The 122,183-nt window shown below is 38.3% G+C and overlaps 2 protein-coding genes across 9 annotated transcripts in view; both read right to left on the minus strand.

The window, feature by feature from the left end:
- etv1 (ETS variant transcription factor 1) overlaps window positions 1–7,453 on the minus strand; it is a 24,207-nt gene extending 16,754 nt beyond the window's left edge. For 2 of the 8 annotated variants that reach the window (XM_059339641.1, XM_059339640.1), the window contains exons 1-5: window positions 7,167–7,453; window positions 6,796–6,907; window positions 6,299–6,389; window positions 5,923–5,970; window positions 1,151–1,204 (exon numbers count right to left, since the gene is read on the minus strand). In XM_059339641.1, the coding sequence (XP_059195624.1) occupies window positions 1,151–1,204; window positions 5,923–5,970; window positions 6,299–6,389; window positions 6,796–6,907; window positions 7,167–7,306 (445 nt within the window). In that variant the 5' untranslated portion in view covers window positions 7,307–7,453. Of the gene's footprint in view, window positions 1–1,146; window positions 1,205–5,145; window positions 5,503–5,922; window positions 5,971–6,298; window positions 6,390–6,595; window positions 6,676–6,795; window positions 6,908–7,166 lie in introns of those variants that run through there. The other 6 variants (XM_059339642.1, XM_059339643.1, XM_059339647.1 and 3 more) reach the window with 6 other exon arrangements.
- A 3,501-nt stretch (window positions 7,454–10,954) lies between these two features.
- Window positions 10,955–115,701, minus strand: dgkb (diacylglycerol kinase, beta). Its single transcript, XM_059338836.1, has 28 exons — window positions 114,941–115,701; window positions 114,063–114,847; window positions 106,237–106,351; window positions 105,706–105,958; window positions 102,547–102,687; window positions 95,594–95,670; window positions 94,963–94,983; window positions 94,273–94,420; window positions 88,006–88,143; window positions 80,477–80,526; window positions 78,803–78,877; window positions 78,513–78,632; window positions 74,900–75,017; window positions 74,285–74,373; window positions 73,816–73,932; window positions 73,435–73,533; window positions 71,957–72,058; window positions 68,104–68,177; window positions 67,431–67,505; window positions 61,389–61,474; window positions 60,667–60,756; window positions 59,669–59,829; window positions 47,039–47,103; window positions 25,713–25,803; window positions 24,592–24,787; window positions 16,528–16,648; window positions 16,207–16,267; window positions 10,955–12,878 (listed from the first exon to the last, which is right to left on the minus strand). The coding sequence occupies exons 5-28, from the start codon at window positions 102,614–102,616 to the stop codon at window positions 12,771–12,773; spliced, it is 2,352 nt and encodes a 783-aa protein (XP_059194819.1). The 5' UTR covers window positions 102,617–102,687; window positions 105,706–105,958; window positions 106,237–106,351; window positions 114,063–114,847; window positions 114,941–115,701; the 3' UTR covers window positions 10,955–12,770.
- Window positions 115,702–122,183: the final 6,482 nt, after the last annotated feature.

Here is a 122,183-nt window from a genome sequence, read left to right on the forward strand (position 1 = left end):
AAGGTCTATGAATTATGTTAATGCCAGACCCATTTCTTAATCTTACTGTTAAAATATTTCAATCTACTGTAAAACTATGTGATTGCCAATGCAAAAATCATATATGACCTTTCCTCTTTGTTCACGTTCCTCACTTTGTCTAACTTAGTTTCCAGGTTAAAGGGCATAGAGGACATAGGGAAGACTTGTTTTGTGTCTTTTCTCACAGTTTCATGGGCGTTTTGGCTCATCCGAAAGACATGTGCTCGCTCCGGGTCCCACTGAGTTCCACTCACTCCATTTCTGTCCCCACCTTGGCACTACTTCCTCCAGAAGTGGACCGTGCCAAGTCACCAGCCACCGTGTGCAACCACCGTGTACGACCAGGTGAAGAGCAACTAACTGCCTCATCCTTATTACTGTGAGTGTAAAATCAGCTCAGGTCAGGACATAGAATTAGTTTTTTCTCTCTTTGTCTCTTAGAAAGAGATTTTTTTTTCTATTGCAAGAAGAAAGTAAGCAATAAAATCATTCTTATTTTCCTGCTGTATACCAGGAGGCCAACAAGCCTTCTACTGAAAAGGATAAATGTAGTATTAACTAATATTAAACTGCCAGATTTAGAAAATCTAACCACACTGGATGGTTTGTACAAAAAACACTTCGAGGAAAGGTCATGCAGGAGAAAAATTTTATTTAAAAAATTTCAAAACAGCCATCAATTGACAGCAGTTTGGCCTACCCTGCAGTTAAAAATATCACTTCAACCCCCTAAAAAATCTGCCACAATATTCTGATGTTTATGCAAATAAATCACAGTGCAATAATATCTCAGTGGTGGTGAGAGGTACATGAGCAACAGAGAGCCAGATATAGAGACAGAGAAAGAGAGAGAGAGACACACACACACACAGAAATGCCCCCCCACCCATGCACCTGTCTGCAGACCCGCAAGACTGCTGCAGCTCTCCAGAGAGCACTTGTGTGAGCAAAGGTGAGGGTACCCAGAGACATGGAAAAAACACACACCAGCACACGCACTCTCTGCGAGTACAAAAACACCAGTCGGGACGAGTGAGAGAAAAAAAAAACCCCGCCACAGATGTTCACACACATAAACACAAGCATGCACACAAACACACAGAGAAAAGCAATGGAGTCTCTTACTCACAGTTTTCAGTCTGGAAGTCTGGAACGAACTGCTCGTCATTGTCGGGAACTTGAGCTAAAGACACAAGCAAGAGAAGAAGAAAGGAAATGATTGTTTCTGAAGTTGATGGACAACGCAGCATTGATCACAGCTCTCTACAGCCCAATACCCTCCTCTGGCAAACAGTCTCCTGGGATATTAGCTTGGCTTATCCCAGCACTGTTTGCCTCTACTGTCGGTTGAAGAACACAGCTGCAGAAAATATGTTTTACAGGAAATCAGGGCAAGGAAGGAGTACTTTGTTTTTCTTCGTGCCTGTTTTTTTTTTCCTTTAAAAAAGTGAAATAACATTTTATTTGCTTCAACAGCCTTTAGGTGATGGCAAAAGAATGTTTATCTTATCAAATATTTTTTTGTCTATTATTAAATCTTATTTTTATTTTATTTTAAAAAATACAATGAAGATTTTTACTTATTTAAAAAAAAAAAATGATTAAAGTTTTTATTTGACAAAACAATCTCGCCCCAAAGTCAGTTTAGTCATTCCGGAGCTTTCAATCATACTACACAATCTTCCTCCGCATACAATGATCGCCCTGTTGTTCAAATTTCCATTTTTCTGAGCACTTCTAAGACTTCTTGTCAATGCCGGCTCAGAATTTAATTAAATTAAATCTCAAAGTCATTTTTCTTAAATTTTAGTGAAACAATCGGCCTCACTGTGTCTTGTATCAACATACAGACACACATGCTAAATTATTCTTAGAACAGGTTTCTATTGAAAAGGAATTACCAGATTCAGATTTTATCGCTTGTTTTAATAAAATCAGACTTATTTGGCTTGAGTGGAAAAAAAAATACTGGGGAGCAACCAGGAAATGCACCAAAATTACAGAACACAAATGTGCAAAATAACCTTGAATGGTTACGAGCAAAAATATTTTTCATGATTTACGAAAAGGAGTTTACATGAACCATGTTTTCCAACAAACACCAGCCTGTGAGGGATTTAATATTTTGCTTCAGGCGACCGTCTACTTCCTAATTCCACTTCCTGAGGTCGCCTTGTCCATTGACTGCTCGGCAGCCTCGGCTCTCACTCCTTGCCAGCAGCCAAACACCCATTGTTAACAGTATCTAATTGGCTTCTTCCCTACTGGTGAATCCACCTGTACCTACCGAGTCAGGTCTGTTCCAAACCTTCCAATGCTTCACCTGTGCTTCAAACGCCCCTGCACTCAGGCTAATGCTAAAATAATGAAGCCTGCTCCGCTCCGGCTCCAATTAGGCATGTACATATTTATATCACACATATTTACACTCAGTGACAGTTCGCCATGTCCCTCAAGTTCATCTCTCTCTGGCAAAAGGAGATTTAAATGTGTCATTAGCACGTCTATTTATACACACAATGAGGTGGATCCTCATTATCGCTGGATCTGTAGGCTACACGTCTCGACATGCCTAGAGATCTTGGAAAAAAATATCACTGATTTTCCATTTTTGCCACTCTTGATATGATCAGGGATTTTTTTTTTCTTGCCAGAGGTGCGAATTGAGGAGAGTAAACAATCAACAGATCAAGAGGAGAAATTGCTCCATATTTTCCAACAATGTCAAGCAGGTGAAGAGAGCAGCAAACAAAGACGTGTAATGATTTCACTCCAGACTCTGCTGAGGTTAAAGCCATCAACACTCTATTGTACGCAGTTTTTAAAAAAAAAAAAATTTGCATTTTAGCCTGGTTGATCTGGAAAACAACTTCACTCTATGACTCCACTTTGTCGCATGCTTTTTTAAAGGGCTATGCTGTGGAAATTTCAATAAAATATTACCTAAAACCAGATAAATCATATTGAAACCTCTAAAAAAGCATCAACTTGAGACACAGAGAACAAGGGTAAAACTCGTCTCGTGATTACAACACAAACAAACTTGCAGAAACTTCACAGAACCTAACTTGGAAAGGGACAAAGAGAGGAGAGAAGAGGGGGGAGAAAGAAAAGAAGGCAGCAGTGTTTCTGTGTCCAAAAAGGAAGTACTGTACAGGATGGATGAGTCACCGGCCTCAGTCTGTGAATGAGCCAGCTGATCTCTGCAACAAACTCCTGCGGAGAACGGCAGAGTTGGAAATCTGCCGCCATTCACAAAACAACCCAAAAAAAGGACAGAAGGGAAAAAAGGAGTGAGGATGAAAAGGGAGAAGTTGTAAATACGAGGCCTGAGCAAGAGAGAGACTATCGGAGGCGTTTCTGAACCTGCAACAGCTCTGTGTGTTAAACAAATCGAACATTTTGCCTACACCGATTTCAAAGAGAAATTCTGTTGTCAGCAGCAAATAAATCCATGAATAAACATCAGCAAAAATATAGAGAAATCTTTGGATTCGAGATGTATAAATGAGATCTTTTCTTCTTAAAGAAAGGTACTTAAATAAAAATAAAAAAACCTGGGTGGAGGTGGAGGGCTGAAGTGCTCTGTGGGGGTCAGCTGATGAACACCTTCAACCTCTCGGTCTTTGAGTCGGAAATTCAGTCTGACTCTCATAATTCCTCCTCTTGTTCCAATTACCTGAACTAATAAATCTTAGAAATGGGAAGGTATTCCTTTTCATCTTAATGGACAGGAAGTCATTCATTAAATCTACAATCTTGAAGCGTACATCATCACATTGATCCATGACAGGCAGAACTGTAATCTTTAACAGTAATACCTCTTATCAGCCGCCGCCGTCTCTTTTCTCACTTTGGATACTGAAATATTTAAATCGTGTCTTATTCTTTTTACACGCCCTGCGGTGTGCGGCGCGTCACCTCATAATCTAACTGCTGCTCAGATTCGGCTCAACTACTCCAATATCTGTTTCAAAGCATACTTTTCATTTTTTAAAAGCTTTGGATTGCACTGTGAGGATTTTCAAATGTGTTAAAGAATAGATGGAGCCTATAAATGATTGAGGGTCTTATTCACCTGTGTGAAGGGTGCGAGTTAAAATTTCTCCACACACTTTTCCAGGGGATGTATTACGATTCAATCCTTATTTTATTTTTTTTAAAGTATCAAAGTTGATTCAATTATACCGTGCACTTGAGAGATCTACTTTACAACTAGATTTATGGCTTTACAACCTGAGCACTGACTGATGTGGGAAAAGATATTCTGAAGGCAGATTGGCAACTTTTTCCAACAAAGCTATGATAGAAAAATTACAAAAAAATAAATACATAAAACTACAAATTCTAATTGACTTGATTTACACAAATAAAACAACATAATATCAACAGTAATTATAATTGTGCCACTTTTTAAAATTGGATTATTTTTTACATTACATGTCGAGCTGTTCTCATAATTTCTAATTATCCCAATTTCAATTAAAAGACTAAAAAAAACAAGAGTAAATTTACATATTAAAACAGATATTTTTAAAAGCATTACATTTTTCACTTGAATTTAAAAAATAGTTTTCTTTTTTAATTAGTGCAAACTATTAATTTGTAATGGTTACATATTTCTATTCTTGTAACACTGCATGTTTAAAGCAGCACATAGTCGTAAAGGGATGATGGATTCTAGTGTTACTATTGTTACGTTGTTATTGTTGTTGTAAGTGTCTAGAAAAACCTGATTTTTTTCACCAGTATTTTTGACTAATTTACAGAAAAAATACTAGCAATTTGTTTTACTTTTCAGATTTCTATATATGCAAAAAATAGTTCAAATCACCCTTTTAAAAGTGATGAGTGCTCTCACACTGTACAACTTTACACTGTGTGGATTTCGAATCAAAAACTACTCCCAGTAAATCTGAACATCTTCTACTTTTCACTGTAAAACTGCAAAATGTAATAACTCTACTCATATAAACTTTCAGATAACATGCAAAATTAAAAGCGAGTTGAATCCTAGTGAGATGCAAATACAAAAGTCAAGCAAAGAAAAACCAAGTTGAACATGCACATGCACATAAAAACACTTTGAAAGTCAAAATAAGATGAACAATATTCACCACTAACCAAAACTTCGGTGCTGCAGACACGCTGGAAAGAGGACACTCGCACTTAAATCCTGAAGCATCACGTCTCAGTTAGACCACAATGAGCAAGTCTTGCCATTAGAGAAAAAAAAATTAAAAAGCAAAGAAATGGATGAATATTTTTTTCTTTTTTTCAAATCAATCGTCACTTTGAGAGACTGATTCTGGTGTTTTAAAAGTCTGCGATTAAAAGAAAAATTATAGATCCATTCTTTTTTTTGTTTCTTTTTTTTGCCGCCAAGAAATGAAATTGAAGAAGACAAGGTGATGGTACAGCTGGAGAAGACAGAGAGGTGTGCTGAGAGGAAGCAAAGAGAGAGAGAGAGAGAGAGAGAGAGAGAGAGAGAGAGAGAGGGAGTGAAGGTGGTGAGAGAGCAGATGAGAGAGTGAGTGTGAGAGAGAGAGAGAGCTGGTAGGCTAGAGCAGAGCTCTGGTGGAGGTGGAGGTGGTGGTGGCGGCTGGCGTGCAGTGCGTTAGCTCCTGCCAAAAGCAGAAGAGACAGTGAGCGTCGGAGAGCCTTCTCCTGGTAATTTGTGATGACACTCTCTGGGTAGAGCCTCCTCTGTCTCCCTCAAGACCCCTCGCTCACAGTCTCTAATGTATGCATGACACACAAGGTGCCTCTTCCACACAGGCTTTTAATTGGACTGCGACGCTAGGCTTGTAACTCCAGGCAGCTTTTTTCCCCCCTCACAACCTATCCATTTTTACCCATCTCTCCTCCTTTTTTTTTTTGCTCGAGATTTAAAACACTCACCTTCTGCCAGCCAAGTCTCCTGCAGCTGACTGAGGTCCTGGAAGAGCTCTGGAGGGGGAAACCGAAGCAGAGAACAAGGCTTGAAGGCAGTTAAAAAACACAGTCAAAGCCCCTGGAGGAGCATCAGAAACAACTGACTTCATTACGGCGGGGCTGATATGCCATCAGAGCTATTGGAGCTCAGTGGGCACGTGTGCAGCTAATAACAAGTCAATTTGTGTCTCTGACCACTGACAGAGGCTTGTGAGAATCATCACAGGCCGCTGTGTTGTAATTGAGATTCTGTAGTTAGCAGCGCAGGTGGCCACAAACCAATTGAATTTTGCTAAATGTTTAGGAGCCGTGAAATTAACTTCTCCCTCTGCCCTCTGCCTACCTTCAGTGTCCAGGGCCAGGTCCGACTTAATGAATTTTCTCTTTCTGTCATTTGCTGGCCTCTCGCAGCTCGTTGTCTTTTCTTGCGGCTTCTGCAAAAAAAAAAGAGACACAAATCAATTTATTCCTTCCCTCAATGGTAATTCTGTTGTTGGCTGCAGCACACGTGCAACTGAAAGAGCCACTCATTGATGCCTCACACACTTCTAAAGCCATGCAAAAGGGACCTCAGATCAGATATAATTAACAAGTTGTAACATGGTGCATGACCAATAGTGCTGTGTATAGTAGTGGGCACCTTGTTAAGCTGTGTATCTCTGATTATTAGATGAAACTTAAATGGTCCCTGAGGGAGAAATGAGTCTTGGCAGCAGCAGGAAGGAAGACAGGAGATGAGATCAAAACAAATAAAAAGTATTAAAGAGAAGAACAGACATTTTAGAACAAGAAAAGATGATCTGCATCTGTTTTCTTCTTTTTAGGTCAGTGATAACTCACTTTGGAGTTACAATAAGGCACTTGCTGGTCGTGAAATCTATCCATTCTGCACCGCTGTGGCTTTAATTGACGAGAGATCTGCAAAGTCCCCAGAGTCTCCGGTCCGGTCACCCTTCAAAGATGATGAAATGGATAGAGAGCAGAAACAAAGAGGACATGAATGGATGTGTCATTCATTAGGGCGCATTTCAGTTCAGGAAACCTCTTGCTACTGTTTTAAAGACGGAAATTACCGACAACACCTCCGGCGCTGCCGTAAAGTTAAGTTGACAATCTGCAAATTTCGTGCGTAAACGAGCAGCGAGCTGAGCTGCAGGCGAGCCGATGTGATATGCACGATAGAATAAACTTATACAAGTGTGGAAACTTACCGAGCGACCTCGCTTTCATCCGCGCGCAGAGTGCCACGGAGCGGGTGCAGGATCTCCACAGTCCCGGCTGCTGCCTGCGCTTCTCCCCGCTCACTGTGTTGCTTTCTAGCGGCTTGGCAGCGCCTCCCGGGGCCTCCCATGGAAACAAGCCGCACTCCGCTTCCTATTGGTTGTCAATGTCTTTCACTGGATCAGATTGCTGGCAGTCAATCACGCACGGCTGCAGGCGGTAAGCACCGGAGAAGTCAATGGTAACATTAAAGTGTCATGCATTTTTATTTTTTTATTTATTTTAAAAGTTTCGAATTTTTTGTTATTTTTAATTGCAGCAAATGAGCACTAAACTCCAGCTTAATTTTTCATGCTTTTAAAGTTGCACACACGCAAACTGCACCTGCACCCCTTCCCCCCACACACACCCACACGCACACAAACAGACGCGCGCGCGCGCACACACACACACACACACACACACACAAACAGACGCACACACAGTCCTGTCTTTACCCTCTCTCCCTCTCGTTTCCCTCGCACACACTGTGTACACACAAACACGCTCCTCACTCCTCTCCCGGTCAAGTTTGTGTCCATGGTAACTGTGTTTTGAGGAGTCTCCAGAGGGACTTGTTGAAGCGCCAGCTCTTCCTCTCCTGTAAGGGAGACATTGTTGGGAATGCCGGGGACCCACAGAAGGCACTGACCTGGAAGTAAAGCACAGGTCACCGGGCAAAACTGGGGACAGCTTCCAAAAAAAGAAAGAAAAAAACCCCAACCTGCTTCTTAACACACACACAAACATGTCTGATAGAAGAAGAGGTTGGAGAAAGTTTTAACCATGCTGTTTTTCTTGAGCTTCCTGGTATACATTGCATCAATGAAGTAATGCTAAAGCAGAATTATCAACAGTTGACATTGAAGAGCTTTTAAATATAATCTATACTGTTAACTATGATCCTGACTTGCAAGGTGCATAAGATAGTTTGGCTCGGCCGGTTAGCATACCAAAATATATATATATTTTATTAGCTAGCTTACCTTAGCTATACACACACACACACACACACACATATATATAATGCTAGAAGGGTAAAGACTATTTTTTGCAACAAAAAAAATGCAATACCTATAAAAGTTGTTCAGCAGAAGTGATAGCAAATTGATAGTATGGTATAGTATATTATAAATACTACAGTACAGTATGTATTATTATTTAAAATATATATTTACCATTTATGTATAATGGGTTTTTTACTAGCTAGCTTACTGGCTAAGTCAGCTAAGCTAAACTATGTTATGCTAGTAGTTTTGCGATTATTATACTCTGTTACAGTCATGCATTCCATTTTTAACCAAATTGACTAACAGGCTTCTAATCGACTCAGATATTGATTCATTAATGTGTACATTGCAACTGGTAAAGGTGTAGCCAATTTGGACTACCTTATGCTTCATACCATGCTAATATCATGCTAATCTATGGTGATATGTCATGAATTTGAATGAATTTGTAATATTATATTAAGTATTATTATTTTGAATGTAAAAGGTACACTTACTTAGTGAATCAGATAAATAGAAAATTTAAATATTTACTTCCGAATTGTAATTGATTAAAGTCTATCTAAGTAGCAGAAAATTGAAATACTCAGAAGGAGAAGGTAATTAGTTTAGTTTGTGTCATGTTTTTTGTTGATTTTAGAAGATGGAAAGCCCTTTGACACTATATCATGTTAGGCTACATAAATACAATTAAACTGAGTTGCCTTTTAACTGCTTTCTTTCTTACTTTACTTTCTTACTTTTTTTTGTCCAGTATAGTTTAAGCAGTTTATTTCACAAAAGATAAAACAATAGGTTAAAGGCATGATCGAGGAAAGTCAATAGTCAGATTGAAAAAGTAATGTTCCATATCATTGCCAGGATGAGCCTTGATATGTTTTGTAACTGTAGTGGCTAAAATGTGTTTCTACAGTACAACAATCAACAAAGATTTCCCCTGCACTGGTACAGGACAGATCTAGGATAAACCCCCTGAAAGGGAACTTTACCATTGCATTAAACACTTGAGTGAAAGACGGACATATCGGAAGTCAGCAGTGGTCACGCTGATGCCATCTTGGATCCACGCAGGGTTCCATTACCAGGCAGGTGAAGTGGATGTGAAGTGAAGTACTGTGTCAGTCCTGCTGAACCCCCCCGAGGACGGAGAGACGCAGTTCAAGTGCAGGCGTCCACCCATGTGACACCGAGACACGCAGTAAACAAAGTGCCACTCCAGACAATAGGATAGAAAGGTCCAGGTGTGAGGACACTGCTGGTGGTCTAATGAGGTTCAAGAGAAAGTGCCTTGCAAATGAAATAATTTTTCTGCTAAGAAATCAGTATCATGGTGTTTGTGTTTGTCGTGTTTGGTTAAAACTGTTATAACCAAAAAGAAGAAATTATTATTTTTTCTGAAGGGCTAGTTGCTGTTACATTAGTGTTCTCCAAGGGGGAGAGCATGCACTGAGGTTGCAGTACTTCTAGTTTGATTTTGACACTCTTGTCTCTTCTGTGTGGAGTTTACATGTCCTTCCTGTGGGATCTTTCCGGGTACTCCGGTTTCCTCCCACAGTCCAAAAACATGAAGCTTAGGTTTAATTGGTGACTCTAAATTGTCTGTAGGTGTGTATGAGAGCATGAATGGTTGTCTGTCTCTATGTGTCAGCCCTATAATAGTCTAGAGACCTGTCCAGGGTGTACCCCGCCTCTCGCCCAATGTCAGCTGGGATCGGCTTCCCCGGGACCCAAGTGCGGATAAGCGGTTAAGGATATAAATATCTGGACCCATAAAACAGAGACAGCTTATTCCTTAACAGGGTCCACTGTAAGGGTGGTCTTACCTATAATTAGCTACAGATGGAAAGCTAATGCATTAGCTGGAATAGTTAGCTACAGCAGGGGCGTTGTTTCAGCAAAAGTCACTATACTATTGAAAAGTGTTTTAACAGATACGTAGCTCTGTGACATTCACAATACCTAATCTTTGCATGAAATGCACAACTAAAAGAGGGCAGTGTAAATGCCTTTTATCACATCTATTTTGGCGCATATTTTAGCACCATGGACAGAGAGCACAGGTCATATTATTATTATTAGTCATTTGTTTAAACTTTCCAGAAACAAAAGAGATGCATTGAACTACATGGTAATTCCTAGTAGGTAACAGAACACAGCAGAACAAAAGGCAAAATCAGCACAAATTTATTTTAGTTTTAAATTGAAGACCTGACCACACAGACATTTCCAGTCTAATGTGTTCATTTGTTACTGAAAAAAAACTAGTTGAATCTACCAAACTCATATAAATATATAACATATTTTATTTAATCTGATGGATGTGTATGGTCATTCTTCCTTTCTCAGACAGATTTCCAACCAGGTAGGCAGCACTGATAAGAAATAAATCAAGATTCTGTTCCTGGGTTGCATGTTTTTTCTCACCTCAAATGATTTCAGAAACACATTTGAGTGTATGTTTAACTGTAATTTGAGGATGTTTGTGACCAGGCCGCTATGTTTTTTCCTGCTTGGAAACAGATCAAGCCCCGCCCCAATTTGCATGTGTCACTCAGCGCTACGTCACACAACGCATTGTCAACTATAATATCAAATTTTCAGTGCATCACTGTAGTTTATACTTCCTCACACAGAAAGTGAGCAGAATTCCAATTTCAGTTTTTCTTAAAGTATCAAAGTGTGTGTTAGAGAGTCAAAGGTCAATGTGCAAAGAACACCAAAACACAATGTCAAACAACAAAAGCTTTTTTTTAATTATTTCACTTTTCTCAGTCAACACTGGCAGGCAGAATTTGTTTTTTAGGCAGAACAACATGGTGTGAGTTCTAGAGTGAAAGCAGTAAGCGGAAAAAAATAAATAAATACTGTGTACAAAAATACAACCTCACTGTACAAACGCAGCACCGTACAAAGCAAAGAGATGGGAGACTCACCCGGCCTCAGTCTCCACTGGCATATGGCACTTTTAAAGACTGAAACAGTCGAGCCTAAAATCATTCTCAGAAAACAAGCAGGAGTGCAATTAAGTTAAAAACAACACATTTATCAGGTGTGTGTGTGTGTGTGTGTGTGTGTGTGTGTGTCACACTGGCGTGTCTGTAACATATCCCCCAGTATGTGTCTTTGGTGAGACTCAATGACATAAATGCTATTTAAATGCAGAAATGTACTGAATCATTACCATCCAGACTAATGCATGTGTATAACGAGACTTCTTTTACGAAATGAGCAGCTTTAAATAAATGAAAATTTGTCAAAAGGTGCATTATTATTTTATTTTACACATGGCCTGTGCACACATCAGTGGCTGTAAAATGCCTCTGAAAACTGAAATTATTGGATGGGATTGATTTTCAGTTTCAAATCAAGCTTGTACAATATATATGTCAATAGTCATTTTGTATTTAGACATTAATTGGTCAGTGTACGCTTTTATGCACAGCGGACTTCAAACACTCAACAACAGACATCAGAGAAAATCAATGACCAGAGGAGGTCAAACTGCTTTTTTCGTGAATATCCAACTATACAGTTACTGTACCAACATACAGTCTGATTGAACACTTTCCACTGTTAAGCTTTTTTATTTAAAAGTACCTGAGTACCTGTTAAGAAAAAAAAACAGGATCTCATAAAAATGCAGCCATCTTATAAAGGATGATATGGTTAAAACCGAGCAGCACTGTAGACGTAGATTCAAAAAAACGATCAATTTCCACAAGTGTCAAAACAGATCTCGGTCACTCATGCAACAGAAAATGTGCACACAATTGGTAAAACTGTCTGGAAATCTCTCGTGCGACGTAAAACAAAGAGTGTCATGCATTTTTTATGAAGATCAATAATCATTCCTAATCTTTCCACTGACGGAGCAGCAACACAGCAGATCAAAACATGACAAGGATGACTTGCAGGAACCATTAAAAGAAAGCAAAAGTGATTCTCTGTCCTTTCAGGACTTGAAGCCATTCATGAGCGAAGCGCCGAAGAAATGCTGAGCAAAGAAACTTCACTTCTTACTAAACACTTGGCTAAGATCAGCCGCAAGCTCCAGATATGTCAGCTTCGACAGCATCAACCTCCTTCACTGTCCATCATGCATCAGGGGTATGCAAATGCAAAAAAAACTGTTAAAAAACATCAATAGCAGCAAAATATGAATAAATAAATAAATACATCATATCACACAAAACACATTCATCTGTGGGTTTTTTCCACATGGCACAGATCACAACAGCAAAAATAAAAACAGACTTTTAGAAAGTTGGACTTCCCAAAATAGCTTCAGTATTTTTGGAGCTAAACTACTCTACCTACTGTAGATCAGAGCGTCAGTCCTAAACTCACCTCTTCCTGCACTAAATAAGGGCTTCTCAGTGACGTCTCCACGCTGCCGGCAATACATACTGAACCTACAGTTTGCTACTTTAGGCTGGGCTGTCAAACAGGCATCAAATACCCCGCTTCGCTAACGGGCTGAGTGATGATCAACTTGTGGCCGCTGCTCTGCAGGTGCTTGTGAGAACACAAAAGGCCTTGAACCGATCAGTCTTTGCTCTCGGTGCGTGTTCGTCTGATGACGGAGGAGAAGAAGCTTCGGCATTGTGGCGGTCCCATCAGCATGGGGGCCTGGTTCTTATGGACGATCTCGATCTGGTGTAAGAAATAAGCAAAGAAGTTAAGATTTAGTTTGGTGCTGCACTACAAAGAAATATGTAAGGAAATGTCTGTTTTCTGTATCCATTTTCCTGCTTTCTTTGGGGAATCTATGGCCCAGTAAACCACCTGCTTTAATCCAGTCAACCTTATGAGTCCCACCTGAGTAGAGCTTTCAAAGGCCCCGAAACCTTTGATTATATTTGTGCTAATTGATTAGTCAACTGACAGATTCACAGACAGCTGTTGAACAAAAATTGTTCCAGATTCTGATTCAGATGCAGTCGTTTCTCATAGTGAAATTAATATCTCTGGGATTTGGATTGTTGGTCGTACAAAAACTAAGCATGTGATGGGCCTTTCTTATGAGGGGCCATATAGGCCATAATTCATATATTCTATCTCACATTCACAATTTTACCCCTCACATACACAATTTTAGAAAAAAGAGGTATTTTTGTGTATGTGAGAGGTAAAACTGTGAATGTGAGAGGGAAGATATGAATTATGGCCTTTACGGCCCTTCATACTTTCTCATTGTATTCTTGTTTTTGTTTTTTTCTGACATAGCCTTACATGCTCATCAGTAAAGTAATATTCACATGGGACAGCCACTGGGAATTAAGGGTACATGCACAACTATACTCCGGCATGTAAAGTGCCATGGCGCCCACTGAGCCATAGCCGCCCATTAAAGACACACCTTCAAGTGAGTAGCCCGGTTGTAATGGAGATGCAAATCTCTGCCGTGCTGGGCTGACGCACAGAGTCAAATCGAGCCAAGTTGAGCCACCACATGTGAACACAAAAGGGAGTTCGAAGCATATCCCTAATTTAAATCACTTGAATTTATCCCTGTTAAAAAATGTAGTTTCTAGCCAAAGTTTCTTTTTACCCACTGCTATCTCCCCACAGAGTATAATCCAATAATGCATCAAGGGGCCCATATGGGTTCTTGTCAAAACGGGCCTGTTGGCATATGAGTTCACTTTTGAGAGACCTTAATGTGACAAACTTTGAGAATCCCTGTGGTTCTTGTCTCTGAGAACGAATGGTAACATACATGACAAAGGATTATAAGTGTGGTCTTTAAGAGTATAATATCTGACAATATCCTGTTTCCCAACAATGAGGCCATTTCTGTTGAAGGTTGAAATTGTAGATCAATGGAACAACAAATATCCACCATCAAGGGTTGTCATATCAAGCACATAGTTCATAATACTGTTGCACTGAGAGTCTAAATGCAGTAATGGGGAGAGGAAATGCTACCATCTGCATTAAAGGAACCACGTTCACTTCAAAGGAGAGATGCCATTTGTTGTACTTGCACTCTGACTTGGTAGCAATTACCAGCTTTTGTAGGATTTCTGCCATCATTAAACGTGATTGAGCCTAATGTTTCTAAGGTACTTCACAAAATACAATAAATGATAGCCTTTTTCAAGACACGAGGAAGATCTAAAGGAATACCTGAAATAAATTAGGAGGATAACTAAGCTCTGTTTTAAAAATGCAGCATTAAGAATTTATATCCATCAAGAGCCCAAGTTACAAAGCAATGTGGCTCTTAGAAATTATAAACAATTAGAACAAATAACCTATTTAATGTCCTGTCTAGCCATTAACAACCGTCCAAACTAAGGAGAGGGTTTTGTATTTAAGAGTTAAAGTGGCATTTTACCAGAATCACGTCAAAGTAAAAATTCAGTTTGCAGTAGTTATTTCAGACCTAGTTATCAAAGCGACAGTGACACATGTCGCTTCAAAATGCAAATGGTTAGATGGTGTTGAATATGTTATGCATGCAGAGGAACTGAGGTGCATTTGCATAGTTGTTGTTGTTAATAATTAGTGGGTTAACATCCCATTTGAACTGGGGTGTTTTTATAACCATTTAACAGGTTGACTGATTCAAATTCAGCTCCGATATACAGTATGAATAACTCGCCGTGGAAATAATTGCAGCACAATTATGGATTGTCAGATCCTAACTTTGCTTGGTGGAGTTGTGCCAGCAGATACAAGAGCACTTGCAGGCTACTCGTTTTGTCATGCACTGGGTTTTTTAGCTTTGCCTGAGCAATCCATATGTAAATCTCAGCAGCACTTCATCTGCAGTGGCGTTGTAATTAAAGCTAAACACAACCGTAATCAACGCAAACTGAGGAGTTTCATTTTGAAAAATGAACAAGTTGGACAGAGGGCAAACACTCTTCGAAGCACATGTTTGAGACGTAGACGGTAAGCAAATTAGAAGAAGTAAGACTTGCATCACTAAGTATTTGTCAGAAATGACTGAAAAAACAAAACACAAAGCTGTGCGAGAATTGGAAGATACTGTGTCAAATGTCTTTTATTTTGAAACCAGTCCATAAGACCTTATGGGACTGTGAATTTATTTATAATAGTGGCATTAGAAAATAGTTTATGGAGTACTGCACTGTTAAATGTGATTTGTCTTGTCTGGATTCTTAGTTTGTTGTTAATTCTTAACATTAAACTGGAACCAGGAACTGTACATTAAAGTTCAAATCATTTATGTCAATTATAGTGTTATTATAATGAAAGTAATGTAAGGTTCTAATATCCATCACAAAATCCTATAAGACATAAAATGTGTATGAAACATCTCAAAATAACTCTTAATAAGACATATACAAATACACTGTGATGTAATTATAATGTATGTCAGTCCACACAGGAAGTCTTCTTCTAAGGTTCAAGTTATGTGGAGCTATGATGAGAATCCAACAAGTCCTTCATCCTTTATGACCCGCTGATATGACACACTGGAGTGTTTCCTAAATCAGACTACATGGTTAGGTTTAGAAAAAACATCACGGTTTGGGTTATAAGTTTGCTATTTACTCAATATTTGTTTGTAAATATGTGTGAGGTCGTAACACACATGACACAGAATGTGATATGCCTGAGTTATTTTGCATAGTTATGTAGTTGTTTGACTGACCCATCCACCTCCTTCCTCTTCCCTCTGCAGACTTTGTGGCTCTTTATAGTCCTGTCATAATAACTACAACCACAAGAGGTCTCTGCTTAAACAAATCTAAATAGTTTTTGTTTGTACCAACAACGTTTACCTCGTGCTTAGAACTGCCACCCACCCCCAAAGCTTTATAACCACGGCAGAAGGGGATGACAATCAGTTGTAGAGGTTAATTAACTTTGAAATTCAACATATCTTTGGTTTGCAGAGATGTACGGTGCCTACATTTATCCTGGCACCTGGGTTGCATCACCCTTACACGTGGTTACAGGTGAAAGTGTTCACATTTGTGATGACACAAAACTGCAAATAACTTACGGTGCAGGGAGTCTGCATCCAAGGCTCCCCATCAATCTGCATGGGAAGGGATTTACTGGTTCTGTCAGTGAAAAAAAACATGTAACAATTAAACAATTTAAATGAAAATGTTGCACCAGGTGACTTACTGTTTATCTGACAGGAAACTGGAATATTTCAAAGCCTAAACTAAATACTTGTTTTGTTTTTTTGTCTCCAGACCTAAAGATTGTCGATGATGACCTAATGCTAAAAAAAAATCTAACAAAGATAACAGAATCTAACAATGACAGTGCCAAAATCATGTCCAAATATAAACTTGTGGTCCAGTTGAACACTGACCTGATGGTGACTGAGGAGCACTGTGCCAGGCGTCTCCCAGCGCTCTTCAGGCCGGTGTAGATCTGACCCATCTCCATGGCTCCTTCCAGCCCCACCACCTCCAACAGCTGGTCGGACAGATCTAAAACACAAAGAACACATCTTTATATAGATTTAAAGTCAGCTGCTAGTTAATATTTAACTACGCAATGAGAAGATTCTGTTAAAGACTTACATTAGGTTCGAGTCTTTTACTATATGCAGGAATAATAGTGCAGGCCCATTTCAGTGCCAGTTTTTGCCCCTAAATCATCTTTAAACTGAGAGACTTTTACAGAGAGAGAGAAGAAAAATAAGGTATGAAGAAAATGTACAAAGAAAGCGAGGAAGAAAAGGAAAGTGGAAAAAATAAAAGCAGATGACGTGATGCTCCTCACTTCAGGATTCACAGTTAAAAAAGAAAAAAAAAAGAAAAAAGGCAACAAGAACAACAAGCAACAAACAAAACAGCTATTAATTAGATTGCACCGGCAATGCAAAGCAATCTTGTGATATTATAATTATTAATTTCTCTTCTGTTTTGCAGTTATGAGCATTGATTTTGCCCCTGCTGGAAGCCCAGTGTCACGCAGGGCCCATCTGTTTCAGCGGCTCGTTGTGCCTCCTACTCTCCATCGACTCGTCCCTCCACAAATTAAGAAGCTGCTGCCTCGCTGCTGGGAGCATACAGACACTAATTGAAACTAAGACCCATTTTTAGGTGCTTGGTGCGTGTGAGCGAGTTAGCTCGCTGTCACCGACGCTGCTCCATCGCTGTCATGTTTATCTGAGCCGCGTTAGTTTCCTGAAGGAGTGTCGTAGGTAATGTTGCTGTTGTCGTGAGGTGTTGTTGTCGCTGCCGACCTGTGGTGTCCAGCTGTCACCATGGTGATGGACATGCGTCTGCCCCTATCTCGGAGCAGGACTGTGAGTGCAGAGCTTTCCAGGGTCGGAGTGGAAGAGTGTGTGTACATACCCAGCAGGTTGACCTCCTAACACTGGGCTTTAAAGCCGCTCCCCCCACTCTGACTTCTCACGTTATTGCAAACGGCTCACACGGGCCCGCGGTGACACGTATGATGGACAGCGTCACCATGGCGATAGGGATTCCTTGTTGCCTGGGGCTACAAAGATCCAGTGTAACCAAGACTGCTGGAGAGACCGTAGAGCCTCTCTGCTAAATATAACGAGGTCAGGGAGACTCTGTACAACCAGATGTTCAGTTACAACATAGCAAAACATATTTGACCTGCATGTTTTGGCTACAACCATTAACCTCTAGATGGCCTGGGCTGAGAATACAACTATCTGAAAACATTATTAGTGTATAAACCACTTTAACTTGAAGGATGTACCTGAATCTAAGTAAATTATTTGGAAACTCAAAAATAATGTGATGGAACTACATATTTCAAAAAAATTTCTTGATATTTCTATATATTTGGGGGGGGGGGGGTGTCATCATTGACATATCTGTGCATGAGCAATTCATTAAATTATAAAATGTATGTGACATTTATATATATATATTTTAAATGTGGCCAATATCACCTTTTTTGTGGAGCAATTGCTGCTACTACTGGAGTGATGGGTTTGTGATGTGAATGGGTTCACTAAAACAAATTTAATCCAAACTCCCAGTATGTCAAGGACAAGTTTGGCTACATCTGTTGTTTGTGTTCACAAAATTTGGACAAATGTCGATTTAGAGTGATTTAAAAGTTGCAAGAATAGAGATTGAATTTCAGGAAATCAATCCTTTATCTGATTTAGGCCCACATAGAAATAAAAGTTGCCCAAATCAGACTTGAAAAGATTAGATTCTGTGTGAATTGTGCTGTTCAAAGTGAAAACAACAAAACAACAAAATCCAAGTCACATTTCACCTTTAGTCTAAACGTAGCCTTAGATAAGAAGGTTGGTGCCACTCTTACACTGGAGCCACAAGTTTTGCGTAAAGACTTGAGAAAGGGAGAAACAGTTTGTCCTGCTGAGCCAAAAGCTACAGAAAACAAATACTTTCAACACCTCTAAAACTCACTCATTAATCTTGTTTATTTAATCCTTACAAAAGAGGAGAAATAGTAGTCAACATAACCCCGAGTAAACAACAAATTCTTATTCTTATATCTCAGTCTGTATTTCCTAAAATGTTGAACTACTCCTTTAAGATGCCCCGACGCTTCTTTTATAACAAAAAACATAAATCGGACGAAAAAATTATTTCAGCTCCATAAATAGCAGACACATGACTTCAATAAGTGACTGCCAGATTGAATCTACTAAGATTCATTGATGAATTTCATTTTCATTTTGAATCACCAACCATTATTTCTAATATTAGAGGTGCAAAATAAAGTGCCTGGAACAATAATTGAGAGTGGACTCTGCCGAATTCAGAAAAAGACATCATGTTTACTCCCCAGTGATAAAGTGGGAGAGCCACCTAACTGTTTACACAAGAAGCGTGGTGAAATATTAACACACAAGATAAGCAGCCGGAGGCCATATATATAGACTGAAACAGCCCTTAGCTAACCTAAAATCAACATAATGTGCCTCACTTAAGTGTTGAAGGCAATATTTGACTGTGATAAACAAACAGTCAGACAGTGTGAATGGAAAAAAAACATATGGGAGATTCACAAAAACCATCGCCGAGGCTTTAATCTCAGCAGCCATGTCTTCCCGTCAGAGTGCGGGATAAGAAACGGCGTCCTTGTCACTGTCAAACAACTACCTGTCGAGGCCGGTGGCGGCACAATGACACGTGTGGAGCAACAGGGAAAGAGCGCAGGAATAAGAGAGAGACGGTGAAGGAGCGGAGCAGCAGCCGATCAGCTGAAAGTAAAACTAAAGAGGGATGGCGGGAGGAGGAGGAGGCCGATCCTCCAATGGAAGCTTCATAGGGGTTGTCACGGGGCATCAGTCCCAAGCATCAACTCCTCCACCCACACATGGACCCCCGCCCCTCCCCTGCTAAAACCTCAGTCCCATTCTAAATAATTCACTCCGCAGCCATTCCCTTCCACCTGAGGGGCTTGTCTCCTGGCGTCACCAGCGGGACGATTTAACAGCTCCCGAAAGGTCAGGGTTTTTTCATCCCGCAGCCATCCTCCACCCACCCATCCACACACACACACACACACACACACACACACACACACACACACACACACAGAATAATCCCTGCCAACAGTTTGATCCGTGCAACTTGCTCGCCGGTGCCCCCTCTGGGCTAATGCACTCCTGTGTTTACCTCTAAATACGTCGTTCTCTTGATCTGACAAGTTTGGCTGCTCACCTTGAGGGCACCTTCCACAAGGGCACACAAACACACACACACAGGCACAAACAGACACACAGACACATCAATAAACAGGCACAAACTGACAGAGATGTTGCAGCACACGAATACACACTCCACACTAAGTGCCTTTCCAGGTTCAGACGTGGCCTTTTTTTTTTTTTTTTTTTAACCACCCTGATTGATTTTTATTCAGGAATTAATGGAGTGTTCATTGTAACAAAGTTGGGCTTTGAATTGATCATCTCACTCACTCCCTCCCTCACTCGGCGTGTTTCCATTCAAATCATTTCAATCGCAACTTTTCTTTAATGCCGCAATAAAGAAATTTGGCACATTTGGAGTGAATAAGGCTACAGCATAAAAGCTGGTGCAGTCAAGACCAACTTAAGTGAGTCCAAGTCAAGTCCAAGACCTGGTCTAGTTGAGTTTAGGTCAAGATCAAATCCAAAAGCCATCAAGACCAAGTCAAAACAGAAAACGAAAATCCAATCCTATTAAAGATCATGTTAGGCAATTGTGTCTTTCTGATGCTAATATAGGAAGTCAGGGTGAACATAGATAATCTATCGATAACCAAGACTGATCAGTCTTCAAACTGATCAAACATGAGACTGATCTTATGCATCATGTTGGTGAAATCAGTCAATCAGACAAAGTTCTGTGCAACAGATCCCGAATTAACAGCCAGGAATAGCTTGACCTGTTTCCGATAGGGGAGCCCGAGAAGACGACAGCTGGACCTGGTCCAGTAGAGTCAGGATCAAGATGAAATCCAAAGGCAGTTGAGACCAGGTCAACACCAGCTTTCTAATGCTAATATAGGGATTAGCTCACTCAGGAGGAACAAAACAAAATCTATCTATAACGAAGATTGATCTGTCTTCTAACATCAAACTGATCTAAAGCACCATGTTGGTAGAATCAGCCAATCAGGTGAAGATCTGTACAAAAGATCCTGAATAAGCAGGCTGGAACAACTCGACTTGTTCTCCATAGTGGAGCCAGAGACCAAGACAACTCCAAGTCCAACAAGGCAAGAGATCAATACAAGTGTGAGACTTCCAAACAGTGGTCCCAAGACCAGAAGTTGGCTCTATAGGCTACAGCATGACTGTAACCCACCAGTTACCCATGGTGAAAATTTTTTTCGGTCTTAAGAAATTTGGTTAAATTGGGCCAGTTTCAGTTGTTCTTTCATGTCAGCCAGTACCAACCAGAAAAACAGCTGATCAGTCATGTAAGTTGAATGTGAGAATGTATTCAGTAAAGGAATGTTTATATTCCATTTAAAGCAAGTTAAAAATATTTTTCAACAAAGGCAAAAACCAACTCCAGCAACTGTAAAAACTTTTTTGCGTAGTTGAGGAAGTTTTTTTCCAGTTTCCATTCAGTTTGTCTCATGTTACACTTCTAAATGCTGAAACAATTAAAATAAAAAAGGAAATATGACTTCAGTGTACCATACAGCACCGTCAGCTAACAGTCACACCGTCACATTAGGAAAGTCAGAGCAGCCCAGCATGAAGCAGCACTTGTTAGAAGAATGTCTTTTTTGTTTCGGTCGATTATTATTAACACTGAGCTGTGTTTTTTGTCTTTCTTCGACTCCCTCACCGCCCCGCTGTGATTTACAGTAGTTTTTTTTCATTGTCTCAACTTTTCCAGACGCACAAAACATGCTGGTCTTTTCATCACAAGAACAGCAAATGCTGCTTCTGGAAATTAGGGACTAATTTGCCATGTTTTGACAGTTTTGAACAAGGTTACTTTGAAGGTGCAACAGCTAGTGAAATCCAAAGGAAACCAAAAAAGAATGTAAAAAACTAACAAATAAAGCTTCACAGACACCTGTTACTTTTTTTTCCACCAGTCAAGTTCTGATCTGTGAAGTCCCATAAGGGATCACCAGCAGCCATGTCTGGAGATTCTCGCCATGTTTCAAGCCCGACACTGATTGTAACACTTCATCCCCGAGTACAAACACACCATCTCACCACGAAACCTAAAAACATACTGTGCATCACCTGAGCGAGCAGGAGTGAGACAGGATGGGAAATAAAACACAAACAAATCCAGAATTCGCAGCAATATCTCATTTGTGAGGAGAGAAAAAACACATGATTTAGTTTTAATTTAATTCTTTTTCTTTTTCCCCTGTCCTTTGATGCTGACTTTGCATTCAATGTTAGATGACAATGCAAAACAGATTTGGCTGAGGAGTTTGTCAGTAGTTTTGCAGGTACTTGGACATCAACAAAGGTATCAGATAAATTAAAATGCTAAAGGAAAAGTGGTTTGCATTCATCCTGAAAGGAAACATGAATGTGTGAACTAAATTTAATTGCAATACATGGATTCAAAAACTAAGCTCTGCTCCTTTTGACTTGGATTACCACACTTTTCATACTTGTGGACTGCTGATACTTCTTTTTCAGATTCTGAATGCAGAGATTTGGTATTTTTCCATGGTGGCATTAACATCTTTACATCTCAGATTGGATTTCTTTTTCTGCCCCAGCTTTCTGGATATTTTTCCTTTCCCCTCAGAAGTCCTTCAAGTGGCTCACACCATTTCAGCAGCTACCACAGAGCAGCTGACTCATTCTGCTCCATTCATTCACATATTCCCATTGACGGGCTTCCTTTTGACGTAAATGGATTCAGGGGTATGCCCAACACCCCCTCAGTCCGCTCCTATTAACTGAGCCGGTCCACTGGAGCCTACACAGACCATTAATACACAAGTGACAGTTCCAAACAGTGACATGATTGTACCTCTTCTTTGCAAACAAAACCTGCTGGCTGTGATTCACCTTGTCGTCGGTGAAATATTCATGCACCCTGGAAAAGTTTGGTCAAAAGTTTAGTCTTTGATCTATCTGATAGGAGCAAGGACACAGCCTGTGTGATGTGGGCTTCAGGGGAAAGGGCCTCCTACACTGTCAAACCTACTTAACGTACAGCACTATTGTCCAATTAGGCAAACCAACCATGATCTACAGTATATGCGGGGCTTTAAAAGTGCTGCTGATGACTCAACAACTGTGTGTTGAGTTTTCTGACTTGTGAGAATCACAGCTTTAAAATGCTCTGAGTATAAAACAAGACAAAGAGTTTTCTTGGTGATGCTGCACTTTAAGCTTCGAGTTGAATGCTAACGTCAGCATTGCAACGTCACAATGACAATGTCAACATGATTATGCTTAACATGTATCTATATCTGTCGGTTTTGATATACACTAGCGCTCAAAAGTTTGGGGTCACCCAGAAAATGTCTGTGTTGTTTTGCATGAAAACAACAGTTTTATTCATGAAATGAGTTACAACATTAATCAAAAATACAGTAAAGGGTAGAAATAATCATTTTAACCTACAAATCTCCAACTTTACCTCTAGATACTCAACCAGCCTGAGGAAGGATCATTATAATGCTTCTCAAATCAGCACAAAACTGTTTTCAGCTGTGCTAACATAATGCTCAGGTGTTTTAATGATCAATGAGCCTTTCAACACTATAAACTTGGATTAACACAATGTGCCACTGGAACACAGGACAATATATTATAAATTTTCCATAAGACAATCAGCCGTTTCCAGCTTTAATAGTCATTTACCACATCAACAATGTCTACACTGTCTGTTATTTTAATTTTAATTAGCTTTTCTTTCAAAAATAAGGACATTTCTAGGTGACCCCAAAATTTTGAGCAGTAGTGTATATTCCACTGGTGGTGGCACTAAATGAAAAGTCATGCCCGTTTCAAATGTTATCAACCAAAAATGGCAGTTATCAGTTATTATCAGCCTCATATATAGAATCAGCCTCATGCATTAGAAGGAGCCTGCTCCACCTACTATATGTGCAAAACGTTGTTATCACTCTATTTAATGGCCGTTGTTTTTAGAAAAAAGAAATAACATGGTTAGATTTTGGATAAATGAAACAGCGTGGCTAGTTTAAGTAAAAAAGATCATCGTTTCATGTTGAGATACATACCTTATGCTATTCACACGCATCGGGACACTAACATGATAATAAAATTACATATAAAGGTACTTTTTATTTCACATGGCTCATCCTGTGTGTCAGGAGCTGTCCAACATCTCAACCTGACTCTATTTTCAGACACTTTGGCTCCTCATACTTTCCTCCTTCATTCCTGTAAAAACTACTACGCCAACTAGATGTTGGCTCCTCACAATAAACATCAATATATCCGCCCAATTAATATGCTGTCTGACCCATAGGATAAGGCTGGTAGCCGCTGATAATGCCTATTCAATCGAAGGGAATGACAAAAATAATTTTAGTTTCATCCTCTGGGGAACATGAATGTCTGCAAAAAGTTTCATGTCAATTAGGCCTGTCACGATAATTACTATATAGACTTATTGTTAGATATATAAAAATGGACACAATAGTTTGTTTTTTTTGACTCAATATATTGTCATTTACATGTGTGACTTTTTGTGCTTTTTTGTGTTGTGTTTAAAGTAATGCTGCACATGTTTGACAGGTAGTATGATTTGCCAAAAAAAACAAACAAACTATTTCCCAAGCAGCCTTTTCTACCTTTCTTTTTTTTTTTTTTTTTAAAGATTATTATAATTTATTTTCAATGTTGACATTTCTCTTATTGGGTTTTTCAGTCTGCAGTTACTGCTGGATTAATAGCAACAGACAACCGTAAAGCAGTCAGAAATGTATGAGTTCTTATGTATGAATTCAAAGCTACCTTGAACTGCAAACGTGAGCTCCTTGGGGTCCAGCACTGGGGTCCTCTTGTCTTGGCTCTTTTTCCCCCCCTTGCGGTTACCTCTCCTCTTCTTGCTCTCGCCCCAAAGGTTGGAGCCGCCGTGCATGCTGGGAATGTTGAGAATGGCGATGCCTTCTAAGGAGATGCTGCTAAGGTCCAGAGTCACACCATCACACTTTTAGAAATAAATGAGAAACAGAGGGAATAAACAACATTTAGGTTTACTTTGCTTATTGGGCACACACAGATTAAGGTACTAAGCAGTTTAAGGACCGCACAGTGTCTTTATCTAAAATGTGCTGAGTAAAATCTCAGAATTATATAATCCTATCTAAACCAACTGTTAACCTGATTAATAACCATATGTAAGATGCAAATATGCATGCCAAAACTAATTAGGACAGCACTAATTTGTTTTTTTGCAACTTATTTTGTTGTATTAGCCTGAACCTGTCAGTCTTTGCTTGAATACGAATCTGTCTCTCTTTCTGGCTCAACCTAAGCCTGAACCTTTCCTTTTGAGCTGAACCTGAGTCCTGCTCTCACCATAATGTGATAAGGCTGAAAAGAGGCCAGTAATACTCTAAATAGTGGCTTTTTAAACCAGTATAGATCTTCATACCTCCCCCAGTAGTGTAGCTACTTATCGAGCACTAATTAATGAAGACCTCTGCACTGTGTGGAAAGCTCTGAGAAGGGAGAAGATGAATTGTATAGACGCCATCTTCATTATCACTCAATATCACACACAGCAGGGTCGTGTAGGGCTAATTACCTGTGTGTTGAACTGATGTTCAGTGAGAGGCGGGTGGGGAGGTGCACAGATAGCCTTCACACATCAACACTTTGTCTGGGTTCATTTGAAACTAGTACCAATTTGTGCCATTTATAGAACAAGGGTTGACCAGGGATGCTATAATTCTTACCCTAGTATTTCTCTTCTGTTTATCAAATATTTCTATTTAAACAGAGAATGTTTGAATGCTTAGGATTCACACAGAGGAGTTTATGAAAGAAAAGCTGTGAAAAATCTTTAGTTTCTTTTCTGTTTTTCCTTCTCTATAGGGCTCAAAAAGCAGAAAATATGTGGTTTGATTTACCTCAACCTCCAGAAAGTCATGGAGCTTCTTACATGTGGCCGAAAAGGTCTCCGAAGTGCCAAACTCAAAGTACCACAGCTTATTCTTTGTTCTGAAAGAAACAAGACAACAGGAACTGCAAAGGGACCGAGAAAAGAGGAAACATTGAGGAGTGTTTTTCCCCCACATCAAAATCTGAAGCGTGTACAGTCATAGCATCTCTTCTTCTTCTCCTCTCTGTCTCCAGCCTCTCATATACTGAGCTTATGAAAAAGATTCAGGATCTTTTTTATACTACACAGGAAATACACCTCTAATGTTTACCGCTGACCAAAATCACATAGCCATTAATCTCCAAGGAATGCATAATGTGGCTCATTAATCACATATTGAAGCATAATGATGAATTTTCTCAGTTAAGGAGGCATCTGAGGGGGCACATGGGGTGGCCGGTGGGTACCCATGCTCAACATTAAGGCCCAGTAAGGGGTGTAAGAGGGTAATCTAACTGCCCCTGCAATTAACAGAGGACTGAGGTGCTGCTCCCCGGGCTTCCTACAGCACACACTCCCATTGCGAAAGCTGATGATCAATGACCTTGCAGGGGTGAGTCACCATCTGTCCGCTGCCACGCTACATTATATTCACAAATAAAATGTATAAATAATAAATTGTATTACCCTTTTTATTATATTTTTAGTGAGGTTACAAAGTTGTTTGTGCAAACAGACATTTAACAGTGCAATCCAGACCTTAGAAACAGAAAATAAATCATGTGGAATTAAAGGGGAAAATAACATCTGAAAAAAAAATATTTGAGGGTAACAGATTTCTTTCAACATATTGTTTTCTAACAATCAGGATTGAGCACAATTCATCAATTTAGCTTCAAACATGAAAGGGAACATGGTTTGAAAAGATTTATAATTGGTCACCTTCGCAGGTTAAGGCCACTGGGGGTAGTTATTGATTGGATTTTGCACTTTAAAAAAGGATACACAGAGAGACTGCTTCCCTCGTTTAAATGGCATTGTTATCAACTGGCCTACAAAATAAATACAAAAAAATTACAGAGAATGGTTTGATTTATCGAGAGAAAGAAGTAAAGGCTTTCTCCCTGCTACCGAAACAAAGAGGTGGCCACAAACATCAAGTAAAAAAGGCTACTCGTCTGTTACACAAGCTTAGGGATGTGGACAGTGTGAACTTAAGCAAATCACATGTGGAAAGTGCTGACAGAGGCTGCAAAGTTCAGAACTTTGGCATTAATAACGTATAGACAAATGAGCAATTGGTAGAGCCGTATAAAGGGGACATGAGTGTGAAGCTTGTCCAGAATGTGATGCAACAGGAAAGGGGTCATTAAGACAATAAAAAAAAAGCAATTTGTATGTGCTCGGCAAGTCTAATAAGTCAAAGTCATTTTGGGCAGATAGTGCTGCAAGAGGAAGGCGCATAAAGTGTCCTTATAGAGCAATTTTTAAGGGAAATTTCACTTTATGTGGAGCAGGACTCCACTCTGATTCATTTAGAAGTAATCTGCCTGTTGAACATTGAAAGAACAACATTTAAAACCAGTGGTGGAAGAAGAATTCAGATCCCTTTCTTAAGTAAAAGTACTACAACCACCCTGTGAAATTACTCCACTAAAAGTCCTGCATTGAAAACTTACTGAAGTAAAAGTACAAAAGTATCAGCATCAAAAGTAAAAGTACTCGTTATGCAGAATGGATTCATTCAGATTGTTTTAAATATTCCAGATATATTATTAGATTATTTGTATTGATGCACTTATGTAAGTGCTTTAATTTTGTAGATAGAGCTCATTTTAACTACTTAATATACTGTTATGAGGTTTAATTAAAAATAAAATAGTAAAAAGTATAATTTTTGCCTCTAAATCTCTAAATGAAGTGGAGTAGCAGTATAAAGTTACATAAAATGGAAATAGTACAGGTCTTCCAAAATTGTACTTAAGTACAGTACTTGAGTAAATGTACTTAGTTACTTTCCACCACTGTTTAAAACATATGGTAGGTGATACCGATATAATAAGCCTGAAAACACTGTTTTCTGAGCACAGTGGAAAAGATCCTGTGTATTATTTCCACAAGACTTTGTTTATTGCAGATACTGAGCTCTGCAAGAAGTGAAAACTAACTTTTCCCCACTCACCCCCGGTCTGAGGTGGATTACTCAATGGAAAATGTTTTCTCTCCATTTTCTTATGATTGACATCCAAAAGCCTTTTTAGAGCCTTATGGCATTCTTTTTAAGTTATCACATAACTGAGATGTATTTTCTGTCAATAAATCACTGAATTTCATACATTTCTTTTTCTTGGAAATTCTGAATAATACTAATGCTGTTCCATCTTCCTGTGTTCCTTCAGTGAAACCACGGTGCAGACCTTTTTTTATTTTCTTGTTTCGGCAGGGAGAGGTGCAACTGAATCCAGGAGACTAGCAATGGGCTGTGTTTAACTGTGCTTGGCCTGTGGTCCTGACTCCTGCACCAGTGACTTAAAACCGATGTGGCGAGCGGTGAATACATCAGCATCAACATTACAAGGACAGGCCAGTGTCGCCTCAAATTTAATAGAAAAGTGATCTGACACCTGACAGGAGAGACAGTCAGAGAAGTCCAGGATGCTTCCACTGAAAGAGAGTGAAACCAAGAAGGGCCAGCGAGGCTTTTACTTACAGAATCAAAGGTCACCAACAATTAAAATCTAATCAGAATCAAGCCGTCCCACGTCACAGATCAGGGATTTACTCTGCACCATCTGCCAACGAGGCTATACTAGTGCTATCACTAACTGGACTGTGAGTAAGCCTGTGTCTGAGACTGTCTGCAGGGCATGTGACACCTAAAGGCACCTACACACCATACTGATTACCCCACACAACCCTCTGTCTGAAAGTCTTAAAGTTGTTGCACATTGCATTTTGCACATATTAGAAGACATTTTTAAGAATCCTGGTCATGTCTGTCTGTTCTCCAAATGACCAAAACACACAGAAGTGATCCAACTAGCAGTGAAAAAACAAGGAAGAAGGAGAAAAGAATAGCCATGCTTGCTGATATTTTCCTCTCCCTCTTCTGCTCTTATTGGCTTTTAGTTTGTCACTGCTGTCATTGTCAGTCAAAGCTATTTTCACACTACAGTATTTTGGGATCCTTGCAGACAAGTCCTGATCATTAACCTTCTGGATATCTCTAAGTGCACCCTTGATGCATCAGTGCATATCTCACATGGCAAGCAAACAAAATGACATATTTTTGTAGGCCAATGCGGAAGTACCATCTCCATGGGGCTTGTTGAGAATGGCCTATGGGATTTTTGCATTGGACTTTGGATCATTGCAGGAAAATAAGCACTGTGGCAAACACACGTTTCTGATGCTGACTCGTTTTATTCAGCTAACCACTTTTATAATGTTTGAATGCAGCCGGGGCTACACGGTGGTGTAGTGGTTAGCACTCTTGGCTCACAGCTAGAGGAAGCCGGAGTACCCGGTGAGAACCCTCGCTGGTTCGCCTCCCGCCTGCGTCTCTTCTGTCTTCTGTGTGTTCTCCCCGTGTCAGCGTGGGTTCTCACCAGGTACTCCGGCTTCCTCCCACAGTCCAAAAACTGTAGGTTTAATTGGTGACTCTAAATTGCCCGTAGGAGTGAATGAGAGCGTGATTGTCTGTCTCTATGTGTCAGCCCTGTGATAGTCTGGTGACCTGCCCCCAATCTCACCCAGTGTCCAGCCCCCTGCGACTTGAGTGCAGATAAGCGGTTAAAGATAATGACTGTGAATGAATTAATGTAGCCGACATGAAAAAAAAGCTAATGTTATGCTATAGGGAAAAACACCACGGTCACATGACTTGAACGTCACTACCGTTAGCTTCAGACGGCGTCTGACAAGCTAACCAGCAGTTTTGTCAAGCTAGCGAAACCATAGCCTAATAAACTGTTTATTAACCTAAACTACGAGTTTGCAAGAGCACTGAAAAACACGACTCAAGGCTGTGAGGCAGAATAGTGAGAGAGTTCCCGTCTGTTTCTTGCCTAATGACGTTTGATGTCCCCGACAGCCACTATAGTCTCATTTAGCCACACAGTACACATAAAAACTTCAAAATTCACAAGTGGGGGTATTTACTAACGTATTTTATGTTGTACAACAAAACCCAAATATCGCTTAAGCTTCAGTTAACCACAGACCTTATTTCAGGCATCTAACCACTAAGGCAGGGCGCTAACATGCTAACTTATGTCCTGGTTTTAAGAACTCGTGGTAGAGGACGGGTGCAGTTTTTCACCAATGAACTGTATATTTCTTTATGTGGATGCGATTTTGAGTATGAAAATCATGTGAAAACTATAAATATTAAACAGAGAAAGTTAAAGGATGAATATGAAAATTATCTCAATGTGTCTTCACACAGCAATCGTAGCTAAGCTAACAGGACGACAACAGAGGCTATGCCAAAAGCTAGCATCAATTTGATAAGAAAAAGAAAAAGAAAGACCAATATGATATGATATGGATGGATAGTAGAGATGTATATAAAGAAATTAAAACAGAAAAAAGAGTAGACACAAGTTGATGTCACAGAAATCACAATGTGCGTCACGGGAAGCAGCATCCCACACATTGAAAAAAGCCTTTAAATCTTTCCAAGAAACAACTGACAACAACACACAATTCATCACAAAGCTTCAGGGACAGAAACAGTGCTGACACGCAGAACTGAACACAGTAAAAAATGGGCTTCTCTTAGCTGGAGTCAAAGCGCTACAAGAGGAACGTATTAGTATAAGAAGAGTAACAATCACTGAATTATTGATTTCCTCATTAGGACTTTTGTCAGGACCATTTAGCCACTTTATAAATGAGCTTTCATTAGGGTACTTGCAAGGTAGCTCAACTCACGGTTGATTTATAATGTGCAACATGGTCAATAGAAGAGGGATGGGAGCAGAGGGAGGTGGGAAGAGGCAGCGGGGAGACGGGGCCACGCTGAGAGACTTTCCACGACAACACATCCCTACATCTCCCCCAGCATCCTCCTCCTCCTCCTCATCAGCATCATAATCATCATCATCACTCTGCAAGCTCAGTAGTCAAACACATGGACACAGGCCTGAGCAATTTTGCAAACAAACAAATGAAGGTGTCTACTTTGAAAAGCATATTCAAAACTAGTGGTTAGTCATTGATGGAGAGAATGAAGCCACATGCAACACAGGGGAATGTCCTGGATGCCCAGACTCTTTGTTAATGCTGCGTTGAAGCTGCTTTTGGTATGGTACTAAACACAAAGCAAGTTCAAAAGGTAAAAAGTCAATGGAAATACATGGATTCTCTCTAGCTGCCACACACTGATGTGAATATTAAACTGTAAGTTGAAACTATTTCAAAGAAAAAAATCGCCATATCCCAACTACAGCTACATGTACACAACTACACAGAGAGAAGATAAAGGAAAAACTGGAGGAGTGTAACATAAAGAACTGAAATTTGTGGTGGATTCTTACTACTACTCCCTCCCAAACCTGCTGCAACCTCCAACTGGCTCAGTTTTCCTTCTCTTTTGGAAAATTTGAACAAAATAATTTATATTTGAGGCATTACCTTGAATCTAAATGCTGTTGTACTGATGTAATTCAGATGTCTGAATAATCCAAACAGTTTCCTTATAATCAGCAAAGTTAGTTCCCAACTGAGAAAAATCATGACTTAAATGTTGGGTTGATGAGAAGAAACTTTGTATCTATTCATGTATTGCATATCATTTTTGCTCGCATGTAATTTGTAATATGGTTAAACGTAGGTTGTAACCATCAGTTGCTGTTCATGTTGATCAGGGGTGAGCAATTCATTTTCCCAAGAGGCCACATGAGATATTACAAAGGGCCAATACTTTGAACTGCTCAATATTGACTTCATGGCTTTATGAAATGCAGTAAATTATCTGTTTTTGAGCTGCTACAGGTAATGATGAGACTATGTTAAAGTGGAGTAAGTATATAGCAGCAAATATATCAATAAAAACTAGTAAAAACTCCAATCACTATCTCACTTTTCCATTTATTTTAAACACAACATACATTCAAACCACAAAAACAATATAGAGCATATATATTTTGCAGTAAACCAGCAATTTATTAGTGTTTTTGATCTTTTTTCTTATTTAGTGATAAAGGTCCGGTATGTCTTGGGCTTGAATGTCGTGATTAAAAGTCTACATTCTGTGTCAGCTTTTCTATTGTTTTTACTGTGAGATGCCATTTTGGTAGTTTAAGTCAGTGTTTTTTGTGGAAGGCATTTCTGTGCGTACGTAAATCACCATCAAAATAAAAGCATAGTGGTGTAATGAATTCTAATTTTCAACGGGTCATCTGATGCCCAGGTCTGATGTAGAGTGACCTAGATTAGGTAGAAGTTTTTTTTATCACACGCAACAGATCTTCTTTGTAGCTTCCATGTTGTTTCCACATTACGACTTAAAGCTCATGAACAAACTAAAGTCGGACTTCCCAGCGTCCAACTAAACTGCACATGGTCCAGTTAAATTGTGGGTAATGTAGTCAGCAGGCTCTGACAAGAAAAAAGTCTTGAAAAAGAAAAAAGAAAAAAGATATTTCTGGTTCTGCTGCATCAATTTAAATGATTTCTTCGAGGGGAAAAACGTTTTCTCCAAGTTGCTTTATCCTACAGATGTTACATGGACAGTTGCTGTGAACTACTTGAAAGAATGAATTATTGTCCATTCAAAAGATCTTTAGTTGCAGCATGGCTTCTGTACAGTAACACCCTAAACAGAGACCTTGCAGGAAACTAAAGACACACTGTAAGGACAGATACAGTAAGAGACAACATTTGAGCATCCTGTCGATTTCCACCACTTAACCTAACAAGCGCACCATGGCAACAAATCACCTCATGTCCCTGTTCATTAGGTAATTAGGAGCATCTCATTGGCTGGATGGGATTGTCGTTCGTTATCTGCCGACTGATGCTGAACGCTGAACTCCTGACAGACTGACTGCGAGGAGCGTCTTCAGCTGTGGCCAGCTTGTGCTACGATTAATAGGAAGTCCATTCGAGTAAGATGAGACTTTTAAGGTAGATAAGGAGGTCTTTAGTTTATGGTAAGTGCAATAAACTTGAATATAAAGTGCCCATTTCTTTGGCTGACTCTAAGCTCCTGCATCCTTCCAGGTTCGTCTCCATCACTGTATTCCCCGTGGGAGCGATTTGTGTTTTTATGTAGCAGGTTTCCGATTCTGTGAGAAAGCCGCAAGGCCACAGCTGTGATTTCACCTGCAGTGTATCAATGCAAAGTGTACTGCAATAATAACTTTAGCGGTGTGCGTGTGAGATCAGCTGTAGTAGTCACAGCTGGCGTACCAGGAGAAAACAGTGGCTCAGGTTTCCAGAGGTATTTGCACAAACAAATCATAAAACAAAACTGAAAGAAGAGGACATAAACAAACTGTGTGGCCGAGGAAAAAACAACAATCGAAAGAAGTCTGGTGAGCTGTGCAACAGACATGTAGCTCAAACTGCCCTGAATCCCAACAATACGCCATGTTCATCAACCCTGCGCTGGTTGGTCACCGTATTAAAGGATGTCAGAGGCGATAAGCTTCAGTGTAGCGCCGCTGTCCCGAGGCCACAGCACCTTTAGATGCACTTTCTGCTGGCCACACTGAACGCAGAGCCACACAGCACATTGATTTTCTTCCCCTCTGACACTTAATCTAACCCACGATGATCTACGACCTTATTTTCACACTAATTTCTTCTTGATCAGAGGTGATAAATATCGCATTGACATAACCAACTCTTTGTGCATTGCATCAATGCACTGTTTTGTTTAACATGACACCGCCTGGAGCGCTCCGACTCCGACTGGCAGCTTGAGAAATGACCCGAGTTGCATCGTCTTGCCTTCAGATGTGCAGCGAGCAGTTTGAAAAATGTATTTCTTTCAGTTGCACTGCGATGATTCCAAGGTGGGGATTTTTTTTCTTTTAACCAAAACTATTGATACTCCTCGTACTGGTGTAACACATTCAAGATCTTTAGGAACAAATACAAAAACTGCACTGCTAAATTGTCACAGAAGTGAAATGATGAGCTTGAAAATATTTTCTTTTACACGTATTTTAGTTTTGCAAACAGCTGCAGTGTCTCTTTGGCAGCTGTGACAGTTGTAGACAATTAATATGACTTTCTATGAAAAAAAACAAGATAATGTTCCAAAGTTTATGCATAATTATACCAACTGCCATAAGGTTTTATAATGCACAAAAATAACTTTGCACTTATGTCTGTCTTGAAGCTGCCGTGACACTGTCTATATATATATATATATATATATATATATATATATATATATATATATATATATATAATATAGATAGTCCAATGTGACAATGCCGAGCAGGACCACAGCTCCACACCCTGTGAAAGAGAGAGCAAAGAAAAGTGCGAGTACTTGCTTTTTAGAGTTTTTGTTGTTGTATGTTCAGTTCATTTTTATCTTCAGTAAAGAAATTAGTTTAGTTAATAGCATTATAATATAAAATATAATAGCAGTCCAATGTGACTAACCAGATTAATCCAGGTTTTTAGTATATTTTTATTGCAACATGGCAAACAAAGTACCAGTAGGTACAGTAGATTCTCAGAAAACCAACAAGACCCAGCATCCGTGATATGCACGCTCTTAAGCCTGTGTAATTGGACAATAAGTTGAAAGGGGTGTGTTAAAAAATATAGCAGTGTGGCATTCAATCAGTGAGGTCATCAATTTTGTGAAATAACAGGTGTGAATCAGGTGGCCTCTATTTAAGGATGAAGCCAGCACTTGTTCAGAAGAACAGCGTACTTTGATTAAAAAGTTGATTGGAGAGGTGAAGAGGTGCAACAATTATAGGCTGTTCAGCTAAAATGATCTCCAACGCTTTAAAATGGAGAGCAAAACCAGAGACACATGGCAGAAAACGGAAGACAACCATCAAAATGGATAGAAGAACAAGCAGAATGGCAAAGGCTCAGCCAATGATCAGCTCCAGGATGATCAAAGACAGTCTGGAGTTACCTGGAAGTGCTGCGACAGCTTGAAGATGTTTGCGTGAAGCTAATCTATTTACAAGAATCTCCCGCAAAGAGAAATGGAGGAACATTTTGTGGACTGATGAGAGTAAAATTGTTCTTTTTGGGTCCAAGGGCCGCAGACAGTTTGTGAGACGAGCCCCAAACTCTGAATTCAAGCCACAGTACACAGTGAAAACAGTGAAGCACCATGATATGGGCATGTTCCCCTACTATGGTGTTCAGCCTATTTATCCCATACCAGGGATCATGGATCAGTTTACATATGTCAAAATACTTGAAGAGGTCATGTTGCCTTATGCTGAAGAGGACATGCCCTTGAAATGGGTGTTTCACCAAGACAATGACCCCAAACACACTAGTAAACCAGCAAAATCTTGGTTCCAAACCAACAACATTGATGTTATGGAGTGGACCTTAATCCAATTGAGAACTTGTGGGGTGACTAGCTGTTTCTGAAGCAAAACCAAGAAATGTAAATTAATTGTGGAATGTTGTTAAAGAATCTTGGAGTGGAATAACAGCTGAAAGGTGCCACAAGTTGGTTGACTCCATGCCACACAGATGTGAAGCAGTTATAAAAAAAACTGTGGTCATACAACTAAATATTAATTTAGTGATTCACAGGATTGCTAAATCTAGAAATCCTAGAAACAAAAAAAGTTTGTACAAAATAGTTTTGAGTTTGTGAAGTCAACGGCAGACACTGCTATTTTTTTTAACACACCCCTTTCAACTTATTGCCCAATTGCACAGCCTTAAGAGCTGCATATCACCAATGCTGGGTCTTGTTGGTTTTCTGAAAATCTACTGCACCTACTCGTACCTTGTTTGCTATGTAGCAATAAAAAATATACTAAAAACCTGGATTAATCTGGTTAGTCACATTGGACTGCTATTATTTTGAACACTACTATATATATATATATATATATATATATATATATATATATATATACTCTAAAAAAGACACTGTGGTTTAACTAAACTAATTTCTTTACTGATGAGAAAAATGAACTGAACATACAACAAAAAGTCTAAAAAGCAAGTACTCGCACTTTTCTTTGCTCTCTCTTTCACAGGGTGTGGAGCTGTGGTCCTGCTCGGCATCACTTCTTCTGGTCTCACTGCCGTGGATCTGGTTCGGCCCCAGATGGGAACGCTCCTCTCCTGGTCCACTCTACACTCACCATCACTACTGGCCAATGGTGGAGCTTCACCTGCTGCTGTGCCCTCCCAGAACTGCTGCTCCTCTGTCTCTCTCTATCCCCCCCCCCCCCAACCTCTATCTACTCTATTCTACTCTGTTGATCTGCCCTGTACAACGACATCTATTGCACGTCTGTCCGTCCTGGGAGATGGATCCGTCCTCTGTCTCTCCCTGAGGTTTCTTCTTCTTTTTCCCCTGCTAAAAGGGTTTTTTTAAGGAGTTTTTCCCTGGCCGCTGTGAGGGTCTAAGGACAGAGGGTGTCGTACCATGTACAGTCTAAGAAGTCTATGAAGCCCTTTGAGGCAAATCTGTGATTTGTGATTTTGGGCTATATAAATAAAATTGATTTGATTTGATTTGATTAAAAAGGAACATACTGTGGCAACAAAGACACTATAAACACGTCATTAAGTTTGCAAAGTGAAAAGTGCTAGTAGTAAGTTTACAAGTTTACAAAGTTGCTGTGTTTGGTTTCCTGCCATTATACAAATATTTCTGCTATTGAACTGTAATTGAATTTAACACGTCTGTTGTTAACGAGCAGTTGAACAATTAAAAACAAGTATCACAATCATTTAAAAGTTTAAACTAGGGATATAATCTCATTTGTGAAGCTTTTCCAGCGATTTCTAATGGGAACTCCTCAACACCTGAAAAAAACTTAACAAAGCAATGCTGCTAATTAATGATATCATATTGTTTACTAAGCCTGAGGCGCTACAGCAATGTGTTTGTCTGGTCTGACACCTCCAGCAACACATCTGCAGGAGGAACTTACTTTAGATTTTAGTTTGTTTCTACAATGAGAAAGCAGCAGAGTCAGTTATCAGCTGCCCTAAAACAACCTGCTACCTGTCAAACACTGACATGCTTGCACCTTTAAAATCCAGCTGCAAATTCATTGATTTTTGTGTCAAAATAATTAAAAATAAAATATATTTATAAAATTTATAAATTTATAAATTTATAAATAATTTTTTTAATGTATTGCTGATAGGTTTTACTGTAAAAGGTTTTATGGATCCATCAGAGAAAACCCTCATTAACAAACTTGCGACAATGCAAAAAAATTGTTTGTATTGAGTCTGTTTAGTTTCTTTCACAGGACAGATATGGACCAAGTAAAAAAAAAAATTTACAGAGGGGCGTGTACGAAGGCAGAGGGCTGGAAATCTACTCGCACTATTATTTCTTATTGGTTGAAAAGTTGATGGTGAAAAATGTCAACACGGAAATAAACAAAAGGTGCATTTCCAATAAAGTCGAATACCCGGAATGAGGCATGTCTCCCTCGCCGTAACGCCCCTAATTTGGATTTTTTTTTGCCCCTATCGGACGTTTTTTCCTCCCCTGAAAAAGCCTGGCTGCTGACTGGATAGAACGCTAAGCAGGATGTGACATAGTACTGGACGCCACAACAAAACGCGCCAATTTTAAAAGCGAGCAAAGTAGCGAGTAGTCACAAGCGACAAGAAACATACAAAGGCGTGATATTCGTGTCCTTTCATATTGCAGTCTGGCGTCGCTGAACAAGGTGCACAGTAGCACAGTGCTAATCAATCTCTGTTTGTTAACAACAAGCACCGGACTCTCTGTGTACAGTTAGCACCCCCGTAAGTTTATGATCAGTGGCATACACTTTGTGTACAGTTAGCACGACGGTTGGTTACAATAAGCGGCGGACGCTGTGCACAGTTAGCAATGGCGGCTGCAGTTGTTAGGCATGCTGTTACAGCAAGCTCTGCTCCTTCCATCTCGGTGTCTCCTTCCTTATTGTTTATTTTTGCCACATCTCCCTAGTTTAATCCATCGCGCATGTGATGTCACAGTCGAAACTGACGCTAAGCAATTACGTGATGATCAAAACCTTACGTCACCTCCAAAGTCTCATAAATCCCAGTGAGCGGACATTTGAGAGGGCGTCGCCTGAGGCTTTCCCAGCGGCCACTTTTTACCCTAATGGAAACGCGACTGGCACATCATGGAACCGAGCGCAGTACGTTTGATTATACCAGCAGTCAACAATGTACTGATCCATTATTTCCACAGAAGGTGTGCTGTGATCAGAGAGCTGGATAATCAGAGAAGTGCCTTGATGCTCCTACCACCATCTGCTTCTACCACAAAGGTAAATATTAAGTTATTTTGAGCAATATGTTGATAATTCTGAAATGACAAATTAGCTTTAGCTCAGTGGTAGCCTACTTTCCTTTAATTGGGTCGGATTCTGCCTGTATTATGTTCACACTGCAATCGAAGCACACCAGAGACTAAAACAGACTAAACTTTGGGTTGTGAAAGCGTAAGAATAAGAATCAGAACATTAAGCATCTAATCAAACCAGTCTTGACATTTACAGGTGTGTTTATAAGCCGTTTAACACACTACACCTGACTGCCAACTCCTGAAACCAAAGCTTCGCCCTTTCAAACAAGGCAACCCAGTCAGATTCTAGATCAGAAAATATGGGATTCAACAAGCCTTTCCAATTCGTTCCCTTCTTGAGTCACATGCAGGCTCATTAGAATATACCACTCCAAATCTGAATATCTTCCCCTGTATGTAACAATGTTACAAATTAATTTAGCAGACGCTTGTATCCAAAGTGACGTACATCTGAGAGTTCATACAAAAAGAGCAAAGATCTGGACAGAAGACAACACATGAGTAACTGAGTTCTTGCAAGCTAATCAGAGTTGACTGGGCTTTTTCAGGCCAAACAGGCGATAAAACAGAGTTTCAGACTGAGGATAAACACAGGTATGTTAAGACAGACATTATGAGAAAAGTAAAATGTGTTTTTTGAACATTTAAGCATGTAAACATGTTCTAGTAGAACCCAAAATACAAGTATGAATCTGAAATTTAGCACAATATGTCCCATGAAGTAGAATAATTTGACTGATTTTCTGCAAAACAATTTCTTTGTCCATATAGACAGCACTCTGATGGGCAAATTTACAGACAGTGGAGGTACTATAAATAATGATAATAATATAGATTTGTTGTTACTGTCGACCAGAAACCTCATCTGTCATAGCTCTGTGGGATTTACAGGCACTTAAAAAGTATTAGAAAAAGCTTGTGACCTATTCTCATAACTCCACTGGATCTGGAAAGTGGCTGAATTGAGTTTGAGACAATAACAAAACAACAGTAAATAATGTATTGAAGACTTGATCTTGAATGAACAGCATGCAACAGAGCTGAACGTAAACAGTGATGTGGCATTTTTGTCTCACTTCACACTAAACAGCCCAATAAAATGTTTTCAAATCAGCCTTTTGTCATTTCCTGAAAAGTAGCTGTTTTGGACGTACTGCTGAAACGTGCAGACATTTCTCCCTTAATTTAATTTCAGTTGGACTTTGAAAAAATTATATTTTTTTTCAAAGATTATATTAGGCAGAAATGTAAATGTTAGAGTGCCCTGGATGGTCATTAAAATCATATTTTTTAATATTTACAAATTGATTCTGTTGATCATTATCAGGGTAAACTCAGCTGTACTACACTACTGTGCAGAGTCTTGTGTGTGTAAGTTCATTTGATTTTGTGTGTGTGTGTGTGTGTGTGTTCCCACTGAGCTGGGGACAGGGCCACAGGTGAGATCCCTCTAAATTACACACAAGTGCTCATTAATTATAGATGACACTTCGGTCACATAAACGATTTCATCCTCAAATGAGGTCCGAGGGCGGCCGCGACTGAGGTCCACCATGCATGTGTGTGTGTGTGTGTGTAAATGAGTGTGCGCACATGTGTAATTTAGAGCGCCATCACCTGTGGCCCTGTTCCCAGCTCAGCAGGAAACACACACACACATACGTGCCTACACGTACATTAGCATGTGTGTGTTGATGGGTGCGTGTGTTGGTGAATCCGGCGGCCCCATCCAGCACATCGCAGGGCTTTGATGAACATACTCATTATGCTAAAGAGTGCTCCATGCCTGGGCTTCCCTGTGCCTTCAGGAAAGGTTAACTCAGGATGGTTACACAGCACAGCGAGAGCCTGTGGGCGCACGGGGGCAGAGCGGCTCTGGAGGAGCGCCGTGACGGTGTTAGATGTCTCGGGACCAAAAATAGATCTGGGTATGCAGAGCAAATATCATGGGAACATCAAGGCGCCATGATTGATGCCACAGAGTAAACAAACATTGCAGGTGAAGCCACCGCAGCTTTCATACTGCAGCCGAAACGCCCCGAATCACGTTTTCCCTCTCATGTTGTCTGGAGAGCAGCTGGAAATTACTATTTTCTTAAAATCATGTGCACAGTAGTGTTAGGATCTGTTATTGAATTTATCAACATATAATTGATAAGACACTACAGGGCTGTTTCCACCACTGGGCAATACCCGGAATGAGGCGGGTCTCACTCGCCGAATCGCCTCTAATTTGAATACGAGCAGTCCGAAGCCGGCTTTTATCGGGACTTTTTTAGTCCCTGTCGAAGAGCAGGGTCTTCTTCCCTGAAAACAGCCTGGTTACTGATTGGATAGATCGCTAAGCAGGATTAGAGGTAGTACTCTACACGACAACAACACATGCCGTTTGTAAAAGCCGGCGAAGCAGTGTTCACAACTCACAACCAAATTTAGCGACTTTTCAGACCCCCTTAGCGACTCCTTCTTACTCTTCTTAACCAGCCAGAGGCCGGCTGGTTAAGAAGAGCCGCGATTAGTGGCAGTTAGCTCTGTAGCAGTACAGTGTGTATGTGCTGCTGCTGCTGGAGGTGTTCACTTAGTGGTCTCTGTTTGTTTACAACAAGAACCGGACACTCTGTGCACAGTTAGTGTCGCTGGTTAATTCACAATCACTATGTTTATGATCAGCGGAGACTCTGCATAATTAGCCATGCTGCTTTCAGCTGCTGACGTTGTGCACAGTTAGCGACGGCGAAAACCAAACGTCAACTCCAGAATCCCTCTGGGGGCTAACTTGTGGTGGAGACACCCAGAGTGAGCGGACTTTTAAGAGGGTGTGGCCTGAGACTTTCTAGGTGGGCACTTTTCCTCCTAGTGGAAACACGGCTTTAACATTCACAGAAAGTAAATGTGGGTTACTAAGTGTCCAAGACTGTAAAATGATGACACGGCTAATAATCTGTATAACTAACATCTAATTGATCAGTATTTATGTTTTTCATTCAAACTTCTTACCATGTGTATTATTATTTAAACTAGGGCAACTTTATGTTTTAGTGCTGGTTTTACTCATCCTTGCACTTGTTTGTTATTTGTACGTGTTTATTGCATATGTTTAAGGACCTTTTTGTCTGTATTTGACCTTTTATTTCTTTTTTTTTTTTTTGTAATTTATATTCACACCTTTTGCTTCTGTTTTTGCTGCTGTCACAGTATAATCTAATCTAACCTAATAATTTCATAGAATCATAGTTTATGTGCTGCTCCTCCAGGAATATGAAGGCTCCGTATAAGAATGAATTGTACTACAAGTGATTAATGTACTACAAGTGATTAATGACCAGAGTTTACAGTGACCTGTAAATTACATCCACATTAATAAATCCAAACCTTCACCTGATTAGTTTATTAACTACAACCACAATCTTTACCCTACTTTTATTTTTTTATTAAAAGATTTATCTCCTTTAACTGGTAGTTGACAGTGGAGAGACAGACAGGATTCATGGGGCCAGTGTGAGCAAATCGCAACCTCTGGGGCTAAAAAGTGAAGCCAAAAACTGCAATTCCACGACTAGCCACTTGAGGCTGGCTCCAAGCAGGAGTCAATCCTCATAGACCCCTATGGTAAAACACTCAACTTTACAGCAAAAATTAACATATTTACAGGTTGGTTCAAAAAATGGTTCCGGCCTCTGTAGCTAATTTCCTCCTTGATTAAAACTCTGAAGGGAGTACAGTATTATATAACTCACCAGATTAATTCATATTAAGGCTTAAAGTTAATCGTAATTAACAACATGTTTGCTTTGAGTGACAGGTGGCTTGCTGCTATATTCAGCCCACCTCAGCTTAACCTCTTTGCACCGTTTTTTTTGGGAGTCAGGAGGAGTCGGGCGCTGCAAAAATGGCAATGACCAGAGTCTTGGGAGACACCCACTTTGAGCTTGATTTTGGCTCTCCGTGACACCACAGAAACTAGAAATGCAACAAAGGACCATTTGGCAACCAGATTTTTTGCTGATTATTCACCAGCCTGGTCTCATTGCATTAAATGCAGATGAAAAGTGTTTCGTTTTTCTCCAAGTTGCTGCACCAGGTGCGCCCCGATGACGTGAAACAATTCATTTTGCATTATTCGGCAGACTTTTCAAGTTTCATTTTTAGAGTTACTCTTGAGTTACACTGCACTTGATTATTTTCTTTCTATCTATCTATCTATCTATCTATCTATCTATCTATCTATCTATCTATCTATCTATCTATCTATCTATCTATCTATCTATCTATCTATCTATCTATCTATCTATCTATCTATCTATTATCAGTATTGTGTAAAAGAAACAATGTGAAAATATTCAAGCAAAAAGTTAAAAAAAAATAGCATCAATTTTCCATAGCTAAAAAGGGGCATGGTCAATGTTGATAGATTTATTTTGAACCAGGTAAAATCAGAAATATATTTGAATTTCAACGATTTCGTATTTTATAACACACATGGAGAAATAAAATGAGATGGTTCTCCTGATAATTGAGGAAATAAATTAACTGAAGTGTCAATATTCCAAAAGCGACTGAAATGCAAACTCAGAGAATTATATCTTTTGTTGCTCTTAGAGTCCAAAAAACTTAAAGGTGATGTGACTGAGATTAACAGCATGAAAGAGAGAAATTTGAACCTAAAAGGGCAAATACAAATGAATCTAGTATATAAAAAGTGTATCACAGCACAAAGTTCTTTATTTTCTAAACTCTCTCTCTTTTCTTCCACCTCTCTCTCCTTGTTTCTCTCACTATCCGTCTCCTTCCCTCAGTCAGAGATTAGTGTGTAATTACATGGGAGATCAGCAAAAAAACGGGGTGAAAAAAAGGGAGTAGTGTATTTTAACAAGGCGGTGGAGGAGGAGTGGCGATGGGGGAGGAGGTGGCGCAGCCCTCGTCACGGGCCGACTGATTGTCTGCTTTTAATCCTCAACCTCATTATCACCTCCAGGTCCGGCAGTGGCAGTAAATGAATCTATCTGCCGAGTGTCAAATCTTCACACCTTCGCCCTGGTAATCACCCCAAGGTGCAAATACAGAAGATGGATAGAACGAGAGGAACGAAGGGGGGAAGAGAGAGCGCATGACCCCTGCATTTCATCAACAAAATCCCCTCATTTCATAATTAACAAAAGCTACATGATGATTGTTTGGTTGGTAATTAGAACTCATTAAATATTCAGTTTCTTTAAGGTCAAGCTGTGATAAAATGTATAGATTTGGTTCATATGGAAGTGAAGAGCCATTACTGCTGTCAGATATTAAAAACTAATCATTCAAAATTTGACATTTTTTTTTTTTTTTTACTGAGATCCTCAGCTTTGTTTATCTATTTATTTTGACTTTTGACATGTTCAAGAGAAAAGCAGGGTTTCAAAAAAATAAAGAAAAAACCCCCACATAAAATAATATAATAAGCACTTTTAATCCATGAAAAATATATTGTATGAATTTTGGCTACAGTGCATTGTCTTTTATTCTTCTGTCCAAACTGAATTTGAAAATTATAAACATAAATTATATTTCTTATATTTCTACAGCAGTGCTAACAGTGATTATTAAAATAACAGCACAATAGATGCAGAGGTTGTCAGAGAGTCAGTCATCTCTAAAAGGGTGAAAACAGTGTAAAATACACTCATTAAATACTTGTTGCCTAAAAAAAGTAGATTGTCCATTCAAATGAAAAACAATAATAATAATAATAATAATAATTATATATATATATATATATATTTTATATATATACATATAAATAATAATCACAATATGAATATTTCAATAAAAAAATATTAAAAGATAAAATGTTTGTGTTGTCCACACACTGAGTACATACTGTACATTGACATATATTTACTACATGTCAAATTATATATATATAGCATTAATTTGTTATATTCCACATCTGGAAAAGGAACAAGGTGAGGTTGTGTAACTGTTAAAAAGCTGTTAATTATAATGTGGTTTGGTGTCACTGCCGTAATGCCGCATAATAATCATAATATCACATGTGAAGCTGCTGCATCTGCCGGATGACCCTATCATTTCCTAATGTATTTGATATTTCACTTGAATGTAATGTAAAGGGTGATATAATGTTGATTAAATTTCTACATTTTGCAGGTTGATGGAAATGTCTTCATTGAAATGGTATTATTACCAATATTGTCATCATTGAGGTATTATTCATGTATTTATTTTTGGTCTCTTTATATAGACTACCACTATAGAAAAGCTTCAATATTAGTTTTTTTTTTAATGCGAGTGCATTTATGTATTTTCAAGGTGCTAAAAGTCTATCAAAAACTCATCAAAATCATTATTTCCTTTCATTCACACTTGATGAAAACATACTTATTGCAGATAAAAATGAAATTAAATCCCCCTCTGGAGACGCACTGCCTCCACTGTCACTGAAGTTCCTGAGAAAGAGCTTGGAGCTGCAGGAAAATGACTTGGTGATAAGTTGCGGTGCACTTCCAATGGACACGAGCCCTTTGGACAAATCCAACAAAATGTATGCTACCTTGAAAAACTATAATCATGCATTATTGAATTGGCAAGGATAGTGTATAATAGAGAGATCCTAAACCCATTCCCCCTCCTGAATTATTAATTGAATTCAAATAACAGACAGAATAATTTTCTTAAAATATCTAAATCATTTGTCACAAAGGGCTTCAAATAGGGGTAAAACAACAGAGATGCATATAGATTTTGAAAGTGGCTGAATACGAGTCTGACAAACAAAAACTAAACTGGTTACCAACATCAAAGAGAGATATGATGATGTCAACCCAACGGCCTCTTTGTTTAATCAGAGAATTGAGTTGACTAGTTTACAGTACAGGCCTGTGTTTATCTTCCCTTTGGACCAAGATATCTGTATGATCGAGCAACAAGCAGCAGAAGGATAGTTGGCTAAATGTTGTACTAAGACCAGAGTAAAATATGATAATGAGTACAAATGGGATTATTAGGAGGCTGTGTGTCATCAGTCTGACTGATCCATGATGTCAAACTAGCCAAGCAAATTCAATTAGGCCTCCAATTACTCCCTGGCGCTAGTGGAGATGTATGGGAGACGTTAAATATTGATGGAAACATAGATGCCACATTTGTTCATCTCCAAAGGTGAACGCATCTCCTCGAGGTAATCACAAATGCTAAATATGAGGCCGGCCTATTCGTCACGCTGAGCAGCTTCGCAGTCTGTTGTGCAGCGGACACGCAGAGCTGCACCGTAGGTTTGTTTAGACTGTGAGAACATTTTTACCATTTTAAAAATTTAGATGCGGTTCCATCATGGTTGTCGGTTTAAAAATAAAAAGGAGGGAACATTAATGTCAGTCAAGAACCCTGAAGATAACTGAATGTAATGTGAGTGGTGGAAGCTAATATCGGAGACCAGCTGCTCTCTTAATATTATAGTTTGTCCAATCACTGCCAATAATAATCCATAGTGTTTCTTCTGCCTAGGTTTTCCTGCTTGGTGCATACAAATTTTTGCTCATAAAATTTCTAGGTACTCTTCAAAGCTCGAAAAATCCATTATGCAAAGAGCAATAATTGACCTTGTTCTCATAAATATGAACAGCTGTACATATCCATTTGTTATAATTAACTGCCTATTCTCAGAAACTAGCTGAAGACTTTGCTAACATCAAGCCAAACTTCAAGTAAGTGCAACAAAGAAAGACATAATAAGCCAGCTAATATTACTGACTGGCCGAAACAGCAAGAAGGCCAGCCTGGCGTCTCTCTGCAGGCTTTTGTTTAAGATCTATTCAACAATAAAAAGCCTTTCTGAGATTTACTCTTGTCCGGTGGCCTCTTACTCTGTCACTCTTTTGTCCGGCAGACTCTTACTCTGTCACTCTTTTCTCTTCCTAGCTGTCTCTTTAACATCTTTTTCCATCTATTTGCCTCTGTCATGATGTCCGTAGAAGCTGCCGAACCCAGTTCCATTTCCAGAAATGCTCCCTGCCCCACCTCCCAAACCAACTCCACTCAGCGGTCCAAAGCCCATGCGCCTGTGGTGTAAACACCAACACTCCCTCTGTGCTATGACCTCTCACTCCTGGCAGCATGGCCAACTGAGTTGACTAACTGACAGCAGCTACAGTTAGCAGCAAACAATGGATAGCTTTACTTTAGCAACAAGTAAGTTCCTTCCATCAGAAAATGAAGTAAATCACTGCGAGTCAAGGCAGAGCAGATGGAGGAAGTCAAAAGGGAAAACCCAAATTTTTCTCCATGAAATACTATCCATTTTTACAACTTCGCTGGTGGCTTGTTAGTGCCGTAAACCAACTTTTCATGACAGTTCTTAATCGCTCACCAAAGTTAAATAGTGTAGGAATTCAGATGTTGGAATGACAGAGGCACCATTACAAGTCGGTGTAGCCTCAGAATGACTTTGAAGCTGTTTTCTCAAGTTAAAATAGTTGCATTATGTTGCTTTAATGGTGGTCTATGGGAAAAATCATTTCCAGGCCAAAAGGGATTTTTTTTCACTGCCCTACCACGTGTGACAACTGGGTCAAACTGGCAGTAAATCGTATTAAGTCTTTGCTGGTTGAAGAAGAGACTGAGCAGATGTTAACTCCACAACTGGCAGAACACAAACATGACACAGAATACATTTAACTTGGTTTTACTTAAATCAAACTACAGAAAAAAACAGGACAATTTATGCAGTGAGGTACTGGTTTGGCCTAAAACTTCCTCTTCATTTTTTATTTATCAGTTTCAGCACTTCAGCACAATTTTAATCAGGCGGTTTTTCTGTAGTATTAGTATAGCCTGAACTAGTTGCAACTTACCTGCTGTTGAACTTCTCAGGATGCTTCTCTCTCATAACATGGAAACGATGTGCAATGGAGGCGTCCTGAAAGAGAGAATCAAATCTTGAGTGTGGGTGCTGTGAACAATGCAGAGTTTTTTGTTGCAAGTGAGTCTCATCTCCTCAAACTTAAAACCTGCAGTTTGGGCCCTCCTCGCCCAAATTACTCTACATCCTGGCGCTCGTGTATATGATTTCCACTCTGGTTAAACCTAAGAGCTCCGGCTGCAGCTCCACTGAGTGCTGTTGTCTTTTTAGAAATATGATGTTTTTACGATTCTAAGATACAATTCATATTCTGGAGATGCTAACATTTAAAGCTGCTCGACAGAAGAAGTGTAACTATTCGTCACACTTCTTTCTCGTTAACTTTCAGAACTCACTGAACGATGCAGTTACACCTCGCGCGTCCCCAGCATATATTTTTATAAGATGAAAGAAACTGTGTGCAGGAGGTGGCAGGGGGGTTGAACCTGGGATGGAGAGGTATTGACAGAAACCCTGATGAACAGCACGCAGTCTCCACACAGGCTAATTAATTAAACGCACATTGTGAGTAATCACAGCTTCCAGCTAACCTACAGGATGCTGCCGACACCACAGCAACCAAGTTGTTTTCTCTCTCTCTCTCTCTCTCTCTATAAGTCACTCTCAACCTTCCTCTCACCCTTTCTGCCTCCCTCCCCCCACCCTTCTGCCTCTCTCTGTGACCTGGGGCATTTAGTTCAGCCTTATTGGAGCTCTTGGTGTTACAGTGATACAGTTCATGTTACATATGTTACTGTGGTGTGACTGACAGAAACGCTTCAGCAGAAGATTAACACCGTCTCAGCGTGGTGAGGCTGTTATCTGGTGTGTAAGTGTGAACTTCCAGAATACAGTATATTTAGATTAAATGATTAAGTTTGCTAATAAACAATTAATAATGACATTTATACCTCTTTAGTGGTAATGTCCAAATCAATAACATTAATCCCAAAATTCTACCACTCTCAAGTACTGTTAGAGGTACCTGCACTTTGTGTAGTGTTTACATTTTATGCTACTTTAAACTTCTTTGCAACAAGATCTCCAACTGAACGACAGAAAAGACCATTTGTCAGCACCATCCACAGACTCATATGAGCATTTCAAGTTCAAGTTACAGAGCAGAGCGTTCAAAAAATAGCACACACGTCATTATACAGACATGTACGATTTGCGGTCGAAAAAAAAGCTGCAGTTTCTGTGAATTTATGCTACAAAACCACTGAGGAAGGTTCAGGGCAAACAACTTCCCAGATAGGTGTTATAAAAGACAGTTTAAACTGTAAATAAGTGTATGTATACTAGTGCTCAAAAGAAAACTACGGTAACTGTTTTAATGAATCGAAAATATAGTGAAGACATTGACAAGGGTAGAAATAATTATTTTAACTTGTACAGATCTCCAACTTTACCTCCAGATACTCAACCAGCCTGAGGAAGGATCATTTTATTGCTTCTCAAATCAGCACAAAACAGTTTCCAGCTGTGTTAACATAATGCTCAGGTGTTTTAATGATCAATGAGCCTTTCAACACTAAATAAGGTGGACAATATATAATAGATATTTCATAAGAAAATCAGCCGTTTCCAGCTTTTATAGTCATTTACCACATTACCAATGCCTACACTGTATGTCTGTTGTTTTCATTTTTATAAAATTGTGCTTTTCTTTAAAAAATAAGGACATTTCTAAGTGACCCCAAATTTTTGAGCGGTAGATGCCGGCAGTGAAGTAGTTTCGAGGGGGACGTGACTACCGTAAGTTACGTAAAAATGAAAAATTCGCAAACTGGGAGCCACAGAAGTTACATAAAAAGTCTTTCTCCTGGTGAAGTCAGAAATGTTATTACATTTCAGAGACGATTATTTTGGTGCTGATCATTGTGTTGAAGATTTGTGATAAAATGAAGGATCAAGAGTTTCTTGATAGTAATTTTCTAGATAAATAAACTCTCTTGGATTAGCTGGAAAATGCTGGTGGTGGTGCTGGTTCTCACTGGACAGTGTGATTTACAATCATATTATGATCTTTTAGAATATGATGCATTGCTGCAGATTAAACTACCTAACGCTTTATTAAGGAGTTAAATTAGCACAACCATAAACATCTAAAGCTTTTAAATGCACCATACACATTATTACAGCAGTAACATAAATCATAAAACATCAGATATAATAGAAAAACTGACACATTTTACTGAAACAACAAGTTTGTGTCTGTTTTAAAGCCCTGATGAAGACCTTGTGGTAGAAAAATGTTGGCTTTATTGATGATTAAGCTGATATAATAAAAGCTTTAGAAAAAAAAAAAATATTTAGAAAATGTATTTTTCTTTCTTCTTATTATTATTTATGATTTATACAGAGCAACCAGTCACCTATTTTACTTGTTGATATATTATGAAATAATTTCAAATTTTTGTTTTGTTCATAACAAATGTTAAAATTAAATATATATATGAGATGAAGTATGTCATAAAGTATGCAAAGTAAGGACCTCGCCAACAGATTGTGAAGTTTTGAGTAATGAACTTCAGAGGGACGCTGAAATTTCCTTTAATTCCCACTTCTAAGTCGGCGTCAGCAGAAAAATGCTGGCAAGGCCTTTGTTAAAAAACACACCAAACTCTGACAAACTTGTCGGGCTCTAAAAATCATCTCAGGAAAGAAGTGTGAGAAAGTTGCAGTAAACTTTTTGGGCTTGTTCCTCTCCCCTCCTCCTCCACTCCACTGAAGCAATCTGTTTTTGACCCACTCCGTTTTTTGAGTGGCACTATTGAAACAGCACCTACAGGGAGGACCCCCTGCTAGCTCTCTGTACAGAAATTTAGGAGAAGCCAAAAGAGAAAAAATCAATGGCGCTTCTCTTGATGTCTCTTCAAGACGCTGTAAGCAGAAGACCAAAAGAATTCTTCAAGATCCCCGCAGACTCACCTCACGCTTCCAACGCGAGCCAGAGAGGTGAGATGATGGATATATCTGAGAGAGTGTAACTTGATTTTCTTACAAACAGGACAATAGCTGCAAACAAGAGAGCAAAAGCGAGGAGAGGTTGTCTCCCCTTTGGTTTGGGGTCTATTATCTGAGATCTGTACAAGTGGAGCTGCGGCTTTTGCAACAGTAAACAGCGATTTCAAGCAACCTGGAGCGGATAGAGCGCTTTGTCATTACACATCGACGCAGCGATCATCTGCTTTTGGTGGTAAAACTTTGAAAATTAACACCTCAAAGAATATATTTATTAATTTATTATGTATTCAAATGACAGCTCAAAAGTTTGGGGTCACTTAAATGTCCTTACTTTTTAAAGAAAAGCACAATATTTAAAATAAAACAACAGACATACAGAGTAGACATTGTTAATGTGGTAAATGACTATTAAAGCTGGAAACGTCTGATTTTCTTATGAAATATCTATTATATATTGTCCCCTGTGTTCCAGTGGCACATTGTGTTAATCTATTGAAAACTGTTTTGTGCTGATTTGAAAAGCAATAAAATGTTCCTTCCCCAGTCTGGTTGAGTATCTAGAGGTAAAGTTGGAGATTTGTACAGGTTAAAATGATTATTTCTACCCTTGTCTTTACTACGTTTTCAATTCATTTTGTAACTAATTTCATGACTAAGTTTGTTTTCATGGGAAACAACACAGACATTTTCTGGGTGACCCCCAGTGCTTGGAATTATTATTATGTTTTTTCTTTTCTTACGGTGCTTTAAAACAATTTTCTACATTCTACATCTCCATCATCATTTAGCCTTTTAAAATAAATACAATTAAATTAAAACTGTTTCATTATTTTTTTAAATGCTCCGAAATAATAATTTTAGGGTCTAAAATTATTATTTCAGGTCAAAAAATGTTATATTTTTTGTCATAAATATAACAAAATTTGTCACTTATCTTATGCTTCTACTAACTACTGATTTAAAGCAGAATTTATTAAAACAACCATACAACAATATGAACATCATTGTTGTATAATTACAATAATCTAGAATTATTTTCTTTCCTGCAGAATTTAAACTGCAGTGAGTAAGAGTTTTTCCAGCATGGTGACTTTTCATGCCTAACACTCTGTTTTATTAAAAAATTCCTAGATAGATTCCTAAATAGTTATGTTTTCTTGTTTTTTATGACAGGCGGTCTAATAAATGTATCAAGCACTGTATATTCTTAAAGAAATCATTAAAAACATTATTCTTATCTGGAGCCTTTTCTGAAAACAAAGAACCTAAATAAGGGGACGAGTCAGTCGCACCATAAACACACGTCGAACACGTCGACATCTTGACCCCCTCGCTCGCCCGCAGCAGTGGGACGCCGTCAGCTCACTCACTCCCTCTCTCCCCCTAGCTGCCCTCAAATAATTACCAATGTAAAAATCTGGCACCCAAATTAATACAGGACATGTGTAATGTCCTCTCATAGCTCAAAGTTTAGTCCAATTATGAGTGGGCCCCAGCGGTTTGATGTGCCTTTCACTACGGGGGAGAATAATGGCTTTGACAGGAGCGCCAGGGTCATTAGGGCGACTGACTGCATTATGGTAGTGGAGTGCGCTCAGTGATTAGTTCTGTCTCTCACCCCTGGCCCTGATTGAGATCATTACACTTCACGTCACTTCCACATCCTCCCAAAGGGATGGCGGCCATTAATTCTAAATCCAACCGGGCCGTGGCAGAAGGTTAGGTTGAAGAATTTACCAAAAAAATGGAAAAAAGGATCTTTTTTTTGGAAGAATCACCTGGTCCTTCGTTTGAAATGAATCCGTTTGTGCGTCAGCCGATCACTCAATACTTTGCGAGGTATTAGATCAGACCTGGGCACCCAGGTTTTGAAATCTATACAACAGCAGTGCTTTTATTTTGAAGGCGATTTATGTATGTGCGTTTGTTCCACAAAAAACACTGAGTTACCTTGTTACCAGTGGTGAAATGTAACTAAGTAGATTTAAGTACTGTACTTAAGTACAATTTTGAGGTACTTGTACTTTACTTGAGTATTTCCATGTTATGTGACTTTATACTCTTTTCTTCACTACATATTAGGAGCAAATATTGTACTTTTTACTATGAAAAAAAAACATGTAAATTTAAAGTTATTTGACTTTTTTTTTAATTAAACCTCATAACAGTATATTTAGTGGTTGAAATGAGCCTTGGCTTGGGAAAATAAACCACTGCTTATATAATTGCATCAATAAAGATAACCTTACAATATATTTGACAATGTGAGTGGGGCAGAATGGCCCATAACGAGTACTTTTACTTTTGATACTTTAAGTACATTTTGATGCTGATACTTTTATACTTTTACTTCACTAAGTTTTGAATTCAGGACTTTTACTTGTAGTGGAGTCATTTCACGGTGTGTATTAGTACTTTTACTTAAGTAAGGGATCTGAATACTTTTTCGACCACTGCTTGTTACCTGAAAAACACTTATTGCTTTTGGTCTAAAGTTAATAAATTGCTGGTTTACTTCATAACATACTGCTATATTTGACTCAGCCTTAACATAGTCTTTTCATAACATGTATTCTTACCGGTAGCAGCTCAAAACCAGATAATTTACTGCATTTTATAACAAAATGAAATTAATATTGATCAGAATATAGGTCAGCGTATTGGTCCGGCCCTCTGCAACCTTCACAGTATCTCATTAGAGCAATAAGACAAATATAAAGTTATGAAGAAGTTCGCTATAAATGACTTCTGATTCGAGCAAACGTTGGCTGCAGCTACTGCTGATCTTTGGATTTCGACAGCAGCATTACAGAAACAATCTGCCCTCCATCTGCATAATCTCTGAGGTAATTATTAGCTTGACTTGTCGCATAATCTTTATTGTAATTTCTTCTTTTTTCATTCAACGGAAAGCATAAAAAAATTTGATGCAAAAATGTGTCACGAAATATTATATCACACTCAAATCCATAGAGAGCTCAAAGTCTTCTTAATCCCCCACAAACAACTTCATTTGTCATCATCACGCCTGCCGGGTGCTAATCCCACTAACAGACAGTCGCCTGGTAATGACTACATGAGGCAGCCGGGCCGGGGCTGCTTCTCTGCTGCATCAAGAGGGAATCAGCTGGTCCCATAAAAAAAAACAACTCACTGCTCTTTTTAGGGAGATGCAGCTGTAGTTCACTGTTTTTGAGTTTTACAGAGAAAGACTGGATGAATAAAATGACAAGTCTTTGTAAAAAGCAATGCACTTTACTCATCTTCTGTCTCTTTCTCCAAATCTCTGCAACCAGACTCGTCTGGATCTGAAGTTGTACACTCCTGTTCTTGTTTTGACTCTCTTCTTTCTTAAACTTTCTAAACAACTCAACTGATTCTGGTTTTCCCACTGAAACGTCCCCTGTGGAGTCTTCTTGTAAACAAAATTTATGAGAGGTGTGGATCAGCAGAGGCCCCACGATACGATTAATCTTGATACTTGAGTCACGATACGATATTATTGCGATTTTAAGCATTTTGCCATATGGTGAGTATTGTGATACGATATTTTTTTTGCCATTTTAACTGTTTAACTGCATTTTGTGTCCACAAAATTAAATTCAGTCAAGAATTGTTTGTCAAATAAGAGAAAATTCTCACTCTATTCATCTCACTTCAGTCTTTATGTGTACAGGCAGCCAAATATGAGCTTTACTGATTAATTTCACCGTCCGCTGCAACAAGCGGTGGACTTTCACCCAGGAGATCAGGGTTTGTGTCCTCTGTGAAAACAAAAGTAAAGGATTTTTAACTTTGTTAAAGTTAAATTGTTTAAGTAAGTTACATGAATAACGTTTTTTACGTAACTTGCCGTAGTCACATGACCATTTACATACATTTATTTACTTTTTAAACTGCCTTTTATAACAGTTTACCAGGAAGATTTTTGCCCTAAACCTAGATCAGTGGTTTTATAACATAAATCCACAGAAACTGCAGCCTTTTTTACAACCCCAAATCGTACATGTATGTAAAATGATGTGTGTGATATTTTTAGAGCGTGCCGATGTATCTCGAAACGTGATGACGTTTCGATCATGCAGCTTGCTCAAAACCGGAAGAATACGAACATCTGAAGAATGAGTTGAAGAAAAGTAATTTATACAAATATGACAATGAAAATTTGAACTGGAGATCTAACTAGGATTAGTTAACTTGTTTGGGGAAAATTCAAGAAACAGCAAGAACAATCGGATGTTTCTGACCAAATAATGAAATGGCTATTACAGAAATCTATATATGGTCTCACAGGAATCCGTGAAATAGTGTTAAAATAATTGATTATTTTCTATATTGGTAAATGATTTTATGCTTTATTTCTGCTTCTCTGTCTCTGTTCTCTGTGAGTGACGCAGGTCACTATCAAAGGTCAAACCTTGACTGTAATAAATATCTCTATGCATTTATATTAAGTCAGACAATATGATTTGATACATTGATTGTGTTTGTGTGTTAATATTGATGTAGAAAACTATGATTACTTTAATTACATATATTCCATTTGCTTAAACTGATTAAGATTCTATAAATCACAAAGAATGACATCCAGATATATTGGTGCACAGTTTTTGCTGTGTGTAAATGCATTTGTGAGTGTGTGTGTGTGTATGTGTGTCTGGAGAGGGGAGACCACAGAAGGCCGAATGAAAATCCCGTGTGAGAATCTCTGTAAGTCATAACAAGGAAAAATGTTTGTGCTAACAAGTTTGTTAGTAGGTCAAGGCAAGGCCTGGTTTCGGCAGCAAGCAACCAGGTGGCATGACGTGCCGTTGTATGCATTAAAACTGGCGAATGAGCGGATCAAGAAGGCGGGACTTCCTGGAAGAAATCGACCAGCATGTTTTGTAAACAAATGTTAGTATTTTAATGGGTTCAGGGAGGGAGTCGTGGTTCAGACTTCACGAACTGAAACACGTCTGTTTGTATTCAGGGACATGAGTTAATTTTGAACCCGGAGATCTCTGTAAAGTGCACATTTTTTGACGTATTGTAATAAAACTTTGTTAAACTGAGAAACTTGGACGTCTCCAGCTCTTCATTCCCCCATCAACGAATGCGCAGAAAAATGGTGAGGTTTTTTTCTGTTGGTGACAGATTTTTTCTGTCGGTGACAGATTATCAATTTTCAAGGTTTCCTCATGCAATTTTTCTAACAATAGCCACGGATTCGCTTAACTCAAAATCCGTGGAATAGCCACGGAATCACTCAAATTTCCGTGAAACTGACACGGATTTCGCTACAATGCAAGTTAATGACAGTCATATCCCTTGGCTATTGGTTTGTTCCAAGTCTCGTGACTTTCAAGGTCCCGGCGGTCAGAACAAAAAACATGGCGGACAGTTCTCTCATTTTTAGAGAAAAAATCAATATTTTAAATTAGTTTCTGCATAAAAATGGATTTTGATTACATTTCTAGCAAGAAATATATGTTTTATTTTCTAAATATTCACTCAGTGAATGTACATACGTGATTCCGTGGCTATTTCACGGATTCCTGTGAGACCATGTTGCTATATATATAATCTATAACCACGGCCACAGCTGACAAAAGGTTCTCATAAGACACTGATCAGTCAAACAACAGGCTGTTCAGATATGAAGACATTACTTGAAGCCCGACAGGATGGGAACCTGCAATTCCCACATGATCTTGTGATATTTCGACAATCCATCTGCCGGGCACGGTAAGGTAACGTTTTTTATTTGCTCGTCTTTCTTACCCTTATGTGTTAATGCTGGATTTCGGCTAAAATATCCCCCAAAAATCTCATATTTTCTGTGTATTTCCATTCTCCAGCGCCCTTCTCCTTTTTTTAGTAAACACACACTCATTTTGTGTTTTTAAAATTATGGTATATCTGTTGTTGAATTGAGAGTGCTGTCCACGAGAAGCTCTCACTAAGGCGTGCAGAGTCAGTAACTTCTTTTAAATCACTTCTTAAAACACTCTTTTATAGATTTGCCTTTATGTAATGCTTTCTATTTTACTACTCCTTGTCACTTCTTTACTTTTTTACTACTTTGACCTTCTAATTCTGTGTATCTGAGAATATCTTGTGATTGTTCCTACACTGTCATTTATAGTTTTTTTATTTTAATGGAAGAATTGTTGTTAGCCTTATAGCATCATTCTCCTTGTAATTAACCGCTCTCTGTCAAAGCACTTTGTAGGCTGTTGTTTTTAATCCTTTTAGACCTAGCTTTTTAGAAGTCCGCCAGAGGAGATATTTACATTTTTACATGCTGTAGTGACGTTTTTTGGAGCATTTTCATATGCTTTACATCAATACAGCCTTTACATCTATATTTTTACATCTTCTACATCTATATTTTAATAATATATATGGACTTGTCTCCATGCTAATGAAATAAATTGCTTAAAAGTGGAAAAAAAACACACACAAAGAAAGAAAATAGTTTTTTTTTTACACGTAATTTTCTCAATACAGAAATATCATAGCTTTATCCCTCAAAAGTGTAAAAGGACAAAAGGAGCACAAAGTCCTTTCAAATCACAGGAAATTTATTTTGAGTGTGTTCATAACTTACTTTTTGAGATACACTAATTTTTATAAACTATAACCAAAACGAAAATAATATGCACATTGTACACATCTGCAAAAACACAGCATGTACATCAAAATAAACTATTTACAACAGTTCAAATCTTTAAAAGGTGCTATATAAATAAAGTGATTATTATTATTATTATTATAATTATTATTACTCATGCCAAGCCACAAGAAATATAATAATGATGATGATAATAATAATGAAGGGCACACTGCAGACCTCCAGCAAGGCCAAATGACCCAATATTAACAAAAGTGAAAAATAATTTGCGTATTTGATTGGGTCTCACTCCGATTTTTTTAATTTTAATTTTGTCCTTGGTCTTTACAGCAGCCCTTCTGCAACCCGGCTGACAGACGGACCAACTGAACCAAAAGCATGAAGTAAATATTGTTTGAGGGAAGATATTTGTCATGTGTTTTTTTGACATTAGGATGAATGTTGAGAGATTTATTTCACACTGTAACCACTTCCCCCTGTACACATACACCATATGCTGAGCACTGTAGACTGATGACAGCCATTGTTCTCCTCTATCACAATGTTAACAAGACCTGTCCTCTAATATCCTCCAACATGGTCATTAGGGGCCCAGGCTGGAGGTGTTATTCAACTAACATTTGTGAGGCCATGCATCACTTATGTCTCCGCCACGGTCCGTACAAATCTCACAACAGCGTGCGGCTCCCTCTTCTGCCACCTGCAAATGTCAATTACCATATTTCCCCCTGACATTTATCAGTAATGGCTAACATGAGCTACGTGAAATCAGTGTCATTACGGTGGAGATGGATGGGGGGGGGGGGCTGACGGCCGCGTAACACCGTGCAAAGACACAACAAGGCTTGTTTATCTGTCGACGACAGGTGGTTGAGGTTTGAGCACATCTCAATAAAGGCCCGACCTAAGTGTGATCAAAACAAATAAATTGACTGATTATGTCGTCACTGCAGCTTCTGTGTGTATTTTTTTTTATTCAACCTTAAATAACAAGAAGCAAGAATTATTGAAGGAGGGAATTTAATTTTAGGTCGTCGGTCCATCCTTCTTCTGTCTGTGCTGTTTGTGTGTTCAGGTTAAGCTGTTTACTGGAACCTCTGAGACTCTTTGTCTCCACGATTAAACTTAACTTTAGCGTAAAAAGCCGCCATATGCTTCTTCCACCAGCGGAGCAAGTGTGCCATCAGTGTAACCCTGCAGCACCGTTTCTCTTTGTGCTGTGAAGGATCAGTGAGGTTAGTGCGGAGCGTTTTGTGGCCTCTTACAGTTTTTCTCAGTTGCTTTGGTGCATTTCTCACATTATTATTAACATTTGCACAACAGTTAGTTTGACCTCCACAACATTTAGTCATTTGTTCTCATCATAACCGTTTCTCATTCCTAAAAACAAATTGCAAATGCTTTTGGACAGTCATCAATTGGTTTCATACAACTCTCTGCTGTTTTAAAACATTATTATTTGCTTATGTCATGTCAGTCAAAATTAACTATACTTGTGAATGCTGGATAGTCATTCCATATAAAACTAATAGTCCTCATTTCATTGCTTGATTCATTACTAGTTGTCAAAATCTGTCAAACAAATTTTATATTTTTTTTAAAATCCTTTTTTTCCCCCTGAAAATGTCTCCTAAATTGAATAATTTCTCTGAGGTGAACCTCAGCTTCCACTGCAGAGGGTGGATTCACCACTCGAGGAGATACTTTCCTTACTGCATTGCAAGAGATGATATTGGCTGTGATGTAGATGAAACTCTGTGGCCAGACAGAGAGGAACGTCTGGATGTGCATGAATGATTTACAGTTTTTGTATGTTGTATGTTCACTTCCGATATATACTGCAATATTGTTTACAGTTTTGCACAACTCTACCCAAAGGGACTTTATGTTTGTTGTAAATAAATTAGAATTGCAAAGAGCATCTGCAGTAAAAATGTGGAACATACATATTCAGTGTGTTGTACTCAGTTACCTCGCTGTATGTGTAACTTTACTGTAGTTTTCAAATGGCTGTGTAAATAGCATAAAGTTCTGTCTGGGGCATTTTCAGGTAGCGTCACCAATATCTGACTTTTTTGCATTGTAAAACATTTCCAGAGTAAACTGTCAAAATGAAAACATGACAGAGACATTTGACTATCCTGTTCATAAACATGGTGTCAGGACTTTTCATCTTGATGACACTGACACTTTCATTGACATGAATACTTGCTTTGAGGAATGAGCTATCCATTCTGAGCAAGTGACACGCTTTTACAGGTTATCAACTAGGTTTTACAGTTTGTACTAATTGTTTTGAATAATGCATTAACTGTTGTGCAAATGTTAATAGTGATGTGAGAAATGCACCAAAGTGACTGAGAAAAACTGTAATAAACAAAAAAATATAAGATATCAGGAGGTGAAATCTGGTGTGGTGGTTATTTGTAGCTTAAAATTGATTTAAAAATGTGAAGTGGGAAGCTGTACTGCTTTCTGTTCCTTGAATTTTTCCTGATTGTGTAGTTGTGGCCCTCAACTCCAAACAGTACTTCTCACTAAATATGACCTTTGAAATTACTTTTTATTTGTTGTCGATAAAGCAACAACACATTCCAGCTTCCTAAGTTTCAGATTGATCTGCCTCTTTAAATTTTTATAGATAGATAGACGGATAGACAGATAGATAGATAGATAGATAGATAGATAGATAGATAGATAGATAGATAGATAGATAGATAGATAGATAGATACGGTAGATAGATAGATTCCATTGTGGTCCTCTATAACAGTACAAGATGGCAGATTTAATAAGGTGTCAGGCAAGAATGACATCAGATTTAAAAAACCTTTCAACCGGATTATATTCAGGGAGATTATTCCACTGGAAGTATGAAGCATTGAACTCACAAAGGAGAGTCAAAGGTATCGCCTTTGCATTTGTCAACTGAAGACTAAATCATATATGTTCAACTTGAGATTCATGTTGATTTGTCAGTCCCATAAAGTCAGACTCACCACTCCGATGGAGAAGTAGTTGTTGACGATACTGTAAGGCACCGGGTCCCCTCGCTCCTCCTTGTCTGTGGGCGTGACGTCGATCTTCCAGCGGTCCAGCATCACCTCCGAACTGTTCTCGATGTCCCGCAAGATCTTCAGGAGGCTCTCGCCCTCGTAGCCTCAGGAAAACAAAGATACAATAGTCAACAGTGGGTCGAGAACAGCTTGGCTGATGCTTTTAAGAGACCAACAGTAACAAAGGTGCAAAATATCTGTGAGTTCCTCGAGATGTATTGATTTTAGGAGCTGATAGTGTTTTTTTGTGATAAAACATAGGCTTCAGCTGCAGAAATTGGAAATGTGCACCCGAAAATACATTGAGTTTAATGCACTTTTTTAAGCTTTAATATATCAAAGATTTTGTATCCTTAAAACTACTTAAAGTGTCTGTGTTTAAAAGAGATTTTATGATATTCCAGATGTATTTAGAGATTTTCTACCCTGACAAGAATAAAGTGAAACATAAATTCTTTCATAAAAATGGTTATATTTAAATCTACAAACCTTGGCTTTAAAAATGACGTCTTCTGACATGTGCTACAGATATTTTACTTTAAATGGGCCTTCAACTCCTTGAAAAGAAATTTAGTGTAATGCTCAAACATTTGCTGAATTGATAAATTACTTAAAATTGCTCATTTTTTAAGCAAAAACTCGGAAAAAAACATCAGAGCTGAAGATTCTCAAATGTGAGGATTTGCTGCTTTTCAGTTAAATATCATTGTTAAGTTGATATCTTTTGGTTTGAGTCGGACAAAACAAGACTTTGAAGTCAGACTGTGGGAAACTGTGATGAACATTTCCACTATTCTCTGACATTTTATAGACATCAGAGAATAATCTCCAGGCTGTAGTATATGCTTATAGTACACTTACACAATATGTTTAACTGTGAGTGTAATAAGGTGAATTGAGGCCATGCATTTCACTGCAATGTATCTATTTTCTGTCAGTACCTCCTCCCCATCGCAGACATCTTGCCAGGTCGTTGCCAGTGCCAAGAGGAAGTATACACACGGGGGGGTTCCTGTCCAGGTTGGCCTTATCTGGAGCAGCGGGACAAAAAAAAAAAACACAACAAGATGCGAAACGAGGCCAAACCGAGAAAACAAACTCGCTGCAAAGACTTGCAAAGAAAGCATCAAATCCATTTTGCAGCCCCACCTGTAAACCTACAAGTCAATATGAGTTGTACAGTCTATTTCAAGAGACCGTTATTACCTCTCTTTTGTTTTGATTGATAAAAAATTGAGGCAATCTTTGAAAGCCAGAACAAGTAACGTCTTCAAGACCAAATAGAGGAGGCCAGGTGATTTTTTTCCCCCACCTCAAATTATGACCAGCATGTTGTTTTTCGAACTCACGTAATCATCCCATTTTACCTCCCCTGAATACGCAGGATCGGACGAAATGAAAGTGTTTATATACAAACCATAAAGTGCGCTTTACCATTTTGTGCTTAACAAGAAGAGCTGTTGCTGCTGCCACTGAAAACTAATGAAACAAATGCAATTTAGCAAAAAAAAAGAAAAGGAAATAGGGTGTACTGTGTAGCATGTTATTATTAATGGCAGACTGTATGTGCAGATCTATTAAAGCACCTCAGAAGGTTTGGGAGTTTATAATGTGTGTAAAGTTACTAAAAGTTCTTGATGATAAAATCAAATATGTTCGGTACCTATGAAGTCCAGGATCCAGCCCACCGTGCCGTCCCCTCCGCAGGCCAGCACTCTGAAGTCGGGAACGTCTCTGAAGAAGTTCAGCCTGCAAACAAACAAACAAAGTCCAGACATTGCTTTACAGTGTGCATTTTATTGCGTTATTGTATACTAAAAGATAAGCTGCACTTCTAAATGTTTCAGGTGTGTTTTCACCCCTGTTGGGAACCCTTTATTTGTTTTACTTCTGAAGCACTTTATTTGAAGGGGAATGCATAAGACCAGTGATGGAAAAAGTATTCAGATCTCTTACTTCAGTAAAAGCACTAACACCACACTGTGAAATTACTCCACTACAAGTAAAAGTCCTGCATTCAAAATTTACTGAAGTAAAAGAACAAAAGTATCAGCATCAAAATGTACTTAAAGTATCAAAAGTAAAAGTGCTCATTTTTCAGAATGGACCCACTCACATTGTTTTATATGTACATCATCATTCATTTTAAAAGAAACTTTTTCCCCTTTTTTTTACCCTCCTGTTATGTTGCAGGTCAAATTGACCCATGTCAAGGTTTAAAATTTAAAATAAAGGTATTTTTTCATAAAAAGAAAAACATTTAAAATTTAAGAGAAAATTTAAAAAAGTCAATGTCATGTAAAACTACTGTATTTTATATGTAGGTCTTTCCAATGTACATAAAAAAGTTTTAACATGCATTTTTTATGAAAAACGAGTGAATTATCCTCATTGAACCTGATCTGTGAGAGGTAAAGAACACCATTGCACTAAATATTGATTGAAATGGTTAGTAATGGAGTTAATGATGAAATATAAACAATGTTTATTGGGATTTTTAGTTTCTGACACTTCTGGATAATTAAACATGCCCCGGGTCAAATTGACCAACGAACATTATTGCTGTTCCTGAGAAACGAACATAGCAGGAGGGTTAAAGAACAAGAGATCCTCCTTTGTTTTAGTTTTTTCCCCAAAAGTACAAAATGTAAATGTAGGTGAATATGTCGGGCCTCTGTTTGAGGCAGTAATCCTGTGTTCTTGTGAAAGATCCCAAACAATGTCAACTTTACATTAAAGGTGACATAACTGACTGAATGACACTTAATGACAACATTCATAAGCATGCATAAAGCTCCTTCATCTTAATGACAGACGTCATGTCAGTCTTATGCATAGCCCTTCAAATACTGTATTACCATTACTTCTAACAGAGATTCTACCAGACTACCTGCATTTACCCTTGGGGATAAATAAAGTCATTTTGATTTATTGATTCTTACCTACAGCTCTAAATCCTACAAAAGAAATATGTGTTATTGTCTACACTCCCTGGAGTTGTTTCTACTAACTGTACCTGAAGTCGGCACTGAACTGGGAAAAATAAATAGGGGAGTGAATAAGTGAAATAAGAATTGCAAATTGCTTGGACTGCATGTTGGCAGCGTGGAGTCAGAGGCAATAACATGACTCAGTGCCTTGAGGTTAAACCAGGTTTTAAAGTTGGGACTCTCTGAGACCACAAACAGAAGTAATGGCTCTTTTTTCTGTCGTCCGTTCAAAATCATGTTTATAAGCAACATTTATAAAATTAGGAAAATTCGTAAAGTTTAAAGCTGATAAAACAAATGTGTTGTTTGAGTTGTTAAAAAGGCCTTCCGGACTAGAACGGCAACATTGTAATGATTAAATCTATTGAAAGTTGGCAATGAATTTTCCCATTGATTAGTCGAGTCTACTTTACGATGCTCCAGTGTTTCTCCAACCTAATGTCAGCTAATTATTGTAACCAAAACCTGCAGTCTCTGGCAGATGTGTGTCTATTTGATGGACAAATGCCACAAAATACCTTCCATAAAGCTTTCTTGAAGTTGGCTACATTTATCTAACACAAAACGGAGAAAAACAGACAGAAGGGGCGTCTGTCCATTAGATAAGAAGATAATAAAATTCACTCGTAGTCGTGCATTTGTCCATCAAAAAGATACAGTGACAGCAAATTTAGTTTCCACTATTTAGCTGGAATTGGGTTGGGCTGCATCTTCACTTCCTGTCAGCTGATGTCATTTAGATACACTTCAACAGGAAATAACGTAGCTGCATAGAGTTTCTGGAATATTTCATTTAATTTGTCAGAGACACTCTGAATGCTTCATTTCTTCACAACAGAAACTTGAGCAGTATCTAATTAAATATATATTAGTTACATTTCCTTTGCTGGAAGTTAGGATTTTTATCTGCTAGATTAATTGAGTCTCAAAATAGTTGTTGCAGTTGTTAGTTGCAGCTCTTCCCTGTGCCCCAAACAGATCAGTATAAGGGCTAATGCTGGTTTCATGCTTTTTGCAGGCAACAAGGTGCAGATGGTGCATGTTCCCCCGAGAGTCTCGGGTTGTTCATAGTACTTGAGGTCAGAGCGTCTCCAAGAACAGAACATCTTCTCTCCTGCAGTCTTGTCTGACTAGTTTGAATTGACCTATATGCAGTTCCGGATAGCCGGCCAGTCACTACTAAGCGGTCTGTGCATTGTTACGAAATCTTATTGGTGCACAGCTTGGCGCTCAGACTCAGTTGCAACTGTGCAAAGTTGCCATCCACATCACGCCAACCGCGCTGAGCACAAGAACCATAAAAGAGGCTTAAGATTTTTTTAAATATAAGGATATTGTTTGTTTCTGTTTTTACTTAACATATCTTTAATTTATTCGGTTTATTGCAAATCTGCTTGCTAAAATTCAGTTAATTAAGTTTTGGCATGCTGTTGTTCAAATGTTACTTCCACTACCATTATTCTGAAGTTTTCCTGCTTCACTTTCAAGTTTCTATCCTCTCTCATGTTATATTTTTTTGATTAATGATCAGGAATGAGTCCTTTTTTTCTTTCTACAGTAGAAAATTATAGATTTGTTTCGTTGTTTAAAGAAATGAAGGTTAATTAAGACATCTCTCTTGACAATCAAAGACAGTGTGAAGTTGTCCTATAACTGATCTGTGTGCACATCATGAGCTGAACACGGCTTCACTGCAAACCCCCTCTAATCCCACAAAATAACACATGTCGCATTGACAATTATTCATTCAGCGAGCTAGCCTGCCTGTTCGAGGGCTAATTGGATCATGACAGGCAATGTTCAGTCCAACTTCTTCCGTTCCTTCACAATAACAAAGCCCTAACTGAATGAGCCAGCCTCTGAGCCTCGTATGGCGGGTAAATGATTCGCTCAATTACTCTCCAACTGGGACCACAAACCATATTAGACGCAAAACAGACGGCCGTGAACATGAAAGGCAACTTTGGGGATATTTAAATACCAAGAAACAAACACTTAATTTGCTGTAATTGCATTAGCGAGGCAGCTAATTGACAGCAGTGCGTGCGGCTGCTTCGGCCTGCAGTGTCCGACGGTGACCGCTCACCTCTCTAATGTGTGCTGCAGTGCGTACACTTGACTAAATATTAACAAGGTTACGGCGGGCCAAGGTCATCTGGAATGTTTTCAGCTCTGAGGAGGAGCTCTGGGTTCAGCTCCAGACAACGGGGCATGCAGGCCGTGTTTCAGGGGCCACGTGCATGCAGGGACACCAAGAGAAGAGAGACAAACCAGTGGACACAAGGTCAGCCCCGAAAACTTGGAGCTGCGTTGGCACAATCTGCGGAGTGAGAGCTGTGCCAGGCAGGTTTTTGCACCTCCGCGTGTGCCGCTGTGTATTCATTTTTTATAAGCCACAAAGAGTGTTTTCAGATCTAATCAAAGCCAAACAACGAGGCGGCACGGCGGAGAAGCATTCCTGTATGTTGTGTAGCACCAAAGTGGCGGAGGAGCCTTATGCATGTAAATGATCCCATTCATTTCTCTTAATCACAGATGTGAACCATAGGAAAGCTGGTGGCGCCTGCACCTACAGCCTGCAGAGAGCTGCTCGTCTGTATGCGTGATCACATGTGGTATGGTGAGAGTTTCACCCCTCGCCGTCCACCACTCGTCTGTCAGCGGCTCTCCGTTCACATACAGAGCTTATGCATATGGAGCCGCCGCTCGTCTCGGGCTACGGCATGATACTGTCGTCTCCAGGATTCGTTATGTGTGGACTCACCTCATTTGTGTCTGTGCTGTGTGAGGGAAGCGGCTGGAGGCTCTAATATTAAAAGGCCTCTCTTGCATGTGATGGCGGTTATTATACGTGAGCAACAACAGCCTGTTTGTAAACAGAAGATCATTAGCAAAGATACTGTATGTTTGTCTTTCTGCCCTGCTCTCTGTTTTGATGTTTACAGCAATTAACGTCATAATTTAGTATTTAAATATGCAACTTGGTGCGATTATGATTGTATTCTGCATCACAAATATTCACATTTGAAGATTAATTTATAATTTTTTAAGCATGTTTTCATACCTTAAATATATTGCAATCATGTAAAATAAACACTTTTTTGCAGTGTATTTATTCACTGGGTTTTAACATAAATGAAATAAGTTAAAGGAAATGCAAAAAATGGATTTTAGATATATTTTGTTAAAGCTAAAACCACTCTATGTAGTGTGTGACATACATCTATGATGAGATGTGTGGAGAATCTTTTAATTGAAGTTTTGTTCTCTTCACACAGTTATTTGTCATTAAACAGTAATTGATTATATATAATACATCTGTTATCTTTGCTTTAATAACTTAAAGACTGAAAATGGACATCGTGCCTCTGACAAAGACAAAGTATTTCTTAAAAAGTATCTAAACACTGGAATAGTTTTGGTTTGCCGTGATCATTTGTCCTGTTCATACATCTCCTGCTAACAATTACAAATCTTCCAAACTTTGAATCTTTTTTGCTACAAAATCTCCTTTTTGTGTTTCCGTGCTGAGCTGTGGAAGGACAGGAACACCCAGAGGACATTTCATAATACAGAGAAAAGAAACTTTGGAAGACAGTCCCCTGACTTCAGTTACTCCACACGCAAGGATTTAAAAAAAACACAACATATGATTAATGTACAGCTTGTGATACTGTGTCATCCATTAAAATATCCAACTACTTTATTCACGATAAGATGTTCTCACCGTCACCAGCTGATGTCCTCTAAGGCACTTTGTTTTTCAAAGTAGGGGGTCACAGAAACTTTTATATAAGTTTTTTTTTTATATATATGTATTTTAATGTCTGTCTTCTATAACTGAGGACACTGAATTTAATTAATAAAGGCCTAAACAAAAGAGAAAATTTCTAAAAGAAACTATGTTTACTGATAATATTATTGTTAACGGTTACATTTCTTACATAACAGAAATCACGAGCAATGTTTATACCAGAAGATTATCAATTATAAAAGTTTAAAAAAAAAGGAGGAATATATATTAAGAAGCTGTTTGTTTGATTTTTGACATTTCCTTGATATCATAATATACAGGGCACCAGAGACACAAGGTCTAACACATTTATTATATACTATCAGTGGTGGAATGTAACTAAGTACATTTACTCGTATACTGTACTTAAGTACAATTTTGATGTACTTTTATTTTACTTGAGTATTTCCATTCTATGTAACTTTATACTTTTACTTCTACCAACTACTTCTATAAAAGTGATTAGACATTAAAGCTCAACACAGTATATTAAGTAGTTAAAATGCATTAATAATAATCCAATAATATATTTGGAATATGTAGTATATAACAATCTGAGTGGTATTCTGCATAAAAAGTACTTTTACTTTTGATATTTTTAGAACATTTCCTTGCTTGTACTTTCACTTCAGTGAGTTTTTGAAAGCAGGACTTTTTCTTGTAGTGGAGTCATTTCACTGTGTGGTATTAGTACTTTTACTGAAGTAAGAGATATGAATATTTCTTCCACCACTGTATATTATATTTTTTATAATATACTTTTACTTGAGTGAAATTGAGTACTTTTACAAAGTGCTCCTGCTACTTTTACTTTGGTTGGATGAGTATTTCTGCTTGATGAACAGTATGAACAGAAGGAATAATCACAGCGCATCAAGCCTTTTTAAATATTTGTTTGTAATATAGTTTTAAAATCTTTTACCCCGGCATGGGTCCGTTCTTGGCCAGGTTGTACACTTGTCTCGGGTTCAGAAGATACTGGAACTTTCTGTAGATCCTACAGGAGGGAATTCACAGAGAGGTCAGAAAACATCCACTCACAATGCAAACATTTGATTCAAATATCACAGATTGCACATGTGGATTTAGTGTCAGATTTTGTCGTGTAAGTGGCGGCTGAAACCGGCGTCCAATCAGAGCGTGACAGTGGCGGCGGACTGGGCAGCGGGGTGGGACATACCCCAAAGTCCCCTTGAGGAGAAACCATTAGAAAGACTAATTCATTTTAATTTCAATTTCATTATATCAACTAGCTGAAGTCATATTTTGATCTCATAATTTAAACAAATGAGGGCCGGCATAATAAGGAGTGAATGAATATGTTTCAGTAATAACCCAATTAGCCCTGGGTTAAAGAAAAGGGGGACCAGCCAGGGACGTGACAGCCAGGGGAGGAGAGAGAGAGAGAGGAGGGAGCGGCGGGGGGGCTGACGGTGGAGGTGGTCGCCGCTTTAGGTTAATGTTATTGTGTTTTTATTACTAAGTAAGCCCAAAGCACTCGGCAGGCAGAGGCCACGCCGCCGCCTTCCCTCTGCGGCGGAGCGGCGAGGCTTCAGAGGCCTCTTGTAGCATGTTGAGACAGATTGTGTACTTACCTCTCTCCCTGCTTCCCCCCGCTCTTCGGATTGACAAACACTAGCAGAGGATGAGTGCCCTCTATTGTTGTGATCTGAATGGGAGATGTCAAAACAAACCGTTGGTGTTTGGAGACTGCAGGATGCTTCACAGGAATTCACTTTCAAGCCATATCCCTCAGACGTTTTATCGAGTGTGTACGGCACTTCCAAGCCATGCCAGTCATCCGATTCATTTCATAGCTTCCCTGTTTCGCTGCAGAGGTTTCACAAGTGGTACCTGGATACAGCAAAGTGTGGCCGCTCAACAATTCTTTGCCCGAGTCCAAATGTAATCTCGTGTTAATTATAATATCCAATTATAAAAGGAGAACAGTGATGAAGCCCCTAAAATGTATTTTTAAGGCAAAATAAATCACATAAATGTTCCTTTTAAGTTGAGTATATTCATTCAGGAATCCCATTGAAAGAGCAAAACCAACAGTGTTTTCCCCTGCAGGTCAATACTTTCTGACCTTCCTACTTACTGAAGACACGTGTTTAAAAACAGCTCAAAAATATTTAGTGGCATTTTTTAAAAAAAGGTTCAGTAATTTCCTGAAACAGCTGGGCACTGTAGGAACTATAAAGGTTAACAGTGCATTTGTTGGGGACTATTTTCAGTGGCGGATTCATTCACAATTGGTGCTCGAGTGAGTATTTACATTAGAAGGAGTGTATGAAGATACTGATAACATATCAAACTAGAAGATCTAAGCAATCCATGATATCTTTTCACAAAAGGGGTGAAATAACGCTCCAAATTGAGGTTATTTTTTAGCAAAGAATAATCTGACATGGCGATTTTCAAAGCGGCCCTCTGACCTCTGACCTCCAATTGTTTGGGACTATTTTTAATAGTGGATTCATCCACATTTGGTGCAGTGGTGAGTATTCACAGCAGCAGGGCTGTGTGTGGGATCAAAATAAACTCCAGTGTGTGTGTTCGTGGTGATAGAGAAACATGTCACCCAGTGGTTTAGGGTTAGTTTTAGCTCGCTCTGTCCACTAAAATTTAAAACTTTAAGAGGCTGAAATTCGGCATGGAGGTCAAATGTTGTAAGGTTAGTAAGTAATGCATTAAACAGAGGAATAAAATACTATATTTTAGGCTTTGAATATATCTGCAATACATTTTGTAGGAGTAACGACTTTTGCATGGGATTTTTTAATAATAGTTTCAGAAAAATAAACAAACTAAATACTAATATTGTGCTTTTGCTCCAGCTTTTCCCCATAATTTAGCTGATATTGTGTTTTTCTAGAAGTAGATGATATGAGACGCAGACCAGGTTTCAGTACGCAGACAGCCGTGGATATACAGTACAGTAAAACAAGCCATTTATCTCTCAGCGATCAATACTCTCAACCTGATAACTCATGATTCACAATTCAGTCGTAATAGTTATTTGTCACGGCTTTCTAATTGGCAGGGCAGTTTGTCTCATGTGACGTGGGAACGGAGTTTCTATGTCAACCTGCAGACGGACGGACGGACAGAGAGACAGAGACAGAGAGACAGACAGACAGAGAGACAGACAGGCCAACTGAGAAAGAGAGAGAGAGAGAGACAGACAGAGAGGGAGAGATTAGGTTAGATTGTATGAATGATAGATTGATTGTAATTCAATGATTGCAAATATTGCTTTCTTTTATTGTTATTAGTTTTTATTTTCTTTTAAAATGAATGATAGAATTATAATATTTTATTATTGCTTTCCTTACTGTTATCTTTTTTTTTCTGACGCTTGCTTTGGCAATATGTACAGTGTTACGTCATGCCAATAAAGCCAATTGAATTGAAAGAGAGATAGAAAGACAGACAGAGAGAGAGAGAGAGAGAGAGAGAGAGAGAGAGAGAGAGAGAGAGAGAGATAGAAAGACCGACGGACAGACAGAGAGACAGACAGACAGACGGACGGACGGACGGACAGACAGACAGACAGACAGACAGACAGACAGACAGACAGACAGACAGACCGCGGTGCCGGAGGCCGGACTCACAAAGCGCCCTGTAAAGCGTCTCTAATCCCGCGGCCCCTGTTTGAATCTCCCTTCGTGCAGTTGGTCTGCGACAACTCTCTGTGCTCTCCCTGACACAGATGAAGCGCTTAACTCCCCTGTCTGCTATCCCAGCAGGCCAAGGGTGAATTAATGAGCTCCCTGTCCAGTCCAGAGTGATCCATTACTTCCTGTAATTATAAATAATAATCTTGATTATTATGCTGGTTAGCCGGCGAGAGGCATAGATGGATGTGCCTGGGATATGATTCATCATATTTCTCTCGCAGCCACGCGTAGACGAGCAGTCGCCACAGACAGCGGCAGGTTTCCATCGCCGGCCTGCTGGCTGACAGATATTAGAGGGTCGGGGCGGACCGGGCTCTGCTGTTTAATGCTGATTACCAGCAGGGCCTGCAGAGCCCCATCATGTGTCCCACCACCGACTGCAGAGGTCGATTTCAGAGCAGAGGTCTGATGCATGGACAGTCTCTTAAAATAAATGTTGAGGCTGCTGGTTCGCAATCTAACAAGGCCTCGAACAAACAGACATAAAGAACATATTCTCTCCAGTCCCATCTGAAATACAGTTCCCCTGATTGTTTTCTGTTGATCACTTTTAAACCCCATATGTTCTTGTTCCACTCCACATTTTAGACCTTCTGACCTCTTTATTCTGCAGCAAGATGCCTCAGATCTGACAGTCAGATTTTGTTAAAAGTTCCAGGCTAAAACAAAAATGTAATAATGCGTTTACTGTTTTAGGATAAAAAAAGTCCTCCCCAACAACAGATCGACTGAGTCAGTGCCAGATTTTAAAAAAGACTCTGAACCCTAGAGTTAGGGTTAGGGTTAGCCCTAACCCTAACTGTACAAAGTAACCTTTCTTTTTATATTTTCTTTTATTTCTAAATCCCTGAGATTCCACAGTGACAGTTGTGTGCACTCTGGTTTAAATTTACACCTATTAGACAAATGTAAAATCTTATAACAGAAGAACTGTAAGGCTTGTATGAGGCTTCATTTGCACGATAACTTCTACTTTCAGGGCTGAACACATTTTTGTGGTTCTGGTCTGTATATTTCATCTATATATGTCGTCATATTTGAAAAAACAATAACTAGGACATGCTTTCATCCAAGAAGAAAGAAGAAATTAACTCTTAAAACAAGATACATTATCTAACACTTCTAAAATATCTAAAGTTTTTATAATCTTAGTAAGAAACAATTTGCAGTGCACTCTGTGCCAGTTCATCACTGCTTGCAGCTTTAATTTATCTTGTTTTAAGAGTTAATTTCTTATTTTAAGCATTCAACATGCTTATTTCTAGATTTAGGAATCTTAATTTAAGAAATCTTGTCAAGTGAAATTATCTGTCCATGCAGCAAGATCATTTCCCTCAGATTTAGTGTTTTTATCTTGTTTTTAGACACACATTTTTTGCAGTGTAGGCCTAAAGTTATAGGAGCTAAGTTGTTAGACACTATACTGTAGACTATAGAACGTTCTTTAAGAAAAAGGTGAAATATGATAACTACATACGGTAAAAAACTAATGAAGTTGTGACTCATTTTGCAATTTGGTTATTATTACTATAATTATTATCATGAATATTATTATTTATTTAATTTTTTTTTCCCTCGAAATATTTTGGAAAAGGTGTTTCTTTACTCCAGTTCCGTCAGTTCTTTTCTCCACCACAGTATAACGTCATTATGACTGAGAACAGATTTAGATGAATGTGATGTGATGTAGACTGGAGCGTTGCGATGCGGTCCAGGTGCTTTAAGCAGGAGAACACCACACAGATTTAAAGAAGGAAAGACTCACCTGCAGTCCTTGGCCGTCCACTGTGACCGAGTTGGCTCTCTGCATCTTCCCCCGGCTCGACTGGCTCGACCGCGAGTCTTTCCTCAGCGTTGACTGTCTTTCCTGGGGTCAAAGGTCAAACAGCGAGGTTATCAGAGGAATTATAAGAGGGGGTTTCCACTTTTCTGATTTATTTGTCAAATTTAAAGGATGTTATAGTTAGTTAATGTTGATAATAATGTTGTACTGTTGTTTGTGTTTATTTATTGCCACTACCCTAATGTTTAGGGTAGTGGCATTTTTTTGTGATGACTTTCAGGACAACAAATCAAGAAACAATACATTTATTAGATTTAGATTTATTATGTTTCCGAATGATTTATTTGCCTGACAGTGTAATAAAGGCTTGAAAGAGCATTTAGAAATAAAAAAATCTGTTCTATGGTGCCATAGTATCCCAATAAATCCAGAAAGTTAATGGGAAATAACTATGCGATGCTAATAATAGAGAAAATAGAGACAAAGTTTGGAGATTTTAATTAGTCTATTGTTGATTATGATAAATTTACAGAGGAATTCCTGCTACATTTAAGCAGAAACTATAATTGCCCTGCTATAGTCCAATAAATATAATTTAAAAAATAAATATAAATAATTTTTAAAATAGAGAATTTTGTAATGACATTCACTGTAACATGCTGCATTTTTTGCCTTTGGTCCTATAAATAAATGATAAAAAAACATTAATAATTTAAAACGAAATTGAGGTTTTGGCTATAGTGCTAGTTGTAACATGCTGCCTTTTTGTCATGTCTAAAAATATGAAACTTTTTCCTGATCTATAAGACATCAAGCAACTTTTATTGAGTCATAATGATTACACACTGGATAATCTATGTTTTAGGGAAATAGACATTTTATCTTAGAACACTTTAACTATTTAATCGGTCAACATTTATAACAAAAATAGAGATAAAGTTTTGACACGGTAGTTTTAATGAGTTTAGTTTATGAGCAGATGTTGATTTCCAGAGAAATATCTGCTTCATTTAAATACACATTGTAAAAACATAACTGACATTCTATAATCCAATCAATTTAATTAAAAAAATAAATATAAATAATAATAAAAAATAGATACATTTTCCATGACCTTCCATGTCATGTTTACATGTAACTGTTGCAAAAAAGAAAAGAAAAGAAAAGAAAAGAAAAAAAATCCTGATCCTGATCCATAAGATACCATAAATAAAAGTCATATTGATTACACAACCTGGATAATCAATGTCTTAAAAGATGCTTAATTAGCAATTTTTGGTGCAGTTCTTTTTCCTGCAATAAGATTTTGGAGATATTCCTGTCACAGCAAAAGCTTTTGCCATTTGGGAGCTCAGTGGGAGAACTGGGGCTGATGATTGCATCCTCAGATAACACAGTGTCAAACAAGGTTAGCCTCGCTCAGCCACGGGACCGCAGGCCGGCGAGGAGCCGAGTCTTACCAGGACAACGGGGCAGATTGAGTTGGGGGGCAGGATGTGATCCTTCAGGGGTCCGCAGTCACACTCAGGCTTCACGTGGGAGGCACACTTGTTATGGAGCTGGAGGAGGTGGCAGCCATCATTAACAGCCAACTCGTGTCAGCAACAGCACATGTTGAAGTGTACATTTTCAGGTACATGCACAGGATTTATTTGCATTACACGTGACATCGCCTCTGTTTTATTTTCTATTAACTCGCAGCCGTAAACAAGTGTTTTCTGGGTGTAAATTGGTGGGATGACTTGTGAGGTATCTGAGGTGCTAAAACCGAACCCTAAAAAAACAAGAAGCAGTGGGAATATAATGAGGAGGTGGCTGCATCTCCTCGGGTGTCGGCTTACCGTGATTTGACACCACACACAGTGGAGCCCAGTCAGGCCCTGGTAACACTTAACGGTTTTGTGACACTTGTCACACTTGGTGGGGCAGTTCCCTTCCACCCAGAAATGATGCATTACCTGCGGAGAGAGGGAGAGACAGCATACAGGGAGGGAAAGAAGTGAGAAAAGAAACCTTGTGCAGACAAACAAGATATATACAAAGGCACAAGTGACACAACAATTAAAGAAACCAAGACAGAAAGCAAACAACAAGCAAGGAAGAGAAAAAAGAATAGCAGAGAGCCAGAAAGGCCTAAAACAAATGATGCCGTCTGTGTGTTTAAACCAGGCTTGTCCTGGTAATTAGCAATGCTTAGCAGCAGATTCAGTTGTTTTAATTCCATTAGAAGAAGAGAAGCCCTCGTCCTAAGCCCCGTGGAGCATCGCTGAGCCAAGCGTGCCGACTGGTAAACACTACAATTGGACGCACCTCTGTGTTTTTCTTGGACTTGACATAGGTTTTGATGCAAGACGGCGGAGCGCGAGCCACGCATCGCTCGTGGACTGTGTACTTGCAGACTGGGGGAAGAGGGGAAAAAATGCAATTTAAGACTTTCAACTAGGAAAAGATGGAACACAGAGGGAAGAAAAAAAACAACTTTTCATACAGTTATAAGTGATATACAAGGGTTTGAGTAATGTGTTTGTGAAAGCTGTACTGAAGGTGCTTGTTGCCAATATTTTGTGAAAAACAGCTTCTGTGAAGGCTGGAGAGTTGGTGCACCATAAAAAAAAAGCCACTGAGGCTGGGTTTACACTTTCAGAATAATAAAAAAAAAAATACAATAAAGGGTTTTTAGACTACTGTTGAGTGCCTTGGTTATCTTTTTTTCACAGTTGATATATAGGAGGAAAAAGGCACCATTAAACAACATGAAGCACTTTTTTTAAAAAAAGGCCTTGGAGCAAAATAAGACACCAAAATGTGTATGTAAATTTGACCCCCCACTGCAACATAAACATACAATACAGGCCTAGTACGGCCTATTCTGTCTGTGCAAATCAATGCATCTGTCGAACCCTTAACGATAAGTGAATTACTCACACGAGCAGCAGAGTCCCTGCTTCCCCAGTCCAATTAGCATGTTGAGACACAGGTTACAGTAGGCCGGCTTGTTGAAGTGCTTCAGCCTCCACACGTGTTGCCCGTCATCTTTAACATTCTGCAGCGACAGAAACGCATCACATGATTAACTGCTTCATTGCTTCGCTTTATATTCAGGTGGGAGAATCCTCAGCTGATCATTTCACCGATTTATTTGACATTCGGTTGCCTTACTTGTTGTTTTATTGTTATTTGTGTTTTATTTTACTTCTGCAGCAGTTTTGTCCAAATGCAGTAAATGACAGAAGACAAGTTTTGCTGTCCTCCCTTTGCAGTAATATCCATTCATAAAAAAATGACACTTTTGCACAAGATTTCTGCAGAAGCTGGTCCAACGGTTCCATCTAGTGGAAGGATTATGAACTGAAGGCAGAACTGATGAGTTGGGGGGATCACGTGTAAAAGATGCTCTCAGGTGTGTGTGAGCTGTTGCGAGATCATTTATGAAATTGCACAAAATAGATTAATTATGATGAGGAATGTATTTTGTTTGTATTCACTGGCTCTAGTGTTTTTCAGATTAAAACATACAGCAACATGACCCAAAAAGGGAAATTACATTCCCGTTTTAAACTCTAGTAATTTAACTAACACTATTTAACACAGTAATGTGCAGTGAGCCATTAGAGAATAGAAATAAAAGCATAATCATCTTACAGGAGTGAACTGAAGGAAAGTAAAAAAAAAAAAAAAAACAGCTCAGGAGAGACTGATGAAGTCAATTTACACGTGCAGGATGCGAGAAGAAGCTTCATTTTTTTGTGTGAAGTTTCAAGTTCAGCCATAATTGAGTGAGTGTCCTCATCGTCGGTGCCACCAGCACCTTAAAACACCTTTTAAAACACACGGTGAGTAACCTTGTGTAGTACAAGCTGCACAGTGTGGCATTTGTTTGAAAAAGGGAGAGAAATTCACACATTCCCCCTCCTGTAAAACTGAACCTTTAGACCTCAAGACAGCACAACATGTCCATCATCAGGTGAGTTTTAAACCTTTCTAATGGCAATAAGGTCACCAAACCGACATCATGGAATCGGTCATTTACAACTCTTATGATAGTTGAGTGATTGGCCATTGTTTAGGACTCATTGATCATATAACTCCTGCAGGTTGAGCTGCAGGTTTTCTCTCTTAATGTGTTTTCTTTTTATTTCAAATGTTTTAGTTTGATATTTAGTTTTGATGCAGCAATTCCCTCAATCCAAGAGCATTTTCTTTTATGTGAGGCAATAAAAGAAACATTAAGTGAGACTTGGACTACATTATGTGAATATTTTTTTACTATTTTAGCCATGCTAGCAGCTCTCAGGATGGCAATAATAGTCTGTATTGGTGGTCCACACTGAAATAGCTCAAAAAACTTTTGATGGGTTGCGATAAAGTCTGGTACTAATATTCATAGAGCCCAGAGGATCAACCCCAAGGTGATACTCTGACTTTATTTAGCTAAGAGGCTAACATCTTTAATTTTAGTGAAATGTCTCAAGAACTATTGAATGGATGCTATAAAATGTGGTTCTCACAGTCATGCCCCAGTCAGGAATTGGAAAAGCTTCAGCCATCCCCTGACTTCATCTAATGCCACCATCAGGTCAATTTTTTGATTTGTCCAACACTGTGGTTTATAAATACCTGTACAAATAACATCAGCCTTTGTTGCTAAAACTCTAAACGGAGGTGGTGAACACGGTATACATTATAAGAATATGGGAATTGGTCTGATGACAATTTAATATTTGGGAGCAAGGTCAGTGTCATGACTATTGAATGACAATATGGGAATATTTGGGTAAAAGATAGAGGTGGTGAAAAAAAACTGATACAGCATAGTAGTAGATATTAGATAGTAGATTGATATTTTGCGTGGCGATATTATATCGGTTCATGGCCGCCAAGTATCAACATTTAGCGTTTATTTAGCATTTTCGCTTTTTCGTTTTTGTATATTTCCGAAGGTTGTAGCGGGCTCACTCTTAGGAATATACTGGAGATACTGGTATCATATGAAACTAGAAGATCTAAGGATATCATGTGGGGAAGTTGTCGAAATAACGCTCCAAAGTTATGATGGATTTAGCTACAGGCTGAAGACACTGGAACCAGGTATGTGACTCCGTCGCCACGTTATTTCATGGACACAAACATATCGAAGCTATTCAAAGTAGTGAAGCTTCAAGTTGAGGAAAGTTTTTATAAAATGCTGCAGTTGTTGTCGTCCATACATGTTTGATATCAGTTGAGTTCAGTTTGACTGAATCCTTTGTTGGTCAGTCTGTGGGTTTGACTCTCATTGTGGAAAAAATAAAAAGACTGAAGTGAGATGAATAGACTGAGAATTTTCTCTTATTTTAAAAAACAATTCTTGATTGAATTGAATTTTGTGGAACCAAAAAAGATGTTAAACAGTTAAATCAAAATACATTGTATAGCAATACTCACCTTATCGCAAAATGTTTAAAATAATATTGTATTGGAAATTACCTTTAATATGACTAGAACATCACTTCATTTGTTGTTGTTGTTATGTTTATTTATTTAGTTTCTGAACATTAGTTAAGGTCAGGTTATTATTTTTCTTATATATTAAGCAGATGTTATATTCAGTGCTTTTCTTTTTTACCGACAGTGGGAAAAGTGTGTCTGCAAGGCTAAGAGTGTGTCTTCAATGCCAAAAGTGTGCCAAACTATTAGCTACTACTACTATTAGCATTGGCCGAGCTGCTGTGTCGGTCTGTACTGAAGTGAGACGGAGCTAAGCTAACTTGTTGGTTGTTTTATTAATGTAACAGGATGTATTTTGTCTGTTTTATGTTAGGTCTGCTAAGGCTAAAAACTGTTTATTGGATTAAAAGGACACAGTTAAAAATATTTATTTCATGGTAGTACAGCACTCCATTGGAGATTGTCTTTTGATTAAAATAGATAAAAAGGGATTTAATTGACATGATTGTTTATGTGATAAAAGCAGTTAAAAATATTTTCATTTAAGTAAAGGGAAAGATAACTGTATTTTATTTTCTGTCTTTATAGCTCTTACGGTGTGTTTGCAATTGAATACGGTGCACAGAATAAAACCATGCGAACCATCAGTTTGAGAGTTTGACCATGACCCAGTGACTCAAGTATCGGGATAAAATCGTAGCGTGGGGCCTCTGGTGATATTACTTGGATGACAAATGGAAACTAGAATGCCAAAATGATTTCTCAGCTGCCTGTTGATTCTGTTTTTAGAGATTAAAATGTTACACCTGCTTTGGATCAACATGTTTGCAGTATCATTGTTTGCATGTACAGCCTCACAGAGCCCCTCACATGGCTATAGACTCAGTCATGTTAGCATGTTAGACGTTTTGATTTTGTTAAGTTATTGTAACATGGCACCAACTGAAGAAACTCACTGTGCAGCTGAGCGGGTGCACTTCCAGTTTTGACACAGGCAGAATTCAAAATTATGCAGCGTTTTTCTTTAAAGTTTCCATTCTAAAACTTTCTTTCGTAGGGTTTAACAGGCAAAGGGTGTCCCTAATGGAAGAGGTCTCTCTTTGGGACTCACTGTCTCCAGGCCCAGCAGGACCAGCAGCGGGATGGTGGTCATGCCTCCCTGGATCCACTCCTCCAGGGACACGGTGCCATCGTGGTCGTAGTCGATCTCCCGCATCATGTCCTGGAGGATCTACAGGATAAATGGAGAGAGAAGTCAAAATAATATGGGCACTCTTCTCATTTTAATATTATATTTTCAGGCCCATGTTTGATTCCTTTCAGGGTCAAAACTGTGATTGTTGTGGAAAAAAACAGCCCTTAGAAAGCTGAAAACTGGTTTGTGTTAAATGTCTCTCTTACTGGTTTCAGCTCGGTCACGTCCCATTCCAGGTACTCCGCTACGTGCATCATCTGGGAGATAATGTGCTCCAGCTCCTGCGGCGGGACCACAGACACTCAATTACAGGCACAAAAATACTGTATTTACCTTTCTGTATATTGCAGCCTTACAAGCTGATGTGGCTAAGTGTCTTTGGCGTGAATAGACTGATAAACAGCGTGTAATAGCAGGTTGGGAACGTCATTCTTCCGCACAGAAAGAGTTGCTCGGAGAAAAACAAAGGCAGCGTGGGAAGAGCTCCGAGGCTGATGGTTTAATTACAATGGTTGCTTTTTTGGGAGGCCGAGGGGGGTGATATTATTATCTCGCGGGATACTGAATCACTATGATGCACTTCTTTGGATGTCTTAAAGATGCTTAAGAGTGCAAATCGAGAGTTCACACATAAAAAAGTACTTGCTGTTGTTTTTCTTTTCTCTAAAATCTGGGTCACACTAAATTCATACGAGTATCTCTCCTTTGTTGTCTGCTCTTTGTCTTCTTTTCATCTCCCTCCCAGTCAACAATGAGAAACTAATAATGGGATACATTACAAAAAGCCTCCACCCACCAAGCGCCTGGCCTGTAGTCCCAATGCCCGACTCCCTCCCACACACTTTCTATACATACACACATAAACAACTGCTGCACTTTCATTCATAAATATTTCCACAGAACTTATTTCCCTCTTTCTTCTTTCCTGTAGCAAATTTGATTAAAGTAAATAAATTTATAGATCTACCGAAAGCATTTAATATACAAGTACTCTTTAAGCAAAATGTCATACACATTATTCATAAAACACATTTCATGCAAAGAAGCAGCCAAAAGTACAAAAAAAACAACAACAAATAAATAAAAGCTAAAAAAAACTATATATACTGAGTAATTTAATCAATAACTACTGTATTATTTATTTATTTAATCAAATGTTTTACCTATACAATGTTATTAAAAATAACCAATAACTATGACTCTGAAATAAATGTAGTGCAAGTAACTTGTCAAGTGTAATATTTTCATCTGATTGTTGTCAAGCAGAAATATACAGTGACAAAAATACAAAACACCCGATAAGTAAGAATTAGTATTATTACCCATGTCCTTGTGTCTTATTATCATGTAGTGTATTTATTTTTATGCACAAAGAGCTGAAACAAATAGTCAATTAATCAATTAGTTTATTACCAGAATAACCATAATAAATAAATAATAATACAAATAAAAATTAAATATTTTCAAAGGAACAACTTTTTTCAGCTCCTCCATTGTGATATTGTGACATTGTGCTTTAATACTTCTGAGTGACATTTGATGACATTAAGATTAGGAAATTGAATCCCCATTTTTCTCTGTTTTCTCATATTTAATGACTAAAACATTTACTATAATAATAAAGTATAATTAGTCAGTTAATGAGGATAATTGTTGTGTTTTATACTCATGACTGCACTTTGTGTTTCTGCCTTTGCGCTGATGTTTCAAATTTCTGAAGACATCTTATGAGTTTAGAAGTTGTCTCAAATCATGAGAAAAAGACTGGTAGTATTAGTAATTTGAAATATTGTGACACTAAAAATGGGAACACATTTGGGGGTGCACTTTTTAACAATCAATTTCAGGTGAGAGTTGTTCTTTAAAGGAGGAATATTTACCGAGCTGTCCAAAGACCCGTTTCCATCAGTGTCATACAGGCGAAACATAACTGTGGAGAAAAAAAGAAGCAAAATGTCAAACTACAGCTTTACCACCCTGTGCTCTCCGCCCTGCCCGCCCTTTGAAGTGAAGATTAAAAGCAGTTATTGGCAGGAGAAGCCGCCGCCTTCACGGCTCCATAAAACTGCTTTTTTATTTCACTGTGTGCTTCACTGCATGCAAATACAAAGCTGAACCTCTGCAGTTGTAAGCATCTGAATGCTGCAACTTTAAGTGTCCCTCAATTACCACTCAAAAGGGTCACCATGGAAACAGACAGCTCCCACATCACAGCTGCGATTGGTCGCTTCTCTGACATCACGGTGATGCGTCCGGACGTAACAGAATCGTGACAAAAACAACAACAACATGGCCTGACTGCAGATCATTTTCATACTAATGTCTGTACTCGCTGACTCCCCCACCTCCCCCAGCCCCGGAGAGCTGCAGCACAGGGCGGGTGCTGACATCATAAAGAGTTGACGTCAGGTGGCGGCTCGTCAGGCCACTAACGAGGAGCTAAGTGCCAGTTTCCTGAGGGGGTGTGACCTTTCGGGGGGCAGAGGGAGGTGGGAAGTGATGCTGCTGTCTGGTGTTTGGTGCTGGGTGGAGGGTGGAGGCTGATGGTGTCACAGGGAGGTGATTGCGGTGACCCAAAGAGGTAATAAAGTGCTAAAGATGATGACAATTGTTGTTATCGTCTGTCTGCAGTACAAATGGGTTGAACAGAGTTTCCCCATGTGACTCTGAATCACTTAAACAGGACTTATCGTGCTTTTCCATATTTTCTCTCATGCTTGTACTGTTACAATGTTGACCACACGTTTTAAATGATGCAGTAAATGCATGTAAAAGCAATTCCTGCAGGCAAACATTCTGAATTTAACTGTTTACTACTACTCACTTTACGCGACATGTATGTTTCAGTAGAGGAACATGGAAAAATCTCTCCTCTATCAACTTTGCACAGATACAAGTCAAGTTCAGTCAAGGACAGACATTTCACAGGACATAAAAATAAGATTTAACAGTTTTGAGTGGAGGGCACCTTTAACTGTTACAGCTGCTCTTGCTTTCATAAAAAGGTCAAAAACATCAGAGTAGTCTGTGAGGAGGAGGTCTACGACTCACTAAATAATAAGCACTCACAGAGTTTCAGTTTCAACCAAAGGTGATGGGATTTATATACAAAAACATAAACATTCTACGGGTTGACTTCCAACAATGAACAAAATAAAAAATTTAATTTAGTGGTTGATAAATTGTTTCACTGCTCACTCCCTTCTCTCCTTCAACAAAAAAACAGACTCAAAGAAACCAGCTGTCCTCACTCCCTAATCACAGGAGGAGGATGGCCTGGCTAGGAGGAAGGACCTGAGCAGCAAAAAACTATTATAATCAATAATAATAGTTAACATACAATCAGCATTCCCAAAATACAAAGAATTAATAGGCTCCAACATCCCGGCTTTTAATTGTTGGCTTTAGCAAAACAATTACATAAATAAGATTCAAAGGAGCCAAAATTTAACAATTACACAGTAGAAATGACTTATACTCTTCAATAACCATGCTGTTTAAATCAAATCAAAGTTCAATAAGTTACTTGATGATCATCTGTCTTATCAGAGTTCATAATCATGTCAGAATATCTGACGCAGTCCATAGTGGAGGCTGGAAAATCACGGCCTCGCTCCATTCATCCTGCTGCCTCCATTAGAAGAGAGAGCTTATCTATTGTAAAATGTTAAATGCTATTTATCAAGATATATTTATAAGCTTGACAAAACTCATTTGTGGAAACTGCTATAGACTGACATATCATCTTCCTGGAATGTGTTCAAGGAATTCTCTCTTGAGGTTTATCCTTTTCAGTGACACCTCACGTGCACACAGCTAATATAGAAAATAAATCTAAATTAAATAAGAGGCAAAAAATGTTTTTTCATTAATTGTATTTATTTATATTTATATGTTATTTTATAACAGTAATGTATTTGTAATTAATTTTATTTCTTTTTATTTATAATTTTATTTTCTTTATCGGTTGACCCAAACACTACACTAAGGACATTTTTTCCTTAATCTTAGGTTTGATTCAGCCTCATTCCCCAGTGTTTCAATGCACTGTCACTTCTGTAAAAATAAATTCCTGAAACCAAGGGAAACAGCACTGGAGAAAGTGAAATCAATTAATATTTATATGATAATGATATTTATATTAGTTGCTTATTTATAAATAATTTATTTTATTTTATTTAAAAAAGCAAAATAAGTAATAAATGTATATATGTATAATTAATAAATTATTCATTATTTATAAATAAATATATATAAAATATAAATGTCATTATAATATAAATATACATGTATATATACATTATAATATATATTCGATAAATTATTTTATTTTGCTCTTTTTAAAATAAATTAAAGATATAGCAAATAGCAATATATGTTGTAGTGCAGACATGTGCTGGACTGCTACAGATTGCTCGTTTCAGATGATAGTGATGACAGAAAAACATCAGCACTGACACAAGCTGCATTAAAAACTGGTACAGTTCTGAAACTGTCCAGCAGAGGGAAACATCCACCTGAGAAATAACAAGCATGTGGTTCCCAGTTACAGAGAGATTATAGCATAGTTAAATCCATGATGTGCTCACACACACAGGCTGCATCAGTTGAATTATTTAGTCATCCTCGTGCTAAATGAGTGCTACTCTGCTCAATAATTCAGCAGATGGATGAGAATTACAGACACAGAAAAAAAAAAAACGATCCAATTAAACAGTGCAACCTTGTGAATAAATGATGTGATAAATGCAATTAAGAGACTTGGTATAACGTGTCAATAAACTGCGACCATGAGGCATTGAACATCCCTCTTAGAGAAGCTTCACGACAGCTGCAATGATCGTCTCCACGGACGTGAAATAAAGAAGGAACAGAGCAGAAATAGTGTTGCCCTTAAGGCTTTTTCAAATGTTTGATGATCAATAAAGATGATTTTGGTTCTAAGCTGAAACTGCTTATTTCAGCTCACTACATGTAATTTATATAATGTTGCATCATTATTTCTATTTTTATTGATTATATTGTTCTATACTTTAATATTATCCCTCTTGTTATATATATTTATGTTTTTTTTTTTTACACTAGCCTTGTATATACTAGGACTTTTCAGTGACACCTTCTGTTGTATGTAGCTTTTTTTTTTTTAGGAAGAAAAATCTAAATTAAATTAAAATCAATTAAAAGGCAAAAAAAAGTTTTAAACTAATTATTTTTATTTCATTTATTTATTGGTTAACATAAAATCTCATCTATCTAAAATTTATCTCATCTTATTTTCACTAAGGGGGGAAGAAAAATAAAGGTGCAGTTTTATTGAATGTGCTTTCTAACTACCAAATACACCAGAGAATAAAACACACAAAAAGATAAAGAGATCAGGCAAAGGATGTATAATGTTGTATTTCTTACATTAAAAATTATATTATATCGGGTATTTGTTTGAAGAAAGGCTGTTATAATGACTCCGTGTTATGAGGATCCTGTGCTTGTTCAGGCTGATGTCATGTTAAGCTCACATGCAGTATTATATTAGCCTGGGTATACCTTTACCGCCTTGCGAGATCGAATTTCATTTCGAACCTCCATCCAGTCTGGAAACCAGGGCCGTTTCTTATCCCTTTTTAGGGATCCAATCACAGAACGGTGAACGGCAAGACGGTGACGCGTACTACTCGACCGATGGAAGCTTGTAGTTTTGTAGTTTTCTTACGGATCCAACATGGCTAAAGCAGACGCGAAACTCTCTTTCGATCTAGCTGACGGCGTTTTAAATAGTTTAGAGCGACAGTTGCTTTTCAAAGAAGAACAACAATTGACTTTACACTCTTGTTTCACCGCGAAAAAGGATGTTTTAGTCTTGCTTCCGACAATCTCATTTGTGATTAGTCTGGCGTTGGCCAGGCTAGTATTTTATTTGAAAAAGCGTGTTCTCAGAGCCAGAGGACTGGAGACAGAAATAAGCTCACTGGTCGAGTTAAACCACCGTGGACAACTAAGGCCAGTGTAGACAATAAGGACAATACTTGAACCTGACTAATTGTTTTTTTTTTCATAATTTTGTGTTCCTTTCACTCTTCAGTCCCTGATGTGGAGCCAATTTCAGCTCCAGGCGTGTGAAGTGTTACGAGTCCATTGGGAGATATAATTCACAGTAACACAGTAGTTTTTTTTGGACTCAACACCTGAACAAAACAGTTGTTTGTGTCTTTTCACACATAGTTTCATTCATTTGTGAACAAAGATTCGAAGGCTTTGGAAGCAAATAGGAAAACCAGTGATGGAGAGTAACTAAATAAATTTACTTAAGTAACTGTATATATATAGTAGAAAACATGCCACACATTTACCTGCTGCAACATTAACATAATGCATATGAATGGCTCATTATGGATTTTTTTTTACAGTATTATTAAATTGCTTCATAGTCTGGAATGTAGAATTATAGTGAATTCTATGTTCAAAAATATATACTGTATTGCTGAATGTAAAATTGAGACAACTTTCTGTTTTCTTACAGTAAAACTTTCAATTTAATGTAAAAATAAATCGTAAAAATACAATAGATAGATAATCGAAAATATGTTGCACCTTTACCGGCTGCAACATTAACATAATTCATATTAATGCATCAATAATTACAACTCAATAATAGAATATATACATTGAAATGAGCCATTATGCATAATCATTACTTTTGGCATTTTAGGTATATATTTTGATGCTAATACTTACTGTATGTACTTTTCTATTGTATTTCTATTTTATTGCTTTATAATGTGCATGCAGGACCTTTTGTATTTCTACTCTATAATACTGCGACTTTTACTTGAATAAAAGAGATTATCTTCCACCGCTGATACAACTGTAAGGTGAAGGTCATTATGAATATTCAGTGAGATCGTTCAATAAATCACTACAACATGCATCTACAGAAATAAAAGTTGCATCTCTTACAGTAAATAAAACTAAATTTTACTAACCTCAGCAGCAGGTGTTGCATGCAGTGAAATTAGAAAATAATTGTGTCTGATTGGCTGGCAGGTGTCTGTTAAAATTGTGTAACAGGACAAGAGAAAAACAAAGATCCAGTAACAGGTGTTTTCAACCAGTGTGAAAGTTATGTCATACTGCAGGTAACCATAGCAACAGTAGTGCTGCTCAATGCAAAAAAGGGACAAAGCCGAAAAACTTACTTTCCTCTGATTAATGGCTACAGCATCAGCACAACAACATATTGGTTTCCCAATATAGTAAAGAGCGGACTGCTCGCAGCTTCCACTATCATTTAGTTGCATTTTTGATAAATTGGTAATTTGGTAAACAATGAATAGTTTTGTCCATAAAATGTAAAGACACATTTTCCCAGGGCTCATTTATGTTGTAAAATTGCTCGTTTTATTGACCCAACAGTCAAAGAAAATATATTTTGCTGACGATCACATGCAAAGGAAACAAATCTACATCTGAGAAACTGGAACTAGCAAATTATCAATATTATTAATATTTATTATTGCAGTTGCCCATTTATTTTTCAGCCAATTGATTCATCAGCTTATTGCCTGAGCTCTAACACAGATGCTTTTAGTGTGTTTTACTGCTCACATCAAAGAATCAAATTAAGACGTGTATTGTATTGAGGCAAATAAAGAAAAGCTCCCTGTGGAAACAGAGATATTAGTCTGAGTATTATTGTTCCCTTATTATTGTACTATAACAGTAGAACCTCTCTATTGTCTTAAACCCCTTCAGACTAATGTCATATTACAGAGGGAGGTAAGAAATTAAATATTAATTTGGCTTCTCAGTAACTTAACTCATGATCATGATAATACAAGTACCAACCTGTTGCTGACATTAAAACAACCAATTTGATGAACACTTGCTCTTCTGGTAGTTATAATCTTTTACCAAATGTACCTTAATAATCCTTTGGTATTATTTGAAGTGGGGTTGTATGAGGTAATTATCCATTCACCAATGTCACATAATAACACACACAAATTAGCTGATCAAGGCTGCGGTAGAGCAACAATTCGGGCTGGGCGATATATCGATATAAAAGATATATTGATTTTAATTCCTTATTCTTTTCTCATATAAATATATTCATTTTAGAAAAACATTAGCCAATTTTATTTCATGAGATATTTTTTTAAATTTAAATGTGCACTTTATGGAGCTTTGATTAAAGCTCCATAAATGTACTGCTGTCGATGGGGGCAGAAGCAATAAGGCCACCTAAGAAAAATCAATAGCGTAGTGTACACTATATTTACTATATTATCACCATTCTCCTGTTGTTATACAGTATTTATGTTCACTTAAATAAACAGTTTCAATTGAACTACTTGTGACATGTCATATTTGACTTTGACTGAACTTTTTCTCTCACTTTGCGATTAAAATATTGGGATATATATTGTATATTCAGCCTAAATATATCGGCGTATGACTTTTGGTCCATATCGCCCAGCCCTAGCAACAACTACTGTGTTCTGCGAGGTAAAATTACTATTTTTGTCAATGGAGTCTGGTGGCTTCTAACTGAGTGTAGATAGCAGCTTCAGTTCCCCATCAGACAGCCCTTCTCTGACAGGGAACTGAAGCTGCAAGATTAAATGGTGATAATATAGTAATTATAGTGTACACTATGCTATTGATTTTTCTTAGGGGGCTTTACTGCTTCTGCCCCCATCCACAGCAGTACATTTCCTAGCTTCTGTGCCTGTACGCCTGCCTGCTTCTCCAAACTGGGTGCATGGTGCACATCAAAAACTTCACACTTTCCGTGGAAGGAAAAACTTCTGCAGATATCTGCATCCAGACAATATTTAAATATCAGCAAGTTTGCTGAAAACAGCAGGTAATAACAGCTATAATTATCACAGGAGTGGGTGTGAATAATGACCCACACTGGCACTAAGGGCAGGATTAAAACCACTGACTGGCTCAGGTAATGCTTAAATCACCTCGCCTCCCTTAGAGAAATAAATTCAGTCCGAATGGGGCCTAAATCTGCATATTTGGCTTTTTCTTAAAACAAAAAGAGGGCAAAAAGGCAGCTCTTAGTTTAGATTACTGAGACAGATGAAGGCTATTTAAAACTAGAAAGATCAGCTATTTAGTTTAGCATGATGCTGTATTTTTCCATAAAGCAGCAGAGCAAAAATTCAAGGCTTGTCTTCTCTTACCCTTTGTCTTTTACACTGGGCTTCAGTCTGACCTTACTGAGGGTAAAAACTGCCTCCCACCCACTGACGTTTGACTCAAGCGGTGACATTATTTCTGCCTGCGGGTGGAAAGTCGTCTGGATGTGATTTTTTTGGTTTGTTGCATCTTGAACATCACATGCCTGTTGTGTATTAACAGGGGAATTAAAAAAGCCATGTAATCCAGGGATGACACTCACACTCCAGCTTGTCCTCAGGACGCCCGCCTTCCAGCAGCGAGAGGTAACACACGATGTCCTTCAGCTGCACCGTGTCCAGAGGCTGGGGCAGCGCGGCAGTCTTCAGAGGGGTCGAGTTGCCTTTGATCAGCTTCAGCCCTGTAGGGAGACGGAGATGAAAGGTCAAAACGTCCTCCACAATGCCTCTAATGTTAGCCCAACAACCTGCTGGCCTCACATTAGTCATACAGTGCAGCGTCCAGCTCTCCAAAGTCCAGATTTAACCCGGTTGTTTTCAGAGCAGGGCTGTATTCTTGCAACTAATTTTTAATGGATTAAATGTCTTTACTGAACTTCAGCCTTATGCTATTATGTTATGTATTGTATTACAATCACAGCACAGTGAAGATCAATACATGATGTAAAGTCATTAACAAAGCCCTCGTCAATTCCCCTCTCCTCTCCACCGATAGAGTACACCAGCAGGTTGTCGGTAGTAAAATCAGTGTTTAGCACCACACAGTGTTCTCAGTGGCCACTAGTTTTTCTCTGTGGTATACTGCATGCAATACTGTGTTTTCACATTTTAACACCAAGTCAGTAAGTAAGTAGTAAAAAATTAACCAGTATTTGTGTTAAACAGTGAATGGCAATGAAATGGGCTGATAAAAAACTATTTGACCTACTAGTACATTTTTTCAGTTATTTCAGAAATGTACTATATTATTTTACAGTGACTGTCAATTACTTTTATTACAAATATTACCCATAAAATGGACATTGAAATCTATAAAAGTTTTTCTTTAACAGTACAGTATTAAACCATTTTACTTTTCATTTTTTTACAGTGTAGGTGGAACAGGCTATTTAATGGGCTGATAACAACGACCTACTAGAAGGTGGAGTAGCTCCATACTTGCTGATACTTATGGATAGTAAGTGCTGGTAAATGCATGTTCATTCTGTACATTCTGTTTTCTTACAGTGAAACTTTAAATTTAATGGGGGACAAAATGGAAAAAGAAATCAATAAAAATGGAAAACACTGTCATATTAAAGTTAAAATGAAAATGTTATTCTACAAATATGTGTTGTTTTTTTTAAATACATATATTTACTCTATATAGTGTTTGGCAACTTTTGCTGCTTTTTATAATTTTTACTTTATTTTTATTTTTTTACAGTGTAGGTGGAGCAGGCTCTTCAACAGGCTGATAACATCCAAATCACCTACTAGAAGGTGGAGTAGCTCCAGACTTGGCTGATACCCAGTGGTGGAATGTAACTAAGTACATTTACTCAAGTACTCCACTTGAGTACAATTTTGAGGTACTTTATTTGAGGATTTCCATTTTTATGTAACATTAAACTTCTACTTCTACATTTTGAGGCAGGTATTGTACTTTTACTCCACTACATTTAGCTGACAGCTTGTGACTTTTCAGGTCGAGATTTGACATAAAAACATGATCAACTTAAAGTGATTGGACTTTAAAAAAAATTAAACCTAATAACAGTATATTAAGTAGTTAAAATTAACTATATTTACAAAATGCATCAATACAAATAATCCAATAATATATTAAGAATATAAAGAACAACCTGAGTGAGTCCATTCTGTATGACGAGTACTTTTACTTTTGATACTTTAAGTACATTTTGATGCTGATACTTTTGTACTTTTACTTACGTAAGTTATGAATGCAGGACTTTAACTTGTAGTGGAGTCATTTCACAGTGTGGCATTAGTACTTTCACTTCAGTAAAGGATCTGAATACTTCTTTCACCACTGCTGATAATTATGGATAATAAGTGCTGGTAAACGCCCGTTCAGTAGTGTGATAATGAATGACAAGTTGCCAAAATGTGGGAGGATGGTCGAGAATCTTAACCCTCAGAAACATGGGCCGAGCTCAGACTACTAGAAGGAGCTTTAAGTAGAGCTGTTTCTTCTTTATGTTGGTATACCGGGCACGTTTAACTGGGAGGAGACCATTAACCCTGCGCGGTTAATTCTAATTTATGAGATGGTACAAGCAAGAAAACTTTGCACTACACTACACACTGAAGGCACATTAATGAACCTCATTCCTCCAGTACTCTCACCAAAGAGCTCCACTATGGTAATTTATTCATACAGCCAGTGTACACATCCAGCTACAGTAGCCATAAACTCCTCTTTCAGGCAAGTAATTATGCTGTTTGCTTCTTAAAGTCCTTGTATGGGGAAATAAACCCTTTAATAGCGCTATTAAAACAGGATCCTGTGTGCAGACGGCAGTTTAGAGTGGACGGACTTCTTCTATCTGGGTCCGTGGGAGGATTTACTGTTAACAGGCGGATCAATGAGGCCTAATCAACACACGACAAACAGCAGGCCGCACTGATTCAGCTCCTCATATGCCCAATGAGCTAAGTGGGGCAAACAATGTGCATTAAATATTGAATGCACAGGAGGGAAACTGCTACCAAAAGGAAGGATCACGCAAGGATATGTCCTTAGTTTACCCATGTTTTTATCTACTCATTAGACTTTATGGCTTTTAGTCTGACATTAAACTGTTTTGTGAAATTAACAAGAATGAGCAGAATATGTGCAAAACCTTTATATGTGTTGTATATGTATGAATTTTGAAGTTTAGTGAGTCAAATTGTTTTAAGGGGAGACACTGCATTTCTAATGAAGCGATAATAGATATCAACATGAAACTTCCCCTGTTGAATGCTTTTATTAAGGCAGTTTTTTTAATTGTATCACAAGTTTTTTTTAATTGTATATTTAAATATGCAAACTATGTATTATCTTATTAAATGTGTGCTTATTTGCATACAATTTTATAGTTTCAAGTTTTTGTTTCATTTTGTTGACATATTAGAGTTAAAGGTTTTTATGGAGATCATTTTGGATACCTGTTTTCTTTTTCTCCGTAAATCAGAAAATACTGTCATCAGTCAGAAAGTCATGTTTTCAGGACTAAAATGTCCCATGAATCAGGCTTTGAATCATGAATGAGTAAACCCCTCGGAATATAAATAGAAATGAAATGATGGAAGAAAACTGGAAAGTTTGGTTTAGGTGCTACTGAAGAGGAGATTTTGGGCTCAGAGATGCATTATAAAATTCAACAGATTTTGCAAGACATTTCGGGTTAAAAGAACAATTTTAACCATCAGATTTAACCATGAAACTCCCAGTTAATCACTTACATAAAGACAATTATTTTCTAAATATGCAAATGAGGAATTATCATAAGCTAACTTTGGCGAATGAAAGAGCAAGTGCAGTATAATAAAAACCTAAATGTGTATTTGGATGTTTTCTTTCCACTCGCTTAAAAACAGCTTAAAATCCCATTATTGACCAGTGCTTGTCTTACCTTAAAAGTGCAACCGAGGGATTAGTAAATGCATTACATACTTGGCTTTATGATGATAAATAAATGGGCTCCAGCTTATAGTTTATGTAGTGCTACTCTGCAGGTCAAGTACTCTTTTAATATAAGGTTAACAACCTGTTCTTTGGTTTGAAATGATGCCAGCGTGGGAATCCCCTGCTGCATTTATAGATTTACAGTTGGACTTTGGCAACTTCACTTTTCACTGAAAATGTGCCTCAGTGCTACTCCATGCACCGGGGAAATTTTCTACAATTTCCAGCCTCCGAATGCTGCCTGCAACTGGGGAACATTATTTTATTTTATAATATCCTCCTTTTTAATGACAGGTCTCGTTCTGCTGCAGCAGCTGTGGGGTAAATGCAGGCAAAGAAACCCATTTAGAGGTAATTCCATCATTTTACTGGATATCAGCATCTATTCAGAACTACAGGTTGTTTGTACACTATCCTAAATTTTAGCTCATTAAGCACATATCAGCCTAACGAGTAAAAACTACACAGAATTATTGTGTTGGCAGGAAACAGTTATAAAAATGTGTTGGATCAGTTGATTGCATCTCCGTCAATGGTCAGTCTCACAGTTTCATGACTCAGGTGACTTATTACTTACTTACCTACTTATTTGTTATTGCTAGTTCATCAAACTTTCATTATTGTTGTTTAACTACAGAAGTAGTAGGGCCCAGTAGGAGAAAAAAATAATGAGAGAAGGAATCGTGACATAATAGAGACAAAAAGTCAAAATGATGAGAATAAAGTCAACTTTTCGAGTTCTGTAAAGTTGGAAAGATATTCACAGATTGGTTGATCCCGTGTCAATAAGTCATTAGAGGAACATTGTTTTCAGAGATACGGCGTCTATACAAACAGTTAGGTAGACTGCAAGCTACAACCTGATTTTAAAATGAGCAATTAAGGGTGTAGTGGAACTCAAATCCTCCAACACACAGATGAGCTATTCTTGATGGTAGCTACTATGACTATTGTTTTGGAAAAATCTGCTTTTATGTCATATATGTGAATTTTTTAGACATATTGAGTAAATAACATATCAGGTTGTAGCTTGCATTCTACTTTACCAATTTAAAAGTTATTCTCGTTGTTTCGACTTTTTTCTCAAAGTGCATAATTCATTTTTCCCTTTCTCTCACTATTTTTTTCTCCTCCCTGGCCCAAATCCTCTTTCGAATTTTACTGTTAACAAACAATGCAATTATAATTAATAAGGTTTACTAGTACTAGTAATGCTATTCTCTGTGTTACCAGTTTATTGCTGTACGCATCAGAACATTTTATATCTTATATTAAGCATTTGTTAATAATTACGAAATTATCAGTAAACTATTTATAAACATTATTTGGATTGCTATTATAAAGTTGCAACTGATGATTATATTAGTCTAAATAATGGGTAAATAAATACTTTGTAAAGCATCTTTAAACGTCATTTAAATACCTAATAATTTATTTGTGGTTAACATTTGTTTTGTAAATCATAAAAAAGTATCTGGATGGTTGCACCTAATGCTTTTACAATAATTAGTAAATGATTACTAAGTGGTCCATATACCTTTAAGTTACATTTATATGGCTCTGTTAAATATTTTAATGGTTATCTATAATACAAAAACGTGATTATTTGTGCACCGATAATATTGGTCTAAATAAAGCATTAATGCTTTACAGAGTATTTATAAAATAAAATAAGGTATTACAATCATTAGCAGCAACTTTATAATAAGTCAGTTTACAAGTAATTTTAATATACTATATAAGATTTTAAAATGTGTGCAAAAACAAACATTAATTACAGCATTACTAATAAATAGTATGCATCATTAATTATCATTTAACTGTTTGTCAACAGTAAAATAACTATTAACTAAAGTTGAATTACCTTTAAATTAACCATATATTGTTGGTGTTGATTATATAGTGTTACCCACAGGCATTATCTATTTTCATTCAGCTTCATATAAATATTTGTCGTTGTTTTTTTTTAAAGGTATTTGAGGATGCCTCCCCTCCAAGATTTAGTTTTCTGTGGCTGTGAGATATGATAATTTTGTTTCGTGTCCTATTTCCAAAGTCATCTGCAATTCATGCAAAAATACTTATTATATGAGCGCTAATTATATGTGCTTTCATCAGACACTGGAAGAAGTGGAAGAAGCTCTTAAAGCCTGAAACACAGCAAGTGTCAAAGAGGATGCTAATTTATGAAAACATTACATCACTGGTCAAATTAAAGAGCAGGTCCATTAGTTTATATCATTCTGTAGCTTCCCAGTAGTGTTTCGTATGTATTCAAATCCAAGCAGTCACATTTTGGTCAAAGTATGCATGTTTGAGCGTTGAAAAATTACTTTTCTAGGCCGGAATTAAACCTTTTCCTCCATGAGATGTGACGTAGGTTTCTGGAGGATGACGTTGCTACATATAACATTGTTATTCACCTGAGATTTTAGGCATTGAAAGCAGTGTGAAGCAGTGTAGGGGAATGTGGGCTTTAATATCAGTAACTGATGCCATGCCAGAATGAGATATTAGTAAAAATGCTGAAAACAAACAAAACCGTAGCCAAGACAATTGGCAGCAGCTACACTACAATTTACATTGTGTGCCACCCAGCTGAACTTGGCAGGGTATCTGTTATCTAATGGCACAAAAACAGATAAATAAAACAGAAATGATTCAGCAAAGAAAGTAAAGAAGCATCTTAAAAATGAGTCACTGAGGGAAAGCAGCGAGGGAACTGAATACAGATCGGCTGAACCTTAGCAACAAAAGCTGCAATGATTTCTTTTGCATATCAGTAGCTGCAAAACACAACATGCTGTGTTTACAATGCGAGGGTTTGTTATGGTAAAGACTTCCTTTCTACACTTACCAGAGACTCGGGGCTTGTCAGAAGATGAGGGACTGGGCTTGGGTCCCTTGTTGCTGAACGTCATGAAGAGGTGTTGACAGAACTCTTCGGGGAGTTCGCTCTCCAGGAACGTCTGCATGAAGACCTTGAAGCCCTCAAAGTCAATCTCCTAAAAGAAACAAGACAGAAATAGAGCATGTTGTTCGTCATGGCAGGCTGCAGGAAACTGATGATTTTCAATATGAAGAGAGTATAGTGGTATGCTTCATTTTTATGGGGAGTTGAGTGGGGGTGGGGGGGTCTGTGGTTTTTGCAAAAATGTGTCACGTTACAGATTTCTTCACTCAGAGAGATGTCTCAAGTGTTTGTGCTGTGGGCGGTGAAGATCTATTTTAAAATGGTTCCAGTGTTTTTTGAGCTTTTATCTTTGCATTCAGATTATGTGCTGTCTTTGTTTGTGTGCGAGTTGTTAATGTCGTCTTTACACAGTTCATGGAACACATTTTAGATGAGTAATACTTCCCTGCAAAAAGGACTCATATCCTCCATGAATGCCTTTGAATTTATTGCTCATGCACTACAATATATGTGTTGTTGTTGCTGCTTCATCACTGCACAAGGGCATTTAGTTTTACATCAAAGAAAATATATGTGCACTCGGCAAAACACATCAAAAATAAATGAGGGACAGAAAAGAGAGATAGCAGTTACCTGGCTGAGGATGTCCTGCTTCTGAAGTGGCAGCATTGTAGAAAGAAAGAAACCCAACATGTTCACGTATGCATTATGCAGTTATCACATTTAAAACGTGCTAAAAGCCCATATTACACCTGTGCATGTAAAAACTACTGGGGATTTCTTTGCAGGTGCAGATTTTCTAGTTCTCTGCAGTAACTGCTAGTACATCAAGGGTAATACAACAAATATTAATGCATGCATTGTGGCTCCTGGTGTACTCCCTTTCACCAAAAAACATATAGATAACTCTTTTTTAAATTTGTGTGTTAATTTGAAGAATTTAATGTGTAGTGAAACATTTTTTTTTCTCCAAAACCTAAGTTAATACAAAATTCCAACTTTGGTTGTTGTTACTAATATGGTGATATACAATCATTTTTCATGCTAAAATGGCAGGTTGCATATTCCTTAAAAAACAAGCAAAAGGGTAAAAAAAAAAAGTAATGCAGAGGTATTAGAAATGTTCATACTACATAATCAAATATATATGAAATAATAAACACTGTTTTATGCTCAGACATCTGCAGCTATGTGTGCAAAATCTAACTTTTTTGCAAAGTTATGGATTATATCTGATTTGTAATAAAGTATAAACTGTGCATACCTCCTCTGGATTGTATTTAGCCAACACACCATCTCCATGGAACTCCTGCAGCACATCCTTCAGCTTCTTGGTTGAGTCTGAAATTAATAAGGACAAGTTATTGTATTTGTGATCTGTTTATGTTTCGAGTATTTGGCCCATCTCACATGAAGTATATATTTCATATTAAACATTAATTTACAGTAGTTTGATTCATGTAAACATGCAATTTTCTGGACTTTGTCAGCACCTGTAAGAGCTGTAGAAGCTGCATACACTCTGATAGGATTATATATGATGTCTGCAGGGAGACGAACCCCGCCAAAACTACCTTGGGGGGTTCTACCAACTACCGTATGATTGACAGGTCCCTACCACACTGCAATGTGTGTTTTCGTCTGACAAATTTGACTCTTTCACAGTTTGTTTTCCCCTCATCAATGTTAACTGGAACATTTTGGTTGCTTAGAAATGTTCATGTGTTCGATTGGACTAAAAGACACTCTTAGCAGAGTTGTTCATAAATAGGTACAACTTTCCCTTGCTAACCAAGCTAGCATTATGTGATGATGTAGCATTATTCCTGTTCCCAATTCGTTCTGCACATGCCCAACTGCAAAAAAAACAAACTCTGGCTCATTTCACTCTCTGAAAGAAAGCAAATATAAGTACTGCCCAACATGTTGATCTTAACATAAAAACACCAACATAATGAGGATATTTATGATTTTAGAAGTCAGTATAGCTCGCTAACTATAGCTATGAAGCTAATTTAAACTTGGGCCAGCTAGCCAAGATTAGTTTACCAACCAAGCAAAAGTTTAAACTGCTTTTTATTTTGATAATTTGGGGACATCTGGAACAAGTTGCAGAAAATACAATAGTGACATGATGTCATCTTTTTAAAAATGGTGAACTTAGCAACACATTTAGCAGATACAAAGCATCAGTCATGTTTCTGGCAACTTGATGAGTATAAATTCAACATTTCACTTTCCTTTGAAGCTACATGGTTTTCGACAAATCTATGAAACATATTGATTTAAATAATGTGACCATATTGGTGAAAAATGTTTATCTAAACATATCAATTATTATAACCAAGCAAGAGTTTAAACTTTAAACTAGCCTCCGTGAGGTCACCCATTGGGTTCTGAAGAACGCAAATGAATCTTTGTGGGCGTTCCCACAGTCGCCATTTTGGCAAAGCTGACTCCGCCCAACTCGCAAGATAATTCAAAAATGGGCCAGTTTACACTGCTTACACACTGCTTAACTCATGGTAAGTAACTCTAAAAATTTACCACAGCAACTTCAACCTGTTTTAGATACATAATAAGGGTAATTTGAAACACTGATTTTGTCGAGACTTGCAGTAATGTTGCCAGTGTTACCTTGAATAAGCAGAATGTTTAAACCTGCAATTGATTTTCTTTTACTTTTTTAATGTGGGGACTACAGAAACAATCTATAAACACAACAGTGACAGTGATAAAACATGGTGAACTTGTCAGCCAGCACATTTAGCAGATTCAAAGTATAAGCATTCATTTGGAGTCTGTTTCCGCCCACCTGAGGAATACAAATTCAACATTCACTCTCCTTTTTAGCTAGCTGGTTTTAAACAAATCTATGAAACATATTGAGTGAAATAATGTGACCATACTGGCGAATGTATGTCACATGTTTGAATAGAAAAAAGTTGGAAATTCTAGGTCAACAACTAGCTGCAATGAAGCTAATTTTGGGTCAGCTAACACCTAAAATTAGCTAGCTTTTTTAATGTGGGGACAACAGAAACACGATACAAACACAACAGTGACAGATTATCATGTTTTAATGATGGTACACCTGTTGACCAGCACATTTAGCAGATACAAAGCATTAGCATATTAGTTCAACATTCACTCTCCTTTAGTTTTAAACCAAATCTATTAAGCATATTACTGTTAATTTTTTTTGAGAAAATAGGGCACAGTTTTAGCACCCTGTAAAACACAAAAATAACTTGATCAGTCAGAGATTTGCTGTGATAATTACTGCATGCTACAGAGCGTTTATGAGCCCTGCTGTTAAATCAATTTGCTGCGCCACAGATTCTAAATGTAACAGAAGTTAATTAGAAGCACCTTTTTCTCACATGCACTGGAGGGCCTGGTTCATCTCTCACTACCTGTGTTAGTTAGTGCTTCATATTAGCTGCCGTGTCTCTTACCTCTTCACAGGTTTAATTACTTTTACAGTTGGTAAAATGACGTCTGCTTCCCAAACAGAGAAACTTCAACCTGCCATTATATAAACAGAGCAGCCAGGGACCCTGAGGTAAAGTTGCTGATTCTCAAACTGCCCAGCACGTCACTGATTGATAATCAGCAGGTGTGTTGGGGGTTCAGAAAGGAAAGTGTTGTCACTGGATTTTTCTTTTCAAAATCAGTTCAGCTTGATGAAACTGTATCATAAATATTACGTGTTCTCTCAGACTGAGTAAATACAACATTGATTCATTTTTCATCCGATTTTAAGCCAAATATCCCCCACAATTACCAGATGTATCTGTGGTTTATTGTGCAAAGGTTAACAATGGATGATGTTCTGCATCCATTTAAATGTGAATTTGAGCTCCTCTTAACAGCTTTTTGTTGGTTATAACATTGCGTCTCCTGTACTAATGGCTTTAGACCTTTGATTTTTTTTCTCAGGATGCATTTTACCGACAGTGACTAGAAATAATTGCTTCACATTGGACTGTGAGTGTGTGTCATCATTATTGACCACCTTTATTAGCATGCCCTCCTCACAAAACCATTACAAAGCAGAGTGATTATGTATCCGACTGATTGCCTGTCACATTCACCAGGCACTGCTGAATTACAATGTATTTTCTCAATCAGGCTAATGATTTAACCATTGTGTGGCACACAGTAATCAGAGGGCATGTTTTATTTTTGTTCATAAACACACTGAGGACCTTGTTTACCTTTAAATGTAAAAGAATTTTCCCTCTGTATAAAGTAGCACTCTGCACATTAGCATTTATATCCGATACAGAGGAACTCTAATTGTTGTGAGTGAGATGTTGTGCCTGACTCGGCGCACAGCTATTAAAATGTTATGAAAGTGTGCATAGCTCTCCTTTAATGAGAAGGAAGGGAGAGATACAGCGGGAAGCTAGATGAAGGGCGGGATGAGGAGGGAAGGTGAGGCAATGTGATGCCCTTTGTTGCTGCTCAGAGAATGGGATATTTTATAACCTGTAGCTGCACAGTGCACAAAGAGTCGCCCGGAGCTCGTGGAAACATGATTATCCAAATCTGTCTAGCGTGCACACTCGCCTGCACGCAGATGTGCACACACACCAAGACACTTCAGTTCCATCTTCACTTTCCCTTTTATTCCCACCCAGTTTTTATTTCAAGCTACGTTGTTAAGACTTGTGTTTTTCTTGTTTGATTCAACAAACTCAAACACCCATTTGCAAAAAAAAAAACAACCCATAAAAAAACCCCAGAACCTGATTGGCTCTTGAGTGTAGTATCTAGTAGAGGGAGCAGGGGAGCTCCTTGGAGTAAGGAACAATGTTGTCACTAGGCACAAAGCAATTAAAGGGAGAAATGTCATTACCAAGTGAAACAGTGGAACAAGAGATCCTGGGTGAAAAGCATTAATTATTAACATTCATACTTGGTGCTGCAGTTTTAAATGCCTCCAAGATGTTGTGTTTGACACTGAAAATAGCTCTGAAATATATTCCACCACTGTGTCGACCCTGTTACAAAAAGCACTTAGGATCTAAAAAAAAAAAGTTGGACACCTAATGACTCCATTTCTTGTCCACAGTTAGTTCCATTGTTTGCCTGCCGACAGACGATTTACTGTGACTTGTACTTTCAAAGTCTGTCCAAAACTATGTGTGGGTGGTGCACAGCATCCCGCAGTCAGCCTGCCAGGTATCGTCATATTTTCCATCCCTGGTACCATTTCAAATGATTAAATGTGTCAACATCTTGGAGCGTAACATAAACTCCAGGCATCCAGAGCACAGTCTGGTGAGCAGGGGAGCCATTTGTTGGGTTGCGAATGAATCATTCAGAGCTAAAGCGGCGGCACGCAGATTAAATGCTTCAGCAGCTTGAGCTTCCTACATGCAGTATGCAATTACAACATCAGAATTTTATCATTAGATGGAGAAGGGATGTTTGAGATTAACCACAGTGAATTAACTCATACAGATACAAATCTCATCACGGCAGACAGAGGGACACTCTTTTGTTATTGTTGAATCGGAGAATCGATGCTATCAGAGAGAATTTATGTCTTATTTATGAGGAGGATTATTGGATTTATGAAAGCAGAAATCAAACTCATGTCAACGTTCCAAAAATCCATATTGATGAAGTGAAAATTTGCATCAAGTTAGAACATTTTCAAATATGTTTTGCTTTCCTACCAGACATAAGATGACAGGATTGATATGGATTTCATCTCAGTGTATTTCAAGAGACAGATTGATTTAATGTGTTTAGTCTAAAAGTTTATCATAGAAGTCACAATGTTAACCAGGTTTGACTGCGACCATGGAGCATCAGATGAGGCTACCCAGTGTGTCAAAAAGTGACATCCAAGAGGTTCTTCAGACTTCTTTTCAATATTTCTCCTTGACTTCACACAGAAATACCCAATTCCTTAAAGAGTAACTAAACCGCAGAGGGGGCGCCCTTTGCTTGCTATCACAACATGATCCATCAGAAATTATCCAATTACACAATGAACATAAAGGATACTTCTGCTTAGACGCTGTGTGCCAGGAGGGGACAACACTAACATTTTTAAAGAAATTGGTGTCACTGCTGAAGCGTATTATCTGCATTTTAGTCTTTACTAAATATTTAAGGCAGAAAATGTTCATTTCAAAATTCGGAGTCACGAATACAGGGAAAATAATAATACATTGAATCACTGTGGCTGCAGAGAGAGACTATGAGTTTACACTACCTGCAGTCTGTGCTATGCTGTCAGTCTTCTCATCCAACTCAACTCTGACAAACAAAAACATGTAAAAAAAGACCAATTTGTCTATTTGCCCCGACTGTGATCAAGTTATGATAATTGGAATTGCTGTGTGGTAAACAGTACAAGGACAGCAGAACCTCACAAAGACAATGCATTAAAATGAGCCATTTGTTTTATTCTGAATATCTATTCTATCCTTATCCTGCTAGCAAAAAGTCAATTTCAGTTTGAACTCTTTCACAATAAATCTTTTATCTGTGATTCACACAATAGTCACCAAAAAGGTAATAGCAACAATGAAAACAGCAGCAAATTCACCTAACTAACATAATAGATAATGCAAATTTTTAAATCATGGAACTTTTTCAGTGATCTATCTTTCTATATCCTAAAGCTCTTAGGTAATAAAGAGGTTTTCTCTTTTGCCTTGTCCAAATCAGATTCAACAAAACCTCTTAACGGTCCTAAAAATCTAGTTTCTACTTGATGAATAACACCTGTTCATGATAATATTTCATCATAGCATAATTAATGTTCCACATAACTGCTACCTGTTTCACGTCATTATTTTTGAATCACCAACAAGTGAAATATAATCAAAATGAAAAAAAAGGATCTCCCACTGCAGCGCCTAAAGTCCTGAGGTGTTATAGGACTGGAGAAAAATTAGGAAATATCATGACAGCTGTCACATGACAGAAAGTAAGGGATGGTCAAGGGGGTCATGGAGAAGCACGAGCGACTGTCAGGTGTTAACGGAAGATGTTTACCTGTTTACATGTGATGTGTAAAGATCATGAAGCATGCCACAATCGACAAGCGAGTAACATGCATGCATACAACTCCAAATTCACCCAGACCTCTCATTGGTTTTAGTTGAAAACTGAGACGTATGATTGTATCTGTATGTATGAGGACTCACACTGAGAGACACAACCCGGTATTAAACCTGCATTATTTGACTTTTCTGGCTACTCACAAACAGCATATCATGTTGTCAAAAATTTGCCCTGTTTCCAGAGGGAAACATTTGTCTCTCTAGGTGTGTGATGCTCTATTCATTCACCAGGTAGTCGCTTACTTTGTCTGTCTGCTGTTTGAGGCTCACCAATCTCTGTAACCAGATCGTGCATAAGAATGTAGGATCATATTTTGATATCAGAAGCATTCTGGTTGCTGTTTCTAGTCCAAACAGTATTGCATAACATAACAGTATTTTATGTAGAAAGCAAAAGAGGCAGAATGCATTGGCCGTAATACATTCTCAAAACCCACCGGCAGTCGTCTTAAGACTATTAGCTTTTCAGTAACTCAGCCAACTTAGCAACACTGGCTACATGTGAAACTATCCATTTGTAGATGTCTCCCCTGAAATATCAGCCCTTGCCCCCAGAGGCTAAATCATGTCAGATGATGGTTTTATCAAGATTGGGGGCTGGGCAGGTAGCATAAAATGGGTTTATAGGAGCTTTTTTGTAGTTGGAAAAAGTTAACTGCTGCTTCTGGAAACAGGACAAATCCGCAAAAAGAGTGAAGGGGCCAAAACACTGAGCTGAATAATCTCCATAGAAGCTCCATGTAGCTGAGACAAACTGCAGATTTGAGTGAAAGCTGTCTGCAGGTTTGTCACTACATCAATCGTTAATATAAAAATGTTGATTAGTGCAGCTATAAGAATAAAGAAGGCAAAGATGGCAGCACAAATCCCTGACATTTTATATTCTGTTCTGTTCTTTTCTGAGATGTACCTGTTAAAGAACTAAAAAAGTAAAAGTTGAACAGCGCAAGTGGCAGATGTTGACTTGCGGCAGAGAACCGTTAATGGCTGCGTGGGAGTGTCATGTCACCTGGAAAATGACTTGTTCTCCGTGAACAGGATCGCACATGTACAGAGAGACACCTAGAAAAATACAGACTCTCCTTATCACAGTCAGACACAAACACAGAGTACCTCTCCTACTCACACTGGGTGTATTCTTGGAGCAGGGCGAATTCAGCTGGGGTCAGTGTGACCCATTTGTCCTGGATGCTCATTGTGTTTCAGACCTCTTCTCTCCGTCCGCCGAGCATTCCCCGGGCAGCAACACACAGCGGGACGTCACACGCTGAAAAAAACAACAACAGACATCAGATCACCTGGCCCATTACCAGCCTCAGACATCTCTTATTACTTAATGGCTGTGAAAATGACAAAGCAAGTTAAATGCGAATATGCGGCTGAATTGGAGCCGGAGATGCTTGTTTGCAGTTAGAGGCTTTATCGGTTTCCGCATTGCTAAAGGTCAGAAATACTGTAGATACATAAACATATTCAGATATATCAAAATGTCATTTTGTTTCAGTTCCCGTAACACTGATATGTCGTATTTCCCCCGGTTTCCCTGGCTGCTCTTCTTTCTTCAGCTGTCATCTCAACACCCGGCAAAATGACAGCCAAAATGTCCCTTTGTCTATTGAACGCCATGTTTTTCAGAGTTGTTGCAAGGACTTGACATTTCAGGAATTGACATTCATGTTTGTCTGCCAGTGTAGGATGAAGCCAAAGTACAGACTCCACCATAATTAGAAACTGATTTTTATAGATAGAAACAAATGTTACCAGTAAAGTTCAAATCACATTATAGGGAGTGTTTAAAAAGAAAGATTTAACGATGGAACCGTTAAGAGAGACCAACTAAAACGTTTATCATTCATTAAATTGATTTTTTTAACTGTTTAGTGTGCTACAGTAACAGTCTATCATTAGCTTACAACAAAGTCCAACATTAACATAGTGTTTATTGACTATTTATTTACTTTGCATTATGTAGCTCTATTAAGTAAAAAAAAAAAATTGTGTGTGTTTAAGTGTTTATTTGAGACTGAACTCCCCCCCCAAAAGGCATATATTACATGTATTGTTAGGAAGCAACCTCTTTATGGGAATAAGCGAGGAAGGCAGGTGATGAAGTATATAGAGCAACAAAGTCCATTGAGAGAGGATTGTCTGGGTGGAGGGACGGCTTGACAAAAAATGGTATTTGACCCAGGAGACCACAGTCTGTGTCCTGAGTTAAACCAAAAGTTATATATCTAAAGTAAGCACTTCAAGTTTTACATCATGTGGGTGAGCATGTAACATACTTATGTACAGAAGTTGAGTAATTTAACAAACATACCTATTTTAGCACAACCCATGATCTTTTCCTAAACCTATCCAAATAGTTTTGTTGCCTAAACCTAACCAGACTGTCACATTTTCACAATAATAACCAAGTTTTTAAAACGGTTGTGTTTAGGTACGAGCTTGTGTAAACAACATATGTGGTTGTGTGGGGGCTGGAGGACTTGTTGATTTATTGGATTTGTTTAATTAAAAAACCTCACAGATTGCCCTAGTGAGAATTAAACCCCCAACCTAGAAAGCCTTTTATTAGTGCTACGCTCTATTAAACAACATAAAGTCCCATTAGAAATGTCGATGCAACATCCGGAAAATGCATGTCCGGTCACCCTTTTATTCTTCTCTAACTCTTGAAAATGACTCTGATATGAAATAAAAACTAAATTTACTGTCAGCACTACTGATGGGCTCGGAGTGAGAAATCATGAAGTATTTGCAACAAGTTGAAGGGGAGTGGAAGGGTGCTTGGTGTGAAAATAAAAGCCTAATTTGGGCATTCAAAGCTGTGTTGGTGCTGCTTTGCAAATGACCTTGCATCAGCCTGACTGGTTGCTATGATGGCAACACAATCGAGTTCAAGCTATAACGCCTTTTTGCAGGCTGGTGTTTTTGAACCGAGTCCAACATCGAGTGTTTCACTGGAGGTAAATTAGAAGTCGTAAGTGTTCCTGCTAGAACAGCAATTACAACTATTAAAGCAGCATTTAAACCACCGTGGAGAAACAAAATATTTTAGGGTTGGATGCAACTGTTTAAGACAGAATCGTGCTGTTTGCTGCTTGTGGGTGTTGTGCAGGAGGGCCCTCCATCCTTTTCGAAGGGTGGAGAACATGCATTTAATAAACGCCAAGTGTCAACCTGATGTCAACATTATATGTTGCTGTACTGATTAGTGCAACATCATGGACGTTGAGATTTATATGACCTTGCTTTCCCTGCACATAATTGTATGTTTGTGTAGATGTCACTCAGACATCTTTGTGTGTATGTGTGTGTGTGTGTGTGTGTGTGTGTGTGTGTGTGCGGTACATCAGCCAGTGAAGCATCTGCCCCAATTACTGAAACTGTGGATCAACAAGTGGACATGTTCATTCATGCGGAGGATGGATGTGTGCATTTGCATGTAGGTGTTTAAACAGTACACACCGCTGTGGTTTTTGTGAGGTATAAATGTGTAATTCTGTTCTGACTCGTGGCTATGTGTGCCTGTGTTTATGCAGGTGTGTGTGTGTGTGTGTGTGTATCCATGCATGAATACGTGTGCATGCAGGAACTTCCCATGTGGTACCACATTTTTACCTTTAAGAACCCATTGAATGAAAGGGGCAATTGCATGGGCAAAGGCTGTGTAAATTATTAAGGGAGCATCATTATTATTATATAGAGTACACAATAAAAGGGAAAGCAACAGTCAACACAATGTGCAGCCACCAGTGTTTCTGTGGGAACACGCTGGGTGCGTGGGAATCAGCCTCCCTCGCATAAACTTTGATCTGCCGCTGGAGCTGGAACTAGAAAATGCTCTGCAAGGTCTCATTTAATGTTTCGCACTGACAGCAAAAAAAAAAGAATCTTGTTATTCATCTTCAATCTCCAATGAGTCAAATCCCAACACAGTGATAGAATCTGTAATATACTGATGTGTGCGGTATATTCCTGCTGTGCACTGCACTGTAATCATCCTCTCTCTCTCTTATTCCGGTGTTGCCTAACTGCAGTGCATCCTCACATAACACTTGGCTGGCATCCTTTCAACAATCAAAATCCATTTCCACAAATGTCATCAGATCAGCTTGACTGTGCTCCAGTGATGCAGTGTAGATATTCAGCGTGGATCCGTGCGCTATGCGCCCTGCTGACACCAGATCTACGCTGATGCCATGACACACAGATACAGAAGGTAGTGGCCACTGCGACATACGGCACCATGAATGAGATGTGCTATCAACATGAAGCTCACCTGCTGCAGAGCTGGAGTTAATCACCAGGAGATGGGTGAGATGGGGAGGAGTCCTCCGGGCAGATGTTTTCAGATGAAGCTCCTCAGGCACATTCCTGCCGTATCCTCCTCTAGGTCTTCTGTCAAGGCAGGAGCGGGTGTTTGTAATTAGATGGAGTGTCTGTGTATGAAAGAGAGGAGAGGAAGGAGCAGCAGCAGCCCTCTCCGCTGCATGATAGTGTATGAGTATGTGTTTGTTTTTCTCTGGCAGGGTCTGGTCAGAGCAGCATCGCCGGGGATGTGGAGTGGGGGGAGAGAGAGAGAGAGAGAGAGAGCAGAATTATCCAACACTGCTCTGCCTGCAATGATCAGTTTCCATACTCCCGCTCACTCACGTCACATCCCTCCATCCCTCCCCTCAACAGCTCCACTCCTCACCTTCCCCTCCCTCCCCTGAAAAAAAAGCCCTGAGGTCCTATGCTCTCCTGCTTTCTCTCCGTCTTTCTTTTTCTCTTTCTTTCATTCTCATCTCTCCCACTACTACTCCCCCACCTCCTTTCAAGCCATCTCTGCTTCGGTCACTGAGGCACGCATCAGCCGGCCACATTAGCATTCAACACGACAGGCGGTAAGTGCAGCAACCTGTGGGATACCCTCTCCAGAGGAGCTGAGAGAAGGCGGGAAAAAGAAAAAGATTAAGACAGGGAGGGAGGAGGGGATGGGGGTTGAAGCAGAGAGAGAGGGAGAAGGAAAAATAATAAACGGGAAAAAATAGAGAAACAAGATGAAGATGATGCAGGGGGACAAGAGGTGAGTTTTTTGTGACCAATTTTTTTATTTTGTTCTCTGGGGACACAAAGAAATGAGAGGGCTAAAATATCCTTTTGTTTTGAATAATTGTGTTTACCAATGAAGGTTAAGCTTCTTAATGCAAAATGTGGTCATCATCCATCATTAGTTTTCCGAACAGTGCCATTGACATTTTGGGGCTTATCTGACACTCTTATCCACAGAGATGCATGATGAGTCGACATGTCGATACGAGCTCAGATTCTTAGGTGGCCTCACTGGAAGCAATCAATAGTAATGAATTCAGGGGTTAGAGCCACAGCACCAACACGTGAGATGTTAGAAATCTGCAGAATGATCATACAGGCACGAAAAAGCAAAGAAATAAGAATGCAACAGCATTTTAGAAGCCAGTGCTTCTTTGAAAAGAAGCAGATTTTCAGCACAGCTCACATGAACAAATATATCAATACAGCAGAAAACAAGTTAATAAAAAACAAATAATTATAACAGCACAATACATTTAAATTCACAGTGCATATGTGTACATCCATACTGTTAACAGACAAACATAATGCCAGCCAAATCACATTTTTTCTCAGCATAATATGACATCATTTTTAATTATTGAAGCTGTAAAGCTCATAGCAACTTAGCATGGTTAAGATGTTTATGTTTAGCCACTTGCAGCTCTCAGTTAAGGTTAAGGAGATAGTATGGCCTTGGATAAATATTGAAACCGCTTTAAGCACAAGACATGACATGTTTACATTATTAACAATTTTTCTCTGATCTTAGTTTTCAATCTATGACATGTATGTATCTACCATGTCCATCCACACTAGTGATATAATTTGAGTTTACTCAAATTTCAAATGCATCACTATATACACTTCACATAAGTTCCATCAGTTATTGATGTACCATATGAAAAACAAGATGAGACACTGTTGAGTATAAATAACTTAGTGTAATCAGCATATGAGTTGGTCTTTTTAGTTCGTATAGTCATAAAATCACCATGAGACGACATGTAAACAATAAATAGTAATGTACCAAGTACTGAGCCCTGTGGCACTCCAAACACTGCAATGCGATTATCTGAAAGATGTCTTCTTTTTACATATTTAAGGTTATGACAAGTTCATCTTTACTGTTAAACATAACTCATGTTGACTATGATAGGAGACAAACAACGATCAAAAAATCCAAGATAGATTTGGTTAGCCTGACTCCATTCCCTGATGCAAACACAACATAGTTTTTCCATCATAATTTGCCATAACTGAGCTTGAACTACACTGAATAAGTTTATTGTTTTATATGTTTTCTCTTCACAACTGTCTAGCTTTGTAGATAGCATATGTTCACAGGAAAACCCTTCTGCATGAGACATAAAGGTTACTCAATAACAGTTTCTGCCCTGCTGCTCTGCCTTTTCCGACGAGGCTGTGAGGATAAAAAGGCTTTCGCTATATAAGCATGCTGCTTCCTGGAACAAACCTAATATCTTCAATTCATTTACCAGCCCACCTCGATGTAACCTTTACATTGCTCACACCTTCTACGTAGCCTTCCCGCCTACAGGAACCAGCCTTTAATCTGACCCACAAGCCTCAGCATGGATTGAGTTTCATGAATGATCGCTGAACAATGACCCAGATATGGGCGGGATGTGTGTGTGGGTGGCGGCCGACCAGCGTGCAAATAACGTTTGTGTTTTAGTGCTGCCTCCGGGCTGTCTGTGTAGGTCATGTGGGTGTTTACATTTGTGTCAGAGAGGCAGAGGCAGTTGAAGTATCGACGTGTCCTTCACATGTGACTGTCAGTGGGCAGCGACAGGGCATCATCACTCGATGCTTCACTTTCATCCACTGCACAATATTTGGATTATATTTGAAAAACGTGTCAGTTTTTCTTGAACCTGAATTGTAATTATAAAAAAATACTGACTAGTGCAGCTTTATTATGAAAATATGATTTACATATTATTATTATTATTATTATATAAGTGTAATTCATGCCAGAAGAAACAGAAAAACTTAACAAACTCCAAAGAGATGTACTTGAAAGCACCATGAAAAAATGGTAAGTGGACCTGATTATAATAACATAATAATAATAATAACAACAACAACAATAATACTGAAACAACAATATTAATAGTTATAATAATAGGCATTATAATAATCATAATAATCATAATAATAATGAAATAACAATATTAATAGTTACAACAATAATTATAATAATGAAATAACAACAATAGTTATAATAATAATAATAATTACACTTATTATGGTCTTGTGTCTAGTATGACTTATAGTCATCATTATTGTTACTATCATTAATTCTATTAGTAGCAGTAGAAACATTACTACTATTATAAAAAATGTTTCCATCACATTTTAAGTAAATTCTACATCTTGACTTTAAAATTTAAAAAAACAATGTATAGTACAGCAGATACAGTATATACAAACATGTAAACCTGAAATAAACAGAGATTAGTCATTATATTATCAAAATATTTTAAATTTCAAATGCAGTAAGTGAATTCCCTATAATAAATATAATCAGAATTCTTGCTGATGAATAATTTCCCTATGAATTTAAGCACATTCAGACAATAAGATGTGACTCAGGCACATGCATGTGAGATATTAATATATGCCGTTTGTGAAAGACTGTATGCATGTTTTGTATTTCTGAGGGTTTTGTTCTGGAGACATTTCTAATTAAGCCAAAGTGACACACAGTTTGTTGTGACTACACTCCAAATTTATGTACCACAATAAAGAAGAAAAAAAAACCCTTTGCTCTTATGTTCTGTTGTGTTTTATATTCAGATGACACAAAAGATTTTACATCAGGTGCGCTTGTTATTGCTGAGTGCATCAGAGCTGCATCATCATGAGATCTCTTGAGGTCATTATGCATGTTGGTCAGGCATGCTGTGTGCAGGCTGGAGTAGCCTCCCTGGCAACAGACTGCATCACTCTGAGCATCAGAGGAAAAATTCAAATGTAATCATTTTGTCTCCATAAATGGAGAGAAATTCATTTATGCCCCTACGTCTTGCAGCATTTTCTGGTCCTGAATGTCAGGAGATTTGAGGCTGAAATGATTTCACTGAGCTCAGTTCAACCAATTTAGATACAGATTTGTTTTTCTGGTGGAAAGGCAAAATAAGAGAGGAGAAAGTGAATATTATGGTGCTCTGACTGTGACTAACTCAAAAGGTGGTGAAAGAAAAGGCCTCTTGAAAAAAAAAATGTCACAGCCACAAAAACCCAGCATGAAACTGGATTATAAGATGTCGATGGAAGTCAAAAGCACCTACGTAACTTTGCAAGCAAAATCAAATTAGTTCAGCCATCTGAAATGTCAAAAAAATCCACTCGAACATCCAGTGGAGCATTGAGAGACTACAAAGGCTCGGACCTGTTATCTTACGGAGCCAAAGATCAATGCTTTGCCAAACAAACGCTACTCAACATCTCCCTGCAACTGTTCTCCATGTTGTGCTGCTGCTTTGATGTCATATTACAGGCTGTTCTCATTCTCCGTCCCTAGTTATATCTATGCAAAGGAACAAACTGTAATTTGTAGATAAGCCACATAATTATGACAGGAGGTAATGAGGTGTAATAATATGTAGACTGAAAAGATCTGTTTTTGGTGGGTGGGTCAAACAAACACAGGACTTGAACGCAACGTGATGTATTTGTGTCTTTTGGAAACTAAAAAGTTATTGCTGTTATCTGAAGTTAACGTGTAAATTAACTTTCTTGCGTAGATACATTACCATCTACGTCATGTTCTATGTTCCTGTCCAGCAGTTATGTACTGAAGTACTAGTTTATCCCACACCCTGATCTTCTCTCTTCTGCTAACCTTATGGAAGCATTTTTGTTGGCTAAATCCAGTGGTGGAATGTAAGTACATTTACTCAAGTACTGTACTTAAGTACAATTTTGGGGTACTTGTACTTTACTTGAGTATTTCCATTGTATGCAACATTATACTTCTACTTCACTACATTTTGAGGCAAATATTGTACTTTTTACTCCACTACATTAATCTGACAGTTTTAGTTACTTTTCAGGTTGAGATTTAACATAACAAAAAATGATACATTTAAAGTGATTAGGATTTTTTATTATTTAACCTCACAACGGTATATTAAGCTGTTAAGATAAGCCCTATCTGACCAAATTCAAATGCTGCTTACATAAATGCATCAGAAATATTAATACAGAAATATATTTAGAATATCAGCATGAGTACTTTTGCTTTTGATACTTTAAGTATATTTTGATGTTGATGCTTTTATACTTTTACTTCAGTAAGTTTTGAATGCGGGACTTTTACTTGTAGTGGAGACATTCTGCAGTGTGGTATTAGTACTTTTACTTAAGGGATTTAAATAGTTTTTCTGCCACTTCCTAAATCTAACCAAGTAATTCCATTTGACAAGGTTCATGACACATTTAAAACACCCATAGTGCGACCGTTTCACAAGAACGTCATATTTGGTAAGATATGCTACAAACTACTGAGCATACTGTACGTTTGTGTAAGAGATCATACCAACCCCTTTCATGAGAATGCATTAGACATTATGCGTCAGGCAGGAGTCGAGGTAGAAATGTGAAAAAATTCATAATTTTGAGGCCACACCATATTTGTGGTTAAGCTGAACTTTGGACGAACACTTTCCCTGACAGCACAAAGACTTTATCATAAACAGTCTGGTCTGCAGACTGTGTTTTCTCCGAGAGATCACACGAGCCTGAGGCAGCCCTAATAACAACTGCAGGTTGGAGAAGGATAACATTTGGTTTGCGCACATAACTGGACTCCAGTATGGTAGCTTGGCTTGCAATGTCTTCCTGAGGACAATATTTGCAATAAATGTTTTGATAGGGTGTGGAGTTTACATGTTCTCCCCGTGTCAGCGATGGTTCTCACTTGGTCCTCCAGCTTCCTCCCACAGTCCAAAAACATGCAGCTTAGGTTTAATTGGTGACTCTAAATTGCCCGTAGGAGTGAATGAGAGCGTGATTGTCTGTCTCTATGTGTCAGCCCTGTGATAGTCTGGAGACCTGTCCAGGGTGTACCCCGCCTCTCGCCGCCCAACGTCAGCTGGGATCGGCTCCAGCCCCCCCACGACCCGAGCACAGATAAGCGGCTAAGGCTAATGAATAAATGAATTAATTTTTTATAGGAGAAAATCAGGACTGCAGTTCTTAATGGGAAAAACAAAACAAAATGTGAAGCACTATATAAGCCCTCAGGTATCAGAGGAAAATTGTCTGACGACTTTGTTGAATTAATTAATAATAAATAAGCCATGGGAGATATTGGAACTTGTGATTCCCTACCTATGTTTTCCTTAGATTTTCCATGCTAATATGGGATAAGGTGGTGGGCAATTCTTCTCATGCACACTAACAGGTTAACTCAGTATAAAAAGTATTATATTATTTCTTTAAACAGGATTATTACACCGCTGCATCTTTTTTTTGTAGTACAACATGGTACAGTGTTGGCTGATACTAATGCACTTATGATTACAGCACTTCTCATACAGTACATATTGCAGCCTGGAGCCTCTGCTGTGAGCAGATGGGTTGTAAAATAAATATACTGCAATGTTAATCAACATTACGACTTCTAAGATCCAATCAAATCACCCCGTTACTTGGAAGAGAGCCGGTGACTCTGTCACCACCGTGACCCCCCACCCCACTGTGTGACAGCAGCCCGCACGTATATCAGTCCTACCCCACTTCTGGCCCTCTGAGCTATAAATAGCAGCCCGAGTGTGGAGTCTAGCGCAGAACACCATGTATCATAATGGGAGCATTATGTAAGGTCCTGTCCTGTGCATCAACACAGGCTGACCAGAGGTCTTCCTTCCCATGGGGCTGAGCCACATCGATGCTGGCTAGATAACAGACAGCTGGGTCTCCCTTACTCAGTATCTGTCCCCCGGCAGAAGCAAAAGAGCATTAGGAGTGAGGAAAGACTGACATTAATGTAAAACACTTTAGATTAGCCCGAAGGCGTCTTCCATTTTCAGGAAATGTCTCAGTATGTTGGAGTAGTAGTAAACATTTAAAAAGGGTTTCATTCCAGGCTGCTACATGTCCAAGACAAATCTTAAATTGCTTTTCACTTAGTATTTTTAAAGCACATATGTTTACACGACTCAGCTGTCATCAACTGCACTCATACACACACTGATTTGCTTTTGAAAATACGTACATTTAAGGAATCACATGTCCAGGCTGCTTGGCACTGTAAGTTTAAGCAGTCAGAACGTTGTAATGCTTCATGTCAGCATGCTTTTTAAATATTAATTCCAACTGAAGCATAAATGTTTGCCCTGTAAATCACATGTCCTGCGTTCTCCTTCAAGGATAAAAATCAGGATCCAAAATGATGAAAATATTCAAAATGAATACTTTTTGGTTATATGATGGTGCCATGTTTTATCAAACAATTCAGTGGATAAATGCTCCTGCTAACATCAATTTGCAGGCTAGTTAGCCAATTATCTGGTCAGCTGCAGTATGTAAATGTCCCTGCAAATATCACTTTGTTCCATTTAGATGCTGGCGTGGCTATGGCGATAGTTTATTTACTTTTTTTTACTTGTCGTTCCCTTGCCGGGGCTCAGCCTACCACTCTCTGTCAATCAAACCCAGACTACGACACCCTCCTCCAGCTGGCTGAGATAAACAGTAGAATTTCTGCTATTTCCCCAAAAACCTAACTATTAAAACTACATTTTAATACATGATATTTTTTACTTTCATTCAACCTCAAAGTCTAACGGTTGCCTTCAATCTTTCTCTGGTCTAGAGATTTTTGTCTTTTTTCAAAGGAGAGAATGTGCAATGAGTGTTACGTCGCTTTGATGGTATTTGTGATCCTGATGTAATGTAGTGTGTGTGTGTGTGTGTATATATATTCTCTCCATTTTTTTTCTTTTTCATCCTTAAAGAACCTAACTAACTAACTTTCAGATGAACATTGTGCTGCTGACTCTATAGACACTGTTAAGATGATGCTGTCTTTTTGATTTGTCTGTGCTGTTAATTTAGAATTTTTTTTTGTATGTTTATTTGTTTCTGTTGAGAAAAATAATAAATGCTAATAACAACTTTGATTACAAAAAAATAAAGTGTGCTAAGCTAGGGAGACTGATTGATGCTACTAAGTGTGGGCTCACTCATCAATTCGTGTTCTGATTTTTGTTTTTTATGTTGTACAACTGTACCTCAACTGCACAGGGTGGATTAAAAATCAGGGTCAAACAACTGGCAGACTTTCACCCAGTAGAGCAGGGTTTAAGTCCAGCATGAAAACAAAAGTAAAATATTTTTAAGTTATGTTGTTTACGTAAGTTACGTGAATCACGTGTTGGACGTAACTTACGTTTTTAAAGTAACTTGTGGTAGTCACATGACCCGTTAAACTGCAGCATTTTTTACAACTGCGAGTGTGCTATTTTATTTGCTGTACTGTGAGCTGTGCTACATACATACATGCCGTAATTTGTGGTACTGACACACTACCTCTTTTGTTGTGTAGGTTGGAAAACTTGTTGGTCCATCATTTGAACCTTCCTGTGGTTCAGCTGAGCCTGCAGGGAAAGCAGTCCATTAGGAAGGAAAATATAATAATACTGTATACTCATTTGTACGTTGTGGATACAAGTGTCTGCTAGATGACATTGTAGAAATGTAGAGTTGTATAATGCATGCAATATGTATATATATATATAGAGCATCATACACACACGTGTGTGTGTGTGTGTCTATTGTGTTCTAATGTGCCCATGTTTGTGCATTCATGGGTGTAAGTGTAGTGGGGCTCCCCTCTGTCCCCCTGCAGACAGTTGGTGCAGAGCATTGAACTATATTATCATAGCATGAGTCACTGGAACATTCTGTGGCTCTAAGGGAGCAAATCACATTTGTTCGCTCTTCCCATCTGCTATGTAATGAGGAAAAGAGTAGGAAAAAGATGGAGAAAAAATAAGACATTTTTAGTTGAAGTTAAAGTGTCTATACATGGATAAAATCTGCAGACTGTCAAACAGATATTTAAATGTGATAAAATGAAGGTTTCACTGAAATTCTGCTAAATATCTTTTTTTTATTGTTCCCATCTTTGCTCTACTGCACTTCCCAGAGACTGCCTGTCAATCACACAGCGTGGGCGGGACTGATGTTCTTTCCTGTGGGATTTCTGTTGATACAGTTTGAGTCACTGTCGCTGGTGTTCGTTCCTTTATCTTGTCAGATCTGGTGGCCACATGTGCGAGTCCTCAGGAGTCTCACCACAATGTTGTGGGTGTCTTTAAAATCCAAGAAACATGGTGAATTAATTTCCTTTCTTGTAGAACATTTGAAACACTTGTTCCACTTCAAACTTTTAATTATCAACATACTTAAAAATCACATTGACATTTTTTTACTCCAGAAAGGGATGACTCAATGTCAGAGAATCTGTTTAGGAAAGAAAGATAATAAAAAAACTCACCAACTGATGGCAATCTTATAAGTGACCTCAAAGGTAAAAAAAACATACAATGTTATGCAGTTGCATGGTAACAGAAATAGTAATATTTTTTTATTTATTCATTAATTACAGTAAATACAAACCATTTAAAAATCATGCGATGGTGTAGAATCTTTTCTTCGCTGACAGAGCTCTGTTGGTTTGATTACATTTGTACTACTAAAGGTAAATTATAACTGATTTTTAATGCCGTTCATGCACCCATACCAGGTGTACTGATAAGGGGAAGCACAACCATGCAGCAGTCATCCGCACATCAGAGGTAAAGTCGGCGGAGTTGTCTGGTGCACTCAGGCGTTTGCAGGTTTTCCTGACCACTGCTGATGTGATTAGCACTCGACCCAGTGAGCAGAACACGTTCTTACGCTAACACAAGGGTTGTGATGATATCGAACTGGCATGTGAATATCTTCATTCACATCTAGTGGCGAGCAGCATGAGGAGCTGCGTTCCTCTGCCTTTCTCCGATGGCAGAGTGAAGAAAAACAGAGAAGCCTGTGAATATTTATGCCTTTTTCCATCATCTTCTTGAGAGTGAAACGGTTCCATTCGTAATTTCTGAGTGTTTTGGGGTTTGGCTTTAGAGTGTTTTAATGTGTGGTGATATTCCATATTTTTCTTGTTTTTATCAAATCTCCATGAAAAGACCAAAAGTATTGATAGCCTTGAAATTGAAATTGAAATTGAAAGCCTGATAGCGTAGTCAATAAGACTACCTACAGTATGTCTTTTCCCCAATCACTTTGGTTTGGAAATCACATACTGTAAGACTGTTTGGTCAAGGGACTTGATGGAAAACAGTTCAAGAAAAGATGTCAAGGATAATTTATAAGGAGTTAGAAGAAAGCAGCCATTGATTGTAAGAGAATCCAACTGCACTTACACTAGACTCTGTAATAATGCAATGATGGATGTTATTGACGCTGTGTTCTTGTTGCATGTTGTTTCATGCTGACTTTAAACACATGCAATGAAAAATATTACTTCATTACCAACTTAGGAATTGCAATAAAAAAGCAATTTAGGCTCCACTCCTGTAGCCTTATATTGATCAACATGAATCCATTAGAATGACTGAATGCTCAATTTATGCAAGATAGGCAGAACATGTTGATCTTCTGAATAGTGCGTCACTTTAAATGTTTCTAGCCAAAGAAATTTGGTAAATGGCGGTCTAGTGTACCATATTCTAGAGAAGATAGGGGAGAAGACATTAAAGAAATGTCCTCTGCATTCAGAGAACTCAACCAGCTCTTATTATGGCTTCCATTGACATACTTCCAGGTCATATCACTCATTCAGGAACCTTCAAAAGCAAAAAAAAAGACTATTCGACCATAGCCAAAGGGCACGGTCGGACACACATCCACAAATTTAACATTCATGAAGGGCAAACTTCCACTTTGGTTAAGATTTTGATCTGCCGACAGACTGCTATCACCATCCTGGGCCAATGAACACAGACACTGTAGTTTATTTTGACTCTGTCACACACCGTCCTCCTGCTGTAAAACTCAACAGAGAATCAAATGTTACATCTCCAAAGATGTTGTTGTAGTTCACAATGTAATACATTCAGTGATGGGAATAACGGCGTTACTAACAGCGTTATTTTATTCATTAACGGTTACTATTTCCATTACAACGCTGTTACCGCTACCGAGAAATAAATGTGGTGCGTTCTAAACTGAAGCTACTCATTGAAGCTGTTGTCATTCAACTTGGCTCTAAGCCACAGGAGCTACAAAGCTGTTTTCTTTTTTCTTTGGTGAGGGAGGAGGGAGGGACAGACAAGACAACCGTATAAGTGATGGTGATTGGCTAAAGTAGAGTAAGAGCCAATCAGAAGCAGTGTTAGTAGCAGATGTAGCACATATATCACTGATATAACTTATATAGGCTACTGGACCAGTTCTAGGTTCTGAAGGAGTGTGGGGGAGGGGGGGTACTTTAAATACAAAAGCCGGCACTTTACTGATAGACACAAAAAACACAACAAAGGCAATACGCACTAATAATAATAATTCAATAACCTGCAGGTAAACTATAGACAGAAAATAAAGTCAAGTTTACACTCTCTTTCCCTTGTTTAGGCAACAATTTGTTTCAGAATACCAACTAATTCAAGCAGTTTGTTTAGTTAGATTGCCTATTTTAGACCGGTCTATGAGTAGTTATCTTTTTTAAGTTAAGTGTTTTACCTACTTTGAATTCAGTTTTTCTTTGAATTAACTCTTTTTCCTTTCTTATACAAGTAAAGAAATATATTCATAAATCAAGGTGAAATATAACACAATTCAACCTTATTCATAACAGTGGTAATTATGAACAGTATAAAACATCTAACACAAATTCAAGTTCACTTTCCAGTAATATTCTCAGTTCAGTTCAATGATAGTCCGACTCAGTTCAGTTCAAAGAATGAAAATGATCCAACACTCTTACCGCTCTGGCAGCGAGTTACCAACAGTTTGAATGCAGCAGCGGATTCCCTCACTGGCACAATGAAGATGAGCATGACCATGTTGTGTGTGTGCCGTCTCCCCGCACAACATAGAAACAAAGTCTTCAAAAAAAAACTCAGACAGGAACAAAAACATGACCTGTATGACAGGTCATAAAAGAAGATTATTCTAAATTCAGTAGCATTTTTAACCTAAAAAAAAACGTCATGTAACTAATAATTAGACAACTTTTCCACTAACACAATGTACGATCATTAAAATTTGGTTTCATTAATAAACAGAAAGATATTTACCGTTAAACTGTGCTATGGTTTCCTCTACACAGTTCAACATTAGTTCCTTGCTGGTTTTCACATGCATTCACATTACAGTAAGTTTTTCAATAACCCAAGACAAAACTCACCAAAAACCATGGTGGTTAGCTCTGATAACGTCCTCTTTAAATGACCAACCAAGTAGTTGTCACGCTCCAGATCTTAAATCAACACTTTTTAATGTTTTTTTCGAGTTAATTTCTCTGTTTTTCTCCTTTTTTCTTATCGGCTCTCTGACGCTTTTTCCCGGGCATCGCATTAAAGGCAAAGGGCAGCGATCTCTTAAAGGAGAAGCATCATTACAATTTCTAACAGCCATAATTTTAATCATCTCCATTAAAGGAACTGTCTGACTGTTTCAACTGACTTTCAATAGGTTACATGTACATATTTTAAGAAAATGAACTAATTTATTGATTTTAATTGTCAGATTTGAGCTCTTAATGAACTTATTTCAACTGACTTTTAACTGAACATTTTTATACATTTTAATGGACTATTTCAGTACTTTAATTACTTATTAGTTGTAACATATTTAATTTCACTCTGTCAAACATATTCATGCCGTTTTTAATGTGGGTTACACAGAGGTAAGCTGCAGGCGAGAAAGTTGGCGTTTTCAAAGTGGAAGTACAGACACTACTTTAATTTCCTTGAGGTAAAAGGCAAGAATGTACATGTTAAGTGTACATTATGTCCAAGGATGAAGTGTTTGTCCACGTCCATTGTAAGCAACTCTAATCTAATGAAGCATCTCTCAACGGCACACGCGTGGCTAAAAACACCGTTGTTGACACTTGATAATGATAGCAGGCCAGGTGTGGCTAACATGAGCTCCGCTATCACAGAAGGACATTGAGCCACGCCGTCCAAGCAGCTAAAGCTCATATTGTTAAACTGTGTATTTTTGTGATGAAGAAAATACTTGAAGTACAGTATGTCTCCCATCTGTTGAGGTGCAATAAATATCAAAGGTTCTGTGTAGGTACCTATGCAACTGGCTTGTGAAACCCGCTTAGAAAAAAATCCAAACTCTTAGACATAGGCCTATTTAAACTTTTTTTTAAAAGTAACACAATGGTTACTTTCTCTGGTAACTTGTTACTATTATGGTGGAGTAATTCAGTTACTAACTCAGTTACTTTTTGGGAGAAGTAACTCTAAATAATTACTTTTTAAAAGTAACATGCCCAACACTGAATACATTGTATATAAAATGTATAATAACGTTCAACATTGTTTAATATGTTTTAAGATAGCGTAATTCAGAGCACCTTTGCATAGACATATTGGTGCAAAATCTGTGAAAAATTCCATAGAAAAAAGGTCTTTCAAACTTTAATAACGTACAAGATCTCCAACCTAAAAAACAGAACAGGTCGTTTGTCAATACCACACAAAACGACACGTATGAGAGACTTGCGGTAGAGCAGAGCGTTCTAAAAAAAGCACTATGCGTCAGAATCCCACATCGGACGGCTAACATTCTATCAGCATTTCACATTAACTAAATGATCATGTTATGTTTCCAATTAATTAAGTGGTGTGAAACTAGAGTAACTTCCTATCTTTCAAACCGTATATCATCTTAACTTAGCCTCTAATCTTAGCCTCGGGTTTACCAGGGTCGGCAAAAGGATGCTAACGCTGGCCAATTAGCCGTGCACTAACTGTATCCCAAATCGGACACTTGGATCTCCTCGCTGTAAAACAATGGAGTCTGATGAGGAGGGAAATTGGGTGTTTCTGGGTAAGCCAAAGAAATAACACCGTTATCAACCATCGTTATCAACACACTCGGACGTCACAGTAAAAAACAGTACAGTGAAAATACAGATGTACTTTTCAAGATTGTCACCTGAGCGTTCCTACAGCATTCTCTCATCGGAGTTTCTTTCATATTGTAATAGGACATGTAAATCTCCATGTATATAAATGAAATTCCACATGTAGATCGTTGAATATGTATAATTCAATCATACCTACACAGGTGGTGGTGATCTTATTTGAAATGACTGCAAAACACTCGAAAGTGCGACATATGTGACTGAAGAGGGAATATAGAACCAATCGGCGATCTGGGAAACAGTTATATACATTTATGGTTTGCGGTTGTATAAAAAATAAAGGCTGCAGTTTTGGTGAATTTAGGCTATAAAAACCCCTGACCTAGTTTTAGGGCAAAAAAAACCCTTCTTGGTTAGGCATTATAGAAGACAGTTTAAACAGTAAATAAATGACTAACGTGAATACCAGAAGTGCAATAGTTACTTAAAAACGTGATGTACAAAACTGAAGTTCAGTTGTTTCACACGGAAAAAAACAGTTCTCATCGGCGAATCCACCACCTATCCCAGCCTCCCCAAGTGGAAATTTTGTACTTTATGCTCCACTACACCTCGCCGTCATGCATAATTAATATGACCACTAGAAGGCCAGGTAGGATAGTCTGAAACGTAAATATGGGTGTATGTTGTTGCCTGCATAAATGACCTATGGGATCGTATTTTAGGGGAGACCAGTCTGAAAATGTTTCATACCGGATGCCATATTGGTAATTAGTGAATTATTTCCCTCTAAAATTGTTGTCGACCTCAAAAATCCCAATCAGTTGAGCCCTGGAAATAAGTGCAGGTTTGTTTCTGCTCCCTTTTACATTACAGCAAGATCTAATTCCCATTGACCGTCTCATTGATCGTCCTTGTTGAGCGACATTTCCTCGTTCCATTAAGCATGACCCCGGGCAGAATACCCTCACCGCCTATTAGTAGGATTTCATGTAAAGGTGAAGGCCATATCCTTCCAGACTAGGATCAATACGTCAGCTTCTTGACTTGTCGGTAGATCGTTTCAATAACTCAACAGATCATTAAAAAGCAGAGAATGTGAGCAGGGCGGCTTGGAGAAGGACTCTTCATCTGAACCAACAAATATTTAGAAACCATAACAGGTCACAGTTAATAATGGCATGCTATATTATACTATATTATATGGAGTAAAAACGTTTAGTAAGAAATGGATTTTTGTCATCCATCCTTCACACTGGAAGCTCTGGGATCTCTAAATGGTCAGTAGGAACAGGAGGGAAAATTCTGACCAAGACCTGTTTCACTGTACACGTGTTCATGGAAGACAGTAAGAATGTGAACCTGTCCGTCAAACCTGCAATATGTATATTTCTGCTGCTATATGGTCTCATAGCAATGGAGTCATTGCAGTCAGTCTCTCCCTGTTAGAATTCAACATCCGACTGATAAGATGAATGCACTTTTGAGTGAAAGGAGACTTTGTAGCTCAACATGAGCAACAGGCCTCTTAAGATAAGACGTATACGTGAGAATGTTTGTCGTATGACTGAATCATAGACTGTATATAAATAATGGACGGAGTCACCGTGACGTCACCCATTGGTTTGTGGCCCGTTGGAAGCATGGAGTTCAGCGTAAGACTCGTCGTCATCTTGTTTCCGATACGGGGAGCAGACCATATTTGGACTGTGGAGGAGCGAGAGGGATCTGATCACTGACTACAGCCTCTCTACACCTCAACCTGACTGAGAGAAGTCACTGCTAATTCATGTTAGTATTAACTGGGATGTTAGTTTTGGCTAGCAAAAAAACAAAATATATGTTATATACCTCAGAAAACTGAGCAGCGACTCCTTGGAGTGTCTGTTAGTCCAACCAAAATCTGAATAAGACATTTTCAATGGACAAAATGTTCAAATGAACTGTCATTCAGTGAAAATACAGTGAAAGGGTCAAAGTTATGAGACCAAACCGGTAAACGTCCTTTTTTATATCTATATAACCTTATATATAACTTTTATTTACACGTTTCCGTGGATACGCATTGTTCTACTTCTCTCCTGATGACGGCTCGCCTTGTTAGTGACCTGTCAATCAAAGGTAGCCACGCCCCAAATCATATGATTCTTTATCTTCTATTTTCTTCTAAATGGGGCCATTATTTGAACTATTACCATGAAATTGTGTTGATGATTTTTTTTACTAGTGATTGAGACCGTATGTTGTCCTAAAAAAAAAAAAAAAAATTCCTTGCTGGAATTTTCAGTAGAATGCAGCTTAAGGCACTTCCTGGGTTGCCTCCTTGCTCAGACCCGAGGTTGTATGTAGGGGGCGTGGCCTAAATAGCCCTGCAGTAAGCATGCTATGTGCCTGTTATTGAGGAACAGCAGATAGTACTTGCATGAAATTAGTTTTAGACAAGATTATGCTAAAATATATTTTTCCCAACTATAATTAAGTTCCCTGTTAAGGGCCAACCTTCAATTTGGTAAATTCCCTGTTTATTCACGTTAATTCTCATGGAA

Source organism: Centropristis striata, chromosome 8 (genome assembly GCF_030273125.1).
Source record: "Centropristis striata isolate RG_2023a ecotype Rhode Island chromosome 8, C.striata_1.0, whole genome shotgun sequence".
Lineage (NCBI taxonomy): Eukaryota > Metazoa > Chordata > Actinopteri > Perciformes > Serranidae > Centropristis > Centropristis striata.

Coding starts and splice junctions, on each gene's coding strand:
- dgkb (XM_059338836.1), bottom strand. CDS start 102,616: ATGAGCATCCAGGACAAATGGGTCACACTGACCCCAGCTGAATTCGCC. Junction 61,475..67,430: donor AAGAACGGACCCATGCCGGG/GTAAAAGATTTT, acceptor GTTTGTTTGCAG/GCTGAACTTCTTCAGAGACG. Junction 24,788..25,712: donor ATGACTTTCTGGAGGTTGAG/GTAAATCAAACC, acceptor TATTTCTAAAAG/TGTGATGGTGTGACTCTGGA.